We start from the raw sequence: 136,593 nt of genomic DNA on the forward strand, positions 1-136,593 counted from the left end.
AGTGTGTATGTGTATTGCAAGAAAACTAAGAGGATGATGGTTCGTGCTCTGCTTACCCTTCTTCTTACACTTTTTTTTTTTTTAACATGCAAGCCTATGAGGGCTGGAAGGTGGAAGAGCAAGCCAGCCAGCCTGCTTGGGATACAAATTCCTATCGCGGCTGTATCCAGGGGCCCTCCAGGCATGTGTTAAAGCAAGACAAATACCTGGCGCATGGTTTGTTTTCTCTTTCCCTTCTCCCCAGGCAAGAGGATCTTAACAGGCATGGTGCAATAGTTCATTTTAGGAGGATTCAGGACACCTACGTCTGCAGCTCTGTGGACTGCCAGTTGCTCCTTGCAAGAGACTTTTCTGTAGGACTGCAGTGGGGAGGAACATGTGTGTGCAGTACTGCTGGTCTCTGCTGGAAACCGAGATGCTGATGTTAGAACAGCCTTGTGTTTGCTCCTTGCTGCCTTGTCTGTCCTGAGTTCTTTAGGATGCCCTCAGCCCTCGCTGAGCTTTTCCATGGGGTTACAGAAGTGAAAAACATGTTCCTTTTAAAAGCAAGGACTAAGGTTCTCACCTAGCTGTGTGATCTTGCGAGCTGAAGCTTTAAGGAGTGGGGAGAAGAGAAAGGAGCAGACTTTTTAGGGCTTGTGGTAGAGTCAGGAGAGCTGGTGGTGGAGTGCATGGTGCAGTTTAGAGATGCAGACCCGTGGGATTGGGCTCTGGCTGCCATGCCGGGTCCAAGGCAAGTGGTCATGCAGCCTCTCCTTGCAGCTGGGGCTGCTGTGCTGGGGCTGCTGCCCTGTGACCCTGGCTGGCAGCCCATCACGTCTGCGCGTTTGCACGGTACAAGCTTTCCTGTGGACAGCACTTTTCCCAGGGGCCTCTTTAAAGTCGTCCTTCGCATCCTCTGGTTTCATGTGAGATGCCAGCTCTTCCTTTGACTTGGTCCCAGGAGACTCTCTGGGAGCTCAGCAGATGGAGATGTGGTTTTTCATCCTGCAGGGAAAGCAACTCACTCTGCTCCTCTCCTGGGGCACTGGGCCAGGTGCTTTGCCCTGCTGGGGTGACAGTGCTTTTCATGCTGTCCTCTTGTTTCAGGCCAGCAAAGATGCTGCTGTAGATGACTGACTTGCTCACGCCTCATGTGCTCTACATGGCCTCTGCAGGACCAGAACGTGCTAATCTGGGCCCCAAACAGGAGGAGAGTGTCGGGCTCGAGTCAGGCACCCTTCTGGCAGGGAGAGCTCATCCACACCGGGCCTGGCACCTTGTTCAGCAGCAGGCGAAACCCATCTGGAATTTAGAGAAGAAGTATATGAATGCTTTCCAGGATCGCAGCCTGCTGTCCTCAGGGATCCCTCTGCAGCAATCCTGCTTCTTGTGCCCACCGTCACTATGCCACGCACACCCTGGTGAAGACACCCTCCCGAGCCTGCCTTTGGCCCAACCCTGCTTGGACCTGGGCAGGAGTGCTCTGCTCTGCCAACGCTCCTGCCTCAGACCCAAGCCCTATGGGCTTCCTTTCCGAAGCCCTCCGGACACTGGCTCTGCTGCAGGAAGGGTGATGTCGTCTTTGCTGATGGAGCCCTGCCTGCTGCCTGCAGTAGCGGAGGAGCACTCTGGGACTGGGGTCAAAAGCTCTGCCCTCAGCTCAGGTTGGCAGGCTTCCAGCTCCTATAGACCAGTGCTCAATAACAACTCCTTCCTACGGCCAAGTAGTGCTAAAGTGCCTTTGCTGCAGTCACTGGAGATCAAGAAGGTGAAAAACACCCACAGCTTCCCCACCGCCTCATGGCCCCACTCCGGGGATGATGGAGACAGCTCCCCCGGCAGCCTGGTCAACAGAGCAGTGAAAAGCAGCGACCTTGTGTTGGAGCAAACCGCGGTCCCCTCCCTGATCCTTGTGCCCAGCAATGCAATCCTCAGGAAGGACCGGTGCTGGCAGGAGGATGCTAAGAGGAAAGTGTGCAGCTTAAAAGAGAAGGAGCTGGAGATCAGCCTGACGGAGGCTGTGCAGCAGCTAACTGGACAGACTGCCACACACAATGGCTTTGGATGCAAAGTCGAAAGCTCTGGCCTTATGAATGTGGGCAACCTGTCCAATGGGAACAGCAGGTGGGAGCAGCACATTAGAGCGCAGCTCACCCCAAAAGAAACCATTGCTCCTCTGAACTTGGAGCTGGGTAGCCGTCACCTTAAGGGTAACTCAAGCCTTATAGGCACCGATGGTGCTGTTGTCTGCACTAAGCGTGTCAGCGTCCATCTCTTGGCCTCGTGCGCCAGCTCTCCCGACCGCAATGCTGACTGCCAACCTATGAGCATGCTGAGCCCATGTGGCGGGGACCGGGTGGTGAGAGCAGAGCCTCCGCACCTTGCTGCAGTTTCCGAAGTGGCAACTCGGATGTCTGCCATCCAGTTGGAGAAAGAGGAGGAATGGACCCAGGCTGTGCTCCCCAGAAAGCTTGAGTAAGTAGAACCAGGATGGGGAGGGAGGTGGTTGCAGAATGGGTGTGGGCTGGGCTGGCCGTTGTGTCTGTGTGTGTTGGGAGAGGATGTGCTGTGGGCAGTACTGGGGCAGCTGTAAGGATAACCATGGGCTGTGTCCCTGAGCAAAACCCATCTGTGGCATCCTGGTGTGGGGGCATCCTTCCTGCCACCCCCAGCTTGACGCAGGCACTCAGAGTGACTCCAAGCCCTTCCACCTTCTCCTTCAGCCACAGTGTGGAATTGCTGTGTGGCATTTCTAGCTTTCTCCCCACACAGTCACTGGGCCCTGCTGCTGTGGCAGGCTCTGCACTGGGTGAAGACTGCTGTCGAGCCAAGTCCAGCAAGGCTTTCCTGGGCAGAGACATGGTTTCCTAAAGAAACATGGAACTACTGCAGGACAGGGAGGGTACAAGGAGCAGAGCTCCTGTTCCTGCTCTCCTGCTGGGAGAGGGTGTCCTTGTGCCTCTTTCTTTCCGGCTGCTCTGGAAAGTGTTCCCTCTCAGGGTTCCCTGGGCCCTCTCCATCTTGCTAGCTTGGGATGAGTGCTTGTACATCAGCACTGGGGAGGGCAGTGCTGTCACTCCCCTGCCCACATTATCTCATGCTGCCTTGTGGGCTTCTGGGTCTTTTGGCTACGGAAAGCACGTGCCACTCCTCCTGATGTGGTGTCCTTTGTCCCAGTGTCACTGCTGAGCAATCACTGCTGGAGCTGAGCCATCTCCAGGATGAAGCAGAGGAAGAACTTCCTGATGGCCTGGACGAGAGCTGCAGTCAGGAGGAGGATGAGGACAGTGAGTGCTGGTTCCCTGAGGAGGGCTGTGGTCCGTGCCTCGAGGTGGGGAGTGTGGGGGTTGTCCGGGAGCTGGGGGTGAGCACAGCTGCCCTCCTGTCTTACATTCATGCTATCATTTCAGGATAACCTAGAGATTGTGCTGAACCTGAAAGCGATGTAGCAGCAAGGAGGAACTGCATGGGCTCCTCTGTGGAGCAGGCTACGGTTCACCACTGTCCTGCTCTAAAACTTACCCATCTCCTCTCTGTGCAGGGCTGTCAGCTCCACCCCCTTCCCTGCCTTTTATGCCACCAATTAGTGGGCAAACCGCAGGATCCAAGGATTCAGGGCAGCTGGGAAGGGTCTGTCCCCTGGAGCACTTCTTTTCTGTCTTCCCTTCCTAACTCTGTGTGCATTCACTCCCCATGGAGATAAAACTTGAGTCTGTCCCCTCCTGCAGGTGACTCTGATGCTTCCTCTGTCGCTGGCGTGCCATCCAGTGGCTCTGTGGCTCTTGTATCCAGGTTAGTAGCTGTAAATAGTGCATTGAACTTTGCATCCTTGTCCAAACTTTGTCTTTGCCCTCCCTGGTGACAGAGGAGAGCTCTACCATGTGGGGGAATGGAGTGAATGTAGTAATAGACTTCCCAGCCAAAATCCTTGCTACCCTGGAGACCAAAACTACCTCTCTTGCTACAGACAGCAGCCTGCAAAGTGCTGAGGGTGCATACACCACAGCAAAACAGAGGTCTTAATTTCACTGCCACTGCCAGTTGCTGGGTTAGGTTTACTGGATTAAATTGTGCTCTTGCAGTGCCGTTGCCTTGCAGATGAAGCAGAGTGGAGGCATCCTGGGCCAGAGATTGCAAAAGCTCCTTGGGGTCTTGTGTCTCAGCATTACGTTCTAGAAACAAGTCCCAGAGCCTGGGTTTTTCTTTAGGTTTTGGAAGGAGGTTTCTCTGGGGAGGATTGGTCAGCTGAGCCCTGCCTCCGTGACTCCTGGCAGACCTTTGTGGGACCTGTTCTTGCCCATCCAGCAATGGGAGCTGGTCCTTGCAGCTGTGCTGCCCCTTGCAGCAGGGCTGCCTTGGGCTTTGCTGCCTGCCCAACAACTTAGTGCTTTGCATCATACCAGAACTCACCTGGGAGGTGAGGAAAGCTTCCTACGAGCAAGTGTTGAACCTCAGGGTGCTGCAGGGCTCTGGGTGTGCACACGTGGTTGTGAAAATCCTGCAGAAGTGACATAAATTGGACCAGCAGCTGTTTCTGGCAGGACAGGGCTGGTTGGTGTCTGGGGGCAGATGGGGGAAGCAGCACTTGGGCCAAATGCCTCCTGCAGTGGAGAGAGAGAGATGCTGGCTGCTTCTCTCTGCGGGCTGTGCACTGGGCTGGCCTCGAAGACTTTGCAGCTGTCTCCTGCCTTCAGTCTGTTGTGGGCAAAACCAGTTTTGTGCCAGGGAACGTTAATCAATATAATTTATTGCCAATTAACAAACTTAATTACTGATTCTGGTATTGGAAAAAAAAATATATAAGGACTTAGGGAAAACACTTCTTCTTCCCCTGTCCTGGTCTCCAACACCCTTGCTGCAGGCTACACTCAGTCTCTTCAGTGAGGTGAGGGGTGACCTGGGAGATTGGGGTCAATGTGTTGTGGTTCCTTTTCATTTGGTGCTCTTTGTTCCTTTAGTGGATTGCTCTGATGTGGCTTCTTCCACTGGCTGCAGTGGCATATATTGGAATATAAGTTCATTATAAACTCTACTTTTAGCATCATCACAACCTTAATAGATATGTTATAAATTCTACCCTTCCCCCCAGGTGTTAGGGATTGCTGTGGTAAGAAGATGTACATACAGTTGGTAAAACTACAGCCCTCTTCCCTGCAACACACCAAACCAAGAGGGTTACAACAGCTGAATCATATATGCATTACAACCTCCACCCCTTGTTCCTGTGGACTAGGTTATGGGGTTTGTCACATAACAAACTCCACCACTTGCCCCAGCAAAACACAAAACCCACAGGGGTTACAACGCTTGGCACGTGCATTCATTGCAAGCTCGCCCCTTCATCGCTGCAGACTGTGTTACTGACCTTAGCGCCCATTGCTTGCACCACATTGCAATGATGTAAATTCCCAGTACCAGGATCAAGGCTCCTTCTGGCTTCCCCTTCCTCCCTGTGGTACTTTTCAGCTTTAGCCAACTGCCTTCTGCTTCATCTTTGCTAGGAACTGCATGGCCCAGCCTGTGGAGGATCAGGAGAGAGTGCTCAAACCAGCTCTTGTCTGCAGCCTATTCCCTAATGTGCCTCCAACCATCTACTTCAGTACTCGGGATGAGAGAGGTGAGCCGATGCCTGTTGCAGTGCAGGGGGAGAGCAGCCAGCCCATTATTAGCAAGCAGCGGTGCCAGTGCAGAGGCAGGAGCTGGCCATCAGCAGCTTCCCTTCACCCTTGCCATGATGAGACCCAACACCACTGTGAGATCCGAAGGGCTGGAGTTAAAATGATGGCTGCTCCCACAGCCTAGAGTATGAGTCAGGCTGCCACCAAATCTTCCAGCGTCCTGGATCTCCCTAGCCGTGGGGTCTTCTGCTCCACGCTAGTTCTGCGGAGGGGGCTACACACCCTCCTCTGAAGGCCTGGTTGCCTGCGCAGCAAAATATAAGAATTTTCCTGGCTGCAGCTGTAGAAAATTGGGGTATTGTGTTTGTTTTCTTTCCGTCCTTATCTTTTTGCCTTCCTAGTGGAAAAGCTGCCTTGGGAGCAGAGGAAGCTGCTGCGATGGAAAATGTGCACAGTCACGCCGAACATAGTGAAGCAAACCATTAGCAGGTCCCACTTCAGAGTCAGCAAAAGTAAGTTCTGGGAGCCTGGCAGCATCCCTGGCAGCATTGTGTCCCTCCTTACCTCCAGCCCATGGGCACAAGGCAGACTGCCTGCGAAGAGCAGAGCAGGAGCGATACAGGCTTGGGTTCCCGTTCCTGCCTGTCCGACCCACAATATCTGAGTGCTGTGGGTCCTGACAGGGCCTGATCTCCCGCTTGGCTTGTTCCTGGCATGGACCACAAGGACTTACCCTTGGGTTGTCAGGAGCTGAGGCAACGTGTGGGGCAGCAGAGCTGTGCTCCAGCTTGTTTGAGCTGTGCCTCTAGATGGTGCTGCCACTCTAAGGAGGCTGGCACTCATCTGGTGCCAACCCCAGCACTACTGTCCCTTGTCCCCATGTGCTGAGGAAGAAGCCATCCTCTCTGACCTGAGCCAGAGAGTTCTCAGGGTTGGGATCTTGTCAGTGAAGAGATGTGTAGGAGAGGGCTGGGGAAGCACTGAGCATTTGCAGCTATGATTCATAACCTGGAGCGTGATCTCCCAGCAGTACTTACAGGGCTCCTGTGAGTTTCAGGAGACCTCTGCACAGACTGTTTTGGGGCTATAATGGGACATGCAGGGCACAGAAAGACCTAGGAAGGCTTGCAATCCTACATGTCCCTCTGCAGTGCAGCGCTGATTAGCCAACTGCTTCATTCACCTGCTGGAAAGCAGGGAAGCCAGGGTGCTGGGGGATTAAAGCCATTCCTTTGACCCTGCGTCTGCCCAGATCCCTGCAACAACCTACCTGGTTAACTAGATCCCACTCACAGCCCTTGGTTTGGCAGCTTCGCAGTAGCCAGTATGAGTGCTTTGTGTTATGCTGTGCAGCATGTCTGGCACACTTCTGCTAGCCCCAGGAGATGGGGTGCTAGTGCGTTGAGAGGGTGTTGTGGGTTGCAGTCATGGACTTTTCTGGTTTTCTTGCAGAAAGCAACGACTGGCTTGGCTGCTGGGGCCACCACATGAAATCCCCCAGCTTCAGAGCCATTAGGGAGCACCAGAAGGTAGGGCATATTTTGGGCTGACCTCCTCCCCATGCACGGAGAGTATGTTTGGAGCAGTTTGGGTGCCTCTCTCTTCAGGGCCAGGTGTTTGCTATGCAGGCAGTCCCTGCAGTGTCCCTTCCAGAGCATGGCAGCTGGCATTCCTGTGCTGGGAGGTGAGACCAAGAGACAGGCACAGCTGGGTGAGCATCCCTGCTCTGAGGGTGACTCTTGTACAGACTGAGGCTGTAGCCAAGCCACGTTCACTTGTGTGCTCATCTAAATTCAGTCGTTGTTGCTTTAAGCCGCCCTTCCTCTGGCAGAGCTGAGTGGTAGGGCCGGTGCCCTCCCTGCCAGCGCAGCCAGAGGGGTTGTACGTCAGTCAGATCACAGAAGGGTCAGGAGTGGGGAACATGCGAGGGACCAAAGGTTTGATATGTATCACACGTACATGTTTGTTCTGGAGAGCTGTGAGGCTCCAAACTGCTCAGTCTTGAGACAGCATCCAGGGTTGGAAGCAAGCAGCCTCCAGCCCTGTTCCTGTCCTGCTGCAGGGTCTTTCTGTCCCCAGACTTGCGTTGCCTGGGCAGGACTCTGTCATGCAGTTTAGAAGCAAGTGGGAAACCACTGGGGTGGAGGTTACTGCCAGAAGAAGCTCAAAGGCTGAGGGTTAGTGCCCTGCAGCTGCTCAGACATCAGAAGGGACGAGGTGGCAGCTGCTGGCTTTGTAGCCAGTGTGGGTCACTGTGCAGATGTTTGTCCCTGCAAAGCTTCAGGAGCAGGTGGGTCCTGCCTTGGTGCAATCCTGAGAGGGGAGCAAAGAGCGTTACCCTGCACTGTGTGCGGAAAGGATGTATTCTCTGGCCAGGGAGCAGCAAGGGGAATCTCGCAGCATCTGGGTTCCTTTCCAGCTAAACCACTTCCCTGGTTCATTTCAAATTGGGAGAAAGGACCGTCTGTGGCGCAACCTGTTGAAGATGCAGGCTCGCTGTGGAAAGAAGGAGTTTAATTTTTTCCCCCAGTCCTTCATCCTGCCCCAGGACATCAAATTGCTCAGGAAAGCATGGGAGGAAGGAGCTAGCCGCCAGAAATGGATTGTGAAACCAGTAAGTGCAAAGCAGAGCTCAGCCCTCTGTCCCATTGTAGCTGCAGGGAGAAGATCTCAGCCCTTCTTGTTTGTGTTCTGCAGCCAGCATCAGCAAGAGGCATTGGTATCCAGGTCATCCACAAATGGAGCCAGCTCCCCAAAAGGAGACCGCTGCTGGTACAGAGGTGAGTGAAGGAAAGCAAGGTTGACTCACAGCCTGGGACCTCCTAGAATTTAGTCTCTCTGGCCAGGTCTGGGCCGCTGCCACTATGTGGCAGAGCAGAAGCACCTCATTTGAAACTTCTCAACTGCCTGGGTGTAATGCTGCTGGAAGTCTGGCTCCGTCAGCTGCGTCTGGGCTTACTGGAGTGCTGCTGTCTCTCTAGATTTTTGAGGTCTCTGGTAGAAACTGGCCCACAGGCTTTCTGGAGCTTCTGTCTAGCAGGTGATCCAGCTTCAGCTCTGCTGTGATCCTGCTCCCACTGCTTTGTACTTTGGGGTTTGGCATCTTTGGAGGCAAACAAGAGGGAAGAGAAGACCCAGGGAAGAGGTGGTGATTGTCAAAGATTTGCTCTTACCCAATTTAGAATGAGACAGTAAGAGCCTCTGTGTGTGTGGATGTTGGTCAAAGGGTTTTCTTGAAATGACATGGTTTTCAGAATCTCCTTGCCCTTCTGCAGAAAGATGGAATAGCTTATCTTGGTCTGAGGCTGCTCTGTGGGAATGTTCTTGTGAGGGCAGGAAAACTGTCCAGTGTTTGGCAGACAGGGAACTGCTGTGTTGGCTTGTCCATTCTCCCTGTCCGCTTCCCATGCGGTGATAAGCTTTCTATGGAAAATCATGAACTTCTGAGGCAAGGTGAATAATCAAATGATTTGCATGAAAATTTCCAGCTGTTTCTGCTCACTGAACCATCTCATCCTTGTGGGTGTGGAAAAGCTACTGTGCCTTAGAGCTGGGGAAAACCTCTTCAAAATGGGACTGAGCAGAAGGGAATACTGCTCATGTGCTGCAGGATCTCCCCATGCACAGGAGAGCTTTTTTCTCTCCCATTTTGATTGTGATGCACTAAACTTGGAAATGCTGTGCAAAAGGGCTTCTGGATTGATCCTTGTTTTTTGCCAAGCTTTCTGGGGTGGGGTTAGAGATGTTTCTGCACACGGAAATCATAATCCTCCCCTGGTGCCTGCTTCCTTCTGCAGATATTTGCACAAACCCTACCTCATCGGCGGAAAGAAGTTCGACCTGAGAATTTACGTTTACGTCACTTGCTATGATCCCCTCAGGGTCTACCTGTTCAAGGATGGATTGGTTCGCTTTGCTAGCTGCAAGTAGGTTGTGGGCAGGAGAGCGGTGCCAGGATGCTGCCTCAGTGCTGAGGCATGTGTTGCTGTGGTATCCGCCTTGGCTGGGGCAGGAGGCAGTCGTCCCGCATATGGTGATGCTCAAAGCTGTAGCTTGCTTGCTTAAGAAGCAGCCTGGGAACAGACGGGGTCACTGCAGGTGACAGTGTTGGAAGGAAATGTGAGAGGAGGATCATCCACCTCTCCCAAGGCAAGATCAGCTCAGCGTAAAGCAATTCGTGAAATATGCTCTCTGTGCTTCCTATGGCATAAGAGCTGGCATACCAGAAACAGATGTTTCTTCTCTGCCCATGGGGACAGAGAACTCCAGGCAGCCTGGGAAAGGGAAGGAGCAGGGCTGGTGGGTGGCCGAGAGTGGTTTGAGATAAGAACAGAGTTTCTTTCTGCCCCGTGGTCCTGCGGGCAGCTAGTTCAAGACCAGACTGCTTGTGCTTCTGTCACCTACTTCAGGTACTCCTCCTCAATGAAGAGCCTCAGCAACAAGTTCATGCACTTGACCAACTACAGTGTGAACAAGAAGAACACAGAGTACAAGTCCAACTCGGATGAAACTGCTTGTCAGGGACACAAATGGTAGGTGCGACTTTTAGGGCACAGGACAGCTCTTTCTGTTCCCTGTTTCGGTATTCCTACCCAAAACTTGAAGGTGCTTCCTTGGGGAAGCTGGGGAAACTGGAGGAGCACAGTAATTTTGGCATGGGTTAGTGTCGATGGAATCTGGACAGGCTCCCTGGCTTGTGACTCATCCTGTCCGCCGCTGCTTGGGCTGTGGTTGCCATTCATTCTGTCTGCATCTGTGCCGTTCCCTGCTTCCAACACTGCTCTCATCTGCGCTCATTCATCCCTTTGCCCTATTGCGGGGGCGATGGGATGTGGTTAAAGCAGAATCTGACTTTTTTGCTGTTAGAACTTGAATGGGTAATTGTCATGCGTACATTGGCGAGATGGAAGCTTCTGACCATCTCACTCTTGACTTCCCTGTGGAGGCAGACAAAGGGACAGTCCTGGTGCAAAGCTGATAATTTCTGTGCTACTTGGTGTGAATAGGAGCAGCAGTGCCATTTCTAGGCATTTAAGAGGAGGGCTGCAGTTTTGCAGGAGTTCTTGTTCCCTGCTGTCCCATGGGTAGACTGATCCAAGGTCCCAGGCACTTGTCTCTGATTCCACAGCAGTGTTTGAACTCTTTTAAAAATAGTGCGGGATAGAGTTCTCAATTCATGGGCCTGGGCAGGGCTACTTCACTTCAAAGGGAGCTGCAGAAGGTGGTTTGCTGTGATAGGATTGCTTTCTCAGACCTGGACCTGCTGCACAGTGGTCTGTTCGTCCACTTTGATGTTGGGAAGGGCCTGCTGTCCCCCAGCACTTGAAATCCCATGGCAGAGGGATTGTGTGGGTTTTTGGTACCGCCATGCAAGTCAAAGTTGGCTGCTCCCACGTTAAAGATGAGAGTGGCTGTAATCCATTCCATCTCGTATGCAGGAAGCATGACCTTTGGATTCCTGGCCATTAGCCACACAGTCTCACTTAAGCAACATCTGAGCATCCTTGGCTCGGTGTCAGGGTAGCTTGCAGCGCTCGGTGTGGTATGGGAAACTCCTGTAAAAGCAGAGACACTCCCCCCTACCATCTTGTTTTCCATGTTTTTCAAAAATTTTTTTCTCCACCCCCGAAGCCTCAGTGAAATGGCTCTAGCTAAAAGATTTACGGGGGTCTTGCTGGATTCCTGCTGAGCTGCTTTGCAGTGCTGCGGGGGAAGGCCTGCAGGAAGGGGAGGTTTGCTGAGGACACGGAGGGGGAGGGAAGAGAAGATCTGGGCCTGACATACCTTGCTCATGTGCTAATTTGGGACCTATTACTCCAGTGCTGGGATGAGTCTATGACAGATTTATGTTCCTAGTAGCTTGGGCCTACAAGACCAGGGGCTAGGCTCGGGAGGACAGCAACCAGGAGCTGATGGGTTTGAGGATGGCAGAAAGGATGGACGTGACAGGGAAGAGCTTTGCCAAGGCTCCCCTCTGCTGCTTTCACTCTCCTAGCAGGGCTGGGCAGCAAGGGGCTATGGAGCTACCTCCTTTGCTTTCTCTCTCCCAGGGCACTCAAAGCTCTCTGGAGTTACCTGACCCAGAAAGGAGTTAATAGTGAGGCCATCTGGGAGAAGATTAAGGACATCGTTATCAAAACCATCATTGCGTGAGTCCTGATACCCCTTGCTCTGTGTCTGGCTGTGGGGTGCACCCTGGCCCCTCTGGCTCTCCAGTCCCCTTCCAGCCTGGTCCTTTTGCTCTTAATCTAAATTACCACTGCTCTTGGCTTCAGTATTTCTCTGTGGATCCTTCCTTTCATCCTGTTCCTTATGCTCATGCTGCAGTAGCTACAATGTGTAAACAGACCTTACATTTCCTGGCTCTGCCTGCAGTGCAGGGGGCGAGGCCAGGAGGGTGCCGTGTACCCAATACTCTGCCCAGCATGCCACCCACTCCCATTCTTGGACAGGGTGCTGGAGAAGAAAGGTCCCTTGGTGCAGGATGGATCTTGTGTTCAGAGGTGGATCCTGCCCAATGGAGGGGGGATGCTCAGGATGCAGTGCTGGATCCATACACAGAGCAGCAGCTCACAGGCCCGTGTTGGTCTCTCAGCCCACCCGCTCCTGCAAAATGTGGCTGCACACACTCTCAGAACTGGCAGCATGTGCTGTGAACAGCCAGAGCTCTGCTATCTGACTGTTGGAAACAAGCGTTTTTTTCCTTGGCTTGCAGATCTGAGCCCTACGTGAACAGCTTGGTGAAGATGTATGTGCGGCGGCCATATTGTTGCCATGAGCTGTTTGGGTTTGATATCATGCTGGATGAAAACCTTAAGCCCTGGATCTTAGAGGTCAACATTTCCCCAAGGTAAAGCAGATTCTGAGCCACAGCAGAGTGGATAATGGCCTTTCTTTTACCACAAAATGAATTTGGCTTGTGATGTCCCCTGTACCCTGTGCTGAAAGACTGTGGGCTTTGAAGCCTCCCGCTCCAGACTACAGGAATCAAAGTCCTCCCTGTCTGCAAAAGCAACATCCATCTGCAGCTCAGAAACCCCTGCTGGGCATGCTTCAGCTAGAGCCAGGGAAGAGTAGGTTAAAAAAGGAAGGCCAAGGAGGGATGTGTCACATAGGGAATGGCTGATGGCAGAGATTTCTTCTTTGTGTGGGCAGAAGTGATCAGCAGCTGCACTGCCTCGTGCACCGTTCCTTGCTTGCTGACGGCACCCGGCTGCACGGTGCCAGCTGCACAGGCAGGGCCAGGAGCTGCGGTGTGCCTGAGCATGGCCTCTCCTGCCTGCGAGAGTGGATGGGCGTGAGCTGGACACAGAGCTGTGGTCTCACACAGGGCTTTGGGATTGGATTTGCCATTTTCCAGAAAATCTGGGAAGAGGCAGAGAAATGAACCATTTCTGGTGGGGAGCTCCCATTCAAAGAGCTGTTGTCAGGATTTTTCTCCCAGTGTCTCATGGCTGTCTGTGATGAGGCAACGGACAGGCTGGGTTTTATATCCTGGTCGATATTAACCCAGGGAGTGACCTTCGGGGCAATGGGGCTCGACACCTCCATTCTAGCACTTAGACTGCTGTGATGCTTCCTCCCTGCAGCCTTCACTCCAACTCCCCTCTGGACGTGAGCATCAAGGGCCAGATGATTCGAGACCTCCTCAACCTTGCCGGCTTTGTTCTGCCCAACACGGACAGTGTGGCCTCAAGGCCACAGACGAGAAGTGGCTCTACAAGCAGGTCAGCCCCCTTCTCTGTCAGAGCAGCAGGGCAAGGCAGGCTTTTTTTTCTTGGGAGATTTCATCTGGGGGCTGCTTGCAGCCCAGCAAATGCTGGTTTCTGTGCTGTTGAGAGCCTGTGCTTGCTGAACCTTCAGCTATGGGTCTGAGGGACTTGCATGACTGCCTGGGTATCTGGTTCCTGTGGTCTCTTCAAGGCAGAAGGATTTATGCCCTCCTTGCAGGTCCATAGTTGGAAGTGAAGCCAGCGTAGTTTGTGCTTGCTCTGCAGTTAGTTGAGTCGTGCTCTCTCCTCCTTCCCTCTGCCAGAACTAATGCGATGCTGAGCTGCACTGCCTCTCTGTTTGTTTGGAGAGCTGGCTGGCTGTATTGGGGCTGGATCCGCTTACCTTCTACTCCAGGGCTGACGTGCTGCTGCCTTGAGCAAGAGGAGCACCTGTTATTTTGCAGAGGCTGGAGTGATCTGTTCCTTAGGCAGGACTGCAGGTGTCAGAGGCTGTAGACCTATGGGTAGGGGTGTGCAGTCTTACCTTGCAGCTAACACAACTGTCTCTTGCATAAGGCTAATTCCTGGGCGTGTATCAGCCAGGACTCGGCTCTTGTGGTTCACCACAGCTTGGGCTTATACTAGTTTCAAACCTGACGGTGGGGGGGAACCAGTCCTGTTACCCGCAGCAGAGAGGCTGCTGGCCATATGTCCCTGAAGGAGCAGCTTGCTGGGATGAGCACCAGCACGTGGTGACGTATGGGCACACCAAAAGATGGGACTCTTGCCCTCTGCCTGCCCTGGGCCTTCAGCGAAGGGAGAAGCTTGGAGCACGGGGCCGTTCCAACTGAGGAGCTCTCGCCAGCTCATTTGTGGCTTGTGATGGAGGTGCTGAAGGGCAGGTGTCCTCGGTGGGACCTGCAGGGGATTAAGCGGATCCTTAACATGGTTCAGATGATGCATTACCAGAGTTCCTGCATCCAGGTACAAGCTTGCTTAACTGTATCTCCTGCCCTGGGAAGGATATGAAGGGGTTTTTTGCATATGGGCATAATTCCAGTAGATCTGTATGTTCCCCAAGCACCATGCAGTACAGCCTCAAGACTCTGCACTCCCTGTTTGGATCCGCACACAACTAATTATTTTTGCAGAAGCAGAACAAATTAGCTGTGTTGATATAAGGGTTAAAAGGTGTTGGACAAGTATCTCCCAGACTCTGGCATCCCCAGTTGGGTGCTTAGAATAGTTTGGATGGTTGCTGGTCAAAAGTCCAGGATTTCCCATGGCATGTGGAACTGGAGCTGAATTCAAGTCTTGAGAGTTCTTGGATGTTTAAGGATGAAGTTTTTGATCTAAGAGTTCTCTCCTTCCTTGCACAGTATCAGTAACCAAGTAATCATACCCCCAGCCCTGTGGTTACAGTTAGGAAGCTGCGTTCCAAGTGGGATGTAAACATGAGATCCCACCAGGCTTCGAGTGCTGTGAATCAGGTCATGGTGTCTCTGGCTCTCTTGCATCCTATGTGGGTGTGATGTGATGGTTGATCTTTTGGATGAAGGAATGCTGAAATGCCCTAGTAAGGAGCTGGCAGGGCCCTCCCAGTTCCCCTGCCCACATGCTTTCTTGGGTCCTGTGTTGATGCACAAGGTTGTGGGTGCATCACTGATCTCAAAGCTAGTGAAATCCTTGGAGAAAGCGTTCCCTCCTCCACGGCATCATCCTGAGGGTGTCACTGCTCTCACAGAAGTTGCTGGGAGCAGCTCTGCCATGACAGGACTTTTTCTTCTCTGCTTAAATGCTCTACTGCCTCTTCTTGTGTCCTCAGTCTGGGCAGTGCTTTGAAGGAGAAGCCCAAACCAGCATCTGAGCATTTCCTAGCAGAGAAGATGAAGAAGGCGTATTACTTGACACAGAAGATACCTGACCAGGTATGACACAATCTCATCCGACATTCGCGCCATCCTGCGAAGCCAGTCCCACATGTCTATCCCTTGTCCCTCTCCAGATTGTGCCCTCTGTGGGGACAGCCAGATGATGGGGAGCACTTGGGCTCCAGTGGGTTACAAGACAGCAGGTCAGAAATAAATTGGGTTTGCTTAAGACCCTGCTGCACTGGCTTTTCTTTACATTAAAATAGGCATGTGCTGAGGGACACGTTACCCACCAAACAGGGTCTGAGCACTGCCTATTCCTGCTTGTGTCTCTGCACAGCTCTCACAGCCTTTGCCTGCTGACCCCGTGCAGGTTAGCAGGGATGCTTGCCTTATGTGCTGCCTGGCAGTGTCTGTAAGAGAGGTTGGACTGCTGAATTGGGGATCTCCTCAGCTCTGTGCAGCGTTGATGTCACCACTGAGCCTAGTTTTCTTCATTTTCCATGTGGCCTGTCCCAAAGATCTCAGACGCATGGAGACCTCTGCCTGAGAGACTTTGAGGAGTGGGGAAGGTGGGAAGGCGGACCGACAAAATGTAGTTTACTTCTCCCTGACCCTGGGTTGCTCTTGTCTGCAGGATTTTTATTCTTCTATCTTGGACATCCTGACCCCAGATGATGTTCGCATCCTGGTGGAGACAGAGGATGAGTATTCCCGGCGCGGGCAGTTTGAGCGGGTGTTCCCCACCCATATCTCCATGCGGTACCTGCGCTTCTTCGAGCAGCCTCGTTACTTCAACATCCTGGTGACCCAGTGGGAGCTCAAATACTACTTGAATAAACACGAAGGTAACTGCTATCCGAGAGCCTGGCACAGTCACCTGAATCAGGCAGGCTGCTTGCCAGCAGTCGTGGGAGACTTCTGAGCTATGCGTGTTGAAGCGGAGCTGCCTGCCTGCACACTAGCCATAGGAAATCTGTTACCCTCCCAGACTGCTTCAGATATCATGAAAAGCTTATTCTGAGTTGATCAGAGATGCTGACTGCTCTGGTAAATGCAGCACCAGGAGTTCTAGGTGCCCTGGGGCTAAAGTAGGCTGGTATTCTGGCTTCAACCTGTAGCTCTGCCTTCTTACTGCATTCCTCTGCCTTCTTTTGAGGGAAAAACAGCTGGAGTCACTGGGCTTTGCTCTTTACAGGTGATCTGTGAAGTGAAGGAAAAATTGTGCCTATTCCCTGGTCTCCTGCTGCTTTCTAATGAAAAACTGTCAGCGTGCACACAGAGGAATTTTTCCTAAACACTAGAAATCTAGCTATAATTTTCACCTTTCCAGGACACAACTCTGTATTTTAATAAAAAACATCCTTTAATGAGGCATGGCTGGGCTGGACGAATTCCGTTTCACCCAGGGCTATCTCTATCAGGGCAGCAGTAGAGGCTATTTAGGAGAGAGAACCAGTGAGGTCTAGTGTGAAAGGTTAGAGAACACAAAAAGAAAGAGACTGTGGCTCAGAGCTCTCCATCCAGCATCTGATTTAGCTGGAGAGGTTTCTGCAGGAGCGGCCTTCCACTGAGGTGACTTTATGTGTGCTCCTAACCTGGCTGTCATGCAGAGAAAAAAAAAAAAGCTTTTGTCACTTTTCACTGGTATTAAAGCAAATATCAAAGGGGTCAGTAACAGTCTTTCACAGAGAGACAGTAACCTCATAGCCCTCTCCAGCTGCACTGTCAGCATGTGTCATCCTTTGCCTTGCTAATACCTTTGCTGGATGCTCTCCTGTCAGCTGGAAGAAAGATCCTGTCATCATCCACGCTGAAGTGCTGCGCTGAGCTTTTGCCGCTCAGACCGGGGTCCTGGATCAGTGCTCCAGCTTCCCTGAAGCAGCCCAGTGAGCAGGCTTGCTCTACCCCCTCATTGCTCTTCACCTCTGAGCAAAACCCAGCCTCCCCCTGGCCCCTTCCCATTCACGTATGTTCCATGCAGCCCTCCTCTCTCCCTGACCAGCAAGGTGCAAAGCCTGGGCTGGTGCACAGAGCTGGGGTAGAGCTGCTGAGCTGCCCTGCTCCCCTCAGCCCCCAACATGTGGGAGTTTTTTTCCAAGATCCTGGGGCTCTCTGAAAGTTCAATCCCTGAGGAGCAGAGCTTGGACAGCAAGGATTCCTCCTATAGTCAGGGCTGGTATCATATAGCAAACCACAGTAACCCCAGCTGGACAGCGTCAAGTTCCTGGCCATTGCTCTGCTGGTTCTTAAGTCTCAAGGCACCTTAGCTTGTGCTATGGCTCTAAGGCTCTTAAAAAAAGAAAACAGGAAGGGAGCAGTCCTGGATTTCTCAGGATTTCTAGGTTAGCAGAGAGCAGGGAGCTTGGCTGTGGTGGGGACAGCTAGCAGTAGGCCTTGGAGGAAGTGGAGCCTGTTCAGTGCAGTCGGACGCATGGCCCTGCTTCAAGGTGACCTCCCTGCGCTCTGGAGCAGCACGTCTTGTGTGTGGCTGGAGGAACGGTGCCTTCCAGTCACACCATGGGTGAGCTTGGTCCCTTGCCAGCCTCACCCTCCATCAGAGATGGAGACCAGGTCTCGGCCCACGCGAGCTCCGGATAGATCTGTGCAGGGAGGAGATGATGTGCTGGATGCTGCAGCTGATCGGTGCTGTGCAAGGAGGAGGCTGCCCAAGCTGCCCTCCGCTGGGAAAGGGGCCGGTGACAGCAAAGCTGCTCTACATTTTCACTTTAGGAACTTTCACTGGTGCAGCCCAAATCAGGTGCTGCCATTGGCAGGCACCGGGCTCAGGGGGGACAGTCAGTCTGGTCTAATTTGGCAAATCCTGTGTTGCCCCAGTTTCCCTGCTTAGCTGAGCCTGCTGCACGGTGCATCTGGCTCCCTGGGAGGAAGGCAGGCACTGCGGCAGCCCACGTGCTGGCGCTCGCTGGTGTTTACTCATACAAAGGGTGAACGCCCTTGTTTTACCCCGTGTTTGCTGGGACTCAGGCACATGTTCAAGTAGTTATTGCATAGCATGAACTGCACGGTCTGTTCACTCCGTGCAGCATATTTGCGTGCCCCAAGCTGGGAAAGCTTAACTCTCTGCAAACTTGGTCGTTCATTCTTGCTTCTTGTCTTTTCTGTCACTTCCCAGGTCTGGAGCTACTGAAGAACCGGTGTGTCAAAGGGTACCACACTGAGGCAGGGACGGATTTGGCCCAGACGGTGCGTATGGCTGTGGGTAACCTAGGGAGAGGTGGTTGTTTGCCTGGGCAGAGGGCCTGCTGGTTTTGCTTCCTGTGGCTCCTGCCCTACCTGTTTGCCCTCTTCTTCCCTCTGCCATGGCCTCCAGGAAAAACCCATGCTTCTCTATCTCCCAACAACATGAAGTCCACCCAGTATATCAAATCTATGAGTACATTGCATTAAAATATTCTTGGGTGCACTGGGCCCAGCCCTACATACTTGGCACCTGGCCTGCCATTTATTCTACTCCGTGAGGGAGCCATCTCCGTCTGTCACTCCAGTGCCTTACAGCAGGCTGATCCAGGGAAAGAAACCCACTCTTCTGACCTCGAGATGCTCTGCTCCCACTTACAGCAGAGGGATTCATTAAGCAGAGAGCAAAGACTGCTCTGTTTGCTATTCTGGGAACAGCCTGGTGGCAGTGACGATGCACAGCAGCGTGAGGCAGTTCAAACTGAAGCGCACTAGGGCAGCCTACGGCAGAGCACAGCAGGCTTGAGGGATTTTTGCCATGACTTAAATAGCCATTTGGTTGTCTTTCTCTCCTCCTGCAGTGGTCGTTGCCAAAGTCTTTCTTCCTCCAGAAGAGCAGCGTTCAATCAAATGGCTTCAGCAAACTGGAACTGGGCAGACTGGGGTGAGTTTGCACTGGCTGTGATGTGCATGATGTTCACAGTGTGGCTTTAGGACTAGTGTCCTGACAGAACTGGCAACAGGGAAAGCAGCTTTGTTTAAGGGGAGAGGAACAGGTTGGCTTGCAAGCTCTGAAACCAGCCTCCGCTCTCTGGAGAGCCAACTGGTGGGTCTGGCATGATGTCTATGCGACTGAGCATATCTCCTTGGCACTGTACACCCAGCTTAGATGGGAGTGAGGCCCAGAACAGCCAGACTGGGTGATGTTTGGGGTTGTCATGGTAAGGACATGCTGAGAAGATGTTCCCCACAGGGACCCGTGCCACTTCTGTGGGCTTTGATGTGGCTGGCAGTGAGCAGGGGTGCTCGGCCACTGCATGGGGCTTGGGGGAGCAGTAAGGCCTCTGGGTCTGCTGCGCTCTGCCAGCTTCCCTGAGCAGAGCTGGGCTGCAACATGGGTGCTCCTGGCCCTGACAGGTTGCTGCATAGAGGTGGAGGACTGGGGTTCATCTGCGTGAGCCGAAGTGGAGGGCAGGCACCCTCTTGGTCTCTGGTGTTAAGGGAAGGGGCATGCCTGCTCCTGTGCCCAGGCCAGAATGGAGTTGGGTTTATGTGTAGGCAGGGAGATCCAGCTGTGACCCTAAAGTCCCACTGATGTCTTGGATGTCTGTGGGGGTGCGTGGTGCTGCCTGGGATGAGAGAGAGGGTAGATGAGCCTGGCAGCCCTGTCTCTGAGTCTGTGTGTAATGATACTGCAGATGAATGTTGCACCATGGCCCTTTTGACCTTCTCACTGTCCGTAAGCAGCATGGGGTCTCCTTTCTCCTGCAGCACACTCCTCCCTTCAGCTGGTGAGGACCTCACGAGGTGCCTGGAGCCCAGCCCTGCTCAGAGCTTACCTCTCAACAAGTGCACTGCTGGAGCCGACCAGAAACCTGCTGGCTGCCTCTCGGATACTACCCTGGTGATGTGACCAGATAGCCACTGTCCCTCCCTGGGGACACCTCAACCTACCTCAAAGGAAGAGACAGGAGCTGGCGCTGGAGGGCAAGGACTGCGGGAGCCTCCTTTTTAGAGAAGGGCGTTTTACTGGACAAAGAGGAGAGCTGTGTGACTTCCGTTTTTGAAACAAATGGTAAAAAAAAAAATGGGGAAGTGGGGTTTGTCTGACTTTTGTCCTGGGCTGCTCTTGAAGCCTGATGTGGTGGTGGTTTCTTTGCTGCGTGGGATCTGGCTGAGCTTGGAGTCAGCCCGGCCTCCCCCTGCCCGCTCAGCACGGGGGGACTGTGACACACACTCACCCCCGTGCGCTCGTCCTGAGCCACTGGGAGCCAAATCTGCTCCTGCCCCGCTGCAGCCTGGAGAAGTCCCCAGCGGCCCTGTCGGCTCTCCCGGGTGACCTGCAGCATGTGTATGGGGACCGCGGGCTGGTGCTTTTCTCCTGGGCTCCGCTCTCTATTTTCCCTTCGTTTCTCAAGGATTTGTATTAAAGTTTAACACTCGGCTGCTCTCCTGGCCTCCATCTGCCGCTGTTTCCCTGACCTGTTTGAGTCTGCGGGGCAGCTCAGCTCTCCCCATGCTTCTCCAGGCTCTGGTACAGGAAGCCGTTGTGCTGTTCCCCAGTCCTTCCTGGAGCTGGGGGTCATTCCTGCTGCCCCACGGCAGGTAAGCGTGCCCCTTGCGTGGGGGAGCAGCTCCCAGGGTAGCTGCTGGGGTCTGGGGTCGATCTTGTGTTCTGGGGCCTCTCCTGCACATCTTTAACTGAGGAGGATGGAGCAGCCCAGCATTGCAGCAGGGGCAGGGAGGGGAGGGTCTCCTGAGCTGTCCCTGGGCCGTTTTGGGTTATGTCTCCCCAGCCTGGCAGGGGGATCCTTGGGTGGGCTGCTGGTGGCCAGGGGAGGTGCTGAGCCCCATGTCGGGGCCCCGGGGCTCGCAGAAAGCCCTCCCCTCTCCCCGCTGCCGAGCCGGGCCCTGTTTCTCCGGTCTCCTTGGTGACAATCTCATCGCTCCTCGGCTTCTCTCCAGCCCCTGAAAATAGCCGCCGAAAGCGGAGCCGCCTGCTCCCTTCCTCGCTGCCAGCGCCCCGCGGGGGCCAGCCCGGCCGCAAGGGCCCGGCCCTGCCCCACCCCCCGCACCGCTGCGGCGCCGGGGCGGCCGCCGTGTCCCGGTGTCACACCGGTCCTGCCTCGTCCCTCCTCTTCCTCCCTGACTTGGGGTAGCCTCAGGGTACGGGGGCTTTTGCTCCTCGCGTCCCGCCGTGGGCCAGGGTCCAGCTGTCCGCCGGGAGGCGGCCAGAGCCTCTTTGTCCCCTTGGCCCGGTGGCCACCAGCCCACTCGCCCACGGCGGCTCCCGGGACCGCACGGCAGCCGGCCAAGGGGTTATTTGAACCCTCCTGAAATAGAAGCGGAGCCGGGAGCGAGCGGAAGGCGGGCAGGAGGGGGCAGCCGGGCCCGGCGGGCGAGGAAGGAAGTTCCCCGGCAGGCCCGGGCTGCCCCGGTGTGAGACCCGGCGTGGCCGGGGCAGCTGAACGGCGGCAGGACCGTGTGCAGGAGCAGTCAGAGACAGGCAGGGTTAGGCCAGTGGCTGGGTCCAGGCCTCCTCCAGCAGCCCCGGGGCCGAGGGGGGATGCTGTGCCCCCCGCCCGCTCCCGCTGCAAGGACGGGGTGGGGGCAGCACCTGGGCGGGCAGGGCCGCATCCTGGCAGGCGCTGAGTACCGCTCCCGGAGGACGGGGGGCCGCGGAGGCTTCGGGGGGGGGGGCGGGGGGGCCGTTTTCTGCCCCCGGCCATTTCTCCATCACCCCCCTCCCTCGCGTCCCCATGGCCAGCGCTGCCCCCGGGGCCGCGGCCATCCCCTCCAGCCCGCTGCGCGGGGTTGCGCGGCGGTGCCCCCCCCGCTGCGGTGGCGGGGGCACGGCTGGCGTTGCTGGCTGACACCCTATCTGCCAGGCCCCCGCCCGCCGCGGGCCCAGAATAGCAGCGCTGCCCCACAGTCGGCATGGAGCGACTCCCCGGCCCTGCCGCGCCCCAGGTACGGGTGGGGGGCCCGGCTTTACAGCCCCCCGCTTGGGGATGGGCCACCCCTGGGGTGGGGGGGACGCGGGAGGCCGGCAGTCCCCTTTCCACGGCCAGGCAGCCGTGGGGACAAGGACACGGAGCGCAGCCTGGCCCGCCTGCCTGCCCCGGCTGTCCCCAGCCCCTCGGGAAGGGCTGGGGGATGTTGGCGTGGGGTCGCCTCGCTCCCGGGGGTGGCCCCGGGCTCCCCAGGGCCCCAGGGAGCCGACCCTGCGCCTTTGGTACTGCAGGGGGACTGGTAAACATCGGCTCTGCCGGCGGCTTTGTGGTCCGGGGCTGCTCTTCTGCCGCTGTGTTTCGGTGGGGTCCCCGGGGGGCACGGGGCCAGCCGATGGGCCCTGCTCGCCTCCCTCCCGCCCGGGGCTGCCCCCCTTGTTATTGTAGGGTCTCCTGGGGCGAATCTGGTCCCTGGGGGACAGGTGGGGCTGGCGGGGCTCCCAGCACGGGAGGAAGCAGGACCGGGATTTACACCTTGGGGTTGGGAGAGGGAGAGGACGGGCACAGAGCCGCTGCGGGACGCGCTCGGCTCCGACAGCGGAGAGAGGAGCCGGGTGGCTCTGCCGTGCCCTGCCCTGACCCGGGGACCCCCGCTGCCCCCCCAGAGCGGGGAGTCAAGCTGGGCTTCCTGGACTGGAACCACAACGGGGGCGGCAGGCTCCGGGGATCCTGGGCGGGCGGGGGACTCCTCAGGAGGAGGGGGGCTGAGCCCAGCTCGCATCCCTTCCCTGAAAGGTTGGTCCCTTCTGCCCGGCCTGGAGGGCCGGGGCAGCCGGGTGGGTGCAGGCAGCACCAGTGGGTTGGGGAGAGGCCGGGCTGGCTCCTGCTGACACCCCCTCGCTGTGTGCCCCCTCAGGTGGCGCTACTGGATGTTGCTGCCCGCCCCGAGGAGGCAGGTGGGTAGCAAGCAGCGCCTAGGTGCGTAGAAGGGGGAGGCTGGCTCACTCATGCAATGAGCACATCAGTCCTCTGCCCACCCTGCCCATACCCCTCATCGCTGCACTCTTCAGCTCCTTCCCAGCAGCTCCTGGTGCCCCCAAGCTGGAGAGCCGCAGTGCTGTGTGCTGCCCCTGTGGAGTGGGGAATGTGGGGGGGTCTGTGGGAAGCTCCCTCTCCTGCAGCATCCCCCTGCTCTCCCCAGGCAGGAGAGTGCTGAGACCCGGCAGATCAGCTCACTGGCCAGGGCTGGGGTGGGTTTGCCTGCAGGGTTCCCGGAGGCCCTGTGTCCCAGGGAGGAGGGTGAGGAGGAGGAAGAGCACAGGCGGAGACCAAGACCCGTCACCTTCACGCTGGGCAACGAGGTGCTGGGGCTGGGCCCGGAGAGTGAGTTTCAGACCCCCGACGCTGAGGTCTACATGCACTTCATGAGGAGCCACTGCTGCTATGATGCTGTCCCTACCAGCTGCAAGCTCGTCGTCTTCGACATCTCCCTGGAGGTGACAAAGCAGGGGAGCAGCATGGATGGGCAGGGGGGTGGAGCGGGCTCGGGGGACCCCCTGACCCCCTCCCCACTCTGCCAGCAGATCAAGAAAGCCTTCGTGGCACTGGTGGCCAACGGGGTGCGTGCTGCCCCGCTCTGGGACAGCAAGACACAGAGCTTTGTGGGTAAGTGCCGGCAGTGCTGCCTGTCCCCTTCCCCTGCCTGGCAGTGAGGGGTGCGGGCAGTGCTGCCAGCCCCACATGTCCCTGCAGGGATGCTCACCATCACCGACTTCATCAACATCCTCCACCGCTACTACCGTTCACCCCTGGTGAGTGTCACAGGGAGGGCACAGGGGCTTGGGGCAGGCCTGGGGCAGGGAAGGGCTGTCCCCACCTCTCCTGGTCCCCTCTGCACCACTAGACCATGACTGGGGGATGCCCTGGGCCAGCCCAGAGTCCACTTCGTGCACTTCTGCCTGGCATCCAGGATGTAATCCCTGCGCTTAGGGCGATGCGGTGGGATGCCCGGGGAAGGGGGCAGTGCCCCAGAGTTCCCTCAGTCGCCCATGGGGCCACCATGACCAGGGCATCTCCCTGCCTTCAGGTTCAGATCTACGAGGTGGAGGAGCACAAGATTGAGACCTGGAGAGGTAAAAAGTGGGGAGCCATGGGGGTGGCTGGGCTAGGGATGTGGTGCAGGGCATGGAGGTGGGCTCCGGGGGTGCAGGGCTGCATGAGGGGACTGGGGGACCCCCTCTGTCTCACCTGTCTCCCTTGTCAGAGGTGTACCTGCAGGGCTCCTTCAAGCCACTGGTCTACATCTCCCCGAGCAATAGGTGAGTGCCTGCCCGCTGGGGGAGAGCACACCCCGCCGGGGGTGTGCCTGGGATGCAGCCCTATCCCCCCCCGCCCGGTGTCCCCATCACCCGCAGCCTCTTCGACGCTGTCTACTCCCTGATCAAGCACAAGATCCACCGCCTGCCCGTCATCGAGCCCATCTCAGGCAACGTCCTGCACATCCTGACGCACAAGCGCATCCTCAAGTTCCTCCACATCTTCGTGAGTGCCGGGGCTGCGTGTGGACGCACATGGCGGGCGCGTAGGGGCACAAGCAAGGGTGCCGGGGCACGTGTAGGTGCCAGCCCAGCCTTGCCCTGCCCAACCGCAGGGCTCCACCATCCCCAAGCCACGCTTTCTGAAGAAAACGGTGCAGGAGCTGTGCGTTGGCACCTTCCGCGACGTGGCCGTTGTGCCTGAGACAGCCCCCATCTACGCCGCCCTGGAGATCTTTGTGGACCGCCGTGTCTCTGCCCTACCCGTCATCAACGATGCTGGTACCTGGGGAGGGGACCAGCAACACCCCCATCTCCCTCTGTCAGCGACTCCAGCCCCATCCCCACACAAAAATTCCCATTCCCCCCAGCCTGGCTCTTGGGGTGCAGGGGGAGCACAGCGGCTGGTCCTCAGGGCCCCCTCCCCAACCCCTGTGCTACCTCTCCTTGCAGGGCAAGTGGTCGGCCTCTACTCCCGGTTCGATGTCATTGTGAGTACGCTGTGCGTTTGCACGTCCGGGCACGAGTGTGGCCCCTTGCACGGTGCTGGTGGGGTGCTCACGTGCCTGTGCCCATGCAAACCCGCCCCACGTGCACCGATGCGCGTGCTGGTGCAGATCTGCCCTGTGTGTCATCAGGGCTCAGGTGTCCCCTCCGTGCCAGCGTAACGGGGTGCCAGGACACGTTGGGGCACTGATGGGGCTACCTCTCCCCTAGCACCTGGCAGCCCAGAAGACCTACAACAACCTGGACATCAGCGTGCGGGAGGCGCTGCGGCAGCGTACCATCTGCCTGGAGGGAGTCCTCACCTGCTACCCCCACGAAACCATGGAGGACATCATCGACCGCATCGCCAAGGAGCAGGTGAGCGGCCAGGGCACCTCGTGCCAGCGCCAGGCCCCCCTGCCCACTGCCCGACCTGCCTGTGATGCTCTGCCTGCGCCCACAGGTCCATCGCTTGGTTCTAGTGGACGAGAACCAGCACCCGCGGGGCATCGTCTCCCTCTCTGACATCCTCCAGGCCCTTGTGCTCACTCCTGCAGGTATCGATGCTCTTAACTCTTAGCCCACGACGCTCCGTCTTTCTCCACTTGCACCCTCCATTTCTCTCCACTTCAGGTAGGCGCCGTCCCCCGCCACTGCACGCCCGTCCCCTCCCCACCGCTGGGTCACCTGTACCTCGTCACCTCCCTGCTCGGGCCACCCACCTCCACCCCAGCCAAACCAGCCCTGGGGGACGGAGGAGGCTGGGGCTGGGGACCAGCAGCGCTGGGTGCCCAGCTGGGGATGGCAAGACTCAGATGCTGCTTGTCCCTGGGGACACAGGGATCACAAGGGATCCCTTCTGGGGCCCTGATCCCTGGTGTCTGTGAGGAAGGATGGGGGCACCTGCCATGGAGACATGCCCAGACCCCCATCCAGGCAGCGTGTGGGATGGAGGTTTTGCAGGTCCCTGGGCTGTGGGCAGCATGAGGGTTTTGGGGTGTGATGAACCTCAAGACAAAAGCTCTTTTCTTACCTCACCTCAGAGTGCCCCCTGAGACCTGAGCCCCTCGGTGCCATTCCTGGGGGACACAGAGGGGACAGACCCCCACTCACACACCCCGGACATGCTGCCCACCACTAGCCATGTGCACAGAGTGGCTGGCCCACGGGCCATCGTTGGCTGAGCCCTCTACCCCCTCCACCCACAGCGGCCCTGAAGCTACTTGCCCCAGGGATGGGGCTCACTCCCGGGCCGCACTGGCTCCACTTGCCCACTGCCCAGTGAGTCCTCACTGGCAAGGGGTGGGCACAGCGCTGGCACCCACCTTGGCATCCACTTAGGTTGAACTGGGGATGGGGGAGCTGGCCCCAGTGCCCAGCTGCTTCCCAAAGGTGATGATGTTTTTTTGGGGTGGTGGTGGTGGGGAATGGGCTTGGGACAGCCCCATGCTCACCAGTTCCCCCAGCAGTGCCCAGTTGCTCCAGACAGAAGAGGACTGGGAGTGGTGTGTGTTAACCACACCAGACGTGGGACCTTCCCCATCTCCCCATCATGGTGCCTTCACTCACCCCATCCCTGGTGCCCAAGGAGTCAGGAGCTGCAGGGGGCCACCAGGATGTGGCATCCAAGCCAGGGATGGAGGCAAGACCCTGCTGTCCGCCGGGGCGGGTTGGAGGGCCGTGCTGCAGGGTGCCCAGCCCAGCACCAGTGCCTGCCGGGGGGTTATGGCCTCGCACGCTCTCTCACCCCGCAGGCATCAACTGATCCTCGCTCTGAAGACACCAAGGAAGTGCTGCCGTCTCATCTGACTTGGGGCCTCTTGCGTGGCTCTGGGGCTGTGGAAGGAGGCTTGGCCCCGGTGGCTCTCCGTGGGGAGGACCTGCCAGCCACCCTGGTCCTGGGACTCGTCTTGAGTCCAGGGCCAGATCCTGCCGGCCTTGGGGAGGCAGGCAGCGGGGAAAAGGGGGCCCGGGAGTGCCTTCTGCCAACAAGCACACGGTGATGCTCGACGGGCACTGTGCTGGAGGAGCCGAGCCATGCCCACAACTGGGCACCTGTATGGCCCTGCATGGCCCTGGGGGACTCGGCCACCCTGTCCCCATCCTGCTGCCAGATTTGAGCGCTTTGGACCGTGGCTCCCCCCTCAGCGAGCACGGTCCCGCCGGCTGCGCCCGGTGCCCGGTAGCGTAGGCTCAGCTGCACACAGAGGCTTGTTTATTGTAGGGTCACGCGGGGCTGGAGCTCCCCAGCAGAGGCTCAGCCTGTGCTTGAGCTGGTGCCAGGATGGGCACTTTGCATGGGAACCCTGTGCACATTTTGGGGTGGTCAGGGGGTATTTATTTAATTTGCTGGTCTGTTCAGCCTTGTGTAATAAAGCAGTCTGCTCCAGGAACCACCGCCTCGCCTTTCTGGGGTGCAGCTGGGCACAGCTCCTCCGGAGAGAGATGGGCTGGGAAGGGGGTGCAGCTGCTTGGCAGGGCTGGGGGACCTGGCCTGGGATGCCAGCGCGGGTGGCAGGGGCACAGGGTGGCACCTCTGCCCATGTGGGTAGAGCCAGGGGGACGGGGATGTGGGGTGTGCAGCTTTGATAGCTCCACTATGGTGGTGGTGTGCGGGGACCCTCGGGGACACCCCAGGGATGGCAGCCTTGGTGCCCGCCTGCAGCTTCCCTCAGCCCAGCTAGGAGCCCCAGGCAGCAGGAAGGTGAGGGGGTTCACTGTTAGGGTGCCCCATACCACAGCTCTCCAGGAGCCTGGGCAAGGGGCTATGCAGCCCCTGCCTGTGGCTACTGCCAGCTCTGAGTCCCTGCAATGGCCCTGGGCATCAGCCCCATGTCCCCGCTGGTGGGGGGGGATCTGAGCCGATCCGCCCCTGGCCGCTCCTCCTGGAGCGAGTCCTGCCCCCTTCCCATAACCCCGTATCAGCATCTCGGTGAAATACCGGCTGATAGTGAAAGGTCCCGGCTGCGCGGCACCCCCCGGGGCCGGCTGGCCCTGCCAGGGGACAGGACACCAGCGCCGGGTGGTGACAGGCCTCCTCCCCATCGCGGGGGCCGTGCTGCGCTATTGCTCCCCTTGCCCGGGGCCAGGGCTGGCTCCGGCCCTCGGCACCAGGCGCAAACCCCAAACCCCCAGCGGCGCTCCACCCTCCCCTGGGAGGCAGGGGGGAAACTGAGGCATGGAGAAGCGGCTGAGGCCAAGGTCAGCTGTTCAGAGAGGACCCAGACGTCCTGGCTCCAGGCACAGATTCACGCGCAACTACACAAGGACGGGACAAAGGAGACACCAAACGGCTGCAAGCCCCCTCCCCGCTTTCCCCCTACCCCGGCACAGCTCCCAGGTCCCTGATGCAGCCCAGCTGGGCACGGGATGGGGCGACACAACCCCTCGCGGCGTGTGAAAGGCACAGCAGTTCCCCAAGCCTCCTGCTGATTTGGGGTAGGGGGATACTAGTGCCCCAGGGGCAATTTGGGGGCATCCCTCATCCCCCTCAACTTCCCCACAGTGGTACTGGGAGCACCCTGGCCCAAGCTGGACAAGGGGTGGGTTCTGGGGTGGGTTTGCCTTCCTGTCCCTCCTTCTGGGGCAGCAGGGTCCCCGCTCGGCACCCTGGGAGGATGGGTGCTCAGTCAGGGGGCCTCCGGGCGAGCGATGAACTCCAGGTTGATGGGCTTGTCGGCCACCAGGACGATGCGGGACACGGACATCACCTCCACGCCACGAGGGTCCGGACGCACCTCAAACGCCTGGATGATCTGTGGGGAGAAGGGGGGTGGCAGTGCCTTGGGGAGTCCCTGGGGCTCCAATCCCAGCTCGTGGCGAGTTACCCAGGGTGGGGGAGTCCCTACTCACCCTGGCGAGGGCCAGATGCATCTCTAACTCGGCGATGCGGCGGCCGACACAGGCACGGACCCCGTACCCAAAGGGGATGGAGCTGAAGGGGTGGTGGGGGGAGCCGTGGCCCCGGAGCCAGCGCTGGGGCAGGAAACGCTCAGGCTCAGGGAAGTAGGTCTCATCGTGGGACATTGCGTAGTGTGCCAGGACAAAGAGGGTCTGGGGGGAAGGAAGCCGGGGGCAGGGGTTAGTGGCTGCTGCCGGCCCCACTGAGCGCAGCGGGGATCCCCACGGCACAGCCCTCACTCACGTTCTTGGGGAAGAGGTAGTCTCCGATGACAATGTCCTTCTCATAGAAGACCCTGGCGTTGGTGGGCACCACAGGGTAGACCCTGGGATATGGGGAGAGTTAGTGAGGAAACAGGAGCCATCTGGGGACACTAGAGGAAGAAATCCACAGGCAGGACAAGGGAGAGCATCTCCTGCTGTTCAGCAGCTCCATCCCATTCCCCAGGAAGGAGGTGGATGGACGTGGCCCTGGGGGACTGAAATCCAGCACTGCACCCTGCCTGGCTGGTTCATCCCCCGGTGGGAGGGAGAAGGGACTGTCCCTGGGGAAGGGGCTGGTGATTTGGATGCTGGGGCAGGGGCAAAGCTGGGCTGTACCTTAGCGTCTCCTTGATGACGGCCCGAAGCATCGGCATCTTGGGGATATCCTCAGCACCAGGAAACCGGTTGGCAGGCACGACGGCTTTCAGCTCCTGGTACAGGGCCTCCTGGATGGCCGGGTCCCGGGAGAGGTGGTACAGGGCCCAGGACAGAGTGTTGGAGGTCTGGGGGAGCAGAGCGCCAAGGGGAGTGAGGGAGATGGGGCTGGTACCTGAGCAGCCTTGTGCCAAGCGTGGCACCAGTATGGCACCTGACAGCCCCTGCTCCGGTGCGCAGGGAAGCTGGGATGAGGGGCAGCGAGCATGGGGCAAAGTGAGGCAAGGAGCAGGGCAGGGAGCAGAGTGGAGGACAGGGTCTGTACCGACCGATCCCTGAGGGTTTGCCCCTGTGGGGCATCAGCCCCCCCAACCACCAGCCCAGAGCTCGCAGGGGCTGGTGAGCGTGGCTGAGTGTGGTCCTGTGGCTCCCCCACCGGCACGGAGCTCAGCGGGGATCTCCCAGCGGCGGCTGCCCGGCTCTCACCGTGTCCACGCCGGCCAGCAGCAGCTCGGCCACGCTGCCATAGACCTCGTCCAGGCTGAGCCTGCCGCTGGCCAGCAGGTAGCTCAGGTAGCCGGACACCTCCTTGCCCCGCTCCACCTGCCCCTCCAACTCCTCCATCTTTCGGTCAATCAGGGTCTTGCCTGCAGGGACAGAGAGCAGGACCCAGTGCTGACAGAGCGAGAGTGGCCAAAAGGACACGTGCCTGGGGATTGCCCCACTTTTGAGGGTCCTTAGGGAGTCCGATCCCACTATGCCGGGCCCCCATTGTCACTGCTCACCGAAGGCAAAGATGGTGTCCCAACTATCCAGGTAGCGGTCCCAGAAGGGCAGCACCTTGCGGCTCCATCGAGGCAGGACGGTGGCGAAGACTGAGTTCTTGAACATGAGGTTGATGGAGTCGATGAAGCGCTGGGTCTCAGCAGGGACCTGCTGCTTCAGGCACCCAATGCGGGTCTCGAAGAGGATATAGGAGATCCCTGTGGGGAAAAGGCCTCATGCAGACCTCTGCAGGGATGGGAAGAGTAGGACAGGGCAGGGGTGATGGGGAGGACCCCCCTACCTTCCAGCGCAAAGCGGTAGAGGAGGTTGGCCACGTCCCCCACCAGCACTCCCGAGGGGCTGCGGCTCCGCTCGTCCCGCAGCCGCACCATCAGGTCCGACACCACCTCCCCGATGGCGTCCGCATACAGCAGTGCCTCCGAGGGCTTCAGCAGCCGCTTGTTGAGGACCTGGCGCAGGCGGTACCAGCGCTCCCCTTCCCTGCGCGGGGACGGGGCTCAGCGCCGGGAGCACGGCCAGGCAGCGGGACAGTGGGTGGCAGCAGTTTCCCAATCCCCAAGTGCATCCTCCCAACACCAGGCTGGAACCACCCCGGGGGGTCTTTCCACCCCCCCATGGCCATGATCTTCTGCCTGGGGGGGACACGCTGCTTGCAGGAGCAATGCGAGCTGCCACCGGGGCCCTACACCTGAGGAAGGGACAGGAGCTGCCTGCCGCCCCGCAGAGCGCAGCCAGGGCAGGACTCACTCGGTGAAGGGTCCGTAGGGCAGCTGCCGGGTGTCCCGGTGCTCCTTCCACAGGGCCATGTCGCTTCGCATGGGGTACTTGCCCTCCTGCCGCAGCAGTTGCTCCAGCACCACCGGGCTCCCGATGTTGATGTTCTCGTAATGCCCGAAGGTGGACTTCCAGATGGGGCCGTAAATGCGCCGGGACATCAGCTGTGATGCACCAGGGCACAGCAGAGTGAACGGGACAGTGGAGTGGGGAGCAGAGTTCAGCACTGGAGGTAGATCAGTCCCTCCCTGCCCCAACCCTGCCCTGCATGTGTCCAGCATGCTCTTCACCTACCCCAAGGACCCCTCAACACCAGCTGGGCCCAAGTACCCGCCTCTGACCCGCCAAAGCTGGCACCATCCTAGAAGCACTGCAGATGTCTTTGCCTGATCTCTCTAGGCACATGGCCAGCACTAAGCACACCAGGCACTGACCCCCGGCATGGGCTGGCACATCCCTCACCCACCCCAGAGATGCCTGGAGGGCCTGTTGGGTCTTTTGGGAAAGCAAGGCCAAGAGGGGACAGGAGGAACAGGGACAACTTCCAAGCACAGGGCTCTGCTGAGATGCAGGGCCATTGCACTGGCTGTCAGCAAGTCCAAGCTGCTTCCAGCATGGCCCCAGCTCTGCTCAACCCGGGGACAACAGGCCCCACAGGGGTCCTTGAACCCGCCACCAGATAAGGGTGGTTAATGATCAGCACTGGGAGGGCAGCACCAGGCTGGGGCAGGACGGGGCTCCCAAGTCAGCCAGGAGACATCCACCAGCACCAGTCTTGCTCTGGGCTCTGCCGGCCACAACTCCCCTCTCCTTGGCAGCACCCAAGGGTGCCATGCCTGCCTCCCCACCGGGGAGTACCATGACCCCCAAGCACATCCCTCGGGGGGAGACAGGCACCCCTTTGCAAGTGGATCTGCACAGGGCCACATCCAAGGGGTGCTTTCCATCCCACTCAGGCATTGCCAGAGCCCCTGCGGAGTGGGGCCAAGCCCAAGGGGCTGCAGGGGACCTAGCAGGGAAGCCCTGGTCCCCGTTCCCCGTGGCTGCGGGGATGCACGTGGTACAATCTCCCTTGGTGACTGACTGCATCGCAGCCTGCGCCCGGATTCAGCTGGATTCGTCACCACGGGGAGACGTTCCACGCGGGTGGTGGCAGGAGGAGGGGGAGGGATGGCCGCCCCGGCACAGCACAGGCGTTGCAGAGTGGGGCCGAGAGAAGCTGGAGCTGCCAGAAACTGGGGTAAGGCACCTCCAGGGCACATGGGCATCTGTCCTCAAAGCCAGGCCGTGCTCAGAGCCCCAGGGGCAGGAGGGAGCAGCAGGAAGCTCCCACGCCTGCTCCCCAAGACCCCGCTGCCCTGCAACAGCCTCTTCTCCAAACAGCCCTGCGGTGCCGGGGAGGCCTGATCCTGCTCGGCTCCTCTCCCGGCCGGTCAGCGCTCCAGGGCGCTGGAAGATGCCGCCTGGCTCACGGCCAGCCAAGCCCATCGCTTGCTTCATCCGACGTATGAGGAAGTGTTGACAGAAGAAAACAAACACCTCTGCCTATCCCTCCCCTGCCTCCCTGGGTACCATCTGCCCAAACACCTGCCTGGCTGCCTGCCACCCCCCTCACCACCCAAAACCGCGGCCCCTCCAGCTTGCCGTGAGTCGCCCCCGAGCCTTTGCCCTCGGCTGCCTGGGCCAGCTCGGGGCCGCTGGAGCAGCCCTGGGCTAGCAGGACCCTCCCGGGGCCACCCGGTCCTGCTCTGGCCCCTCTCCGTGCCGCTCGGCCCAGCATCACCCCACGGGGCAGGGGCGCTCCCCGTCGCCTGGCCCCTCCTCTCCCGCGCCCCCGCTCAACTCCCCGCCGTCACCTGCGGGATGCTCCCCCCGCCTCCAGCACCCACCCATCCACTCCCCCGCTTGCAAAGCCCCCACCGCCACGCACAGCACCCTGCCTGCAGCCCACCCGGGAGCCCCTCCACCCCACGCACCCCCCCCCACCCGTGCAGGGTGCCCAGGCCCCCGCGGCCCCCCGCGCCCCCGGGCCGGGCTGCCCCGGCGCACCTGGAGCCGGTGCGTGTGCAGCAGGTAGCCGCGCAGGAAGAGCCAGACGAAAGTCCGGAGCAGCCCCGGTCCCGGTAGCTCCTCCGGTCCCTTCAGCCGCGCCGGCCCCGCCGCCGTCGCCGCCGCCGCCGCCGCCGAACCCCCGGCCCTGCGCGGCGGCCCCGGGCTGCTGCGCGGCGGCGGCGGCGGGCGGAGACGCAGGAGCAACGGCAGCAACGGCCGCCGGGCCCCGCCGCTCGGGCCCGCCATGCTCCGTCGGCAGCGGACGGGACGGGGCGGGGCGGGGAGGCACCGGGGACGGCGGGGGGCGGCACTGGGGGTGGTGCGGGGGGCGGTGCGGGGGTGGCAACCGGGCACGGGCATCGGGCATCGTACATCGAGAACTGAATGAGCATCGCGCAGCGGGTGCTGCGCACTGGGTACCGGCCCCGGTACCGGCTGCTGCACCAGGTACCAGGCAGCGTGTACCGGCACCTTGTGCCAGCTACTGCACATCCGTGCTGGGCGATGGACACCGGCTGCAGCGTGCGGAGTCCCGGTTACGGCACACCAGGTACCACATGCCATACACCGAGTACCGTACACCGGGCACCACTCACCAGCATCACACACCATGCACCGGGTGCTAGATACCAGGAACTGGCATCAGCAGCACCCGGTGCCACATACCAGGTACTGGGTGCTGCGCGCTGTGCACTGCTCAACAGCACCATGCACCGGGCAGCTGACAGCCAGCACTGGCACAGCACGGCAGGTACAGCACCCTGGGCACGATGCGGTGTGTGGCACCAGTACTGGTGTTGGCACTGGGTGCTGCATGCCGGGCATCACACACGGGCAGGCTCACCAGGCACTGTGCATCGTGTGCCGACATCAGCATCGCACCCCAGCACTGGGTGCCACAGCCCAGACCCTGCACACCCCACAGCAGCAGCAGGCTCATGGCTGGATGGCTGGGCCTGCTCTTCATGGATGCTGCCCCCCATGGCCTGAGCCCTCTTGCCCTGCCTCCATCCCCTGGGGGTGCTTCAGCCTGGAGGTGCGGGGCAGGATGGTGCCCTGGGGATCTGGGTCCAAGCTGCCTCAGGGTCTCTCTCAGCGCTTCCTCTGGGCGCTGCCAGCGGGAGCCCAGATGGGGAGATGTCAGCACACCCAGTGCAGCTGCTGGCACCCCAGCTGGAGGTGGGTTTGGTTTGTCACCATGCCAGGGAGATCATGGCACCAGCTCCTGCCTGACCTCGTGCAGGCCAGGCTGTCCAGCCCACAAGCGGGCCCTGTCACGATGGTGTCTGGGGCCATGGGTGCAGGACATGTCCCCTCTGGCTAACCTGGCACTGCCACCAGGGCCTAGGGCTGTGGGGCAGGGCACTGCTCTGCCCAGGTGTCCCTCGCAGGTCAGCGGGCACCGTGCCTCTGGCTGGGGCGTCCCAGCGCTGATCATTAACCACCTTTATCGGGCAATGGGTTCAAGGTCCTGGACGGGGAGGTTTTGTCCCTCGGCTGGGCAGACAGAGCACCACGAGTGGCTGTTGTCCCCTCGGTCCTGCCTCACTGGGGGATGGGGGATGTCCCAGGCTGGGCTCCAGGCTGGCGCTTGCTGTGCTCCCTGCCAGCGGGGCCGGGGCTGGCGGTGCAGGGTGCGGGCACCCCTGTGCCTGCAAACACCCGTGAGGCACCCCCGGGCTGGGACAGCCAAGCGTGAGCGCCTGCCGCCATCTCATGGCTGTTCATAGCCAGCTCTGCAGCTCGCCCTGCTCCAGCCGGGCCCAGAGCCGGGAGCAGCGGGGTTGCCCAGGCCCCCAGCCCTGCCCGGGGCTTTCCAGCCCCGCCGCTCCCGCTCCCCGTGGCACGCCCGGCCTCTCCCAGCCTGCTGAGGCTGCCTTCCCATGCTGGGGAGTGGGACCTCGACACCTCTTCCAGTCTAAAACTTTTGCCCTTTGCAAAACCGGTAAAAACTACAGGCCCTGGTAAAAAGTCTCTCTCCATCTTTCTTGTAAAGCCCTTTATATATTGGAAGGCCATGATAACGTCTCCTGGAGCCTCCTCTTCTCCAGGCTGAGCAATGCCAACTCTCTCAGCCTGTCCTCACAGGAGAGGTGTTCCATCCCTCTGAGCATTTTTGTGGCCTCCTCTGGACCCGCTCCAACAGGTCCCTGTCCTTCCTGTGCTGAGGGCTCCACAGCTGGATGGAGGACTCCAGGTGGGGTCTCACCAGCGTGGAATGGAGGTGGAGAATCCCCTTCCTTCGGCCTGCTGCCCACGCTTCTGGTTATGCAGTCCAGGATACGGTTGGCCTTCTGGGCTGTGAGCACCCGTTGCCAGCTCATATCCAATTTTTCATCCAACAGTACCCCCAAATCCCGCTCAACAGGGCTGCTTTCCCTCCATCCCCCCCCCCCAGCCTGGTTCTGGGGGTTGTCCCCACCCGGCTGCAAGGACCTTGCGCTTGGCCCTGCGGAAGGGCAAGCTTTGCCCGTCCTCGCAGCGCCGGCCGTGGCGGCTCCCCGGGCCGCTCCCCGCTGCCCCCCGCAGCCCGGCCGGGGCCAGGGGGGGCACCGGCAGCGCGGTTCGTTCCCGCTCCCGCCGCTAGGCTGTGCTCCCCGCCCTCGGACGGCGGGCAGCGGCGGCGGGGGTGGCCGGGGGCTCCGCCGGGGCTGGCTGCCAGGCTGCGGGGGAGGCCGTGCGGGAAGGGGATGAGGGAGCGGGTGAGTCAGAGCCCCCCCTGAGCCGCCCGGCCGGGACTTCCGAAGGGAAGCGGCTGGGCCGTGACACACCGGCAGCCGGAGGATACCGCGGGGGGCATGGCCGGTTCCCGGGAAGCCAGGGACGCCCAGCGCGGGGCCAGCCCTGGCCCCAGCTTCGTGACAAGCCGGGCAGAGGCAGGAGAGCAAACGCTGCTTTTATCCATGGGGATGGGGAGCTGGAGGTGGCAGGTCCCATCTCATGTGTCCTTCTGTCCCAGTGATGCTGCGACTCACTCGTCCCGCAGCAGCACCGTAACCTCACTGGTGGGCCCTGTGGGTGCAGAGACAGGCACTGTGGGACACCCCCCCCCCCCGTTCTAAAAGGGGAGCCCAACCCACCCACCACACGCTGCTTACGGTGTGCTGCCCCCAGCATATAGGGTCCTGGCTGCCGGGACGGAGTGACAGCTTCTTTGCGTGACTCGTGCAGTGTCACCCAGGGGCTGGAAACTTTTCCCAGGGCTGCATCTGCTAACCCCCCTTTGCTCTCCCACAGCCGGGGGAGCAGGGTGTCCCAGGGGAGGGCATCCCCTGACTCACCTCCCGGACAGCCCAGGCTGTGAGAAGGCTGAGCCCGGTGTCCCGGGACTGTAAATAGCCCACAGCATTTAACTGGAGATGGCGACAGCTGTGTTGTCACCGCGTTGTCACTGCCTGAGTCATGAGCCGTGCTGTGGCCGGCAGGGCTGCACAGGGGGGACATAGGGAGATCCAGAGGGATAGGGACAAATCCCAGACCTGGAGACAGCTGCTCCTCTCCCACATAGAGAGTTCAAGTGGGACCCTCTTGTCAGTCTCCCAAGGGTTCCCATCTCCTTGTTTCCCTCTGTTTGACCCCTCGGACCTGGTCAGAGGCTTGGGGACAGCACAAAGCTTTTGGAAGAAGAGGTAAATCAACGAGCATGCTGGTGTCATCCCTGCACACCACTTGGGGCTCAGCACCCGGTGGTGATCTCTGCTCTGGGCTCCCCCCGCTTCGTGCCCTGCAGGGCCCCAGCTGGCCAGGACCTTTCCCTGAGGACGTGGGAGTGGGATGCTGGAGCGAGCTGGGGCTGGCGGCCCGTTATCATGGGAGACAGGAGGCAGCCCCGGGCTGCTCTCAAGTGGTCCTGGCTGATTAGTGACTTCAAGTGCCTATGGAGTTATTCTAAGTCAAGTAGGCGTGAAGGGAGCTGACCCCACTCCTGGCCAGCCTGGGACCGGTGAGACCAGCACCAGGCTTTGCCGGCTTGTCCTCCGTCGCCTCTGCTCTCCGCCAAGCCCTTTGAGATGGAGAGGTTTCTCCTCCACTCCAGCCGCTCTCCCTGTCCCTTACTCCTCCCGCAGAAGGCTGTTTGCTCCGGCCCAAAGCAAACCTGATTTTATCTCCCGACTCCAGTTCCCTTGGCTGTGGGCCACGGTCGATGCCTCCCACACAGAACTTGTGAAGCCCATTCGGGGACCCGTGCACAGAGCGGGCTGTGTACGCTGCCACATGACATCATGGTTACGGCCCGCGGGGGCCCAAGGACACCCCCTCCCAGCAGCATCGCTTCCAGCCCAAGCAATGCATGTCCTTCCTATGGCCAGACAGACGGATGTGCGGGGAGCTGGAGGGAGCGGCACCAGCCACAGCACCGTGCTTGCCCAGAGAGGGGTGGTTCAGCTCTGCTGCCCTGAGGCGGGTCCCCCTCGGCCTCAGTTTCCCCTCTGGGCAGCAGAGAGTGGATCCTGTGCTCGCAGTGAGGGTGCACTGCTGCAGCAGTAAAAGGTCAGGCCCTCGAGTTGTTGCTCAGTGAGAAAGGCAGATTTTCCCCCCTTGGGACATGGATGTTCCCTTCTCTCCCAGGACAGAGCCGGGCTTTTTTTGCTGGTGTGTGAGATTGGGGTTGCTGGGAAAGAGCAGCAGCATCCAGAGCCACCGGGGCTCACTAAGGAATGCTAGGGCCATCTTTCCTCCCATCCATCCATCCATCCATCCATCCATCCATCCATCCATCCATCCATCCATCCACCTGCCCACTCATCCATCTACCCATCCATCCATCAACACAGCTTTCTATCTCACAACTATCTCTCCATCCATCTACTGAGCTGCCTGTGCTCTCATCCATCCATCCATCCATCCATCCATCCATCCATCCATCCATCCATCCATCCATCCATCCATTGACAATCGTGTGCATCCCTCTTCCCACCCATCCCCACAGCCACCTGCCCATTCATCCAGCTAGCTACCCACCCATCCATCTGTCCATCCTCCCATTCACCCCTCCATCTATCCATCACCCTCCTGTTGGTGCCCGAGTGATGCCCAGCCACCAACCAGCCCTTGGTGGGGGTACAGCGTGTGCCCACTCGTGTGCGCACATGTGTGTGGGACCCACTGGCCACGTGGAGCTCTGTGGGCAGGGATGTCCCGGGCTGTGTCCGGCCATAGGGCAGGGTCTGGGAGTGCCAGCCAGGCGGAGGCGGGGGACCTGTCTAATTTAAGAACAGGCCCTGCGGTCGCTGTCAGCGCCGGGCGGCTCTGATCTGGGGACAGGTCCTCGTCAGCTCTGCTCGCCACCCGCCGGCCTGACATGAAAGGGCTCTGCGCCCCGATAAGGCCCCAGACACTCAGCCCCAGAGGTGGGCAGCACCACAGCCAAGCCCGGGGGACCCTGAGCAGTGAGCCCTGGTGTGGCAGTCCCCAAATTCACTGTCACCCCAGCACCATGGAGCTTGTGAGTTTTTATTGGTCGGGGAGCTCAGCTCTGGGGGCTGCCTTCTGCTTTCGGTGCTGGATCGTGCCCCATGTCACTACCAGCACCCACTGGTGACACAACCCCAGGGAGGACTCCATCCCTGGGGTCTCCCCAGCTGCCACCAGCCCCTCCACTGGCCACTACTCCGCACCGGAGCCCCCCGGCTGCGAGCGGCCGTGGACGGGGACCATGTTGTTTTAATAAGATCATTCTCCTCCTGCTGTGAGGTCGCAACCCTCGGCTTATGACATCACAGCGTGCTGCCATGGAGACGCCAGGATGTCACAAACACAGCTCGATGACCTCACTGCAGGAGCGGGAGATGGGGCCAACCTGGGTTTGATCGCCAATGTCCTCGGGAATAAAGGAGGGGAGGGACGCTGGGAAAGTATGCGGCTGCTGAGCGCCGGGGTGTTTGGGTTGGAAATCGCCGCGCTTTCCCCGCAGCGGGAAGGGCCCGTTCCTTCCTCCCCCCGTCCGCTCCCTCCCAGCGGCCAGAGCCCCCCCAGCCTTGCGGCTGCGGGGCAGGGGGGCTGGGGGAGAGGGGCACCCCCATCCCTGCTCTCGGGGCCATGCAGCGGGGAGCGAGAGCAGGAGCTCAGTGCAGCGCCGGGGAACCAGCTTAGGGGCAGAGTGGGGTCTGTGGGGGGAGGCTGGGTCCCCAGGCAGGATGGGGCACTTGGGGGGTGCTTTGTCTGAGGAGCAGGATGGGGACCACTGGGGATGCTGTCGCATGGGGTGCGTTGGTGTCTGGGAGGGTCTCCCCTTCCCCAAGGGAAGCCCAACACCATGCTGTTGCATTGGGGACAGGATTCCCCATCACAACGTCCTGCAGCTGGACCCCAAAGCACCCCTTGGCCCTGCCCAGACACCCAACAGCTGTCCCTTCCCCAGCCCATAACCCGCAGCATCTCCCGGGGACCAGCCTCGTGCCAGCCCCTGCTGCCCCATCACCCTTCCCTGCAGCAACCTGGTTCTCCGTCCTCCATGTCCTCGGGAAATCACGGCCAGTTTTGGGGACACCTGTCCCCACACATCTCTGCTGCAGGGGTGCAGGGGTGCCTGCTCCCCCCCCCTGCATCCTCCATCATTAATTTCCATCAGTGGCCAAGCGGGGCCGGGGCTGCCTGGAGGTGGCTGAGGAACACAGCGCTTTCCCCTGATAGCAAAAATAAATACATTAAAATTCTTGCAGGAGGCAGAAGAATGCAGGACGGCAGGAAAAAATTGTTTTATAATTTGTAATAACACAAAAGCCGGGGGGGGGGGGGTGAGCTGCGAGAGGCGAGGGAAGGCAGAGACAAAGGATCCGCTGCAGTGGAGAAGGCTGCTTTGGGATGGCGGTGGCATCCCTGTTGCCCATAGCCCTGGCTCAGTGTCACCACTGTGGCCTTGTCCCCTGAAGGATGTGGCCCTTTGGGTCCTGTTACAGAAATGGAGGTGAGAAAGGCCAGTCCTGGAGCTGGGGGAGCTGACAATCAGCCCCCCCAGCTGCTTAAGCAGGTCTCAGCATCTCCATGCCCCAGTTTCTTCCTTGCTAAAGGAGGATTTTTATGCAATTGAGAGAAAAGCTGGGAGGCAGGAGCAAACCTCAGGCATCCCCCTGATCCCAGCCGCCCTGGTACAGGCACAAGCCAAGGAGCCCATCTTTGCCCAACCCACCCCGCCAACCCCTCTTGAGCGGTTTCGCCACAGGACCCCGGCAATGGGGCCAGTTCCCATACACATTCTGGGGGCACCACAGCCCCCCATGCCCCCTCCGGCCTCGCGCGGAGCTGGGACGTGATAAGGCGAGTCGCTGTGCGCCAGCCGCACCTGCTCGCCGGGACCGGGCTCCCCCTCCTCCCGCTCCCCTCTTCGGGGCAAAATCAAAGGGATTTTTCTGCCCTTAGGAAATCAGATAAAGGCTTCTCACCTGCCCCGCGCTGCCTTTGCGAGGAGGCCGGGCGCTCGGGGCGGGGGGACAACAGGCACTTTCAACACGCCGGCAGATGAGCCGTGCGTTGCAGCGAGCCGCCGCCGGAGCTCTGCCCGCAGGGACTGGGGCCCCGGGCATGGTGTCAGCCTGTCCCCGGCCTCAGCAGGGATGAGGCCGTCCAAAAAGCTCCTTGTTGCTGACTTCTCCCCCCCTAGATTTGAGGTGATGGGGTTCCCGTGGGGCAGGTAGGATGGAGGCTGGTGGATGAAAGCAAAAGACACCAGGGACCAGGCACGATGCAGCAGCCCACATGCAGTGCCCAGCTCAGGGAAGGTCCCCGTGTCCCTGTGCTGGGGTCAGGACAGCTCAAGTCTGGTAACCACACCAAGGGAGCAGACTGGGAGAGCAGTCCCTGTGTGGGAGGGCAGGGAAAGGAGCAGGTGGGAAACCTCTGGAGGCAGTGGGAGTCTCTTACCTTCTGCACCCAGGAGGAAGAGGAGAACCCTGCCAAGCCACAGATAAAACCTGAGTCATTCACCACCAAACACTGATAGTGGGGAGTGAACGTGCCCAGGTGAAGAGGAGAAACCACCGGAGAAGCCCCGATGAGGGCAAGAGGACCACTGATGGGCAAGCCAGGGGCTAGAGATGGGCAGGGGATGGGGGTTGGTACCCTTCCAGGAAGGAGGACAGAGCCCAAATCGCTGCTGGAGGGAGGGGTGAGCTCAGCAGCAGCGAGGGTGCTCTGCTTTGCCCACTGCTAGTGGCAGACACCCCATTTCCCTCGGGGTAACCCAGTGGGCTGGCTGGGTGCTGAGCAGAGGTGGGTGCAGAGGTGGATCAGGGCCACCCAGGGTGGCTGTCCCAGGCCCAGGATCCATGGCCCTGGTTCTGCGGGGCTGGGAGCTGCATCCCCAAGCTCTGCCCTGAGTCATGGATGGTGCAAGAGGAAGCAGAGACCCAGGGCCCTGGGCTGAGCCCTGGGAAACCATTCCTGAGGCTGCTCAGGAGGGAGAAAATTGGGGTGGTAGCCTACGGACACCAGTTCCTCCTGTCCGCAGCCACTCAGCCCTGGTGTCATTGTCCCCCAGGCCCCTCAGCTTCCTCCTGCCCCAGGCAGCTCCTGCTGTGATCCAGTGCTGGGGGCTGTCTCCCTCCTGGGTCCCTGCTGTACCTGAGATGGGATCACCGTAAACAAGCCAGACCTCCCCGCACTCTTCTCCCAGTCTCTTTGCTGCTGGGGCTTGTTCCCGTCACCCACCTGCATCTCCCCCTGTCCCAGGGAGCTGGAGCCAAGTGTGGGGAGATGCTTGGGGTAGGGTGTCACACCTCCAGTTTCCCCAGCAGGACAGACTGGTCCGAGGGCAGGCAGGGCCATGGAGCCAGGCTTGTGCCAGGCGGAAGCAGCACAGGGCCAGGGGCCAGGCAGGGCTGTGCTGGGGGGCAATGCAGGGGTGCCAGGTTTGGGCAAGGCATTGGCCAGGGGCATCAGGGCTGGGCAGGAGAGCAATGGGCAGGTGCCAGGGGGGACCTCGAGGCCGGGTCGGGTTTGGCAGGGCCGTGCCAGGACCCCGAGCGGAGCCAGGCAGGGCTGTGCTAGGCAGGCTCCCGCCAGGGCTGCAGGGCTGAGCCGAGCTGTGCCAGGTGGGGCTGTGCCAGGCGGGGCCGTGCCAGCTCCCCGGGGCTGCGGGGGACAGGGCTGTGCCAGCCAGACCCCGCTAAAAGGGGTGCACATCCAGGCGCGGGGGCGGGACGTGGGGCCGGGCAGGCTGCGGCCACCGTCCCGCTGGCCGGAGGGTGCCCGTGGCCGTGGCTGTGCCCACGCCGTGGCCGTGGCTGCGCGCCGGGAGCCGAGCTTGGCACCCACGAGTCCCCCCGCCCGGCCCGCCCTGTCCGTCCCCCCGGGCTCCGGTTTCCCCGTCGGAGGCAGATGCTTTCGCAGCCCCGTCCCTCCTCCTCCTCCTCCTCCTCCGGAGCAGCCTCCGCGCCGCGCTCCAGCCGCCCGGAGGTGCCTGCCCAGCCCGGCCCGGCCCGGCCCGGCCCAGCCCCGCCGGCCGCGGTGCCCGCCCGCCCCGGCCCGGCGGAGGGAGGCAGAGGGCACCCACCCGCCGGGGGCCCGGCCGGACCCTCGGGGCGGCGGCGAGCCCGGCTGCCCGGCTCCCCGCGGGGGGCGCGGAGTGGGCTCGGCGCTCCCCTCAGCCCTGGCAGGATGCTGCCTTCCTCCCGGACCCAGCTGGGACTCTTCTTCATCCTCCTCTGCCCCGCCAACATCATCGGGCTCTGGTGGTGAGTAGGACATCCCGGGGTGGGCGTCAGGAGAGCCGCGCAGGGTCCCTCGTTCTCCAGCGGTGGTCCCCCCACCCCAGCTTGGGGAAGAGTCCCCTACACCCAGGGCACCCCTTGGGTGGGGACCACTGCTCGCTGGCCAGGCGGATCCAGACCAGGGGCACCCCAGCGCTGTTGGGGTTCTGGCACATGAGTGTGTTGAGGACAGCGGGCTGGGGGACCCCCAGGGGCATGGGGCACCCAGGTCCTGTGGAGAGAGCTGCAGCCTGCCTCCCTGCACCCCAAGCTCGCAGCCTGGGAGGGTTGTACGCCTGAGGGGTGGGGAAGGGGGAGTAGGGGCCTCCAGACCCCTCCAATAAGTCAACTTTAATTAAAAGCCTGAGGGTCCCTACGGTGTCCCCTCCCGAGCGGTGGCCTGGACACAGCCGGGACAAAACCCCTGTTTGTAATGGTGCCTTCATCAAAGGCAGAGACGGTGCCTTGCAGGATACCAGAGGGGGTGGGGGATTCATTACAGGCGCAGAGCTGGGACCCAGCCTTGGAAAGCCCAGGTATCTGTCGAAACATGAACTATTTAAATCTATTAAGAATTTCACCCAGCCTGTCTTTATCCGGTTTTAAGTGCTTAGATTCCAGCTCCCTGGTGTGTCGTCCGGGCTATCATTCATTATCTGAGGCTATTCGTCTCTACATTGTCACACTCTTTTGACCCCTAAAATAAAGCTCTCCGTAAGCCTTTCACCTCCCGGTCCCCTGCCTGCCCGCCAGTGATTTATTCCACGGCTCCATCCCCTTCGCTAGCCCTGGGTCCAGGGGTGCAGGGCAAAAGGAGGGACCTTGGTGGCTCTAATGATGCTGTTACGATCATAGCACGCCAGCTGAGAGTTTAGCCCCGGAGCCCAAGAGCTGTCTTTATTGCCAGGGAAGGGGTTAATGTGGGTGGGAGACCTTGGGTTTTTTGGAGAGGGGGGGAGAGCGAGGCAGGGAAAGCCCTGGCTGGGGCACTCAGGGGCAGTGTGCGTGTGGAGGGTCCCCTGCTCCCTGCCACCCCCTTCAGGGTAGCTGTGCTATCCCGGGGCACAGTCCCTCCCGCTGGCCAAGAGCTGCTGTTTGTCCTGGGCTAATTCTCAGACCGCTGCTCCGCACACACTGCTGTCCCTTCAGCTCTCCCTACTTTCTCTGCCCCATCTTCATCAATAACCCACCCGGTGAGCCCTCACCCCCAAGATCATGCCCCACACCCCAGCTCTGGGGACAAGGGTGCCACCCTGCCCATGGCTGGAGCAGGCAGGGGTGAAGCAGGAGCTCTCTTTGCCTTCAGTTTGGGGGCAGGCAGACGGCACCAATGAGGGCAGGGTGCTGGGGTATCGCTGCTCCCTGCCCTGGCTGCTCAGACCTGCGTCTCTCCGCCGAGCCTGGGTCCTGCTGGTGCCATGACCATGCCGTGCGTGCGCTGGCAGCGCCGGCTTGGGGAGATTAGCAGGATTTGGCAGAGGAGGGCAAGGGGTCAAACTTGTTTTTTCTTCTCTCAAAAAAAGAAGAAAAGGAACCTTTAATTTAAGAATAATAACCCAGCTGCACACAGCGCAGCCAAATGCGCCGGGCAGCAGAGTGGCTGCAGGGGGATCACCACCAAGCACGCACCCTGCTTCGCTCTGGAGCCAGCGAGCCCGGAGGAGGTGATGTGTGGATGAGGCCACCAGCATCACCAAAAGGATGGGCCAGGCTTCCCGGGATGGGGCACCAGAGCAGCCAGCTGATTCACAAGCCACTTCCCCCAGAGCTTGGGATCTCCGGCCCCCAGCTGAGATCATCCCTCATTTCCAGGGAGCTCTTCCCATGCGGGTGAGAGAGGTCCGGGTGCTGCCCAGCCCTTTGAGCCAGCTCAAGACAGGCATCTTCCCGCGTGCCTCATCCCAGTACCCGTCCCCTTTCACCAGCTCTGGTGTCTGTGAGTTTTGCTTTTGGTGAGGAGGGGTCTAGGGGTGCAGCCGCCTGTTGTACCAGGGCTCCTGGAAGCCCCAAGGCTTGTGGCATTGGTAGAGCTGTTCCTTGCTGTCCCTGTCACTGATGCATAGGGACTTCAGTGGCATGCCTTCATGTGTGTGCTTCTGGGCACCCGTGGGTGCTTAGCCAAGGGGGCATGTTCCCCTGGGCAGGAAAGGAAGGACTTTACCACTGCCCCATCCCACCCCTGGGTGCATTGGCTGTGCAGGGCAGGGTGTGGGCACAGGGGCTGCCTGTTTGAGGCATTTTTTTTCGCACGTAGGTGAGAAACAGATTTGTGCGAGTGTCACGGTGGGGGGCAGCGGGACTGGGTCCTGGGGGGCACAGTCTCCAGCCCCAGCACACCACCGGGCTTGGGCACTTATGGGTGGTAACTGCACCCGTTGGGATGCTGGCAGATGGCTGCGTCTACAGAGAAAGGTTTGGGTGTGATGTACGAGCAGTGACATCATACTGATGACATCGTAGCCTGAGAAAGAGCATCCTCAGCGTGGTAGAATGTCCCCCGAGGGCTCACTGAAGATACAGGCACACTTGTCCTATACCCCCTGTGCCTCTGCGTCTAAGAAGAGGCAGAGGGACAGGGGGACAAGCAGACACACAGACCTTGCCATGGCAGAGGGGAGCAGGCTATGGTCAGTGCCGCTGGGAAGATGTGTCATTCAGGTGCTGCCGGTCCCCTGGTTAGTGCCGGGCTGCAGGGAATAGGCTCCCCTTGCTCCCACCAGCCCCGCAAAATCTCTTTCTTCCTCCTCCCCTCATCTTTTCCTGTTTCTCACCCGGCTTCTTGTGCAACAGTGATTCCTCCCTGAACAGGACAGGTAAGGGACCACCTGGGGCTCCCGGGCTGGCCCGGAGGGTGCAGGGGTATGGGGCAGGCAAACCTGGTGTCTCAGGAGCCCCGGGCAGGTTCAGGGCAGGATTTCAGCTGAGCCGGTCGGTGGTTGGACTGTGCTTGCAGGGACAGAAGCACCGTGGGGATGGGGGCAAGCAAAGCCAGGCTCCCCCAATGCCCATCAGCTCTCTGTGGGTAAGGCCAAAAGCAGTTGCGGGGTGGAAGAGAGCGCAAGGGGGAAAACCATCCCAAGTGAGATGTGCTCCACTCCAGCTGTGGGTCTGAGGGGGCCCCAAGGGATGGACACCTGCCCTGTGTCCCCTTCCCATGCATGCATGTGGGCAGTGCATCTCCAGGTTTTCATCGAGCTCCTTCAGAGGAGCTCAGGGAGGACCCATCCACCAGCACCCATGGCTGCATCCTTGCTTGAAGGGGTCCTGGCCCTGCACCCTCTGAAGCCATACACCCCTGGGTGGGTTTCAGGCACCGGTGGCCTCCCCTTCTCCTCCACCACCCCAGCCAGTACCCGCACCCTGCGGAGCCTGTAAGGGCAGGCTGCTGGGTTGTAGGGCCCTGCCTGCATGTCTTGGGGTGAGCATCGTGAGTCACCCCCCCCCAGGCCTGCTGACCCACCCCTGCCACCCCACAGCCCACAGCCCCCCATGGCGCCCGGCGGACTGGGCTGCCCAGCTGTCCCGGGCATGCCCTCAGCCCCAGAGCTGCGCCGTGCAGGCAGCAAAGCACCTCTCAGCGCAGGAGCCCCTTGCCCAGCGCCATCCCCTTGTGCCCCTTCTGGGGCAGCCACTGGCCCAGTGGGTTTTTCAAAGGGAAAATGTTTCCTTTGTGCTCTTTGAGATGGCACCTGCTCCAGAATTGGGCTACTTGTGTCACCCCCCAGAGACAACTGAGCTTTCCCCCATGCCATCCCTTGTCCCTACTCCCGGTCACCTCCACTCTCCCACAGCGGCACCCAGGCTGCCCAGTCCTGCTGTGTGCACGCCCCAAGCTGGAGGACTCCGTTAGGCTTTGCGTCAGAGGCTTGACCCCTTCAAATCCCCTCCGTGCAGGAGGGTGCTAGGCAGAGCTGGGCACATCCCAATATTTGCTCAGGACATACAGGGTCTTGCTGCCACGTGTGGCACCCACATTTGGGCATACGCTAGCCCAGCCCTTGTGAAACCCCAGCTCCAGCCTCCACGAGTGCCCAGAGGAAGGACGCAGTGACCAGGGGTGGGTAGACCCCTTTCTTTTCATACCGGCCCCTCCAGGGCTTGGACACAGTTTTGGGACTGCCACCTCTGCGGGTGTGTCCTCTCTCCATCCCTCCCTGTACCCACAGCACAAGCTTGGGCAGCTCCTGCCCGCGGCTGCCCGGCCTCGGCTTGACCCCGCAGCCGGCAGGTCTGTGGGTTGATGCCACGCCACGCCAAAGCCTCTATCCTTTGGGTGGCTTCCCAGCTGTTTGCATGCCACCCTTGCCAAGAAGGAGGGCAGGGAATGGGGTCCCCCTGCTCTCTCCGACCCACGGCACTTCCCGCTCCCTCCGTGCCCCCAGTGCTGCTTGGCAGCTGAGCCCCGGCCGTGCCCCCCGGGGCAGTGACTTGCTGCTTACTCACCGCCCCCCCCGCCCCGCGCCTCCTGCTCCGCTTTCCACACCCCGCTGCCCCGGTTAGTGGCAGCACCCACGCATCGCCCCGGGTGAGGGGCCGGGTACCCACCGCGCGCCTGTGTGGGGTGAAGGGAAAGCTGGATGCGTGAAAATTCGTGTGTGTCCCCCTCTCGCCCTGTTTGTGCCGCTTGGAAGGAGACGGGCTCCCGTTGGGGCCGATTTCCTTGCAGGGCTGTCACCGAGCGTGACGCCAGTGGTGGGGATGTGGGGTGACCTGTCCCCCCGGGGATGGAGCTCGGCTCTCCAGGGCTGGCATCCCGCTGCTCCTGCCTCTCCAAGCAGGTGGAGAAGTGCCTGTGGGCTTGGGGCGATGGGCCAGGTACCCTGGCACCCCGCATCCCCCTCCTGAAGGCATCCAGGGGCTGGGATGGAGACCTGGATGCGAGGCAAGCCGTGCCCCTGCTGCCCCACAGCGGCGTCCCCTTGCCACACGGGAATGCCCGGGCAGCAGTACTCAATCAGTGCAGACCTGACTGGTCCCACGTGGAGCTGGCACAGCACAACGGTTGCTCTCCTTCAGGGTTTCAGAGCTGTCAGGACCAAGGGAGACATTTCTCCATCCAAGATGCAGGTCCTGTTTGTGAAGGCTGGCCGTCCTCCTCCTCGCCGCATGTCTCTGCCAGCTCCTTTCCATCGACTCCCTGCAAACTGGGACCCCAGTGGCTCCCCTCGAACACAGTCCTGCTCCACACCATCCCCATGTCCAAGGGGGAGATGGGCACTTGTGCCAGGATCCTTGGTCTATGAATTTGGCTGGAAACTGGACTGGGACATACCAGAGGCTCCATGACAGTGAGCTGAGCTGGAAAAGCTGTTGATTACGGCTCTTAGGAGCACCCGGCTCTACGCACATCCAGAGCACAGGGGTTGCATCAGAAGCCCCAGTGACTCCTGTTTCCCATGCGTCACCGGGACCGGGCTCAGGCTGCAGCTCTGGCAGCCAAATGGGTGACAGCAGCAGGTTGGCTGCGAGTTGCAGCTCCTCTTCCGTGCCTCGGTTCCCCCGTTCAGCAATGGGGGTTGTTCCCCTTGCACAGGGGTGTTGGAAATCACGGCAGAAAGCGGAGCTCATCGTCCCGGCTCCTTTCGGGGCGAGGCGGCAGCCACCCGGCGGCAGTTTCGGCAGCAGGCGAAGGGTGCCAATGGCAGGCGGGAGGGATGCTGCCGAGGCGCCGAGCCCAGCCAGGGGCTGCCAGGCGGGAGGTGGCGGGGGGCAGGGGTGCCCCGGGCAGTTTGGGGGGAGCCAGGCTGGCGACCCGGTTCCTTCACCAGGGCAGGGGGAGGAGTGCCCGGCAGCAGAGGTGGGGCACCTTAATTGTAGATGCGGGAGGCCTTGGAGCAGGACAAGCTCAGGCAGATCTGGGCCCCGCGCCGGAGCCCTTGCCAAAGCGGTAGCAGTTTGGCAGCATTTTTCTTGCCCTTGTCTCCCCCCCGCCCCCCCCCCCCCCAACCCCTCCAAAAGCAAAACAGCTCTCGGGCTCCCGGCAGCCTCCCCGCGCCAGAAAGCGGAGCCCAGCGGAAATTAATATCGCGCCGGACTTAGGCAGCCCACCCCACGGCTCGTCGGCACGGCCGGCGAGCTCCTGCGCGCTCCCGCCGGCCTGGCCGCCGCCCGGGCCATGGGTGGGGACCCCCACGGTGCCGGCGAGCCGCCCGCCGCCCCCCAGCCCTGCGGGGCTGAGCTCTTCTTCCCGGCCTGATCCGGCGGGCCGGGGTGAGCCGCAGTTCAGCATTTGATCTGACGGCCCCGGGGGGCTGGCGCATCGTTTTTATATGAGTACAAAGAGTCGTCTCTTAATGAAAGTCCCAGCCCGGCTCCCCGTCTTCCCCACCCTGCCGGAGCAGGCGGCCAAACCTCCGCCATCCCGTTGGGGATGTCAGGAGCCCACAGTCCCCAAGGAGGGTGAGCTCGGAGCCCGGCACTGAGGCTTGAATCCCCATGTGGTCATCGTGGCATGGGACTGGGCAGGATCGCTAGTGGCTTTCCACGTGGGCCTCAGTTTCCCCATCCACAGGGGGCCTGTGCCAGCCCAGACACAGCCCCGCGATGCTTCCCCAGCTGCCCCATCCCTTTGCAGAGGTGCCCGTGCATCATGCAGCAAAGAGAAACCAAGTTGTGGGGAGTGAAGGGAGATGGGTGCTCCCCAGCAGCGGTGGGTGCTTGCCTCCCTGCTGGAGGTCAAATTTCCAGGCTGAGCCTCTCGATTGAGCTCTTGGAATCCTTTTAAACCTCCAGCCAAAGCATAAGGGCTCCTTTTCCAGGCTGTGCGAGTGGGCACGTTCTCCCCAAACCCAGCTGGGCTTTGGTGGGCAGGAGCTGCGGGCAGCTTGGGAGCCTGATGTGGGGCAGAGGGACCCTGGCAGGATCTCGAGCTTCAGACAAGGGGCTCAGAGGGGGTTTGCACCGGGAGCAGGATGGCATGCGAAGTGCTGAAGCCTGGTGTCCCGAACACAGCCCCCCAGCTGCGCAAGAGCGAAAAGGAAACCCAGAACATAGTTAAACACCGAGATTCAGCTTGTGATTTTCAAGCCCCTGGGGCTTGGCCAGACTATAAAGGTCTGGGTTTGGAAGCTGCAGCGCAGCTGGTGCTCCCCAGCAAGCGGGGCTGCCGGCAGCACAGGCCGCCCGGGTGCCGCTCCCCAGGGGACCCCAGGGGATGTGGCCTCACAGTCCTTGGGCATCCCAAAGCGCTGGGGAATGCCGAGTCCAGCCCTGGGGTCCTGTGGGCATCCACAGCCAGGAAAATCATGTTGTCGAGCAGGACGAGCTCTGAGCCCACAGGAGCAGCACTGGAGGGGGGCAGCTCAGTGGGGCTGTGTTTGGGGCGTGCTAAATTCAGGTGGCCTGTGGCCACGCAGTCTCGGTGCCACGGGACGGGCGGCGTGGGTGGGAGGCCGTCAGCGCGGCATGCCTGCCCTCTGCCCGCTGAGGCTCCGGCATTGCCCGCGGCGGAGCTGGAGCATCGCCCGCCCCGGCACAGGGCACGGCGCCGGCGGGCTGCACAGCTGCATGAGCCGTGCCGCGGAGGGCACTCGAGGCGAAATGTGTGGGGAAAGCACAGGAGTTTCTGTAGCCAGCGGCAGGCTGGGGAGCACGGCGTCGTGCTCAGACTTTGCCTCCCAGCCCAGAGAGCCCGGCACCTCGCTCCAGCTGTGCTGACGAGGAGGAGCCGCCTCTGGCACGGGCCCAGCCAAGACTTGCCCTCCCGCGCTGGCATCGGCAGGGCTGGCGATGCCACCTGCGTCCCTCCCTCACGCGCCCGCGCCCGCCCGCGGCTCCATTCCCCCGGAGCCGGTGCCTGGGTAGGGAGAGGCGAGCATGGGAGCCTGGCCAGCAGCCAAAGGGCTTTATCGCTGGCAAGGTCATTCGGCTCGTCTCCCACGGGGTAAAGCAGCGAGCCCCCCTGGAGAGGGGAGGCACACCAAGAGCACCGGTTGGGCTCCCCGCTGTGCCTGCAGGGCTCTGGGAGCTGCAGCTGCGCCGGGCATCGGTTACACCGCAGTGCCAGGGCTGTGCTGACCCAAAAAGCACGTGCTGAGCGGCACAGCATCTCTGCCACCTCCCATCCGGGACGCCCGCCATCATTCCCAGGGATATCCCCAAGGGCTTTGGGGTGTGGAGTGGCATGTTCCAGCGTCATCCTCCAGCCAGCCCCCCATCAACTCCACCATTCCCCAACCGGCGGAGCAGGGCAAGGTATCCCCTGGGTGCTGGCATGCAGGTGCCACCCATACCTTTTGTCCTGCCCTCCCTGCATACCTCTCCCTGTCTCCTTGTCACTCAGGCTCAGCGCTGAGCTGGCACTGCCCCGCAGCCCTGCTCCGTCCCTGGGAGCAGGTCTGGCCGTGCCCCATCCCCACCCTGGTACCCCCCAGGCTCGGGTGCTGGTTTTGCTCTGCTCGCTGTCCCTCCTGCAGGGCAGTGGGGAGCCCCCTGGTCATGGACCCCAACAGCATCTGCCGCAAGACGAAGCGGCTGGCGGGGAAGCAAGCAGAGCTGTGCCAGCTGGAGCCAGAGATCGTGCAGGAAGTGGCCAAGGGCACCAAGCTGGGCGTCCGGGAGTGCCAGTACCAATTCCGCTTCCGCCGCTGGAACTGCACGAGCCACAGCAAGTACTTCGGCAAGATCCTGCAGCAGGGTAAGGCTAGCGCTTCCTCAGCCTCCCACCTCCCAAAAAGCCTCCAGCCGCCCGGTCTCGCGCCTCGCCGGGACTCCTGGAGCGGAGTCTGGAGGGGGGGGTGTGTGTGTGCACGCGCGTGCGTACGTGTGTGTGTGTGTAGGGGGTTGCTCAGTGCTCCCCGGTGCAGTCACGCTGAGGTTTTACTGCCGGGACATGTCTCCCTGTGTTGTAATGAAGCAATTACCAATGCTCCCAGACAGCGTGGGGCTTCACAAAGCCCAAGAATGCACCCTCGTCTGGCAGTGATTTACTGCTCCCCCGGGACCCCGGGGTGTGCGGGGGGGAAGGGGCCTGGGTGGGAGGCAGCGCGCAACCGCTGGGAGCTGCCCCTCGCCCCACGGGTGCCCTGCCAATCCCTCCTGCCGGCCTCGCAGGCAGCAGAGGAGGGGAGCGCTTGCCCCCCATCCCTACGTCCCTGGGTGGGTGGCAATGTCACCCCGAGGGACAGGGGCGGGGTGGCAGGGAGGGGTGGGCAGCTCGCAGCCAGGTGGGTACAGCGGCCCAAGCTCAGCCCAGCTGCATCAAAGCCAGAGCAGGGGCAGGGCGAGGGGCACCCGTGGGGGTGGAAGGGATGGGAAAGCCCTGCCACGCTCCCCAGGGAGGGAGGCTCCGGGGTGGGTAGGGAAGGGGGGGATGCTCGAAGCACCTCGGGCTGGTAGGACCACTGAGTGGGTGGTGGGTTTAGTCCTGCCCCTGTTGCCACGTTGGCCCCTGTGCCGGAGCGGATGAAGGTGATGGAGCGAGCCCCGGCCGAGGCAGAGCGGGTTTGCCCTCGGGCCTTGCGGGGGGGGGTCAGGGTGGCCTCCCTGGGGGCATTGGCAGGGGCAGAGCACCCCGAGCACCCAGTGGCTGTGGGTACCGGCTGGGGGTAGAGCTATGCTCCGTGGGAGACACCGGCCGGGGCGGGGGGGTAGGCTCGTTTAAGAAACTGATTTGCAAGTATGGGCTCCCCCCGACACGGGGGAGGTGTATTCAGCCAAGGGGCCCACGGGGGACATTCCTGCTTCTGGAGTCCCTGTTTTCACACCGACGTGGCAGCGAGGCAGGTGGGACCTGTGCCAGGCAGGGCTCCAGGCTGGAAGCGGGGTGCTGCCAGGATGCCAGGGCCTGACCAGGTGGCGAGTGGGTGATGCTGGCGGATGAGCTGCCGGGTACCCGGGGGCACCTTGGCTTGGGGGAGACGCAGGCGCATCAGGCACGGGGATGCTGAAGGAGCCGCCTCGCGCGGTCTGGCCCAGCCTCACTGCTGGGGCGGTGGAGATGAGCAATGTGCTGGGGACAGTGGTGAGTTGGGGAGCCCCTGGCACTCTGAGGACGTGGGGCATCCCAGCTAGAGATGTGGAGGTCCCCAGGGCTGCATTATGGGTGTCAGAAGCAGAGAGCTTGCCCTGCACTGAGAGGTGCCAGCAGGCACCAGCCTCCCTGCAAGCCTGCAGGGACTGCATAAATCATCCCAGCATTTTTGGGGTTCCCAGCTGCCATCGGCTGGGCACCTCCCATCCGACTGCCTCTTCTTTCCAAGGATGCTGCAGCGGGCTCCAGTTCCCGGCCGTGGCCTCCCCGGCACAGTGGCAGCCGTGCCCCCTTCCCTCCCTGCGGCCCATGCCAGGCCCGGCGTGCCAGCGCAGGCTGCCGTGGGGGCAGCCACGTGTCCGGAGGAGCTGTCAGAGCAGCGGCATCCCCCCGGTTCCAGCGGGATGGCATGGGGACCTGTGCCGGCTGCCGGCTGCCTGCCGAGGGCTCTGCCAGCCCCAGGCGGGAGCAGGCGGGTGGTTGTGTGGCTTGGTGGGGGGCAGGAGGGCCAGGGCAGGGGACACCCATCCCCGGGGTGGCACTGCTGGAAAGGCACCGGTGTGCCCAGTTCCTACCAACACCAGTGGGAATCAGGTGCTGCTTATGGAGCCGATGCCCAGGAATCCTTATTCCCACGGCGCCCACAGGTCAGAGTGCTGGAGACAGAGGGATGGGGCACCCCCCAAAACACATCTCCCCTCCGTCCCCATGCCCCAGGCACCCCCTGCATGTCACCACCCTGCGCCAGCCCTGCCCTGGCGTTCGGGTGGGCAGGGGTTCACCTGGCATGGGGCAGGGGGAGCACGGGACCCCCCCAGCAGGGCGCCGCGCCCCTGCTGCCAGAATCCCCCGCTGGCTGCGGCTGCGAGCGGCAGGTCCGGGCAGGGGAACGATGTTTGGAATTTGTGTCCCGGAGCAGAGAGAGACAGGAGCAAATACTAATAATAAATAATCCTGCAGGGTGGAGGCTGTGCCGGCGGAGGGAGGGGGGCAGGCAGCACCCCATGGCAAAGCGGGTATGGGGTCAGAGCGGGCAGCGCAGCCTCATCGCTGCCACCCTGCAGAGGGGTGGGTGGCACCTGCGGTGTCCCTTGCAGCACTTCTCTCCAGGTGACAGCTTGCAGCTGGGGATGGGATTTTCACTGCTTGGAGATACATTGCAGGGCAGTGTGAGGAAGCTGCGGGTACCACCTTGTCACCCAGGACCCACTATGCTCTCCAAGCTCCCCTCTTTTCAGTGGGGCAACACCCATCCTTGCAAGTGGAGGAAGGAGATTTGTTGCCCCTAGGACCCTACAGCTGGGGTGGAAAAATGCTGACAGGGCCTTGCCATCCCCCAAATTCTGCATATCTGCTTGCAAGAGACAGCTCCCGCCCCAGGCAGCCCGCTCCAGGGTGGGTGCCATCACCCGGGTAACAGCACCGAGCACAGAGGAAGGGGGAGAAGGGGAGGTCTGAGCCCCCATGAGGTGTCGGCAGGGGGATGCTTTGCTTGCAGAGCCTTTGGCAGAGCTGACCCCGCATCCCGGCCCTGTCTGTTCTCCTGCAGATATCCGGGAGACAGCCTTCGTGTACGCCATCACGGCGGCCGGGGTGAGCCACGCCATCACACAGGCCTGCAGCATGGGCGAGCTGCTGCAGTGCGGCTGCGAGCTGACACGGAGCCGGGCTCCCCCCTCGCCCACGGCGGGTCCGGGCATGGAGGGCACAGCTTGGGAGTGGGGGGGCTGTGGCGACGACGTGCAGTTCGGCTACGAGAAATCCCAGCAGTTCATGGATGCCAAGAGCAAGAAGGGCAAGAATGACATCCGAGCTCTCATCGACCTGCACAACAACGAAGCCGGGCGCTTGGTAAGGCCCCCGTGCCCCCTGCCCTCAGGGGGGGCAAGCCTCACTCCGCCTCGTGCCCCTACCCAGCTCAACCTCCCACCCTTATCTCACACAAGCCATGTTACCTGCACCAAGTTTGGGTGAAATATGGATCCAATATCTTTCAGGAGCCCTTTGCAGGTGCTTTGGAAACCCCCTGTGCCCCCCCCAGCACCCTCCCCTGGGCCAGGGCAGCACCAAGAGGTGGGATTTTGGCTGGGGGTGCTGGGCAGGGAGGTGGGGGACCGAGGGCTGAGCATCGCCGTCTCTTCCCCAGGCGGTGCGCAGCTACATGAGGACAGAGTGCAAATGCCACGGGCTGTCGGGCTCCTGCACCCTGCGGACCTGCTGGCGGAAGATGCCCCATTTCCGCGAGGTGGGGGACCGCCTGCTCGAGCGCTTCAACGGGGCTTTCAAGGTGATGGGAGGCAACGACGGGAAAACCCTCATCCCCGTGGGCGACAACATCAAGCCTCCTGACAAGCAGGACCTCATCTACTCAGCCGACTCGCCCGATTTCTGCTCGGCTAACCGTAAGACGGGCTCGCTGGGCACCCGGGGTCGCGTCTGCAACAGCACAGCCATGGACACGAGCGGGTGCGACCTGCTGTGCTGCGGGCGAGGGCACCGGGACGAGACAGTGGTGCTGGAGGAGAACTGCCTTTGCCGCTTCCACTGGTGCTGTGTGGTGCAGTGCCGCAAGTGCTCCGTCCGTCAGCAGCTCAGCCTCTGCGTCTGATGGCCTGGGGTCGAGCGAGGACAATTTGAGGGCCACCCCCAGGCTCATGCTGCAGCCCCCCCAGGGACAAAGACAGGCTGAGCCGGCAGCAGGGACAGCGTGGGTGAGCCCAGCTCTGGGAATCACGGCTTTCCCGGGGGACAGCATGGGGCTGCCTGGCATCCCCGGTGGGGGCTGCGGGCGCAGAGCTTCCACCAATAAAGCTATTTAAAGCCGGCGTGCCACAGCGCTTCCTGGGGAGGGCTGGGAAGCACTGACCACTGTACTGGGACCGGCCAGAGAGTCGTCCTGCCGCAGCCATGAGTCCCAATCAGACGGACTCCTTCCCGCCTCCTGTTTGTGCTGGCCATGCTGGGACCCATGGCAGAGCCCGGCTCATTTTTTATCCACTCTCTGCTTTTCTCGATGGTTATAGAGCCAGGAGATGAGTGTGGGTGAGGGCGAGCGCTCTCCTGCCCCGCTCTGCAGCCCCCAGGCTGGGTGGGTGCTCTCCTCCCATCATCCATGGCCACCATCACTTGGGGATGCCAGTTTGTGTCCCGCCACCACCTGACCTGGAATGTTTGCGGTGACCTGCAGTCCACGGTCCCTCCACTCACGCCTCATGCAGGAGCTACGGCTAGCTGCCCTGACACCATGGTGATGGGCTGTGAGTTTCCTGAAGGTATCCTCCATTCTTTTTACTCTGTCTTCAGCCACCATCGCTGCAGTCCCCACCATGGGGCCTGGCAGAGAGAAGCCCTGTGCAGCACTGACATTGTTGGCTTGGCGACACGCGAGGCATTCGCTTGGCATGCCGTGGGCCACGTGCAGCCTCACCTGGCCGGCACGGTGCCAGGCATGTCTTGGTAACCTGATCGGCCCGTGCCCCTCGTGGGCAAACACAGGGCGAGGAGCAGCCCGCCTGGCTGCGCAGCAGGGCAGGCTGCCATCCCTCTGCTCCAGAGGCTCCGGGGGTCTCTGAGGGGGTCCCTCCCATGTTGCAAGGAGCCTGCGGGAACTGGTTTCTCCAGCCTTACCCAGCGTGGAGGTTTAGGTACCTGCAGAGGGGAACGTGTGTGCACAGCGCCTGCTCGGCTGGCAATGCCACACTGGGCAGAGGAGCCCGCGAGGGATGTCAGCAGAGCCAGAGTCTGGGCAGAGAGGTCCACGCTCCTGTGCCCTCCACACTGTAGCAACGCAGGGCACGGGGCCTTTGCCCATCCACCCCTCTGCAAAAGGGCTACCGGGGCTGTCAGTCGAGGCAGGCAGTGCCCCGTGCCCTGGGAACTGCCAGGCAGGGCAGGAGCAGAGCTCGCAGTGAGGGCAGGCTGCAAGGCGAGGGGAGCTGCGGTGGGGTGCTCGTGATGCCCACCAGCGGGTCCCTCCTCGCCCGCCCCCAGGCAGCCAGCGGGGAAGGGCAGGGGAAGCAGGGTGCTAGTGAACCATTAACTTGGCCCAGCGGGTGCTGGGGAGGGAGCCTCTAAATCTGTCAGCTGCAGCGTCACAGCTGGAAATTCCCTCCTGGCTTGCTCACAGTGGCGCTGGGAGCGGGGAGGCACACGGGGCTCCTGGGAACTCCCAGCCATGTGCCCACCCATGGGAACACATAGGTGGGTGTGAGCAGGGCTGGGTGGGTGTGAGTGCATGCAAGCAGCCTGGTGCGTGTGTGTGTACGTGTGCAGGTTACTCGTCTCTGCATGTTCACAACCATTTGTGTGCACGTGAGCTTTTGTGCACACCCATCTCTGTGAGCGTGAGCCCCTGGTGGGTGTGCAAACAAGTTGGCTCGTGTGTCTTCATGCATGTCTATGAATATATGGCAAATTGTCAGTGTGTGTGTGCTGGTGACATTGTCCCTGTGTGTGCCTGTGTGCAAGCATGTTTGTTTGCATGTGTTTTACTGTTTTTGTGCAGGTGTGTCTGGGACAGGGAGGACATGCGTGGGTGCAGGAGGGCCCTGCAGGAGGGGAGCTGCAGAAATGCAGGATCTGTGTGCTGGGAGATGTGCGGACCCATTTTTTCTGCTGAGCAGGCTCCTTTGAATTCAAAACACTGCAGCACACCTCAAACCCTGGGCTGCCCATCAGGGTTGCTCAGTTCAGGCAGGTCCTGTGAAACTTTGGGTCACCCCTGCTCTCTCCTGGAGCCATCCCATCCTAAGGCCAGTTATAGTGGGTGATTCTGTATCTCTCTGTAAGCTGTCGGGGTGCATGGGTTGAGTCTGGTAGAGCTCCGTCCCAGCTCTGACCTTCAGCAAGCTCCTTTTGGGGAGTCTGCCTCAGTTTCCCCACAACAGGCTGCTTTTGTGCTCCTGGCTGCATGGACATTGGCTCTGAAGGTCTAGATCATGAATAAACCCTCAGGAAGACAGGTAGTTCTTGTGAGTAGGGGATCTGACCTCTGTCCTCTCTGCCATTGCCCCAAATCACAGCTTCTGAAGGCTGGAGACTACAGAAGCAAAAAAATGTGGAGGGGGAAGAAGCTGGAAAATGGAGCTAATGCAGGGGCAAGGAGTTCTCACTTGGAGAGAGGCACATGGCCACTGAATGTGGGGTGACTCCTCTGCACCTCTAGGATATCTCCTGGTGCCCTGCGCAGCTGTGGAGGATGGTTAGCTCTTGTGGGGGCTGCCAACTCCCTGCCAATGCTCCCCACTGGCCAGAGCCAAATCCATTCCCTTGGTAGCCCGGAGAGGCCCTGGCATAGACAGGTGATGGACCTGCCCAGTGGTCTGGAGAGGGCAGAGCCTCCTAGCGATCTCCCAGTTCCCCAACCCCCTAGCAGTCCCCCCATCTCCTCAGACCTCCAGGAGCTCCCCAAGAGCTCCCCGTCCCCTAGGACCCCACCCCCAGCGCCTAGCAGCACCCGAGCAGTCCCCAGGAGCCCCTGGCACTCCCCAGGCCCCCAGCAGTGCCCCGGGGAGACCCCCAGCTCTCCAGACCCCTAGGAACCAGCTGAAACCCCCTCAAGAGCCCGCAGGTCCCAGCCTGGGGTTGGGGCGGGGGGGGGGGGGGGGGGGGAGCGCGCAGCATCCCTGCCGTCGCCGTGGCAACCCGGGATGCAGGGCGGGGCGGCAGGCGCGGCCCCGAGCGGCCGCCAGGGGGCGCTGCGGCACGGCACGGCAGGGGTGGCCGGGGGGCCGGGGGGCGGGGGGGTGGAGGGGGGGCATGGGGAACATGGAGAGTGGGCATGGGGGTGTCCGGGGGGGCTGTGCACGGGAAGCATGGGGGAGCGCGGGGGGGGTGTAGGGAGTGTGCGGGGTGGGGCATGGTGATGTCCGGGGAGTTTGGGGCGGGGGAGGGAATGTGTAGGGATGTGCGTGGGGAGATGTGTGTGGGGCTGCAGGCACGTGGGTGCGCACGGCGGTTCGTGGAGGTGCACGGGGGGGGGGGTGTGCGGGTGGCTGTGCGTGGGGCGTTGTACATGGGGACTGGAGTGCATGGGGCTGTACGCGTATGGGGCTGTACGTGTATGGGGCTGTACGCGTATGGGGCTGTACGCGTATGGGGGTGCGTGGGACTGTACTTGGGAGGAAGGGCATGGGAGTGTGCACGGGAGTGTGCACGGGAGTGTGTACGAGCCCCCCGATTCCCCCCCAAAATCTCAGCCCCATGCTCTTGGGGACAGTGCTCAGGCAGGACCCAGCTCTGGGCGGCTGGTGTGAGCCAGGGGTGCACAAGGGTGGCCGTGGGGGTGCTACGTGTAGCTGCAGAGTCCGGGATTGTAGCCATACATGTGCGTGTGTAGCCCAGCTCCCTGGTGCTGGGCAGTTTACATTACAAAACTTGCAGGATCTTCCCAAGGGAAAAAAAGGATGTTTATAATCTTTGGGTTTAAATAAAAAAAAAAAAAATCCCAAACCTCTGTAACATTAATGGATTCATTTTATTTTTTTTTCAAATGGGAAGAGCACAATTTTCCCTCAATTGCCCAAGTTGAAAACAGCCCGACAGATTAATTCAATCAGACTTGAAAAAAAAAAAATCCCTCTGGACAGAGACCAAAAATAGAATGTTTTTGCCAAAATGAAGCTTTTTAGGAAAGTTTGGAGTAACACACATAGACCTATGAGGAAGAAGCTGAGAAACCCAGATACCAGCTCAGCCAAAGGAAGGCTCAGACAGCAGCACCCAAAACCTCTGACAAACCCCTTTCTCATGGTTGCGGCCCCTCTGCCTGCCCATTGCTGGGTGCTGAGCAGGGGACTGCCCGGCCGGCGGAGCTGGGTCCCAGCCAGGCTCCTGCCTGCCCAGCCCTGCTCTCCCGGGAGGCCCCTAACTCTCCTTCTCCAGGCTCTGCTGCTCCCTCCAGGGAGCTGCCTGCAACTGTCCTCCTCTGTCCCCACGCCAGATCCTGGTGACCGATGTCACCCATGCAGCCACGGGGGTCACAGCCACACTGACCTGCCCAGGAGGGTCCGCCTCATCCCCACCTGCCGTGGGGGCTCTGCTCACCCACCCCAGCCCCCTGCTCCTGGCTCTGCGCTGCTCCCGGGACGGCTCTGGTGCGTGTGGTGGCTGGCTCTGGCAGGGGGGAGGTGGGTGCTGGGGGGGGTGCCCAGGCCAGCCCTGCTGCAGCATCTCCAAGCACCCAGGCAAGGGGATGCACTGGGACCCAGGGCACCCAAAGCAGGGTGCAGACAGTGGGCATGAGCCTTCAACAGGCAGGAGACAGGGTGTGCAAGGACCCCCAGGCATGGTGTTTGGAGATGCTACCTGTGAGTGCGAGGGCTCTGTGCCCCCCAGCCTTCCCTTCCTTGGCCCTCTCTGGTGTCTGGCCCCTGCCCTGTCCGTGCAGCCCCCACATGCCAGCGCTGGCCACGCCAGCGTGGCACACACTATGGCATCTGTGAGAGTGGTGGTGTCTGGAGGCTGGCAGAGAGCTGGGGCTCCCCCAGGGCACCTCGCAGCCCCTCCGGCAAAGGAGCACTGCAGAGACCCCTCACTCCTCGGTCCTATTTTAACTACTGACATGTTACCTTATCCAAATCCCCTCCACTCCCACGGCCTCGTTACTCACCCTGTAATGAAGGCAGCAGCCATTCTCCATCTCCAGGGAGGTGTCTCTGACAATGCCTACCCCGGAGCGGGGAGCTGCGGGAGAAGGGGCTGCTGCGGTGACTCCGTGACCTGCTCACCCCACAGGAAGACCAGCACCCTCCACCCATGCCCGGGGCCGTGCATCCCTCCCGGCGGGGGAGAGATGCCCGTGGCACGGACGCGCTCGGCCAGTCCTGATCCAGCCACCTCCCCACCGCCCCACCTGGCGGCTCGGCCCTTTGGGGATGCGCTCTCCTTGCCAGAGGCAGTGCAAGGGCTGGGATCCCTCTCAAGGTCATACCAGCACCCCAACCAGCTCGGAGGCTGCTCTGCCACGGGGTGTCCCTCTGCACAGCCAGCCCCTGTGGTGTGGGGGAGGCAGCGTGGGTGGGGGCCTGCCCCAGCCCTGGTGTTCGAGGCTGGTACCCACAGCAGGGCTTCAACCCCTTCCCTGCGCCCTGCTGCCACTGGGGCACCCGCTGCCGGGTGCTGGGAGGAGGATGAGGAGGGGAGCTCTGCCTCACTGCAAGGGTGCTCCAGGGGATGGCTGGAGGCAGCCGGATCCTGCCTCTCCGCCCTGACATGAGGGCAGCGTGGCCGAGTGCCGGTGCTGGGGCTGGCGTGTACCCGCTGCCCTGGGCCCTGCCAGCACCCCGGCCCCGGGCAGCCAGGAGGACTGGCCGGGCCGGCCGGGTGGCCGTGCGGTTGGCTCCTGAGTCACAGCGAGCAGACTCGGGCAGGTCGTGGGGCGTGAGCCAGCGGGAGGGCAGCGATGCTGGGGGCTCCGGTGCTGCTGGGCTGGGGCGGCTTGGCACGGTGACTAACGCTGCCGCAAAAGGCAGGGTCGCGCTGACCCCACGCCCAGCCCTGACTCACGCAGCCGTCGCTCCGGTCCCGTGGGTGCTCCCAGGCAGGGGAGTGAGGAGAGCCGTGCTTGCAGGACGCTGAAGGCTGGCTGCGTGGCCAGCTGCATGGACTCCCAGCGAACCTCTCCTTCCTCCTCCTCCCCACCGACTTGCATGCGCTGCTGCAGGCTGCAAGCCACCCAGCTCCCAGCACCCTTCCCCTCTGGCCTCCAGGTCCCGGTGGCAACAGACCGAGTGTCTGTCCTGGTGCTTCTCTATCTCTGTCCACCCTCCTGCTCCACCATGCTTTGGGGTTCCCCGGTGCTTCCCCTCGCAATCCTGCTCTGGATTGTCAGAGCTGCGCCATCCTGCACAGACTGTCTGGACCTGGTGGTCCCGGGGGCCATCATCCCCTCCAAGGCTGTCACACGGCCAGGACTGCGCTTGGCTGGAGCAGGCTGGTCCCCAGTCCCATCCGTGGGCTTGCAACCAGTCTGTGAGATCGGGGGGAGCAGCATGATACAGCACAGAGACCCTGGCCCCTGCCCTTCCCTGCTGTGGATCTCTGCAGGGTCATTCTTGGACCTCCCAAAGCCCCAGAGAGATGACCCACTGCTCCAAGGAGATGCCAGAGACCCTCCATCCAGTGCCTATGAAAAGCACCGCATGACTGTCCAGGGCACAGGGATTGGAGGTCGCTTATCCCAAGGCAGAAAGGGCTAAAGGAGGGCACCTGCCAGGAGGGAAGCGGGGAACGGAGCCAGCGAGCCGTGGGCTGTGCGGAGAGGTGCTGGAAAGGGGTCCTGATGGAGATGACAACAGAAGAGCCAGCTCCATTCTCCTGGGGGTGTGGAGTCTGTGGCGTGGGGTGCTGGCAGGACCTGCTCCTGCACGAGGGAAGGGGAAAGGAGCAGGAAAAGTGCAGGCAGCCTGGGGGCTGGGCAGGAGGATGGAGGGTGTGGAGATGGCAAGAGGGTTGGAGGGACAGAGGGATAGAAGGATGGAGAGAAGAGAGGATGGAAAGGAAGAGGGATGGATGCTTCCCCAGTCCCCTGCACAAGGCACATGCTGGAGCACCACGTAACCTGCTGAAGGACGGGAACTGCCTGGGTGCTTTGGTCTGGGCACAGGAGCTCCAAGGGGTGTCCACACAGTCCCCTTTGCCAGGGACCCCCATCACCTTTCCTGCCCTGGCTCTGGGGAGCAGTACCCTTCATGCCAGCTCTGAGTGCTTCCCACACCCCTGGCTGGGCTCTGCAGAGCGTGGGGCTGCTGAGGGGTGCTGGAGATGGGAGGAGAAGCCGGGAGGTGGCGGGTCCCACAGCCCCATCGCCTCGTGTCCCCAACCGGAGGGGTGCAGCAGTGATAAGAACAGACACGGTTCTCACAGAAGGCCCAGATTTTGCCCTGAGCCTTGATGCTCCCATCAGGACCAGAGCATCCTCCGCCAGCCTCGCCTTGCCTGCCTGCACCCATCCCTGCTCAGAGGGCCAGATCCTGTCCCGTAGGCCCCTGGTTCCCCGGGCCAGAACAGATGCTTAATCTTGTGCTTAAGGGCTTTGCCGGTGTGACGCAGAGAAAGGCTGGAGCAAAGGGCTCACCTGGCTCTTCTTCAGCCCCGGGACATTGCTAGGACATGAGAAAACAGGTCCTCCCCTGCCTGCCCCCGCTGTGAGCGCTGAGACGGTGGGACGCAGCGGCCAGCCTCCTCCTCAAGTCAGCAGGAGCGTGCGAGTGAGACACACGCTCTTGGAAGCGATTATGTCATTAAGGGCTGGAGGAGGATGAAAGCGTTTCCCCTCTGATTTGCCTTGGCATTTATTTGTGCGCAAGATCCTAACGAACAGATGAACATCTGCGCTCCCGGAGCCCGAGCGCCAGAGTCCCCGGAGTCGTGGGAGTTGCCTTCCAGTGGGAAGGAGCCCTGCTCTTGCTGGGGGACCCCCTAAAGGAGCTCCCAAGATACCCTCCAGTCGGTCCAAGTCATGGGCAGTGCATGCCTGGGTGTAAGCCCTGGGGTGGCCTGAGAAAGCAGGGGGTGGCGATGACCTACTGGGGACACCCAAGCCAGGGTGCTGCCTGGCAGAGGGGGCTGCTCCCCTGCCTCCTCCCCACCTGCTAAGGGGGGTCCACCCAGCCTGTACTGGGCTGTGGAGGGGAAACTGAGCACAGGAGCTGTGTCCTGGGTGGGAGGAGGTGGGGAGGGCAGGAGCAGTGGCCCCTACATTGGGGTCCTGTGAGTGTCACCCCTCCAAGTCCCCCGGTGTGCTCTGCCCAGCCCTGACACCGCATCTCCCATCAGCCAAAGTCTGCAGCAAGGGGACAAGCATCTTACGGTGTCAGGGTGGCTGGGGTGGGTCCTGACATTGCTACCAAACTCCTGCGGGACACCCCACATCACCCGCTGGCTACTGGAGGGGATTCAGGAGGGCAGCAGCTATGGGAGCAGTGATGCTAAGGGGACGCTGTGCAAGGGACCTCTCTGTGCACCCAAGGACAAAAGGGTCTGCCACCCCCTTCCTGCCAAGCTGTGTGGGCACGGAAGTTGGAGGGTAGATGCCGGCCCCATGCCAATTCTCCCACCTGCCCACAGCTCAGGAGCGGAGCCGAGGGCAGGAGAACAGACAGCACCCCCAGGTTGCAAAGGGACCTCAGTGGGGATGCCACCCCCCTGCACGCAGAGTCCCCAGGGGGCACAGCACAGCCTTCGGGCACAACCCCAGATTGCAACTCATTTCCCAAAGGAAACGCATTTTCCTCCCCGGTGCAAACAGGAACCGACACGCAAGCGGTGCTGGCAGCCCCCGCCAGCGCTGCTGTGCCGGCGCGGAGACGCGCAGTGCCCGCCCGGGGGGAGAGCGCTTTGCCAGTTGCCGCCCGGCTGTTTACGGCTTGAATGCCAGCGTGGCGTGGGCCGTGGCGGCTGGGGACAGCGGGGAGCTGCAGGGGCATACCTGCTGCCCCCCAGCCACCAGCGCCCAAGAGGAGCCCCCTCAGCCTGAGGGTGGGGACCCAAATTCAGGGGACACCAAGTGTCCCCATGGCCAGGAATGAGCTGCACGGGCGCAGATGGTGTTTGCTGAGTTACCCCAGTCTTTCCCAGGCCACCATCCTGTCTTAAGGGAAGCAGCAGCAGGACACACGGACAGCCTGCAAGGCCACTGCACAGCTCCCAGATGGGAGACCCCTGCCCAGCGGGACCCTACGAGGCAAAGGGGTATGCCAGCGTTGGGGTGATGGTGCCAAAGAGACAGGCATAACCTGGGTGCCCAGTCCGGGAGGGTCGTGGGGAAACTGAGGCAGGGAATGCTCAATGGTCCTGTCGAGGGAAGCCAGCGCCACAGCCGCAGCTCCTCCAAAGGCATCAGCCCTGTGGTGCTGCTTTCCCGTCCCCGGCACTGTGCTGGGGAAGCCCAAAACAGGCCCAGTGCCTTCATAGGCTGCACATGGCCACACTTTGTGCCCACACACACGGAGTCACACCCCCAGCACGTGCTGTTCACACTCACACCCCTGTGCACACAGACGGGCACCCATGTGCCTCACACCAGCAGGGTCACCTTCCTGCAAACCCCCAGCTCGTGCCAGGCACCCCCAGACCCCGTGCACGTACCCCTGTACACACCCAACATCCTATGCACACCCCACACACATGGGCACACTCATCCCCACTCCACATACTCCCCACGTATCCCACACTACGCACACCCTTCTGCACTCACTCCATGCCCCATGTATGTACCCTCTGCATGCACACTCACCTCTCACACACCCCACATACCCTCTCTATACCCTGTGCCACGCACACTCACCCTACACCCTGCATATTCACCCTATGCCCCAAGGACACTCAATCCACACTGTCCACACTGACACCCACATTGCACATGCTCACCTCACACCCCACGCACACTTGCACCAGGCTGTGTAGAGTCACCCCACACTCCGAGCACGCTCACCCTCACCACTCACACTCGCTCCGTGCTCCACGCACACTTGCCCCACTATGCACGCTTGCTCCCACCACACACAATCCATGCACCACACCATGCACACCCACCCGTGCCCTGTGCATACTAACCCCACATCATACACACTCACGCCACACTCCAGGCACTCGGCCCTGCCATGCACACTCACCCATGCAGTGAATACTCACCGTGCGTTGCACCCACTCCCCCATACCCATGCACGCTGTGCACACCCACCCATGCCATGCACAATCACCCCTCACCCGGTGCAATCCCCACGCTTTGAGCACGCTCCTGCTGTGCACACGTACGCTTATCCCGTGCCATGCGCACTTACCGTGTTGTGTGTGCTCCTCCACCCTGTGCACGCTCACCCACACTCCGTGCTCCCCCAAGTCCCCACGCATATTCTCCCACTCCATTCACCCCCCATGCACAGTCCCCCACGTTGTGCACTCTTGCCCCCATGCCACGCACGCTCGGCCCTGGCCACACTCAATCCCCGTGCCGCACACCCTCACCCCACGCCACGCACACTTACCCGACTCCCTGTGCACGCTCCTCCACGCTGCGCACACCCACCACACACACTTCTCCACGTTGTCCATGCTTACCCCCGACACCGTGCCCACTCCCCCACGCCCCGCACACTCCCCCGCCGTGCCCACCCCCCCGCCCCGCTCCCCGCGCACGCTCCCCCGCTCCGTGCCCACCCCACGCCGCGTGCCCCCCCGCCGGCCGGGCCCGCTCCCCCGGCCGGCCGCCTGCGACACGCCGGCTCCCCGCCCCGCTGCCACCCTCTGCCCCGTCCTTCCCCCGGGGCGCCTGTCTGGACGTGTCGGGACTCGGGCTCCGGGCGCTGAGTAATGCTCGGCGCAGCGCGGTCCCGGGCAGAGGCCGCCGCCGCCGCCGCTCCGCGCCCAGCGCTGCCGGGGCGCTCCGGCCGCGACCCTGCCCGCTCCGCCGGCGGCCCGGCAACACCGGGGGGCGGCGGGGTGGCCGCGGCTCCCCATGAGCCTGCGGGCCCCGCGGGAGCCGCCGCGCCGCTCGCCCGGCGAGCCCTTCCCACGCCCGCCGCGGCCCCGGAGCCCCGGGGCGCCCTGGGGAGCGGCGGGGGAGCGCGCCCCGCGGGCCGAGGGCCCCCCCGGCCCCCCGGCGCGTCCCGCCATGGGGGGCTGAGCCGGGGGGTGGCGGCGGCGGGCAGGGCGGGGGCGCGCAGCCCTCGCCGGGCTCGGCGGGCGCCGGGGCGGCGGGAGGCGGGGGGGGCATCCGGGAGGATGGCAGAGCCGCCCCGGCGAGCCGAGCCCCGGCGCGCAGGGAGCCAGTGAGAGGGAGGAGAGGGGAAAACACAAACAAGCAAACAACCCACAACAAACAAAGCGGGCAGAGAGCAGCGCCGAGCCCCGCCGCCCCTGCCCCAAAGGCGCCCGCCCGCCCGCAGCCCGCACAGCCGCTGCCCCAGCGAAGATGCGCCCGGCCCTGGCCCACGGACTCTGCTCGCTGCTGCTCAGCCTCTGGGTACCCAGGTAGGAGCTGCCCTCCCTCCCGGCCCCGGCCCCGCCGCCGAGCGCCCCGGCCCCGCGGGGAGGGCGCCGGGAAGCCGCCGCGCCCAGCCCCGCGTCGGGGGCGGGCTGCCCAGGGGCTCGGGGGGGTCCCGCCGCCCGGGCCCGGCCCCGCGCGGCTGCGGCCCCCTCGCTCGGGGCGCTGTCAGGGCCGCTGCGCCCCCCCGCTCCCCTCCGCCTTCCCCCCCGTCCCGGCGGAGCGCCGGCGGGATGCGCGGCTCCCCCCTCCGGGAGGCTGTCCCCGTCCCCCGGCCGGGGCCGCCCCAGCGCCCGCCCTGCCTGCCTCAGTTTCCCCGCTCTCCCCGGGCGGAGGACGGGCCTCGCTGCCGGGGGCTCCCGCGGAGGCCGAGAGATGCCGGCGGGGGTGCCACTGTCGCGGGAGACGGTGCCCACGGGATGGGTGCTTTTGGCTCCGCACCCCAGGGGTGAGCACCCGGGGCGGGGGATCCACCTGCATGCCCTCCCCGGCTCTGCCGATCCTAAAGGCGGGGGCGGGGGGGTAAGAGAGGGCCGCCTGCCTTCCAGAAAACGCCCCCCCAACACTCGCCACCCCTGTCCGTCCCCATCTTCCCCAGGGTGGCTGGCAGCCACCCTCCGCCCGCTCCCAAACTTGTGCGCTGCAGGCAGCCAGGGGTTAACCCTGGTGCTGGTGTGAGGGGGGGGTGTCCCCCGCCCTTCCCCCTCCCTCCAGCCCCTTTAAAATATTAATTTGTTAACGTTGGGACTTGTATTAATTAAAGCAGCAGCCGCTGCAGCCTGTGACCTGGGGGCTTGTCACCGTGAAATCAAGTTTAATCCAGATTTCAAGGGGGAAGAGAGCTGGGGGGAGCGCTGTGTCCTCTTAGGGAGGGTGACAGTAACAGCTCCTTGCCGGTCCCTGGCTCCCAGGAGCCCTGGGTGGAGCAAAAGGCAGAAGGACCTGCCCTCTGCTCTAGACAAGGGCCCCTGCCTCAGTTTCCCTGCTGTGTAATGGGGAGAAGGACCATAACATCCCCCCCCACCCCGGGATGCCCCGGGAGAAGGTGGCAGGCGCTATGGCTGGCTCAGGACAGGCGGAGGACAAGGTCCTTGCAGTGCTTGGGGCAGCAGCTTGGGGATGGGGGTAGCTGCGGACCTGCTTTGCCGTCCCGTGTCAGCCAGGGCTTGCTTCGACAGCGCGGATGAGCGCATGAGCCGGGCAGAGGATTTCCCCTCCTTGTGTAGGGGCTCTGGAGCGATGCACCCCCTTCTACTCTCCTTCTCCCCGCTCTCCCCCCACCGTGATTCTCCCTGTTGGAGTCACTTGTGGATTTGCACTGGGGCAGACCCACATATCACCCGTGGAAGTGGTGGGATGTGTATAAACACCCTTGGGAAGCAGGAGAAAGCAGCAGCCTGACGCTGACAGCTCTCTTTCCCCCCTGAGCAAGCCATAATTCAGCAGGGACCCCAGGGCTGAGCCCTTCCGAGCTGGGTGAGTGCTGAGCGGGGGAGGTCAGTCCCTCCCCTCGAGAGCTGCTTCTGTCCATGTACCTGCACTAGGCTCACAGGATTTGGGGGAGCAGAGGGGGAGTAACCCTTCTCCCCAAGACCTGGCTGCTCCGTAAGGCAGCTGCAGTCCTTCCTCCAGCAGCATCGTCCCAGTCTCACGTCTGTAATCAAGGTTTGATGGGCTCCAAGCTCCTTACTCCTCCCAGGGACCCAGCTCTTGGCTGTCCCCAGGCAAGAGGGAGCCCAGCCCAGAGAGAGCTCTCAGCAGGGACCGAGCTGTCCGGTCACAAGGAGTGGGGCAGCGCTGAGCTCCTGGAGGACCCCACTGCAAGGTGCAGGATGCTGCTGGGCATCCTGCTGCCTGCTGCTCGCTTTGCAGGTCTTTTGCTTGGACACTGTGGATCCCAGAGTCCTTCAAGCCATTCCCTGGAGCTGGGCAAACACTTCCTCCCCTTCCACCTCCCTCTCCGCATCCATCTATCCTGTGTACCTCTGTCTTAGCTCCAGGCACCTCTCTCTGGACGTGCTTTGTCCATCACCCCACACTCCATCTATCCCTCTGTTTCCCCAGGTATCATCTCTACTTGTATGAGTACTTGCACCCCTGCCACGGGCCGTGTGCCTCCCCTTGCACCCACCCGTCTGCTGGTCTCTGTGCTTCTGTGGTGACAGGCATCGGGGTCCAGTGGGGCTGGGATGTGATGGTGGATTTGGGATTGTTGCTGGGAGCTTGAGGGTGTTTGTCAGAGCACTTGGCTCCAAATTTCCCAGCTGAGCTGGTGCGAAAAGGCTGGTCCCTCTGGTTACCTCCCTTGTGAGGACCAGCAGTGCCAGGGGGATTTGAGAGATGTAGGGTGGGGATCAGCCAGCAACAGGGATGGAGCCAGACCTGGGATGGGTCTCCTGCTCCGGGGTCTCTGGATTCTCCCAGGGGGAAACCGACGCTCTCTGGGGAAGGTGAGCCAGGGCAGTCTGTGCCCGAGAGTCTGCACTGGGCGGCTGGGGCAGAAGAGCCCCGGAGGAGCATGCGGGTGGGGGTGCAGCCCTGAGAGATGCTGGGCACGGGCAGCCGGGGTGCCCGGGCTGTGCCAACATGGCTGGGGAGGACCACAGCTCCAGTGCCACTGGGCCATCTCTGCCTGGCTGAGCTTGCCGATGTGCCCAGGGGTAGGGGGGAGAGGGGCAGTTCTGGCCCTGGGGCCCCCCAGCCTTTGGAGCTGACCCTTTCCAGTGCTCCTTGTCTTTTTTTCTTTCCAATCCCACCCTGCCCTGGTGTGTCACCCTTGCAAGCAGTGGGCACGGTGTGGGGAGAGGAGCATCTCCCCTCCCCATGTGTTCCCGAAGGGGAAGCGAGCGGTTGGCACACAGCTTGCTCCGAGCTCATGCGTTTCCCTTTCCCTCCCAGCTCCTGCTCCAATGAGATCCTGGGCCTGAAGCTGCCGTCGGAGCCGGTGCTGAACGCCAACACGGTGTGCCTGACCCTGCCAGGGCTGACGCGGCGGCAGCTGGAGGTGTGCGTGCGCCACCCCGACGTCACCGCCTCGGCCATCCAGGGCATCCAGATAGCCATCCACGAGTGCCAGCACCAATTCCGGGACCAGCGCTGGAACTGCTCCAGCCTCGAGACCAAGAACAAAATCCCCTACGAGAGCATCATCTTCAGCAGGGGTAAGGGCTGGATGGCCTCCTTCCTCTTCCTCTCCCTCTGCCCAGTCACTGCTCTCGGGAGCCCTCATGGGCTTCCCATGGGCCCCCGCACAGCTCTTCCCTGGCCCAGGGGACCAGGCCAGCTCTTCAGCATCCCCATGGATGAAGACAGACAGAACCTGAGAAACCTCAGGGTCTGCCAGACCAAGCAGCACTGTGCTGTGGCAAAGCTGGGCGCTTCTCCATGCACCTTTGTACCTATGCTGGCCCTTGTCCGGAGCTCCTTCTCCGTGCTCAGCCCCAGCTGCTCCAAGGCTCCTTCCAGTCCCCACTGATGTCCGGGATCTTCCCCCCATGCAGTGTAGGCTGGTGTTTGGAGTGGTGCCACGGGTGTGCAGCGCAGTTGGTGGGTCTCAGGGTGCTCTGGGATTCAGTTTGGTGGATGCAGTGAGCATCTTGGCTCATTCTTGCTCTGGGGATGGTGTTTCAGTGCATCATGGTGAGCAGAAATGCCCCTAGCTAATGGGACGTAGCTCTGTGAGCCCATCACCCTGGCGTCCTGCCTTTGTGTTGGCTCCCCTCTGCAAAGAGCTGAGAGCTCTCTGTTTTGTGGGACCCTGGAGCATCGTGGCATGGCAGGGCAGAGAGACAGGCTGTCCTGGGAGCTCGCCTGCCTGCAGACCCCCCACCTGCGCTGCTGGGAGAGCTCTCCTAGCCCTCCACAGTCTGCCGAGCCCCAGTGCTGGGGTCTCTTCGTCTCCCTCGCAGGCATGGCTGGCCCTGGTTGATACTCTTTCCCTCAGGAGTGGACTCTGGGGGTGTGGAGAGGCTGCCCTGCACAGTGCAGATCAGGGTTGTGACCTGATGGGACCTTCTGTAGGACTTGAATGTATCTTCTCACCTAAATACCCTTCTTGAAGCCGAAGGTCTCCTTGGCCCAGGCTGTGGGCAGAAGAGAACTGTGTGGTGCCGGTGGCAGGCAGGCAGGGTGCTGAGGGCAGGCAAGGTGCCCAGCAAACACATCGCTCCTCCAGCTCCTGAGGGAGGAGAAAACTCCCAAAGGCGCTGCTCACCTACCCCCTTTGGGAGCCTGGTGCCCAGCAGAGAGGTGCCTCTGTCTCCCCTTCCCCAAACATCCTTCCACACGCTGCAACATCTCTCCCTGGGACTGTGAGCAGTCTCACAGAGGAGAGGTTGGCAGCTGGAGGATTACGTGCCGTTGAGGGGACACGGTGGCAGGAGCACCCAGGCAGCTGTAGCAGGTGGGGAGATGTCTGAAGAGGGGAGCACAGAGGTGTGTCGGTGCCGGCAGGTCCCTCATATCCAGGGCGGATAGGCAAAGCCTCGCTGGGGGGGATGCTGCCTTGGAGCACACGTGGCATCAGGGCTGCAGACCTGCTGTGGAGTGGCTGCCGTGCCCACAGAAGGGCAGCGTCTCTTCCCTTTGCGAGCAGCGCCCCGGTTAGGGCCTGGCAGGGAGGGTGGGGACCGTCAGCCCTGATAAGCATCGAGGTATTTCCAGGTCCTCTGAGGAATGCGGTTCACTTCTAGTCTCCTCGGGCAGCAGGAGACACCGACTTGCTGGCTCAAGTTGCTCACACACCCAGGTGAGCTTCCCTGCTCTGGGTCCCACCAGGCTCGGTGAGGAGCTCCAGCAGCAGAGAGCATTGACCTTCTGCAGCCCTCCCTCAGCCCATCACATCTGGTGGTGGCTGGTGACTTGCATCTCACTTGTCTCAGGTGCCACCGCAGCCCTTCCCACTGTCAGGGCCATGACCGATGGCTGCGGGGACTCCCGCAGCTCCTGGACTCTTGCCCCAGTCCTGAGCTCTTGGGTATGGCTCAGCCCAGGCTCCCAGCACCGGTGGGATCCCATCCCCTGGGATGGAGACCCAGCACCGGGGAAGGACAGAGGTGGGGCTGGTGCAGCAGAGCAGACGACCACCTCACAGCACTCCTTTTTGGGCAGCAGAGAGCGCGGGATGAGCCCTAAGGACCCAGGCCATCCCATGCGGTTGCTCAGAGCCGTTCGGACATGGAGCAAGCCTTGAGGCTGGTGCCCTGGCTGGCTCCCAGCCCACTCGTGTCCCGCAATAACGGAACCGGAGCTCTGAGCTCCGCCTTGCAGCTGCTATGGACACAGCCATCGGAGCAGGGATGCTGGGTGCGTCTCCAGAGCCTGGCGCCGGAGGAGAGGCGAGTGGTGGGAGCGAGGGGTGCTGGCTCCGTGCCGCAGGCATTAATGCATCTCACTCCCAGGGACCAGGTCTCTGCTCCGCTACTGCCCCATCCTTGCCGTGCCTGGGAACGCAGCGTGCTCATAGGATCGTTGTTTGTAACCCGAAGTGACAGACCCCTTTAATCTTTCATTCCTTTTCCCACTTCTTCTGCCATCAGTTCAGCCGTGCGTGAATCTCACTTTAAATTATTTGTAGCTGGCTTTCCCTCCCGCTCTCCCTGCTCGGCTCCGCTCTCCACCTCCGCTCCATCCTCCTGCATCCCTCGCATCTTCCCCAGCGCGGGTGTGAGCCGTACGGGCCGCTTGCCGGCCCCCCATCCCACGCTCTGCCCAGCTCCAGGTGCTCGCTGGAGCTGGAGGGCTTACACCCAGGGGACGAAGCCAGGGACAGTGGCAAACGAGTGCCTGTCTCCCCATCCTGCTGATCTGATCCCAGAAGTTTGAGTGCAAGCCCTGGGGAGCCAGGGAGGAGCAGGGAGGCTTCAAATTGAGGAGGGCTGGGAATCTGGCAGGGCTTCTGGGCGGCACAGCTGGGGACAGGGATCTTGACGGCATCCTGGGCAGAGCACAGACCTGCCGGATGTGGCAGGGCGATGCAGCCGCCCCTGGGATGCAGGGCCCAGCGGCTGCGAAGCACGACAACAGGTTAGCGGAGGGCGAGCAGAGGGGGTGCCCAGGGATTTACCATCCCTGCTCTCACAGAGCCTCTTTTTATTTTGTTCAGACAACCCCGTGGGCTGTGGTTTTTTCCGGTTTCGTCTTCTGATGCTGCACCCTTGGGGTGTGGGGTGTCCCTTGTACCCCTCACTGAGTCTCCAGTACCATCTGCACCTCCCATCCTCCTTGGTCCATGTCCACTCCATGTGTGTCCAGGCTCAGCATTGACATTGCAAATCCTCCTAGGTTTGGTGGAGGTGGCTGCCTACGTCCTCACCACCCTCCTGCCCATGCCCAGGCACTGTCACAGCTGCCAGCACCCTCCAGTCCTGTCCGTGGTCCCATCCCTCTCTGAGGGCCGGTAGAGGTGTCCTCCCCTGACCCCAGGGCACATGTAGGAGGATGGAGCAGTGAGGTGGAGGCAGGTGGCTGCATCTGCACCGGTAACTGAGACAGGTCCCTTGCCCCTGCTCCGAGGGTGAGCCAGCACGACTGCGTCAACCTTGTTGGAGAGGGTGGCCTGTTGCCCCCGGTACGTGATCCCCCTGTAGCATCCGTGGGCTGCCGGGCACTGTGTGGCTTGGCTGGGCTGAACCATGCTTGGGTGCCTGCCAAAAACGGAGCTGCGGGTGTCGGTGTGTCATCGAGCCCTTGTCCTTGTCTGGTATGTATGCACCCTTGGGTGGGTGTGATGCCAGCAGGGCTGGGACTGTCTGGCTGCCGGGCAGGGGCTGTCTGAGGTGTGCTGAAGGATCCCTCTTCCATCAGCATTCCCCTTTGTGCATCCCAACCCCATCTATATGGAGCTCTGAAAGAAATGGGACTCCCATGAAGGGGCTGGGTGTCCTTGGAGGCCCCCAAGGGTGCATGGCTGGAGTGCAGCATCCCGCTGCTCCTCCTGCAGCCTTTGGAGGGACGGGTGATACTTGCATGCCCCGTGCCCTCCTTAGAAGGGCTCCCTGGTGCCAAGGGGTCTGCGTGGCCAAGGCCAAAGCTTGATTTCACACGGCAGGGAGGGGGGAACTCCCTGCAAGGGTGGAAACACCAGGTGCTGGGGCCCAGCCAGCTGCAAGCTGGAGCCTGGGGAGGCTTTGCTGCGCGGGGAGGGCGGCAGGTGCTGTTAGGGCTATCCAGGGAGATGCTGCCGAGCTCAGGACCCCGGTGCCTGGCTGTGCAGAGCCCCAGCCAAGCTGCGGTGCCCGCAGACCGCAGCGCCTGGCCCGGTGCAGCTGCAGCTGGGCTGCTGGCAGGGTTTTCGGTAACCCCAGGCAAGCCAAGGGCTTTGCCCACCTGGCCCCGGAGCGCACGTGGGTGCTTCAGATGCTCGGCTGCATCCCTTTGGGTGCCCCCATCCCCTGGACCTTCCCCCAGCTGATGGTGGCAATCGAGACCCTGGGGACAAGGGCAGCATCCCCAGAGGTGCGGGGCTGAGCCCAGCTCCCCGCAGCCTGCGGAGCGGCGAGGGCTGCCGGCTTGGAGCGCCGTGGGCGGACGGGGAGCGAGGGCTGCGGGCTGTCCCCGGCACGCTCAAGGAGGTGCAGGGAGGCAAGTTGGGATCTGCAGGGAGGCGTTTAGCGCCTGGCGCAGGGCCAGAGCCTGGCAGGTTCACCTGCAGTTTAATTAGGGAGAGGGGAGGGAGCGGGGCTGGGGGAGAGGCGGCGTGTCGGGACTGGCCGTCTCCACGGGCCTCGCGGGAGGTGGCGGGAGAAGATCTCCTCCGCCTCGCCAGTCAGCGGGGCCGGGGCGGCATGCTGCCGGCACCGTGGAGGGTGCTGCCCATGGAGCGGGCAGCTGAGCATCCCTGGGGTACCCCGGGGTGCGCCCGGACCAGGCTGTCCCGCCTGCTCCCTCAGTGCCAGCCGGGTGCTGGGAGGGTGTCACTGCCTGGGTGTGATGGTGAGCTGTGGGAGGAAGGCCACGACTCCAGCTCTTCCTACCCCAGCGGACCGTGGAGCCCACAGCCGTGCCTGAGCCAGGTCTGTTGCCTTGGTCACACATCCACAGGAGAGACGGAGGAACTTGCAGCATCCATGGCAGAGCCAGTGTCAGCTGGGGCTTGGGCTCCTGTTGAATGGGTCCCCATCTCCTGGGTGCACCTTGACAGGGAAAATTTTCCCCTGCTAAGACAGCCGCTTTGGGATCTGACCTGAGGCTGAGATTTTCAGATCCATCCTCCTTGTCCAGCACGGTCCTTTGAGTACATGGCAGGCTGGATGCCGGCAGTGGTGTCGGGGTGGTGTCCTCCATTCCCTCTCTCCTGCGGGATGCAATACTTCCCCTCACACCTCCCACGGCTACAACCTCTTCTGCGATCTCTGGAGGGATCTGGTGACTCAGACATCATCACTGAGGTGGCTGGGGCAGCTGGAGAGCCTCTCTCCGGAGGGCTCGGGGCCGGCTGCCACACACCATGCTCGGTGGCGGTTCCTGGAAGCTCCCACCCTCACCGAGCCCACGAGGCCGGTGGTTGTCGCCTGCAGCCACGTTGCTCGCCGCTTTGCTGCAATCCTCCGGGTTCTGGCGTGGCCGGGGTAGAGCGAGGAATGTAAACTGAACCTCCAAGCAGAACCGCGCTGGCATGGCTGCTGCGGTCCTGGCGCTGCCCTGGCCCCCTCCTCCCCATTGCTCAGAGCTCCCCATGCGAGCGGGCGAGGGGGAGAGGGGAGAAGGCAGGGAGGAGCGGTGGGGCCAGGCAGAGTGGTACTGGGCAGGGAAATGGCCACGGTGAGGTGGGGACAAGACTCCCGGAGCGCCGGAATGTCAAGTGCCGGGGACCAGCTCACGCCCTGCCCGTAGCCTGGGGGATGGCAGCTCCAGGGACGAGGACCCGTGCCTCATCCATCAGCTCACGCGTGGCTGGAGAGCAGTGGAGGAAGGAGGAGGGCTGGGGCTTGCCCCCAGGGGTTTCCCAGCCGTGGAGGGCACCAAGCGAACCCGGCCTCTTTACCTGTAAGGAGACAGGCTTGCTAGACGGACTGGGTGAGGTGGAGCTTCTGTCTGGGCTCCAGAAGGGATTTTAAGGAGATGCCACATGGGAAATTGTTGGTTAGGCTGGAGAAATGTGTGAGAAAGAGGCTAACGGAAAGGCAGGGCCCAGAGGAGGGTGTCGCGCCGGGTAGAGGGTTTGCTGCTGCCATCCCCGGGCACCGGCTGTGCGAGGAGCCGGGGATGCCAAGTGGGGTGGCAGCGACAAGTCCCTGCTCTTGGGCTGTGCCCAGGTTTGGCTCATGAAGGGCTGGAGCTGGCCCAGATTGTGGGGACGGAGAACTGATATGGGGGGGATTTGGGGATCCTGCAGACCTCCCCATGCTGTTTCTCCATCCTGCGTCGCTCACCTGGGGGCTGAAGTTCCCTAAATTTGGGCTGTCCTGCTCTAACAGCGATGTGGGTGTGTTGCAGGCACTGCCTGCCAGCGCTCTCCCCGGGGAGGCTGCGCGGCGTACGCACCAGCAGCCCCATTACCTGCCCGCTGAAAAATGTTGTTCAACTTGTGCATGGAAAGAGGCAGGCTGAGAGCAAGCTTGTCCCACACCGAGGGGAAGCTGGGAGAGGCTCCCGCTGGCTTTTAAGCAGCGCCTCGTTAATTTTTTAAATGCACCAGTGTCAAATTAACACACAAAAGAGCAGCGTGACTTTAAATGCAGGTTTCCGAGCTGCGTTTCATTTCCCTTTAATAAGATCATAGCGTTCGCTCAGCGCGCGGCAGCGAACCGCCGAGGAGACACGCGTGAGGGGGAGCATCGCCCAGGATGGCGGCGGCGCAGGGGAGCGGGTTGTAACCCTCACCTCTTGTGACTCTGCGGCGCGGGCAGGGAGCTGGCAGAGCCCCTGCCTGGGATCTGTGCTTTGGGGTGCTCGCCCAACACCCCCGTTTGATGGCACGGATCTGCCGGAGAAAACTCCCCAAAACCTCTCATCTGGTTGATGAGAGGTAGCTTTGCTACGGCTGATCAAGCTGCTCTTGTCCATCGGAGGGAGAGAGGCTGGTAAACTCCAGCTATTTATTTATTTATGTGTGAAGCCACAGCACAAAATCTGGCTCTCCCTCCTTCCCCTCCACGTGCCGTGGCCGGTCACTGCACACCGAAGCAAAGGGCACTGCGGACTCCCCGCTTGGCCCGGGAACCACAGTTAAAAATATTACTTTGCCTTTAAAATAAAATAGAATTTCCCAGGGAGGGGAGGCTCTTCAGCTGGCTGCAGCGAAGCCAAGCGGCCCTCGGGCAGCCTCTGCTCGCAGCCCCACGGAGCCCCTGCCGTGGGACCCGTCCCTGTCCCCGTCCGCCCCATCCCCAGCTAACGACACTTGCGGATGTCCTCGCTCCCCGGCGTTTAACGACAACCAGCTGCCGGCCCTGGCAGCGCGCGGTGCGGTCACGGCATGCTGTGACTAACTAGGGATGCTCGATTTTTCCAGCGCGGTATCGCATTTAGAGCTTCTTGCGGGAGCTGGTGGGGCTCGGGGAGGGAAGGGGCATGGGCAGACGAATGGGCTTGGACAGGCAGTGCTGCCGGCTCCTGTTATTGCCTGATCCTGCACCCTGTGGGTAAGCAGAAACGGCCCATTCCTCAGCAGAAGTATTCCTCGGCCAGCGTTCTGTTTAATGTAGTGGGAAACTCTGAGAGGAGTGGGGAGGAAATACCGCCTTTCCCGTCAGAGCCATAAGGCTGATGCCTGAGCAATGCCGTGGTGGGATCTCCCAGGGTGATGTGGGAGCAGGGTGATGGTGGGAGCCGGGGTCCCGCCAGGGCAGGGCTGGGCTTCAGAGCAGCCATGTGTCCTGGTGGGGATGGGGCTGGAGAGCACCGAGTGAGGATTCGCTCATGGTCCAGGTGGGAGCTGGTGCATCAGGAACCGCCAGCTCCCTACACCCCAGCGCTCGTCCAGCCCCCCGTGGGGGTCGCGCCACCCAGCCTGAGCCCCGCTCTCTCCTTCCTCCACAGGCTTTCGGGAGAGCGCCTTCGCCTACGCCATCGCGGCCGCCGGCGTGGTGCACGCCGTCTCCAACGCCTGCGCCCTCGGCAAGCTGCAGGCCTGCGGCTGCGACCAGAAGCGCCGGGGCGATGAGGAGGCTTTTCGGCGCAAGCTGCATCGTCTCCAGCTGGAGGCCATGAACCGTGGCAAAGGCATGGTGCACGGGGTGCACATGGAGCACATGCCGGCCGAGACCCCCGGCCTCCAGGACTCCTGGGAATGGGGAGGGTGCAGCCCCGACGTGGACTATGGGGAGAAGTTTTCCAAGGATTTCCTTGATTCCCGGGAAACCTACAGGGACATCCACTCCCGCATGAGGCTACACAACAACCGCGTGGGCCGGCAGGTGAGCGGGGTGCTGGTGGCAGGGACGGGGTCCCTGGGACACACGCGGGAGGGCTGCGAGGGGCTTGTGCTGGCTGCGGTGGGACACGTGTGCGGGGCTGGGATTTGCCCCCACGGCACCCCCTCTCCCCAGTTTTGCCTGGAGCAAAGGCAGTGGCGCAGCCCTGCTGCCAAGCACCTCTGCTGGGGAGGGCACCTCTGAGCATCGCTGCTGTTCCCCTGCGTGGGGACACTTCCCCAGGCCACTGTCACCTGCCTGTGCCGCAGCAGTACTGCGGGGGTGGCACGGCAACGAGTCCCAGCTCCTGCCTCTCAGGGACTGGGTGAACTGGTGTTGGGCAGCTGCAGCGGGAGGGAGCTACGGGCAGGGAAGAGAAAGTCACTGGCACCATGGGGAGACAGCACAGGCTCTGCAGCACCCATCCGTGGCTCTGCCTCCGGAGAGGAAGATGGTGCCCCAAGGAGGCAGATGTGAGCGGGACCGGGCCAGGTAGCGGGCACCTACACCAGCTGGGAAGTGCAGCATCCCCTCAGGAGCGGGGGTGACAGCCCCCAGCCTGGTCCCCTGGCTCTGAGAGGGTGCTGGAGCGTGCCCAGGCGAGCAGGGCAGCGTCCCCTCCATTCTCATGACGTCAGGTCTCGTTAAAGGTGCTAATTAGTAGCTTGCTCTGTCTGGAAGCTGATGTTTAAAAGCAGCCTGACGTTGGAGACGAGAAGTACGCAGGCAGGAGGGGCTGGGAGGGCGGCTGCATTTCTCCACCTGGCTTTGCTGCCAGCAGGTGCCAGGGAGACCCCACCCCACGGATCCAGCAGGACATTTGTCCCCAAGACCCCAGCCACACGCTGCCAGGGCAGCGCAGGCGGGTGTGTAGTGGCTGCAGGAGTAAGTAATTAAAGATCAGAATTCCACAGGGAGTGTTTCCCTGGGATGGCTCAGACATTTGGATGTGCCTCTTGCTTTGAGCATGTTTAAAGCCAGCTGTGAGATGGCGATGCTGCAGAGCAGGACCTTGATGCGTGCCCTTCCCTGGTGCCGGAGCTGAGCTTTACCGCCCCAAAAAGCCATCCCAGTTTGGCCAGGCTGTAAATGCCTGGTGAAAGCCAGAGCTTTTTGCTTGTTCGGCTTTGCTTGCGCGTGGTGAAGGCTCGCTCAGTGTTAGGCAGCTAAATCCTCCACAGGCTTGCTCTGCCCCAAGCCAGGCAAGACCCCCATACCCAATTGTGGCTGTGGGCTGATCCTGGCTCCCCTCCAGCTCTGCGTGCACCAAACTGCTGGGACTCTTGGCAGTGCTTGGAAATTTGGGGTCTGTATTGCCTGTTTCCCAAGGGAAGCCCCATAGCCCCCTGCAGAAGGAGGGGAAGGTGAGAGGAATATTTGCACGAGGGGTCTGTCACCATGAGGTGCCTGTGGGAATCGGCAACAGCCAAATGCCTGGGGTCTGCTTGTCCCCAAGGCAGGCAGGCATGGGACTGGCAACGTCAGCTCTTGGTGGCTTCAGAGACAAGGGCTGAACTGATGGAAGAAGCCTGGGAGGTGGATGCAGAGGCAGAGGAGGACCAAAGGGATATAGTGGGGGATGGTACCAGTGCAGGTGGGGAAGCAGTGGCTGCACAGGCTGCCCAGCTCAGGGACCCTGTTGAGATGAGGGTGTGAGCCCATGTGTGGGTTGGGTTATGATGGCTATGTGTGCCATGCATTGGAGCAAGGAGATGGTGCTGTGCCTGGTCTGTGCCTGTTGGTGCTGTGCTTATTGCTGGGGCTGAATCTGGCTGTCCACATTGCCTGGAGATGGGTTTTTCAGCTCCTTGTCTGCTCTTCTAGGAACGCCACGCGTCCCCCACCCACCCAAGCCCTCCTCACTGCTAGGACCATCTTTCTGCTGCAGTAGGGAGCAATCTGCTGGGATTTCCCAGGAAAGGAGTGGCCATGCTCGATGCAGCAGCTCTGTGGTCCTCCCCTCCAAGTCCCAAGGCTTGAACCCCTTGAGCAGAGCGGTGACGTGGACGCGCCACGTGCCGTGCCCTGCCACGCGCCATCCCTCTCCGTGCACCGAGCAGCTGCAGCACCCAAGGCTCTCCAGCATCTCACTGATGCTGAGCATCCTCTCCGCGATCCCTGTGTGTCCCAAGGGTGCTCTGCATGCGGGTAAGCCTGGCTTCCAGCTCAGACCCTGCAATGCCAGGGGGAGGTGACAGTCCCACCGATGGCCACATCCAGGGGCCATGAGATGTGGGTTTCTGTAGTGTAGTGGTTATCACGTTCGCCTGACACGCGGAAGGTCCCTGGTTCGAAACCAGGCAGAAACACGCTGATTTTTTTATCATCTCTTTTGCATCCAGCTCCTGTCAGGGAGGGTTTTGCAGCTGCAGGGGATGTGCAGCATCCTCCGATGGTGGCAGTGGTCACCTTGGTGTTGAGTTGGGTCTCCTGCATCCCTGGGAGGGAGCAAGTTCCCCAGCGAGGAGCAGCAGGAGCATGCAAGAGGCTTTGCAGATCCTCCTAACCCGCCAGATCAGAGAGCAAGAGAGGATGAAAGGCAGCCAGGAACTACCCATTACCCTCACAACAAAGACCTACGATAAAGCACTTATGAGCGTGTCTGGGAGGAGCTGGGAATGTGCGAAAGAAAGCACCAGCGAGTCCGGGCATGTGCCGAACCCGGGTGTCTGTGAGATGGGGGAAGGACCTGGCTGGGTAGGGATGTGTGGAGCAGATCCGATGGCAAAAGCATGGGGCTGAGACTCAGATGGGTCCTTCTTGGGTCTCCCAGCTCTGGCAGGGTCCTGTCCCCCCTGTGCCGCCCATGCAGGAGAGAGAACAAGCTGTCCCTGGGCAGGGATGGATGGGTGCTTCCGTGCTGGGGCTTGGGATGCTCAGCAGTGATGGCTTGGGTGATGGAGGTGGCACACACACTTGCCTTCTCCAGCCTCTGCTGCGACCAGCTGTAGCCCCAAATGAGCCTCTGTCCAGCTGTCACACCACTGTCCCCTCCATGCCAGTGGTGACCATCCCAGCCACAGCCCTCCCTATATGCAGATTTTCCCTGGTCCAGCCAAGGGAGCAGGGAGGGAATGTGGGAAAGGATGGGGTCCCAGTGCCAGCGTGTTCCCATGGATGGTGGCAAGGATGGTGGCGAGCAGCTGGTGTTCCTGGCCGGCACACCCAGGGCATGGCAGAGAGGCCGGGCAGCTCATTACCTGCGAGGTGGAGGCTGTTCCCGGCAGGAGACAGGACTCTCAGCGGGACGAAAGCCAAACTCCAGCCCAGCCCAGACCTCTCCGCCATATGCCCCGAGCTCCAGGCGTGTTTCCCTGACCTGCCTTCATTACCATAACTACTTAGCAACGGGGAGATTTACTCAAAAACAAGAAAATGAGGAGTAAAAACTAGCCACCCCTACCAAAACAAGGCACTCCTGGCACATGCATCCCCCCCAGGGAGGGGGCAGGAACGGGCAGCGTGTGTCAGGCGTGAAGCTGGGCGGCCGGGCAGGGCTGGCATCGTGGGACGGGACCTTGCGCAGGGCCACATGTCCCCTGGGCTCCCCCCGAGCCCAGGACCATGGCCCTGGGTGGGGGCATCAGCCTGCCGTAGTCTTTGCAAGCCCCAGCCCTGCTCCCGGTGGGGCTTGGGTGTCCCCATGGGAAGGGGACTGGCCAGAGCCAGAAACGGGGAAACGGAAGACACGCCCTGGAAACGGGGGCACGCAGCCCAGCAGGGAATCCCGGTCGGGACAGAGCAGGAGACGGTATAAACTGACTCTTTCCAGGCTCTGCGGGGATGTGCGGCCGCTCCGTGTCCCTGGAGATCACTGGGCATGAGCTGTTTTCCTTGGCATGGCCACAGCAGCATCCCTTGCAGGGATGGGGGAGGGAGTGGGACCCCAGCACTCAGCCTGGTGGCTCAGCAGAGTTGCCCGGGGAGCCCAAGGTCCTCCTTGCCCCCGCACTGGCCTCTGGCCCCTGCACGAGCCGCGCTTCCCGGCCAGCCCAAGCCACAGCCACAGCCCAGCCCATGCGCCTGGGCCCTGCTGGGAGGTGGACATGTGCCACTGGCCTCACTGCAGGCTCCCCAAACCACAGGCTCGGGCTACAAGCCTCTCCGATCCCTGCTTGAAATTCGGGTGATGGTGGGAGGCAGCGCCTCAGCCCCCCGGCGCTGCGCCCAGGGCTCCCGTGAGACAGCAGGCAAGAGCTGGAAGCGGAGCTGCGCCCGGGACTCCCGGAGCGGGGGCTTTATGGGAGGAAAGCCCTGGGGAGGGGAAAGCATCCCTCCCACTTGCAGTGTTCCTGGCCGGTGAGGTGGGGGGGGACCCCCGCCCTGGAGGGTCCCAGTAGGGCTGCAAAGATGCAGCCATGCTGGCTTTTAACTGGGGTCCACGGTCTGGTTGATGCTGCTGGAGCCGAGCAGCAGTGGGAGGTGAGATCTCCTTCTCCTTCCTGTGGTCAGGTAGCTCACCCTCTCCTTTAGGTGCCGATCCCTTGCTGGAGTGTAAAAGCCCGTTGGTGCTGCCAGGATGGGAAGGGACAGGGTGTGGGACGTGGGTGACACTGGGCACGGCAGCAGGGCGCAGCCTCGCCGGTGTGGCATCTCCAGGGCTCTCATGACTGCTTGGGCCAGCCCTTGGTGTTCCCATAGTGCCAACCCACAGAGAGCTCCATCATGGCTCCTCTGGTCCCCAGAAAACATCTCCGTGCTAACCCCTCTATCCTTCCCTCCCGGCCCAGGTGGTGATGGACAACATGAGGAGGAAGTGCAAATGCCACGGGACCTCGGGGAGCTGCCAGCTGAAGACGTGCTGGCAGGTGACACCCGAGTTTCGCCTGGTGGGGTCTCTGCTCAAGGACCGATTCTACGGGGCCACCCTCATCCGGCCCCACAACCGCAACGCTGGGCAGCTGGAGCCGGGCCACGCTCGGCATCGCCGCCGGGCCGGCATCAGCGAGCTGGTTTACTTTGAGAAGTCACCCGACTTCTGCGAGCGGGAACCGGCCCTGGACTCCTTGGGCACCCAAGGGCGCCTGTGCAACAAGACCAGCCCGGGCATGGACAACTGCGAGAGCCTGTGCTGCGGCCGTGGGCACAACATCCTGCGGCAGACGCGCAGCGAGCGCTGCAACTGCAAGTTCCACTGGTGCTGCTTCGTGGCCTGCGAGGAGTGCCGCATCACCGAGTGGGTCAGCGTCTGCAAGTAGCCGGGCAGGGATGGGTGCCCACCCCAGGGTGCCAGGGACAAGGACGCCTGCCCGTTGGGGGGGGAGGGAGACGGGGATCGGCGCTGGGAGGGGAAACGGAGCCGCGGTACCCACTTCCCTCCGAGGGGAGTGGGAGAGGAGATGCTCGGCACCCTCCGAAATCAGCACTTTGTTGTCACCCGGGGAGGGCAGGGCTGCCCGCTGCCTGCTGCCCGCCCGGCCCCACATGAGAGCACCAAGGCTCCCGGCCCCGGGGAGCGCACGGCCATGCTGTACAGACCGCCGACACCAGCACCGCTCGGGGGGCGGAGGGTGGGCACAGGGGTGGGGGAGCACCTGCTGGCACCCAGCGGGACGGGGCAGGGTGGGGTGGGGGACAGCAGGGCATGGGGAGCCCGGGGTGGGAGGGGAGGGGGGACACGCACTGGCACCGTGCACAGGTTCCTCCATCCACGTGCGAGGCTGTGCTCTCAGTGGGATGGGGATGGAGCATCCCATGGGATGGAGAGGGGGCACGGCTCCCCGGGCTGGGGCTCGCCTCTGTCGGGACAGAGCTTGGGCCAGCTTGGGCTGCAGCGTCGTGGCCGGAGGGGAGGTTGCCTGGGGCTGTGCTGTGCGTGCCTGTGTTATTGTATGGTAAGTTATTTTCTGATTGTGAATAAAAGTGGATCGGAGACAGCACAGGGTATTTTGGGGTGCAGCACCCTGCTCTTCCTGATGCCCGGGGCTCTCCACTCCTGCAGGGTGCCAGGAGGATGGAGGGGGACCCTCGGTACTGCCTACCCACTTGTGCGAGACTTTCTCCCCAGTGCTCTGCTGCCATCCCATAGTAGTAGCCCTAGGAGCTGCTTGCAGACTGGCAGGAGCTGGGGACCCCCCGTGGGCACCCCAAACCCTCGCAAGGTGGCTGCTGGGAGGCTCCTGCCTGGCCGGATGCACTCTGGACCCCATCCATCCCATGGGAATCCCGGCTGTTGGCCCTATGCCCGTGGCTGTGCCGGGGTTGGGGGCTGCGCCGCTGGCCCCCACACTCCTGGGGAGGGGTGTTGGGGCAGGAGAGCAGGGGGAGGGGAAGGCAGCAAGGCCGGGCCGGGCGATGGGGGTCCGCAAACGGCACCTTGTTGCGGCGGCAGGGAGGGCACCCATCTGGCTGCGGCAGCCTGCGGGGGCCAGGCGGTGAATCATGCTGCTGGTATCTCCCGGCTGATAACTTCCCCGCTCCTCCCACGGCTGCGCGCCCCTTGGGGCTACGCAAAAAAAAAAATTAAAAAAAAAAAAGGAATTAAAAAAAAAAAACCAACCCCAAAACCAAATCGAGGAGGAAAATACCAGGCTGGAAGGAAGCAAACGCCCCGGGCCCAGCGGGGAGCGGCTCGTGTCCTCGTTTCGTAACGCGCCCGCAGGCAGCGGGGAGCTGGGTCAGCTGGGACAGATGCTCTGCCCTTCGCCACCCCCGAGCCGGAGGGCTGACTTTGTCCCTCCAGGAGGGACTGGGTGGATGGGGTCCTGTCCCCTGGAGCCAGCTGTGCTTTAGAGGCTGAGGAGAAGAGGAGGGTGGTGGAGGTGATGAAGGGAAGCATGGGAGCTCCTGTGACCTTGCGGCACCTGCGTGGCTCTGCCTGCCAGCGCAGCAGGGACAGCGGGGCATGCGGCCACCGCAGTGGCTCCCGGCAACAAAGTCCTGGGGCTGGTGACCTTGCCGAGACGGGGTCTGTGCTTGGCGCTCAGGGCACTCAGGCTCACCCTGTGGGGTGGGAAGGCAGCGGTGTTCCCACGGGGTGAGTTTGCTCTGGCAGGGCATGCTCCAGCAGTTCATTTCCCTGCCTGAGGTCCTGCTTTCCCACCTCCGGTATCCATCTACAACATCAGGGCCCTTTTTCCAATTCCACAAGCCCTTTGCCTTTCGCCGTTTGCCCCAAGCACTAAGTGGGACCCCCTGATATCCCCTGGCCACCCCGTCTTCCCCCATCCCTCCCAGGCTGTCCAAACCTCCGGGGTCCCAGGGCTGTGCTGCCCAGGCCGGTGGGGCTCTGCACATCCGTCATGCTTGGGCACTTCGTAGGTGGTGTTGGCTTCCCATCTCCCAGGGGCTGCTTCGCAGGCGCCTGTGATCTCGGGGCTCCCTGGGGTGATGACTGACTCACCACCGAGCTCTCCCCGCGCCGCACCGGCCCCTTCGCTCCCCTGCTTGCTAATCCCAGGCCACCCGCGCCACAGCAGCTGGATCCCAGCACACGGCTCCAGAGCTGGAGAGGGGACCGGAGTGGGGACAAGGTGTGTTTGATGATGCAGAGAGGGGATGCAGGGCAGGGCTGTTCCTCCTAAGCACATCTCACATTCCCCAGCGAGGGACCAGGCTCTGAGCATCCTGGGGCTGCAAAGACTGCAGCTTGCTCTCCCTTCGCCCCCCCCGCCCAGTTTGGGGAACACAGCATTGTGAAATGGCACACCAGTAATGCCAGCACAGCCAGGGTGAGACTCCCAGCACAGCCTGGCCACTGAGCCTGGAAAGCCACAGTGCCCAGTGCTGTTTGGTTCTGCAGAGACCCTGTCTGAGCTTGGGACCCTGGGACTTTCAGGGGAAAACATAAAAAGGTCCCTTGACCTTGGTGGGCCCATGGGCAGCACGCTCAGGGGTGCCAGCGCTGAGCTGTAGGGGTGCTTTGGGCTGCAGGCAGCGCGCTCTGGGTGCAGGAAGCTCCAGGGCACAGGCTTCCTAGTTGCAGGAGCTCATTCCCTCCCGGGGCCAGCCGGCTGCCACGCAATACCATACTTCAAGATCTGCTCTGTGGCTTCCCTCGCTGAGTGTCTGGGAGCCACAGGCAAAACACCAGTGTGCCTGTGGTTACAAATAGTGTCCCCATGCTTCCCTAACTGGAAACCAGCCGCCGGGCAGCCATCCTAACAACCACACCGCTGGGCACAGAGAGCATGCAGGACACCTCCTCTCCCCACAGCCACTGCTGAGCCTCCAGAGCTAGTTGCCAGCGAGGACTTGTCTTCCCAGGGTTTCAGCATCCCAAACCTCTCATCTTCCACAAGCCTGAGTGCAGCCTCCCTGATCCACAGATGGGATCTGTCCCAGTCCCACCGAAGAGTCACGTTTCCTCACATGGAGGGACTACATAAGCCTGCTGAGGTGCTCCAGCCTTGCACCTTCTGGTGCATGGCACCCCTGCCCCATGGGGGACACCTCCATGCTGCAGTGCTCTGAACACAGGGCTGGGCTGAAACAGGAAGGTTCGAGGTGCTTCGTCCAAAAGAGAGGAATGGCCATCAGGGTAGAAAAGCCCAGGCAGATGAAGGAGGTGGTTTCCAGCAGAGGGTACCAGATTTTCCCAGTCTCTCTCCTGTCATCTCCCTGCAGAGACAAATAGCTAAGGAAGTTCCAAAAATAAAAAAGAAATGACCATTTCTTTCACGTGCACGTCATGAAAAGGGCAGTGAAGACTTCTAAAGACAGCAGCAAGTCAATGATGGCAAAACCAGGTAAAACTTACTCCAGAATTTTGGCCCAAGCTCTGGAGATTCCTCCTGCTGCAGAGGGGGCCACCAGTCTTGTGGCTCTGCTAGAGCCATGCGAAGTCCAGTGGTTTTCTCAAAGTTTGAACTTCCCAGTCCCAGGAGCAGGAGAGTTTCTCAGCTCCTTCCAGCAAACCGAAAGTAAATCTCAATTCTTGCCCCTGTGGTTGTGGAGAGCAATGGGAAACCCTGACCTGAGTGTGACCGCCAAAAAGGCAACAGACCTGAGCTGGCCCAATCAGTTTTCACTTCTGCCAGGTCTGAAGCCAGATGTGTGGCTGTCCAGATGTGGATACCCCAGGCTGGTGCTTTCTCAGACCCTGGCCTTTTGCTCATCACCAGACACAGTGTGAAAGAGCCAAGGGGACAGTGGATTCCCTCCAGCTCTGCAGGTCGCTCTGGACCTTTCTCCTCTCACCCAAAGCCCCAGCTCATCTCCTGCTTCTGGAAAGCTCCAGCAAGGGTGGGGAAGGTCTCTGGGGGTGGCAGGGGGGGAGTGGGGGGGCTGGGACTTTCCCCAGGAGATCACAGGAGGAACTTTGGCTGGAGGGTGGGGGGAACCGGTGAGGAGTTGCTACATCATGCCCCAATGAGCCATGAGTAACTCCTCTGGTATTTCTTCCCTGTGCGGAACAGTCATCAGAGCCAGATCCTGCCCGGGGGAATTGCTGCACGGGAACGCCCAGCCCTATCCAAATTCCATTCCTGCTCCCAGCAGAGCTGACATGAAGCAGAGCCACAAGGGGACAGTTCCTTGGTACCCCCTGTCCCACCCCACCCACTGGGGTGGCATGAGCATGGCCATGGGCAGGGCTGGCACTGCTGTCTGGCAGAGCCTGGTGGGCTGCTGACCCACAAAAGCAACCAGATGCACCTGGGCTACTGGAAGTCACTGGAGAGCTAAGCCTCCTTGCATCTTCTGGTCCAAGGGGAGCAGAGGGGCAGTCCCTTCCTCACCTTGGTCAGGGCAACTGGCCTTCAGGATTCCTCTGCTTGAGAAGCAGGTGGCCATGGCTTGAGACCGTTCCCGAGAGCCTGGCTGGCACCGTGCTGCAACCTGAGCTGCAGAGAGGTGCTCCGAGGCTTTCCTGAAGTTCAGCCCCAACATGTCATGCTTGGCACCAGCACCCGTGCAACCCCCCGAAAAAGAAAAAAAGCATTTGGCCCTAGCTGACCTGCTTGGCAAGGCGCAGTACCTACAGCGAGGCAGCAGCTGGCTTGGGAGAGAAGCCCGGGAGTCCTGTGCTCCCCCAGCCAGACCCAGCTCCTGCCCACCACCCCCCGACACAGCATCCTGGTGGCATTGCCCTCCATGGTGAGGGGTGGGTCACCTACCCGGTGAGGAGGCTGTAGCCACCACTGTGTTGAGTTTGTTGAGTGACCAGACATGCCGGCAGCAGCCCGACTCTGCAGGAGCGCCCCCGCTGCCTGGGAGGACTGCAGCCTCCTTGCTCAGCCGCAGCTGCACCAGCCCTTGGTGCTCCACGGCTGGGTGCCCCTGGGCATGGGCCTGCCACGTGCCTGCAGAAGGGCCAGCAGTGTCTGGAAACGGGTGGGATATGTAGATGGAGAGCAGAGGGAGGCCTTGGGCTGAAGGCTGTGATGGAGCCAGGGCAGCTCCAAGGGCTCTGGTAGGAAGAGCTCCGGGGGGAGGCTGGATGAGGGACGGGGAAGGTAGGGGCTGAGCAAACTGGGAGCAGAGTTTGGGGTGCACTGAGCCCCTTAGGCAGAAGATCCAAGTGAAGGCGGTGGGTGCAGAGGAGTAGGGTGGGCAGGCACTGGAGTGAGAGCAGGAGGGGGAGATGCGTGAGAAAGGAGGCTGATAGTCTGCCTGGGAAGGGGGTGATGTGGAGGTCCTCCGCAGCCCAGACCCTGATGGCTGAGATCCCCACCAAGCAGATGGGCACCAAGCCTCCCCAGGGAGCCTGTGGACTCGGAGGGAATGCTCTAACCATTAGACCACCTTGCTCGTGATGTGCCCCCTGCTGCAATGGCTGCAGGCAGGTTTGGACCCAAATATTCTTTCCTCTCTCAGTCCTGCACATGGTCCCCTGCCCCAGGAAGCACCAGGGACACTCCAGGCCTCTTGGGGAGCATGTGAGAGACACTGTTCCCTGGCACAGGACTGTGACCCATGAGAATAGGGCACCCACCACTTTCCTTTATCCCTTGACCAGAGACCTCTCACAGGGAGTCCCCAGCCCTGGCTGTTGCATGAATGGGTGCCTTTTCTCTGTCCCCCAGCTGGAGCTGAAGAAGAGGACGGTGGGTGACAGCGCCGGGGAGGGACATCAGGGGTCCACCAGCATCCCCAGCTCATTGCTTCCGTGAGGCAGATGGAGGCGGCAAGAGGATGCCTGGCTGTGACAGCGCAGGGCGCACGCGGGGAGGGGGTGACCCTGGAGGCAGCCTGGTGGGGACAGCAGGACCAGTAGGAGAAAGGAGGAAAAGCTTTTTGGACACGGATGGAGAACACCTGGGGAGACTTTGTGCCCCCCCCCGCTCCTTCCCCCCATGGTAATGGGAGGTTTTGGTCTGGGGAGGGAGATGATGGAGGGGCAGAGCTGGTGTGGGGGCAGGATGCCAGTGCGGGGGCAGTGGGAGGAGGCAGCCGGGGGTCAGGGCATGAAAGCGCAGGGTCCTGGGTGGGGGGTGACAGGAGCGGTGCAGAGGCAGCCAGCACAGCCAGGTGCAGCGGGAAGGGCTGGGGGCAAGGCAGGGAAAAGAGGCCAAGTGCAAAGAGAGCAAAGGCAGCGGAGGAAAAGAGAGCGTGGCCAGAGAGGCAGACATGAAAGGGGGAGTGAGGCAGGGGAGAGATGAAAGGGCCATGGCGCGGGTGCTCCTGCCTCCTCCCCAGGCTCCCGGGGCTCTGTAATCCCCGGGGAGCTGGCTCCTCTCATGTGGTGGCCCGCAGCTGTGTGCGGTCGGCTCAGCCCCACCGCTCCGCACTGGGACTTTCCAGGAGGGGGAGAAACCCAACACAAAACACATGACTTAAGCAGCGCCTGCCAGGCCCCGGCACACGCGGGGTCTGGGGGCACCCCGGTACGTGGCACGCCCCGGGATGCTGCAATCCACCGGGGCCGGGGCCAGCCCGCAGGCACGGTCCCTTCTGCTCTGGGGAGAGGTGGCCCAGAGCGGGGTGAAAGGGGTATGAGCCCAGCAGGTCGATGGGCAGAGCTCCAAGGTGGTTACACACGCACGCACGAGCTGGGTTGAGCCGGGGAGAGCCTGGATCAAACAGCACCCGTGGCAGCACCGGGCTGGCCCCTTAGGGGCACCCCCTGAGGGCACGAAGTTGGGGGCTGCAGGAGCCATATGGGCTCGGTCCGTCTCCCCTGCTTCCCCTGTCGCGTGCCATACCCCCACCTCCTGCCTGCTGCCGGGCTTGGCTCTGGGTACCAGGGATGCAGCAGGACTCGGCAGATGAAGTTGGCACCCATCCTGCTGGGTCACTGGGTCACTTATTTTACTGCTCAAAAGCAAACCAAGAACCCAGGCCACAGTGGATACTGAAGCAGTGCTTCCAAGGCACTTGTGACTTGGGATATCTCCATTCTCCACGCGCAGCTCAGGCCACCAGAGCGGGGCTCTTTCCCGTAGCAGATGACCTTGCTGCTGGACAGTCTCCTGTTCACCACTGCTGAGTGCAGGGATGTTGGGCTCTGCAGAGATGCTGGTCTCTCTTCTCAGCTTTGGGGCAGGTGGGGCAGCAGAGCTGGTACCCATGGGGGACCTCCACATGTCTCCCTTCCTCCTCATCTCAGTTTTGCCTGTGCCAACCTTCTCTTGTGTGCTTATATGAACCTGGTAGGCTCAGCTAGAAGTGACTCTGAGCTTGGGCAACACCACAAGATGCCTTTGCCCTCCTGTCTCAAGGTTTTTCCTCTCCCCAACCGCACTTTCAAGACAACAGAGGACCGGTGCTTGGCAGCATGGCCAGGGAGCTCCTCCAAGCCCCTGGTGAGAGCGTCACTCTGCAGGACCTTCCCCTTCCAAAGGCTCTCATGGAACAGGGCTATGTCAGCTCTGCAGGCATTGCCCCTCTGGGGAGAACCCATCTAACTCCATCTTTTTGGCTGTATCTGGAAGTGCTCTGACTTCCTCCAGAATACCCCATCCTCCCCACAGTCCCATCCACCCTCAGCAAGGAGCTGGAAGGTGACTCTCCGTGGAGCAAGGAGATCCCATCCCTAACGCACTGTCTCTGCCCCTGCCACATCTGGCTCCTGCTCTGCACTGGTTGGGGAGGGTCACACCACCCCCATCCACATGCACATGAAAGAAGGGGCGCAGCCATCCCAGGGTGCTCCCCACGCCTGCACAGCAGCCCTGAAATTGCTCCTGGGAACATCTCTCCATGCCACAGTGGCCACAGTGGACGCCTCACTGCAGGGACCGAGCTGAAGAGGTGATGAGGATGCTGCGGTGGGGCAGGGCACCTGGGGAGCAGGGGGTGGCTGTCTGCAGCCCCCCATCCCTCCCGGTATGAGCCAGCCCTCCGCGGAGGAATGCTCCGGCACGGCTGCAGCTGCAGGGAGGGGAGGCGCTTGTCGAGCGCAGTGGCATGAAGGCATGATAGGGCACGCTCCGCCGGACCGTGAATACCTGTCCCAGGCGGTTAGAGGCACCCAAGGCGTGTACGGGTGGCGCGGGAGCACACGCCTCGTCAAGCCTGGGCGGTGGTGCTCCATCGGGAGAGGAGGCTCTTTCCAGTTCGCCCTCCCACTCGCGCTGGTGAACGGCGAGCTCCCCCCCGGCAGCGACCCGCTTCCCCATCACACTCCGCACGTAGCGCACGGGTCTTGTGGGGAGGGAATACCCCTTTTCTCCCTGGCAAAGGGAGTGCGAGTGGGCCTGGCCCGAGGCTGGGGGTTGGCTGGGTGGCCTCGCTGGGTCCCTCCAGCCTTAACATCGCTGCTTGAATGAACTGCCAAGGGAGCTGCTGAGCGAGGATCAGAAATCAGATGTGCAAGGCAGTGAAAGAAGAAAGAGAAGCACAAGTAGCAGTGCCTGGTGACTTGTTCTCATTTGCTGCTTGCGTGGACATGGACATCATGCCCGTCACATGCATGGGGACACGTCCATGTGAGCCTCATCCCAGCTGCTCATGCACAGCTCACTGTGCCCCTGCTGCTGCACGACCCTATTGCTCGGGACAGGCTGCACCCCTCTGCCACTCTTTTGATCACATTCCCTGCACCAGACCAGGAGCACGTGTCATCCCAAGAGTGCCCCAGACCCTCTGCTCGCTTCTGCTCTCAGCCCAGGTACCGATGCACATATCCCCAGGGGCTCCCTAAAGGGCTGACTCCAAGTAGAGAATGAGGAAAAAAGCCAAAGCCAAAGTCTCCAGCTGTTTGCAACAGCTGCCTAATAATCCGGCTGCACTGCACCAGGACACTGCCAGGGCAAATCCTCTGTCATGACCAGCTGGGGTGAATACCTGCTATATTTTAAAAGGGGCTTTTGCTGAGTGACATCTTGGAGCAAAGCCAGGTCTGGACTGGTGTTGGTAGCCCTGTGCTGGCTAAAGGTGCGCTCCAGACCTCCTGGGAGCCAAGGGCTGGGAGTTCATGCTCTGTACAGTTGGGCTAGCAAAGAGGCACCTTTCCAGCAGCCAGAACGCTGAAGCGTTTTCGGCCGGAACTGAGGAGTCTGCGGTGCTGGAGGCATTTGAACCAGGCGGGTTGGTAACCTTTGAGGACACTTGTCCTCAGGAGGTGGGGGCTGTGACAGGAGAGGTGCAAAATCAGAAGACTTCTGCAACATTCCTCCAGCTGTAGGGCCCCGAGCAAGCCCAAGGTGGCTGTGAAGTGGGAGGGGGCAGCACTGTCGTTGCCCCCTCACGTCCCCTGCTGCACACACTGCCTGCCCAGCCTTACAAGGAGCAGCCATCTCTGTTGTCATGATGTGTCATGCTCACTGTTCATGAGTGCCGAAGCCTGTGGTGGGATGGAACGTCCTGGACTGGCTTTGATGTGGCTGCCTGCTAAAACCACTCCTGTAAGGTCCCTGGGCAGCAGCCCTGGCTGCGGGGCAGATATCCCAGATACTGCAGGGGCTCCCTTCAGGTGGTGTTGGTTGGGCTGAAAGAGGAGCCTGGCAGCAACAGGAAACCCGGGATGTGCTGGATGATAAGCAGTCTTTCCCTGGGAGCACTTCGCAGCCGGCAGCTCAGCCCTGCAACCTGCCTGCAAGATGGGTGCTGCCAGCTCCGGTGCCAGCGCACAAGAGCTCCTGTGGATAACGCAACAAGAAGCAGCCAGGCTGGGAACGGGACCCAGAAGTCCTGTTCCTGGCGCCACTTCCACGCCACATGTCACCCAGACTGAGAAGGAGCCTGGTCCTTGTGCTGTCTGTGTAGCCTGGTGCTGCTGCTGGAGGGAGCTGGAGGAGATGCCTTGAAGAGACATCCCCAGAGGCATCTCAGGATGTGAATCCCTCACGGCGGGTGAGCCCTGTGGCAAAGCATAGTGCTAAATCAAGGCTGAATACAGGCAAGGACGTGAGGCACTTTTGTCACTTGATTTGGGGACCAGAAACTGGAGAGGGGGTGAGAGAGGGGGTTTGTCCCTGCTCAGCCCACGCACGCTTCGGGGGCTGCTGGGGCTGCGAGCAGAGTTGCAGCCACAATCTCCCTGTGGTGGCCATGGTTCCCGCAGCCTCCTGACTCCTCATCCCCACTGCTGGCTTCCTGTTGCCACTGTCACAGCACTTTAGGATTTGGGGATTCAGGTCCATCCCTGCCCTTCTGGGGAGATGCTCTTTCCCACCAGGCACCTTTCTCCCCTGTGCCACCGCAAAGCCGGGGGCTGGCCTGGCCCCGCACTCACCGGGGACCCCCGCATCCCTCGGCCGGGCAGCCCGGCTCAGCGGGAGCCCGGCTCCCCAGCTGCGGGCAGAGCGGCCCTCCCTCCCCACAGCTGCCCCACGCTGGGGCTGCAAACAAACAAACAAACACCCCAGCACCAAGCCCCAGCAACTCATCCCCTCCTAACGACTGTAATTACAGCGAGGCAGCTGGTGAGCCGCGCTTGAAACCTGGTGTGTAAACATGGCTTTCTCCTCCACCGCTCAGGAAAAAGCAACCTCCTGCAGGGGAACAGTAATTTCAGGAGGGGGGTCCACGTTGTTGCGGCGAGGTCTGTGGCCGGAGACTTTCATCTCGGCCTTTTGATGCAGGGCAGGAATAATAGAAGGCAGTCGGCAACACCCCACCTCGCTGCACTGCCTGCTCCGGGCCATTTTCCGCCTCCCGGTGGGTAGCTGAGTCTCCTTGCCCTTCCCAGCCCCTGGGCCAGCTGCCGGCTCCCTCTCCCTTGCTGGGACGGGCGAGAGCACAGGGAATCTCAAAGAGCCGGGCCAGGGCCGGCACCAGCCATCCAGGAACTAAAAGAGCCACCTCGTGCCCAGAAGGGCTGGCAGCCGGAGGCACGATGGGGTGGCTGGGCCACATCATCACCCCGGGCCACATCACCACCCATCTCGCTCCCTCGCACCGCCACTTCCAGGGCTGTGGCTGCTCTAGAGCCAATGGACCAAGAGCTCAGATGCCTCGGTGATGGGCATCCACTGAGACCAGTCAGAGAGGTGCAGCTGCCCACAAGAAGAGGTGACCAGGAGATCCACGGTGATGTCACCTCTTGCAGAGTGAGCCCAGACTATCACACGTGGGATGTCCCACCCCGTGCACAAGGATACTACATTCCTGCTGTGTCCCCTGCTCCTGTCTCTCCGCCCTAACTGGAGGTCCCTTGGGTACCACTGAAGAGAAGGTGTGTGGAGAGCAGAGGGCAGGGGCTGGGGAGGCTATGGAAGAGGGTTGGGAGAGGTGATGAAGTGAAGGAGGATTGTCCCAGCAGGGACAGGTGAGTGCAGGAGACCCTCGCTCCCTGCCTCGTCTCCCAGCCCCTCCAGTGCCCCCCGATATGCAGTCCTTAGTACGGATGTCCCTGAGCTTTGGGTCCCTCTGCCCAAGTGCTGGCTCACCGTCACCGTGCGCCTCCTCGGCTCCCCTCCGCGCCCTGCTCCTCCTGCTCGCCCAGTCTGGTGTCACCAGAAGCCTTCCGCGCTGAGCCCAACGCAGCCGTGTCCCTCTGGGGAAGGAGGTGGCACGTGTCCTGCCGGCGTGGGGAGGAGTGCCGCTCTCTCCCGTGGTGCCAGCGCAGCGTCCGTGCAGGGAGAGGGAGGTACAGGAGAGCCCGCGCTGCCGCAGTCACCCCACGGCTGATGCCAGGCTGAGCGCTGGTGAGTCCAGCGCCGTGGCATGCCAGATGGGCACGGCTCCGGGCACGGCTTTCCCAGGACACGCAGTGGCAATGCTTCGAGAGACGCCTGGTTTTGTGGGAGCGATTCCTGCTGGCCGTAACGCCCAGATACCACGTGCCGAGCTGCGTGTGCCGGCAGCAAGGGGACAGCGCTGGGCACATGGGCGATGGCTTCCAGGCACCTCAGGCTGACGCGGCACAGTGTCAGGCTGTTAGCCGAGGGCAGGAAGGCCATGGCTGGGTCAGACTATCTCAGCACACCCTGACAAGGGCACTGACCTGTGTTGGGATCGTTACTGGAAGCATCGGACGCAAAACGCTGCCTTATGCCCCCATGGCTTGATGCCCTCCTACATCCAGAGCCAGGCTGGTTAAAATCCTGGACCACTTCCAACTGCACCTGCCAGAGCCCCCTTCCCCGCAATTCGAGGACAGGGCACCATCTTTCCTTTGCTGGGGGGGGGAAGGGATGCTGTTGCATCCTGGGGGTGCTCGGCCGATGCCCGGCGTCAGCCCCGGCAGGCCCAGGGGAGGTGCTGGCTGCCACACTGCCAGGTGCTGCACGGAGGATGCGCGTGGTCCAACTCCCCACTGATGTAACTCCTGGGAGGCAGCTGGGAGTTGCCAGCGGGGAATTGGCCCACATCACTCGGAGCACTTGGGGAGCCGTGCGGAGAGGAGGTAATTGTTAAATGTGGGCTGAGATAGGCTGAGCAGGGAGGGCAGGAGGCCAAGGAGGTGGCAGACACCTCACCGAGGCTGGCTTGGTTTACACAAGTTGGGCTTTGTTCAGTATCTCCCCGGGGTTTCGTGGCTGGGAGGTACCACCCCGTGCTGCTCTGATGACAGGGAGCCAGGCAGCTGCTTTGCAGAGCCTTGCAAAACCTTCCCCAGCAGCTGTGCCTCAGCAGGACACAGCGGTGCGGGGAGGGGGCCACGGCGGGGCTGCCTCAGGTCTATCCCAAATGCTGGTGCCAACGCCCCTGTGAAACTGCGGCCTTGAAAACCCTTGGGAGAGCAGCATGGGGTGCAGGGGGTGTGGAGGGGGTGAAGCCGCTCTATCTGAATTGGGGGATGGTGGTCACAGCCTGGGCATGTCCTGGGCAGCCTTTGTCTGGAAGCCAGGCTTGAAGGCAGCAGCAGGAGGCTGGAGGCTGTAACCCCTCCATCTTGATCATGGTCCTGACCAGCAAAAGCATCACCCGGGACAGAAGTTTTGGGCCACATTGGCTTCACACCCAGGGAACAGGCCTGCTGAGAGCTAACAGCATCCGCTGGGCCAGCCCGCTGTCCCCACCGTCCCCTGGAAGGACACCGGGCAGGTGAGAGATGCCCCTAGTCTGGCAGAAGACGGGCCCTGGCTGCTGGGACAAGCCCTTTAGCCTTCAAGCCTCCAAGCGCATGCCTGTGCCCACTAGAGATGATGTCCCGATGGCTGATGGTGCTGGGACATGGCCCCTCCCTGCCAGGGGAAGATTTTGCTGCCTGCAGTTCTACCAGTCAGGAAGGGAAGACCCATCGCTGCCTTGGACAAACAGATCAGGTTTCTCTTGTGAGAAATCTCCTTGGCAGTGGGGTCTAGCAGACACCTGGATTATGCACTAAAGCACAACTCTTCCCCATGGGCAGCCTCAGCTCCCCTGTGTGTGCCACAGCCAGGTCCACGGGGTGTCCACGGTGCAGAGCTGGCTCCTGGGTACCTGTAGCCCTTTCCACTAAAGCACATCGCTGAAGCGGAGCCTCCTGTCCTGCAGGTATAACCTGCCCTTGTCCTCGTCCCGGTGCTGCCTCGCACACACTGTGCTCAGCCACATAGCCGGGCTCTGTGTTGCTCACTGCCAGCATCCTCCAGCCCATGCGTCACCTGCAAACCTGGTCGATGGTGATGCCACCTCTCTGCTTGCCGGCGCTTCAATCAAACCGGCAAGTGTCTTCAGGACTCACCAGCATGTTCCTGCCCACATTGCCCTGCCTTCTGCCTTGCTGACCTACCTCCCTGAGCTGCACATCCCCAGCACCACCTTGGCCCATCCCCAACACATCACCAGACACAGTGCGTGCCTCTGCACTAAAACCCTGCAAAAAAAGGCAAGGACCTGGCCAGCTCATACGCTTACCCCCCGCCAAGCCAGGCTGGGGCTCAGGTTCACAGCAGCACGGCTCCTCTCACACCCTGGGTCTGTGCCCACCAGTCCCCATCTGCTCCTCAGCTGTGCCCGCACTGGGGAGGTCCCAGCGCAGGAGAGATGCCCCTGGGCTCTTCTGCTGAGCAGGGTCCTTGCTTGGCTGCAGGGGAGCACGTCAGCCCCTCTGAGCCCACCTGCCCCGAGGCTTTGCTGGCTTGCAGGGAGAGGAGGAGAAGCACAAGGGCCTGCTCACGCTGTGCAATGGCCTCATGGGTTGCAAGAGGCTGCACAGCATCTCATGGCATCCAGAAACCTCCCCAAGCAGTTGCTGTGGACCACAGCATCTCTGACCATACCAATTCTGCAGGCACGGCCCTTTGGCTTCTTCACTCCCTGCTGCTCATCTCTGCCTGTCCCCCAGACCTGGTCCCTGTGCGGGACGGGCTTTTCTGCAGGTCTGCTGCCTGCTGGTCCTTCCTAACGCACCCAGCCTCTGGCTTTTGGGCTGGCCACGGCGGGGTGAGCAGGTGTCCCCCAGTCCCCCAGTCCTGTGCTCCCCCCTACTGAGCACTTCCAATTCGGGACAACCTCCCCACCGACACCACTGCAAAGCCCTCCATGAAAGTCACGGGGCGGGCGGGGGGCGGAAAATACATCCAAGGCTGGAAGCGCCTTGCAGTTTCCACAGCCAAATCCAGCCTGGCAGAGCAGGAGCGAGGAGCCTGGGAGAGGCAGCTCCCTACCTGCTCGCTTCCTCGGCCACGGCTCTGCGGCCGAGCCGGCTCCCCAGCACCTGCCTCCCCCCAGCCTGCGAGCCTCGGGGCAGCGTGCAAGGAGTGACAGGTGAGTTGGCAGCAACCCGGCTCCGGCATCCCTCGGCGCTCCTTCAAAACCAAGCCCTTTGCACGCCGTGTTTCTGCCGTGACGAACCGGCAGACATCAAGGAGAAGTAATTTGCTGGGATTCTTCTGGCCAGGCGTGTCCCGACGCCCACACGCCGCTCTCGCCCGTGCGGACGGGAGACACGTGCTCTGATGTTTCCCGACACCCGGCATCGCTCCTGCCTTGTGGTCGCTGGAAACACTGGCGGGGGGGGTGGGTTTCTCTCCGAGACCTTGGAGTCCATGGGTGGGTATGAGCTCAGGGTTTGCCCTTCCCAGGACACGGGTCATGAGACACCAAACACACTGGGTTTTTGCAAAGACTACCAAGGCAGCTTCACTCTGGACAGGACAAAACCAGCTCGAAAGGGAGCAGCAATGCTCTGCCCTTCCCTCTGTCCCACCGCTCCAGAGCACCCTTTGGCTTCAGGCAAGTCCTCTCACATGCCCAAGCTGTTGTTGCTCTGAATCACAGAGTCTGCCTCCTGCTGCTGCTCCGGTGGCTGATAGCCTTCCTCGGCAGAGCCAGGAACAAACCCTCTGGTCTGCTTCCCAGGTTTCCCTTGTCTCTGCAAACCCCTCTGAGCCTTTAATCCCTGGCTCTGAAGCCAAACCGCTCTGTCCCACCTCTGGCATCCTATGCCCCATCTCATGGCAGGTCTCCCGGTGAGCTCCGAGCAGGGCTCGGGGAGGAGGATCCCGAGCGGGGCTGGTGGGGCGGCTCGGCTCCCCTGCATCGCGGTCCCTTGGCGGGGAAATCGTTCTTGGAGGCTCGGTGTCGGCTGTGCCCGTTGCAGAGCTGGACTTGTGGGCCAGGCCCTGGGGACTGGGACATGCCCGGCTCCCCCTGACTTAGCAGGAGCTCTGCTGGGCAGTGAGCAGGGACAGAGGGCATGTCCCATCCCCAGCACGCAGCGGCTCAGTGCCATGCCCCAACTTGGTGGTTCTTCCACCCAGTTGGGGTCTCAGGGCCTTGGGCCAGGGCAGGGGCCTCTCCCGGGAGGGTTTCCCGAGGAACAGATGCTGAGCCAAGCCTCTCCCGGCAAGGCAGAGAGCAGCCTCCGTCGGGATGGGTTGGGAGTATCTTCCAGCCAGTGCTGCCGCGAGGTTCCCCGTCTCCCAGGAAAGCCGCGAAGCGACGGCCAGCGAAGGCACACGTACTCTAGCATCTGGCAAGACTCTGGCATGCTCAGCCGTAGCCTGGGCTCGGTGACAGCCGCGCTCAGCCCAAAGTGCTGAGTTGGCTGAATCCAGGCCAGGATGGCTTCTGCCCTCGCAGCAAGTCGAGAGGCCGAGAGAGACCCAGAGTCAGGGATCGGATGGCAAAGGCAGAATCCCACAAGCCCCCTGCTCCCTGCCCGGCTCCCATCACCCTTCCTGGGGCCAGCCTGGCCTGCGGAAGGGGGGCGGTGGGGCTGGGGTCTGGGAACACCCTCTCTGTGGCTTCCCTCCTAATAACGAGGGGATGACGCCATGTGCGCAAGCTGTTCCTAAGGGAGGAATGTCCTTTCTTCCCGTGCCATGTCGTGGCCGGATAAGTACAGGCCTCCAGCTCAGCAGCCTCTGCATGGCTTGCCATCGCAAAGTGTACCTTCCACATCTGGCCTGAATGCTCACTCCACAGCTGCCGGGGCTGCCCCCTCCTTCTTGCCAGCACATCTGGGCCAGGCAGCAGAGAGATGGTGAGGCCAGAGATAATGGGAGAGGCTGGGATGCACTGGGAGGAGATGGTGCTTCATGTGCCACAGGGAGGGGCTGGCACCAGGGGCCCTCCCTGCACCTGGAGGGGGGATCCTGCGGCTGTCTGGCATGTGCCTTACACCGCTATAGTGGTCCCGCTTATATGGTTATAGTGCCCTCCTGATACAACCCCCACTTATACAGCTACAGGAGACACCTTTATACTCTGACACGGGCCACTGAGCTGGGAGGCTGCCCCGTGCACGTAGGCACTTCACCTCCTCCTGCCCAGCAATAGAGATGGGGTCCCAGTTTAACAGCCCACAGTGTTGTGTGGACACTTCCCTTGCACCTCCGAGCTTTGGGGCTGCTTTTGTAGCCTTGTCCCTGCTGCCCGGGGCTGAGAATTGCTGCCGTGGTAAATGCCCATGAAAATAAGCCCGGGGAGACAGCTTCCAGCATCCCAGTGGGCAAGGGAGCCTCGGAGGGCAGGTAGGGATCTCCAGTGTGTGGCTGGCTGCAGCGGTGAGCAGGGCAGTGTGGGGCTCACCCACTTGGGCTGGAGACAGCGTGTCTTCTGCTGGGAACCAGGGAGAGGACAGGGAGCCCTGTCAGGGTTGGGGACAAGGTCAGAGCACGGGGAAGGGCTGGGGTCCTGCAGGCAGAGATCCTTGCCGGCCAGCGGTCCACACTCGGGCTGCCCTGGGTATGCGTCGCAGTGACAGCACTCACCCTGCTGCCACCCCTCGCCTGCCAGCCCCTGGGGACCCCTTTCTCCCCCCAGGGGTGCCAGGCTTTTCCTTCAACACGCCGGCAGCATCGGGAGCAACGAGAACCGGTCCCTACCTCTGTGTCCCTCCGTGTCCTGGGCACACAGGGGTGGGTGGCCACGGGTGTGCAGGCGTGTGCGTGTGCATCCACTGCCCTCTGCTGAGGGAGGGCGGGCGGCTCAGCCGGGGCCGGGCTCTGGGCGCCGGGGCTGAGCCGGTGCGGGGCTGCGGCTGGGCCGGGCGCTGTCCGCAGCCATGGGCACAGGCAGCTCGCTCAGGGGCTGGTTTTGCCTCCCTCCATCCCAAGCTGCAGGGGAAATGCGACCTCTCAGCTCGCACCGGGTGCTATTTTCTGGGCCCAGTCCCGTCCCCTGATGCCTGGCTCTGAGCTCTTGTCCCCATGCCGAGAGGTCCCCGGCTGCTCCCAGGCTTCCCTCCCCATAGTTTTCCTAGTTTCTCACCAAGCTGGGTCCCTCTCTTTCTCCCTTCCCATTATTTGCTTGGGAATTCATATGTGCAATTATCCAGCTATTTTTTTTTTCCCCCAGCCAAGCAGATCCATATGAATTAATAACCAGGAGCAGGAGGTACCCAGGAGCCAGCTGTCAGCAGCCGGATGCGGTGGGATAGCAGTGTACCTGCCCAAGACAGCCACGCCGAATGGTGCCGGAGCTGCCTCCAGCAGCCGTGCTCCCCTCCACCCTGCCCCAGAGGTGTGGGGCACCTCTCCTCAGCCCCCATGCCCAACTGATATTGGCAGTTGATTGCAACAAGCCAGCGGGGTCGAGCCGAGCATGGCAAATGCTTTGCTCATGGGAGGGTCTCTGGTGGGTCTGGGGGTACGTTTTGCTGCCAGATGTGTTGGGGAGGAGCGGCTCCCCCTCCCCACATGCCGTCTATTCCCTTGCTGCCTCTCTGTAAATGGGCCACTAATTCAAAGTATCCGGAGAAAAGAAGGGGGGAATCTCTGGTTATGTCTACACCTGTAAAACAAACAGTTTTTCACAAGTGCCTGGCATTCCCAGGCACAGCACAGGACTGTCCCCATGGGAATTTTTAGCACTGCCCTGGTGTCATTTTGGCTTGGGCCAGCTCTCACTGATCTGGGCAATTTTTGCTCGTGGTTTAGGTGTTAGCCTGGGTCAGGGACAGTCCCAGCAGGATCTGGCACACAGGCTGCCCATTTGCAGGATGTGTTTCACAGCCTGGAGGTTGGGTGGTCCATGGCAGAGGTCCTCAGGGCCACACAACAGCCCTGGGTTTGTTTAACTTAGTGTAGGGCTGTAGAGCATCCTTCCCAGAGAGCCTGGTGATGGGCACTTCAGAAATACAGCCCCATTGGCCCTGGCATGGCTGCTCCAGGCATGTGGAAGGGTCTCTGGGTAGAGGAGCTCCCAAGTAAGGGACAACAGTGGGACTCTTTACTGCAGATCTTGGGCAGTCAGGGCTGGGACGAGGGTTAAGGAGAGTTTCAAGGGCTGGGCTGTGGGACAGCAGGCAGGAGAAGGGCTTGGGACAGGCCCCATGGGTGGGATGGGGTGCGAGTCCATCCATCCATGGCACAGGAGAGCTCCAGCCCAACCTGCCTCCCCCATACATCAGTAGCAAAAAGGCTTTTCTACATATTTACCGAAACACTGCAGTGACCCCAAAGGGCTTCCACGCTGGGACCCTCCCAGGCATCACTCGCCCTCTCCCACCGCGGCCGCACAGTACAAGCTGTGTTGGCACAACCGCCAGGCCTGAGGACAGGGGAAAGAGGCACACACACGTGTGTGCACGTGTGTGCGTGCGTGTGCGCATGCGCCGGTGCCGGGCGGGCGCCCTTGGCGTGCCGCACGCCTGTGTTTGCACTGCGCTTGCCATGTGCGTTTCAGGGCACGTGTGGGATCTGCCAGCCCGGCGCGGGTGCTTCGCGTGGGCAGGGTGTGTTTTGCTCAACACATGCCTTCATCTACGGTTGCGGTTTTTGATGCAGAGAAAGACCAGGCTTTTGATGTCTGTGCGCCCGCGCGTGTGCTCTGCGGGTGTTTCACACACGCTGTGTGCAGCCTGCACGGGGGTGTGTGTGTGTGTTTGCACATGCGTGTGTGCGTGCACACGTGTGAAGTGTGAGATCAGTGTCTCAGCTGGCCGCCGCTCCGGCTGCTGGAATCCCTGCCTCCCAGGCCATGTTATAGATGAATACACTTGAAAGCATTTTTTCCCCCTTAGCCACCAGATTTCACTGGGAGAAGAAAAGGAACCGGGCACTTTATCTTCATTAGCAGCTGGGAGCCTCTTGGGGAGGCTTTTGTCTGGGCGATGCTCCCTCCGCCCCTGCTCTTATCCCCTGTCCTCACTCATTAGCCCTATCCAGAGGGGAAAGAGGCTGGCTGGCAGGGTCCTGCCACTCTGCTGCACCCCATTCTTGCTGGCCACCATGTCCCCCAGCCCCACGGCGTTCTCCAGCCCCCTCCAGGTAGCAGGGCTGGGGTGGGAGGGGACAGGTCCCCTTCCTTATCTGCTCTGGGAGACCCAAGAGTCTTTTTAGGCCCCAAGAAGGCCCTTTACTTGCAAGCTGTTGCCACTGGCAACTTGGAGCTGGCTTTGGCCAGCGCTGGTTCAAGGCCTGGCGAGGTTGGGGAGGGGGATAGAGATGGCTCCGTGACCAAGCCCCCCTGGGAGGGCTGGAGCTGGATGGGCTGAGGGCAGCCCATCCTTTCTGGGCTGCTCATCACTGGGAAGCACTCATGCCCGCATCCATTAATACCCAGTAACCATGACAACTGCCATGGAGCTGTCATCCTGTCCCCAGGCCAGCCACCACAGGGGTCCTCACAGAGGAGAGTAGAAGGGTCTCGGGGCAGAAGTTTTCCTTGAATCGCTGCAACGTGCGGGGCAGCACGTGGGCTGTGCATTGGAGGGGAGACAGCACCCACTCCCCACAGGGTGCCAGGGCACCCCCAGGCAGGGCCAGGGCTGCTGCTGCTGGGAATGGGGCAGGATGCTGGGGCCACCTCAGCTGTGGGGAGGGCTTTGGGGAAGATGGGGGCAGAGATGCCCCCCTCCTGCTAGCCCAGATGCTGGGGGTTCAGCGAGACAGCAAGGCGGGGGTGTCAGGGCCGACTGCCTTAGGTAACATTCCTTCCCACTTTAAAAGGAGCCATAAATCACTCACTCTTTATTAAAAGCTCTGCCCGACCGGGAGAGAAATGTCAGGAGCATAAATCAACTCTGCTGCTCTCTTGCAAGGGTCCTGGCTTGCCAAGGACTGCTCCCTCCACCGTCCCCATGTAGGACACGGCATGGCCATGCTCTTTGCATCCATCCCCACGGATGAGGGACGGGGATGCAGGTCAGGGTCCGGTGACGGGAACTCTCAAAACCCCAGCCTCCCCGTGCAAATCCTTACTCCGAGGGGCGGTAAGGAATAAAAACAGGGCCCGTCCAGGGGTTAGCGGCTTTTTTGGCCCAAGTCCTCTTCTTCACCTTGCACCCCAGGGCCGCGGGGGGAGCGAGGCAGCGCCCGGCCAGTCGGGTGCGGGGATGCCGCGGCGATGCCGGTGCGGTCCCGGAGCAGCCGCGGGCGGAGAGCACCCTCTCCTGGGGCCGCAGGGAACGAGATCCCCGCCCCCCCCTCCGCCTGCCCGGCGGTGAGGAGGGCTGTCCTTCCCCAAACACTCACCCTTTGCTCAGGAACCGAAAGACTCCAGCTGAAGCCAAACACCCCCTGAAAAAACCCCGATATCCTGCTGCCAGCAAGGATTTTGTCCTAAAACATGGGCACCGGCACCATTTTGCAGTTCCTGCTTACCCCAGGAGCAGGGCTGGGGAGCGGGGGCTGTGGCAGGTGGGAAAACACCCCACCATAGCACCCTGTCCCGAAACCCAAGGGCTGGCTGTGCATCACAGGGCGCCGGTGCCTGCCTCCTGCCTGCGCGGAGCAGGGGAAGAAAGGTAGGAGAGAGCCTGAGCAGGAGAAGGACTCGCTTACGCAGCGTTAAAGCAGCCAGCACCGAGGTAGCTGCGTTTGCTTCGCTGTCTCCTGTTTTTCCAGTTAGATGCGTGGCTTAATATAGCAGCACTTATGTTGTAAAACATCGTTCATAAAACACAGAGGATGTGCTGTGTGGGAGCGTTCGCAAGCCAATCCCCAGCTGCTTTTTGATGTCAGCTTGGAAATCGCAGCGTCCTGGTAACGGCTGCTCGCTGGGGTTTGTCTGCAGCCAGGCCAGACCTTCCCCGGGTGTAAGCCTGCAGAGATCTCCAGGCTCCAGTTGAGCTTTAAGGATTTCCATCCGCTCCAGGATCTCTGTCTGGAGTGGAGTAGATGGGAGCTACTGGGGGGTGCTGGGCGACACGTGTGCAAACCACTCGCAGATCTCAGCCCACGCCTGGTACCACGGAGCTGGTCCCATAGGAGCCATTCCTTAGTGAGGAACAGCAGGTACGGCAAAACCCGGGGCCCAGGGGGTGGGCAGTGACCAGCAGCACCCATCGGCGCTGACAGCACCGGCTGTACGTACCGAGGATGCAACAAGTGTTTCTGCGATGGGTCTGGTCTCCTCGCACACTCAGCACTGTCAGCTGTGTCGGTGGGAGAAATCACTGCCACAGCCACTCCCAACAGCGCTGGCCTTTCTCAAACGACTTCCCCAGAGAGGGAGCAGGCTGATAAAGAAAGTTGCTCGGGCAAAATCAGGCCAGGCTTAAGCAGTTTGCACACAGCCAGGCATCCCCACATGGGAAGCCTGAGCACCCGGGGCCTCATCCTGCATGGAGGGGAGGGGCTTGGCTCTGTGGGGTACCACCAGGCTGGAAGAGGCAGCCAAGGACAGCTCATCTTCCTATCTCAGCCCAGGCCTCAGCTGGAGAGGGAATGGGCTGAGGGGGAAAGAAAGGGGGGGTGAGGGGGAAGGAGCCGGGATCTTCTTGCTTGGGAAACTGCCGGGACTCTTCCATCAAAGGGAAGGAAGCCCTAGGTGCAGGGCCGCCGGCTTTCATGAACCGCTCGCTGCAAACCCCGGCCCCTATGGGTCTGTTTATCCTGGCACAGGACAGCCCCTAAACCGCAGCCCTTCGCCAGACCGCCGAGCACGGCTTTCCTCCCCGCTGCAGCCCTGGGGCACGGCTGCCAAGTCTGGCTGGTGTGCGGCCACCAGCCAGCTGGGCTGTGGGGAAGATGTCCCCATCCCCGCATCCCTAGAGCCAGCAGTGAGCCATCAGATGGCAGAGCTCCCATCAGCTCTCCAGGGCCATGCTCAGTCCCCACACAGCATCCCTGGAGAGGCTGAGGGTCACCAGGGCACAGGGGGCTACTCCTGGACCCGAAAGCAGGTCCCAATGGCAAGGGGCCACAAGCGGTGCTGGGAGCTTGTCACCATGGCTGACTGGGACCTCCAAAGGGTCTGTCCCGTTAAGTGTCTCTCCCAGCTGGGCTGACCCAAGGTTTCCTGTAGTTTCCCACGTTCCCTCCCGCCTGCTACCCATCATATTTTGCATTTCTCCCTCTATCTTATCTCCCTGCCAGCTCATTCCTTTGCAGCTGGTCTCTTGTTTTCCCTCTGCCCTCTCCCTTGCTCCTTGGCCCCACCTGCTCCAGCTCCAGCCTGGCTCCCGTGCTGAAGGACCTCAAGGCAGGTCCCTGATAAGGGCCAGACCAAACAAGAACCTTTTGTGCCATGCTGAGCTCACCCAGAGGAACCGGGTGAAGACCTGGCCTGGGCAGAGCAAGAGCGATGCATGGAGAGACCGAGCGGTTCAGTGCCTCTATGCGGCGCCAGACACACAGCACTATCCTGCCTCAGTTTCTCCACTTCCCCGAAAATCCTTCCTCTGCCCCTGCTCGCAGCAGCATCCCTCCCTTGAGCAGGGGAGAGAGAAGGGCCCGTGCCGAGGGCTGAGCCGGGGAGGAAGGGCACATGTCCTGCTGAGAGACGCTGTCAGTGCTGAGCCCTGTGTGCACAGCGGGCCTGGCAGCCAGCAAGCCCAGGGAATAAATTTCTCCCCCCTCCCAGCCCACTGCCGGGTTAATATTCTCTCTAATGACAGACGGCTCCTTTTATCCCCCCTCGCGCTCCCGCCAGTGATTTAATCTTGGAACAAGCCGTGATTATTTCCTGTACAGCTGCCTCCCTCACTTCCACCGCAGACCGGGCGTGACAGCATCCCACCAGGCAAGGAGCAGACCCTGCAGGCCCATCACGACCGAGGGCAGAGAGACCCTCTCCAGCCCCCTGACTGCCCAGTCCCCTTGCCCCTGCCTGTCCCACACTGGGGGTGCCATGAGGAGAGGAGGGACGGTCTGTGATGGGACCCCTGCAGTGGGCTGGAAAGTGTCAGGGGAGAAAAGGGTCTAGGGAAGGCGGTTGATTGCTTGACTGGGGTGTCTTCCAGGTCCCAGCTTCATGGGGCAGGTCTAGGGCTGTGAGAGGGGCTTGGTGGGTCTCAGACTGCCTCCCTGGAGGCAGCATGGTACCGGCACAGAAACACCTACCCCTGGATCCCCCCAAGCTAAGGTACAGGGCAGCTGGACCTCAGGCAGCCAGTCCTCAGCAGCCCTGAGCCAAGGCCCACAGAGGCAGTGAGAAGGTAGGTGAAAGATTTACCCTTGTGGCCCTTCGCATCTCATAGGGCTGCAGTGCTTGAGCAGATGGGACCACACAGAGCACACAGTCTGGGATCCCATCAGTGGTTACAGCAGAGCTGATGGCATGTCCTGTAGCAGCCCCAGAGGGTCAGGGGTCCTTGGGGACCCACACGAAGCTAAAACATGCAACATCTGCTTTACATGGAGAGATTGGCAGGGGCTGGGCCTGTCTCCATCCTCATCTGTGCAGTGAATGCAGTCAGCGCCAAGCACTGGAAAAATGTGAGGCCAGAACACCACCGAGGACAATCTCCTGAGTCTCCCCTTGTGTGGCTGTTGGGAAGAACGCTCCCAAAATACTGGGTCAATACTCATTGTCTACCTGCAAGCAGGCAGCTTCCCTGTGCTGCTGGGCAGGTGGGGCTAGTGGGGGTCAGCGCTTGTCACCAGAGCATGTGTACAGGACGTGCATGCTTGTCCTTCATGCGTGCACCACCTGGGTGGCCGGGGAAGACCAGGATCCCTCCTTGCCAGGGCAGGGAAAAGCAGCAGGAGACCAGGGCTGGCCCAGGGCCACCCCAAGCAGCAGCAAAACGTGGGGTGCAGCTCCACCTGGTGGGCAGCGGGGCCCCCCCCAATGTCACCAGGTCCCTTTGGCCACCACACTGGGACAAGGTGCTCCAAGACCTGGAGCCTATGGCCCTGCCTTCCCTGTCACCGCTAGGAAAGGGAGCCAGGGGACGGCAGCCTCAGCCCAGGGTTTGGGCTGCTCCAGCACTTCGGGACGCCGGGGCAGCGTCAGCATGTGGACGCACGTGCTGCTGCACACACAGAAATGCATCTCCGCACGCACGCAGCCTGTGCAGCGAGCACCGGGACAGCTGGTGCAGAGCCAGCCATGCCCCCACGACCTGGCCTTTGCGTGCCGAGGATCCCATGTGCCTGCAGGAGGAGGTTAAAAGAAGGGAGCTGCCTCCCTGCCAGATGGAAGCAATCCTGAGGGGCTGGACTGCCCAGCTCCTGTCAGCCAGGGAGGTGTGGGAACAAGTGTGACCTGGAAACCAGGAGTCTTGGACTCAGCACCTAGCATCCTACATGATCCTGGACAAATCCTTGGTGCCTGCCATGGAGGATCGCTTGCGCAGATGCCTTCCTTGCCCTGCACTTCCCTATGCCCTCTTCCCCCTGCTCGGGGATGCTCCTCACACACAGCACCCTGTGGCACCCCTTCCATCCCAGCACGGAGACCTCAGCCCCTTCACCCACAGCCCTTTCACTGCCAGGAGGCCCCAGAGGTGCCTCCCCGCTTCTGCACGGGCTGCAGGTTGGGAGCTGCTGGGTCCTCCCAGGCAGGTGACAGGTAGCAGGGAGGAACCACCGCCACCAGGACAGCAGCCAGACGCCTCCCCTCAGACAAGTGGCAGCTTCCTCCAGCTATGCCAGTGTCCCTGACAGCCAGAGAGTCTCCCCAAAATGGTGGGGGGAGCTGGGCACAGATCCGCTGGATCCAGGTCCAAGCAACCTGGAGATGAGGAGGGGACGCTGAGCAGCGCAGGGCCCGCCCCGGGGGGCCGGGGGCGGCTGCCGCGAGAGGGCAGCACAGCCCCGGCCCGGGGCACCCCCAGCCTTCCCCGGCAGCGCAGGGGCTCGCACAACCCCACATCACCCCTGCAGGGGCTCCAGCTCAGAGACCACCCGCCACCTCCCCATGCTAGGCTGACAGGGGCTCTCCTAATGGAGTCCCAATTGTCTGCAGGGCAGGGGGATAATTAGCCCCTTCATTAATCTCTACAAGCCTGCAGCTGTGTGGGTTTTCTCCTGCCACAAGACTGTAGGGATGAGCTGGCAGGTGTTTAAGCAGCCCATGGCTATGCTTGGGACTTCCTAGTTTTACTTTCCTGTCCCCCTCAGAGCTGAGAACTCTTCCCTTAGGGGCTTTAATGGTGGTAGTCCTGGGAGGCATGTGGGCTGTGAGCACAGCCCCAATGGCAATGCCATCCGGGCCCCCATGCCAGTGAGGTGTATTTGCCTCCCCACCAGAAGCCAGGGGCTGCCCAGTGCCAGGAGCCCTCTCCCTGCCCAGGGATCAGGAAGTAGAGATGTGTTTCCATGTCGATTCAAGGCCTGGCTCTGCCTTGCATGGTTTCCACCCGGAGGAGCTGCGTTACTCTGGCTCTCCAAGCCATTCCCAGCACTGCCGTTCAGCAAATGGCAGGATAAAAATAGCTTCTCTCCAGGGGCTGCAACAGGGCTGCTTGACTCGGTTGTGCTCTGCTCTGCTCTGCTGCCTGAATGCAGGGCTGACCTCGGAGCAGGGACTGCACAAGCTCCTCCAGCCATCTTTTAGATAGGAACTGCCCTGCACCCTGAGCCACACTAAGGGGGTATCACAGGGCAAGCCCGGATCAGCTTTGGTGTCTATGGAGCCGCAGCTGTAGCCCCTCGCTCTTGAGAACTGGGAAGGGGAAAGATGGAGGGGGACCAGGGATAGAGAAGGGAGAGGTGCCTGGGCTGGGGCACTCAGAAGCACAAGCAGGTTTCTTCTCCCTGGGTGCTGCAGACAACCTGCCAGCCAGGTGGTCAGGGGCTTCCCAGCTCAGGCAGGAGATCTGCAGGAGGCTGTCTGCCTGATGCACGGCTTAGGAGGGCGCAGCACCAGAGCTGTCAGACCTGCTCACTGGGAGATGTACCAAGACTGTGAGCTCCATCTCGGCGGGTAAAGCAGGACAGTGCAGGAGCTGGCTGGCCAGCTGCTGCCAGGGAGACAGTCCCTTTCCCTGCCTGTCTTTGCCAGTGCAGACAGACCACAGCACAGCAAGTGAGCTATTAAGGAACAGCTCCAGCCAGCCAGCAAACACGTGCTCATTCATCATTCTGGAGCAGGCAGGGGGACATGCCAGCTGCTTTCCGCCAGGACCCCTCACAAAGACCAACAGCTCAGCAGCCTGGAGGGAAGCTGGGATCAGATTAGGGGGCCCAGGACCCCTCAAAATGCCTTTTCATGTCCTGGGGGTGCTGGAAGACCTGCCCTGCCCCAGGCTGGGAGCTTGTGCATTTCTGAGCCCCAGCCCCAGCATGGCAGCATCCTGCAGAGACCACTTGGAGAGGACGTGAGGGTTGGCATGGCCAGAGCTGCACAGCCTTGTGCAGGGGGAGGCTCAACTCAGGTGGAGCAGAGTGGGAGACTGGCTGCCCGGCACTCGCAGGGAGCTGTGTGGGTCCTGTGGGTGAGCACTAGGTCTTCTAGAGCTTTTGCACAGTACTGACTGGTGTTACCCCTGCTCCTCTCCCCTGGTGCTGCTGTCTCTCTGCCTGTCTCCAGCCCTGGAGCCCACTCAGCTGTGCTGGATACCAGAGTGCTCCAACTCCCCATCTGGAACACCCCTGATTCAGGACAGGGATATTCATTTACATGGCCCAAATTAGGGGCCTGGACAAGAAACCACCCCTTTGTTGGTGCTAGCATGTGGCTGAGGTACGTGTCCTCCTGGCTAGAGTGACCCTTAGTAGCAGGGGATCTGTCTATGCCAGCAGTGTCCCAGCAAAGCCACACCACCAGCAGCTGAAGATTTGGCCAATGGCAAGAGCCTGAGAGCAGCTTTGAGGCTGACCGTGCCTGGAGCCCCACTCCATTCCTCCCTTGCATCCAAGGGCATGTCATTCCAGATGCCTGGGGCGGGAACCCCGATTCCCTGGGGAAGGGAAATGCTGCCCTCCCCTCCTGCTTTGTGCCTTTCCCTGCCAACTGACCATTTACAACCAAAACCTAGAGTAAGAGCCAAGCAGAGATGGCCCCAAGGACATAGCTTGAGCTAGGTCATTGCCTGGCAGCCTCAGGGCTGGACCCTGGAAGAGTAAAACTGAAGGGGGGGGGGGGAAGGTCCTCCTCTTTCACGTGGAAGAGCGGCTGCCTCCCATGTAAGCTGCAAAGCTGCTTCTTTACCTGCATAAGAAACATCCTGCCATTCTTTTAGGGCTCAGGTAATTCCCTAGTGCTCGCAGAAAGCCCGTGCTGCTACCAGCAGCGCTGGCTTGGGGAAGGACTATGGGCTTGCTGACCTCCTCTGCCCCAGAGCTGCTCCTGCAGCGGGACACAGGCAGCTGCAGGCAAGAAGGGAATAACTGGCCCTGGAGCTCTGCTGCTGCTCATAGACGAGGCCTCAAGCTGCATCGCTGAACAGCCCTGGGCTGGATTTTTAAACAGGCTTCAGCCAAATCGCCCCTCCCGGGAGTGGTGGGAGGTGCACACACGCTGAGCTGCTCGGTGCCGGGAACCGCAAGCCCAGCTGCGGGAGGCAGGGGAGATCTCTAGCCTGGTCCTCTGTGTAAAAGGCTGCAAAGCCCTGCTCGGCACCCCCGAATACAAATAACCATTCTTAATGAGTTTGGGGAAGCCAATTTGGGAGAGCTCACATAGGGAGGGGGTGGCTTCATGTGTTTCAGATGAAGCAATCTGAGAGCAATTTTACACCAGCAGGAGCAAGCAGTATGCAGGAAGGTGCCTGCTTCATCACCTGCAAAATTCAGCTGTGGGTTTCTGATGAGACTGTGTTTGCACACCAGAAAATCAGTCCATTCTCAAAAACACAGAGACCAAAGATCACAAGCTCCTTCCCATCCTCTCCCTAGGGCTCCTCCATCTTCTCGGCTAGGTTGAAGCCAGCTCTGTGTATCTAAAGGTGCTGACTTAATCTTCATCAGGAACCTTGTCCTGATTTTCTTCCTCTCTATTTGTACCCTTTTACCAAAGCTTCCTGGTTACTTCAGCTCAGCCTAAGCTGGCCTTGGGTAAGTGATGCTGGCCCAGATCCACTTTTGATTCTGTCTACTCCCAAAGCAAACCTCTGTGTCTGTGAGTCTGTGTGCATATGTGTGTGTTCTCTGCAGATCCCACTGTGGCCTCCTGCAAGGAAACAGCAGGACGTGGCTGGCCACAGCACAGGATACGTGGGAATGGGGCTTTGCGCCTCTTCCCTGCCATGGCACAGGGTGCACAGCCTCTTCCTTGTCCCCAGATGTGGCACATCAGCCCCAGGCATCCAGAGGCCCGTCTGGAAGTCTGAAACCCGTCTCTGAGCCTGCGCTTTCATTGCAAACACCTCCAGCATCATCAGCAGCGCGGGGCGGGGGGGCTGGCTTAGCTCCTCCTGGTTGATAATTCATTACTGTCTGTTAGCCCGGATCCATCCAGCAGTAGCTACATCCTGGCACTGACGTGTTCATTTCACACATAAAATGCTGTATCAAAATGCATCATCGAGACATTCTCCCTGAAACCTTTCCCAGCTGCCTCCCCCAGTGCTTTACATGCAGGAGCAGTCCCGGCAATTGGGTCGCTTTTTTCCTAATGGATGCCTGGCACCTGCCGCAGCAATCAGAGCTGCAGTATCCATCCTCCAGCTCGTGAGAAATACAAGGGGGATCTTCCTGCAAGGAGCAGGGAGGCAGCAAGCAGAGGGTGCAGGTTTCATCCATGATGTGCTCGGATCTGGAGAGGGAGAAGCAGCCTATGTGCACATGGCTGGTTTATGGCATAGTGTTTTGCAATGATGCTGACGTGCAGCATCTCCTCCCTCCTCCCCTGAGGGCTCTGGGAGCCCTGGGCAGGAGGGCTCACTGGTCTTGCCTTGAGGACCTGGAGGAGGCCCCTTCCCCTTTCTCCAAGGTCCCTGACTTTGACGCGATGCTGGTGACCGTCAGCGTGGTGCTAAATATCGCCTCCAGGGCTGCGTGGGAAGAGGCAAGGTGGGTGGGGGACCCCACACTTGCACAGCAGCTGCTGGGGGGGGCTCCCCCCAGGCTGGGTGCCCCCTGACTCCCTACAGACCCGTACCCAGGGTGTGGCTGGTTCTCAGGAGAGCTGGGGCTCTCCCACCAAGCTTAGGCCCTGCATGGTGACTGTGGAGTCACAGCCAACCTTCCCCCAGCCTCAAGCCTTCTCCAGTTGCCCCCCAGCACACGCTTACAGTCTTCTTGACCTTCACCCCTCCTCATCCTCCGCTCTGGCTTTTCCCAAGCTCTTCTTCCCCACTATGTCTCCCCTAGCACCGTTTGGGGGGGGGGGGGGCTCTGCTGCTCTGCTGCTCTCCCTCACTTTATAGGTAAGAATACAGAGCAGGACACAGGTGAGAGTGGCCAAGTTCAAAAGAACCCCCCAGACCCTTCCTGTGCCCCACATCCTCTGTGGGCCTCCCCGCCCGCGGGGCTCCGCCGCCTCCCCACGTCCCTGCCGCCGACGAGCTGGGACAGCGGCACCGGGAGAGCCGCCCCATCGGTGAAGGTCACGCCGGGGCGGCGGCCGCCCGGCAGAATCTCGCCGCGCCGGGCTTGCCCTCCCCCCGCCGCCCACCGGCGAAGGGGCGGGCCGCACCGGGGGCCCGTGCGGCGGCGATTGGCTGGCGGCGGGGAGGCGGGGAGCGGCGGGGCCGCGGCTGGCTGCAGCGGCGGGCGCGGAGCCCAGAGCGGGCGCGGCGGAGCATCTTCGGGCACCGCGGCCCCGGTGCGGGCCGCCTCCCCCGCAGCCCCCGGCCTCCTATGGGCGGTGCCGGCGCCCCGGCCCCTGCACGCCCGTCCCGCTCGGCGTTAGCATGGGCACGGTGCTCTCCCTCTCCCCCGCCGCCTCCTCGGGCAAGGGCGGCGGCGGCGGCGGGGGGCTGCTGGCCGACAAGGCGCCGGGAAGGGTGCCGGGCAAGGGCGAGAGCCGGCTGAAGCGGCCCAGCGTGCTCATCTCGGCGCTCACCTGGAAGCGGCTGGTGGCCGCCTCGGCCAAAAAGAAGAAGAGCACCAAGAAGGTGACGCCGAAGCCCGGCGGAGGGGCCCCGGGGGGGGGCCCGGGCCAGCCCGACCCGCTGGTGGTGCAACGCAACCGCGAGAACTTGCGCAAGTCGGTGGTGGGGCCGGCCGACAGCGCCAAGCAGGGCCCGCTGGCCGTGCCGGTGCCCACTGTGCCCTCGGCGCCGCAGGAGCTGCACCCGGGCTCCGGCGGGGGCAAGCCGCCGCCGCCGGCGGCCGGCAGCCGCGCCCCGGGCTCCCCACGCCGCGTGGTAGTGCAGGCGTCCACCGGGGAGCTGCTGCGCTGCTTGGGGGACTTCGTGTGCCGCCGCTGCTACCGGCTGAAGGAGCTGAGCCCCGGCGAGCTCATCTCCTGGTTCCGCAGCGTGGACCGCTCGCTGCTGCTGCAGGGCTGGCAGGACCAGGGCTTCATCACCCCGGCCAACCTGGTGTTCGTCTACCTGCTGTGCCGGGAAGCACTGAGGGGCGAAGACATCGGGAGCCAGGCCGAGCTGCAGGCCGCCTTCCTCACCTGCCTCTATCTGGCCTACTCCTACATGGGCAACGAGATCTCCTACCCGCTCAAGCCCTTCCTGGTGGAGGGCGACAAGGGGCGCTTCTGGGAGCGCTGCCTGGGCATCATCCAGCGCCTCAGCGCCAAGATGCTGCGAATCAACGCGGACCCGCACTACTTCACGCAACTCTTCCAGGACCTCAAGAGCGAAGGCGAGGGCGGAGACGGGTCCAAGCACTGGACGATCAGCCTGGACCGTTAGGGAGGTACCGGGCCCCCGGCGCCGGGGGCGGAAGGGGCCGCGCACCGAGGGGCGGGGGACGCGAAGGACTGCCGGATTCTCCCCCCCCCCCCCCGCATCTTCCTCGCCTTCCCCCCTCCCCGGCCGTCAGCCCCACGGAGACGCTGCCTGGACCCTCCTCGCTCCGGATCCGGCCGCTGCCCCCGCTACCGACCCCAGCTGGGGGCTGCGCTCCGGCACACCGGGACGGGCGAAGACCGGGGAGTGGTGGTGGGTGGTGTCCCTCCCGCCTGCGCGGTGGGGAGAGGGGGAAGCTGCCGAGGAGTGGAGGCTCCTGGATGCGTTTTCTCTAGAAAAAAAAAAAGGGGGGGGGAACCGGAGCTGGGGAGTACCGGGGGGTACCGGGGATCTCCCGGGTGCCGCGGGGCCCCGGGCGGAGGGTGCCGGCGGGCGGAGCGGGCCCGCGGAGCTGTCCCTGGTGCTGGAGCCGCCGCGGCGGAGCAGACAAAGACGGGGGGGCGGGCAGGGCCGAGGAGGCCGCGGGCTTTCGTGTCGTGGGCGCTGCTTCTCCCCGCCCCGCGTGGGGTCACGGCCCCCCATCCCCCGGGGCATGGGCGTCGCTGCCCCTCGCCCTGCGGGAGCAGCCCGATTGCCCCTTTGTTCGAGCCGCTGGGGTAACCCCTCCCCCCTTCCCAGTGTGCCCCCCAAAACTGGGTGCCGATGGGGTGAGCACCCCCATCCTCCCCCCTTGGCGTGCTGCAAGGAAAGGGGTCTGTGCCAGAGGAGGCCTAGGGAGCCCGGGGGGAGGGGGCCTGCTGTGGGGGTGGGGGTCCCTCTCCTCTTGCTTTGCTTCACTGGAGAATAAAGAGGTGGCCTGGATGGGCCTGGTGGTGGCTCCCTGGACTTGCTGGGCTGTGGGGTGCAAGGGGGACGGGGGGGGCACCCCAAGCTCCCCAGTCGTGCCCCCTCTCCTTCCCAAGAGGGATTGGGGGGATGGTTCTCAGAGGGGGTTTTACTCCCCAGTGTGAATTGGGGATCAGAATCTCACACGCTATTTGTTGTGCCCAAGGCCAGTCCTGGTCCACCCGAGTGCTCCTTGGCTCCCTGTGAGCTTTCCTGGCCTCCTCCATTCCCGATGGAAATGTCTGATGCCTGTTTGCCGCACTAAATTTAACTAGGATCCCACAGCCCAGATCACCTCCTTTCCCCCCATCCCCTAAAGCTACCACCCCCCCCCACCCCCATCTCTGCTCTGCAGGGCCAGGCTGCCTTCCCCAGCAGCAGCAGCAGCAGGCTGTGGGGGCTGCGTTGCTAGCCTGGTTACCAGCCCTGTTCTTCCACAGAACCCCAGGGAGTGGGGTGAAGGGGAAGGCTTTGCCTTTCTCATAGCTGGTTGCTATGCTTCAGGCTACTGAATTTGCTGGGGCTTCTTTAGCAGGATCCCCAGCACACGCCCTCCTGTTGGGATCTGCATCCAGTGCTCCCCAGCCCCCCTGAGCCAGGCGCTTGGGCTCCCCTCAGCTAGGAAGAGCTGTGCTGGCTCTGCAGGTCATGGAGGGTAAGCTGGATTCTCTCTACCTTTGTGTGCATCAGCAGAGCTGCTAATTAGACCCAATCTGGCTCATTCAGGCAAAGCTGTGCTGCCAGGAAGACAGCACAGATGTCCCTGTGACAGGGGCTGACCTGGCAGGGTGCTGTGCAAGGCTTTTCTGTGGCTGCGTAAACCCACCCAGACCTGTGCTGCTCCCCTCCTCCCCGTGCCTAATGGGTGCTCTTGTCCCTGCCTTTAGACTGACATTTGTGTGACCTTATGGTGAGCTGACTGGGCCAAAACATACTCATGACCCACCCCAAATTTGGCCATATCCACGTCTTGTGCTGGGGAAGGTAGCAGCCCTGACTTACTCTGGCTTAAACTGAGGTGGAACTGGACCCTTAGAGGTCCTATAGGGAAGCTGGGGGAGCCCTATCAGTGTTTGGCAGAGAGGGAAACTGAGGCAGGGGTAGATGAAGCAGCATGCCACAATCCAGCAGGAAGGGTCTGCAGCATCGCAGGGTAACACCCAAGCTGTAGGTGCTGGCTGTTTCCATCCTGAGCTGGGGGTGTTTGTCCAGTGATCCCCCCTACCCCAGCCATGGGGTTTTTACAGAGGCTCATCTCCAGAGCTGAACAACCTGCCAGCACTGGTGGAGGTTTCCCACCCTGCAGATCCCCTTGGAGACACTCTCAGGGTCCTTCCAGCCTCCAGCCCCAGCCTTTTAAAATGCTTCCAGCTGCAGCCAGGCCATGTCCTTCCCCTCCTCCCTTGTGTTTCATTGATTAAGAGTGCTAGGCCTCATTGGGGGATTTAGGAAGAGCTAATTGCAGACTGGTAATTGAAGACAGCCTGGAGTCTCTGGAAATGTCAAGGAATGAGAGATGAGCTTAGATGCTCCCATGCATTTAAATATGCACCGTTGGCTCAGCTAGAGCTTCACTGAGGGGCGAGATGTCTGGTTTTTCCTCCCCCAGAGGCCCTTGTAAAGCTGCTGTGGAGGAGAGCGGGGCAGGGGGAACACTAGCCTTTCCTTGCCTGGGAGCCTCTTGCTCTCCCCAAGGCAAAAGGGAGGTTTGGGGGGGACACAAGCTGGGGGTGGGAATCCTCAGACAGACTTGGGAGCTTGGCATTTTCCCTCTCAAAAGCTGCGTGCTTTAACCTGCCAGGGAAGCCTGGGCTCAGGAGCCAACTGTGGGGCAGCAGTAGGGAGATGGATAGATCTTGTCCCCAAACTCATGATTCCTGCAGCCACCCGGTGCTCCCCGAGGAGCAGTGAGGGGCTGAGACCCTCTCAGGAGGGGCTGGGAAGACCTCCTCACTGCCAGCCGCAGGGCCCAGCAGTGTCTGGGCTTGCAGGGATGGGGATTCACATCAGGTTTGGGACTCAGCGGTAGAGCAGCAGCGCCAAGTCAGGGATCCACCACCACAGGGCCTTGGCAGCCATGTCCTGGTTTGAAACGCCACCAGCAGCAGCACATCTCCTCTCCGTGCCTCACAATGGATGCCCCATCTGCTCCACCCCATGTGCAGCAGGGCAGGTGGCCACAAGCTGCACGGTGCAACTTGTGGTGGGTTCAGCCCCTCCTGCCCCAGGGAGGTCTCTTCTCAGGCAACAGCACCCTTCTCTTGCTCCCCATGGGTGCATGGGGCTGCTGGAGGCACCCTGGGTGGCAGCGGGTCCCCAGGATGCATAGTCACCTGTGAAAGGCGGGGAGGGGGCTCTGCCCAGAGCTTGTAGAGCAAAAGCTCTGTGGGACTCTCCTTGCCCTGCTGCTGTGTCTGCAGAGCAAACTCCATGCACGGGATGCGCTGGCCATGGCACTGGAGCGTAAAGGAGCTGCCAGCCTGGCAAGCTGTGCCTCCTCCTGCCGGACAAACAGTGGGGAAGCAGTGCTCTTGCTATTAAGAGTTGGCAGCATCTCCCAGAGTGACTCGGAGCTGCTCTGTGGGGAGGAAACTGCTCCGGATGATGCAGACCCGGTGCCCACGTGGCTGGTGAAGGACCTGCCTCAGCCCAGCTTTCTGTGCAAGCTCTTCTGAGGATGGATAACATGTTCCTCAAGGCAGATGGAAGTGGGAGGTCTCTTTTCTGCCTCTGTGGGAGCTACTTGGACACTGGCTCCATCGCAGCTTTGCGCTGTTGCTGCTCTGCTGAATTGGGGATGACTTGTGGTTGCAGGTTTCTGGTCCCCTTCCTGCCCCATGGCATTTTGGTCACAGCTGCTGGTGGGATGTCTAGGGAGGAATACATGGACAAAGTGAGCCAGGGAGATGGCAGCAAATGGTAGAGAGAGTATGAGGTGTCCTAGACTAAATTGACTGATGAAATATTTGTACCCAGGGAGGGGCAAGACAGCTGCCACATGGTCTCAGTCGATGGGGGATGCATCCAGGCTGGGGTGGGAACCTGCAAGAGGCTTTGAGCCCTGCCTGTGCCCAGGGTAGCCGGTGGCAGGCATGAGACTGAGGGAGATGGGACAGCAGGCACTTTGGTCCTTACTGTAGCCAAAACATGGCCTGTGGCATGGCCTGGCTGGTGGGTGTGGGACTGAGGAACACAGACTGGGGACAGCTCTGCACCGAGAAGCTGGGGCAGGTGGAGAAGGGGAACCAGGTGCCTCGGAGCCCTGCTGTGATGGTTAATCCTTCTGCCATGCAGCCTGGCAGAGCACAGGGCTAGGGCTGCCTAGGCTGGGGCATTACCTCCAGCCCACAGAGCTGAGCATGGAGGTTACCCTGTGTTGTGTCCCCTGCCTGTCTCACGGTCCTGTGTCACCCCTGAGGACCGAGTTGCTTGGGGGATGGCCAGGCAGCACCAAACTGTGGCCTGGGGCAGTTGTGGGGTGCCTGCCCCAGGGAGTGAGTGTCCCCCGGGCTGGACCGGGTGCTGCTCCCTCATCAGAAGTCCTGCATTAGAGCGTAATCTGGCATTAGCGCATTAATCCAGCCCTCCCCGCCGCCCAGCCCCTGCTCTCAGCAGAGTCTGGCCCAAGGTCTCAGCGTACAGTTGGGCAGGAGCAGCACCAGGACACTGTCTCCCCTCGCCTGAGCACCAGAGAGCAGGCAGCGGCAGGGGCAAGGTTTGGGGCTCCATCCAGAGCATCCCTGTGTCTGGGGAGGGCAGCAGGCAGGGAAAAAAAACAAAAGTGCACGAAGGTCCCCCCTGAGTGCACCCAGGACGTGGGGGAAGAGAAGTCCAGGCCAGGAGGGGTTTGTGGTGGCGGTACGGCCCCAGCCCCGAGGACGCTGGCAAGGGAGAAAGCAGCGTCTTTTGGAAGCATCACAGCTGGTTCCTTGGAGGGGCTTCATGAGGGGTTTTGGAGCCTGACTGCCTGCACCTGCGGGCTCCGGCGGAGCCACACTAAGTCACGAAGCGCTTTGCAGGGAGCCAGGCCAAGGGAACGTCTGGAGAGAGGGTGTGAGTCAGCAGCTTGGGGGTGGGGGGCCGAGCCAGGAGCCAGCGCAGCGGGGATGCGGGGAGGAGGACATAGGTGGGAATTGGGAGAGCTGGAGGGAGAGCAGGGGTGGGCAGGGAGGCAGCCCGTGGCCCCCCAGACAGATGTGAACTGGCTGTGCTGCGAAGGATCTTGCCAGCATGAGAAATGAAGCAAGCGGCGACGTGGCTCTGCTGAAAGAAAAGAGGGGATACTCCTTCCCCCTTCTGATCTCTTACTGTGGGGCTGGGAGGCTTTGGGGGAGTTGGAGGGGTCTCCCCACCATCCTGGCAAGAGGCTGAGGCCAGGGCAGGGCTCAGTCCTGCCCTCTTGCTGGCTAAGCAAAGCCAGAGACAAAGATACTGTTTTGGTTTTTTTTTAAGTAGGAATAAACCTTCTGCCTTTAATCACAAGGCAGCCGAAGAAACTGCCAGGCCACGTGTTCTGCTCCCTTGCTTTTCCCAGCACAGGCTGAGGTCCTTTGGGACCATGTTTCCCCATCTCACCCTGGACAGAGCACCCAAGGACTCCCCACAGGTAGGTCTGGAACCCACGGGTGCACCGGGCCCACGTGCCCTGTTGCCAGTCACCGAGGACAGGCTGCCCACCCAGCTGGTGCACCCCACTGCCAGGGACAGTGCTCCCCCATCAGCCCCCCGGGCTGGGCACCCCCGGTTGGGGGACGATGCTCTGCCGGGAGCCGTGCCGGGCTCGGCCCCGCTCGCCCATTGGCAGGATTTTGCTGCAGTCTGCTCCGAGCCAGCGGTTTCGGTGACTGAGGAAAGCGGCGCTGCTGGCGGGCTGGGTCATTCGGGGCTCTGGGGAGGGGGAGGCTGGGTTGGGTGGGAGGTGAAGCTCTGTGCCCCGCTCCGGTAAAGAGAACCTCGCGGGGGGGGGGGGGGCTTGCTCCCAGTGGGGCCTGGGGATGGGAGCATCCCAAGTTGCCATGGTGACACTGGCTGCATCCTCAGGCAGGTGAGAGCATCACTGGTGGAGTCCTGCATGGGTCTCCCCCAGCTTCCCTCCTGGCTGCCATCCCTGGGGAGTGCAGGGCTGATTCCTGGCTTTTGGGGTGGCACTCTGGGGACAGAGCAAGGGGACCATGCCAGGTGAGCTCAGAGCAGAGCGAAGCAAGCCCTCAGCTGCAGCCTGTTGCATTGAGGGTGTGCGGTGGTCCTCCCTCTCCCAAAAAGGTAGCTCCCCCTTTCCCCAGCATGCCTGGCCTCTGATCCAGCAAGAACCCGGACTGCAGGGCTGGGAACGAGAAGGGATCCGGGCTCACCTGGGCTTTCCTGGTGCAGGCACTGGCAGAGGGAGAGGAGGGACAGGAGCAGAGGGGGGGAGCTACTAGTGACCACATCCCTTAATCCATGTGTCCTGCCCTGCGTCACGCAGTTACCTAAGCCCAAAGCAGACTCCCCCAGCGGGGGCACAACCCCCTGCCCCGGCTCTGAGGGAGCCCACTATGGCCAGCACCACCCCCCTGCCCTTTTGCCCTTGCAAAGCCAAGCTGGGGAGGGGGATGTCTCCAGCCCAAGTGCTGGTTGCATGGAAGTAACTAGTCCTTTCCCCGCGACTTCACCTCCTGATGTTCTTGGGGACCGGCTCAGAGACACTGGAGGGGAGGTCCCCCCCAGTCCCTGCAGCTTCTTTCCCATATGTGGGCTCCCTGCTGGCAGTATCAGCCCCCCGCCCCCACAGCCGGAGCCCTCCCCTCCCCAGAGGAGACACTGACATCAGATCCCCCTCTCTTAAGCTGATTAGAGCAGTCAGGGCACATCCGAGCAGATGCCACCAAGGCTATGAAAGCGACCAGACCCTGGGGTGATGCAGAGGGGGCAGCATGGAGCCCCCAGATCTAGGGGCTGCTCTGATCTTGGGGGCACAGGAGGAGGAGCTGGGGGTGACCATGCCCTCCGTGGTCTGGGTGATTGCACAGCACCCTCCTACACATCCAGTCTGATCCCTGCCGTAAACCTGGCACCCAGCCCTGGCACCCTGGACCTCTGATGGTGGTGGGATGGGGAGCACAGCCTCAAATGGGGGGGCAGGCAGAGGGCAGCCCCTGACCCCACACCAGCCACCACGGGCACCAGTGGATCCGTGGGCGTATTCCTGAAGCCAGGCAAGGAGTGCTTCTCGGCTCACCCTTGCATCAATGTCACACGTGAGCCTGTCCCCACAGCTCGGGACCTCCCCGCTCCTGGCACAGCACAGCCCAGCAGGGACACCCACTGCAGGATCAGGCCATGCTGGGCCCAGTGCATTGCCCCGTGCTGGCTGCACATGGCTCTACAGGTCACGAGATATCTGGCTCCTGGCATCCCAAATTCCCCTGGATGATGGCAGGGTGGCAGGTGTCCCGCCAGGCCAACTGCATCTTCTCTTTACCTTCAGCTGCCACATCCCCTTGCCAGCCTGGGAATAAGGTATGTGGCTTCCCTGGAGGGGTATCTCAAGAAGCCCAGAGGTTTCCAGCTCTGCTCTGCCTCTTGGGGGCTGTAAGAGCTGGAGGTGATGCCTGGAGAAAAGGTGATGCAGCAGGGTGGCCGCATCCTCCCACCCCAACCCTGCAGGTGCTCTGGCTCGGATGGCAGGGGATTTGCTGGGTGGTTTCCCCTCTCGCCAGCCCCTGGCAGACACGAGAGGACACAGGTCACAGCACCTCTCTTTTATTGAAGACCAATCCCTCCCCCCTGCCAGCGCAGAGCCCAGCACGCCCGGCTCTTCTGCATCCACTGGGCCAAAGTCCTGCTCCGGAGGATGGGGACACTTCCTTGGACCTGGTGGGGACCCAGGGCTGCCCCTCAGTTCTTGGGGCTCACAGCCCTGCTGTCATCCCTTTACCTGCTCCGCCTCCCACCCAGCCTTGTCCCTGGGGATGTGCTCACCCATGGAGGGTGTCCCACCAAGCCCTGCCTGTGAGTGGCTAAGGCCACAGTAAAACTGGAGCGTTAGACTTGGAAGTGGCCGGCAGGACATGGGCTCATGTGCAGGGTGTCGGGGACTGTCCCGCTCTGTGGCGTGGTCCTCGGGCACTGGGGAGAGGGCAGAGTTGCAGGGGACAGGCTCTGCTGCTTCTGGGGTCTGGCAGTGCCCCCCACAACTGCCCCTGGCACCTCCAACCCCAGAACCCTGACCTGGGCAGGAGTTAACCCATGAAGGGCGTCTGCTTTCCAGACCAAGGCTTCTCCTGTGGTCTGGAGGAAGCCACCATCAGCAGGAGTTGTAGGAGGGATGGAGGAAAGGAAGGCTTTGGAGACAAAAGTGGGGCACCAAGCAGTGGCAAGGAGGGTCCCCTTTCCCTGTCCCTGCCCAGTGGGACCCTCACCCATGGACACAGCTGCCCTGGGACCCCAGCTCCTGACTCCTCTCTGCAGGGAGAGGGGAGGGCAGGCACAGGCTGAGGGCAGAGCTAGGGATTTTCATGGGGTGGATGGCATGTTGCAAAGGAAAGGGAGGGCATGGTCCCTGCCAGGAGGAGAGAGAGCCCATGGTTTTTCCTTCCATTCACACCCTGCTTTAGGTATCCACGTCAGTTCCCAGGATCATGGATCCCTCCTCACTCTAAATTTAGACGGCTTCTCTCCTCCAGCCACCCACATCAGGGAACCAACCCAGCTACCCTGCAAGCACCCCTCGCCCCCCACACCACTCTCCAAATCTAAAAGGGGGCAACTGAGAGCAGGGCACGATCCCACCCCCCCATCCCTCCCTGCCGAGCTCCCCAGCTCCACAGCCCCATGCTGCCAGGGATGGGGAGGTCCGCCTGGCATGGCCGAGCCTCTAATGGTAATGGTTGTTCATGTTGTTGAGGTGGGAGGCTGCCATGGCGCTGAACGGGGCAGAGGGCTGGAGACCGTGCCCAGGGTAGAGGGACGGGCTGGAGCCAGGCCAGTAGGAGAAGCCAGCTGGCGTCACCCCCGAGGTCATGAGGTTGAGTTTGGAGATGCCCGAGAAGGGCAGCGGGGCCAGGTTGCCCTGAAATTTGTAGAGGGTGTGATCGGGGGCAGCCGGCTGGCACACCTGCGCCAGCCCGTGGAAGTCGAACTTGTAGGCGTAGCGCTTGCCGTGGACCTTGGTCATGATGTTCTTGTCGTAGTAGTAGCGCAGCGCCCGGCTCAGCTTGTCGTAATTCATGTTGGGTTTGCTCTTCCGCTCGCCCCAGCGCCGCGCCACCTCGTCGGGGTCGATCAGCTTGAACTCCCCGTTTGTGCCTTCCCAGGCGATGCAGTTCAGGTTGGCTCGGTCCGAGAGCAGCTCCAGCAGGAACTGCCACAGCTGGATCTGCCCGCTGCCTGCAAGGCCGGGCCCCAGAGAGGTTAAATCTCCCTCTCAGGGCATGAGGAGAGGGGCAGGATATGCCCCAGTCTCCTTGACCCCCTGCTGTGTTGCCCCCCTCCCTGACCCAGGTTTCAGATGCACCTCATTGCACCTTCCCTGCTCTAGAGGCACAGAAGATGGTAAGGAGGTTGTGTCTCCTTTGCAGCATCCCTACCCCACCCTGGCCTCCAAGCAAGAGGAGGAGAGAGTGCCTCTGCACCTCAGGACACGGTAGGAGTGCTCAGAGGTCAACACAGGCTGCAATGGGTCTGGACCCAGGGTCTCCACATCCCTCCCACCCTCATTCGCACCCCACTGAAGTCGAATACCTGCTCATTTGTGTGAGTATCTGGCCTGGTTCTTTCATCTGCAGCCCCAAGCAGGAGGTAACTTGGCAGTACCCAGATCTATCCCAGCACCAATATTCCGCACTGCCACCTCTGCTTGAAACCGGGCTGGTGTCACAGCACAGCCCCTGCCCAGCTCTGGGGGCACTGTGCCTGGCAGGGATGTCTCCATGGCAGGCTGAAGTTGGGGTGCAACACTGCTCTGACCTGCACCCCTGGCAGGCACAGGCAGGTGTAGGGGAAGGAGAGATCAGGACAGGGCAGGACCTGCTGTGGCTTTGAATCAGGCACCACTGTTCCTATTTCCAGAAGAAAACTGTCCTCTCAGAGCCATGGCCACTACACCTGCAGCTTGCACTGAGGAGCACCCTTGGTGGGTGCCCGAGATGCCCATGTGCCGGGCTCTGCACACACAGGAGCCTGGCACACCTGGACATGCCCATGGTGGGGCTCAAGGACAGGATCCGCTGAGTCTGGCCAGACGGCACGAGAGAAGAGGGTCCCTGGACATTAGGGTGACGAGCAGTCCCACCTCTGGGACCCGGCCGCCCTGCAGAGCAGCCCTGCACTTAGCTAGACCCCCCCAACCCCCCCACTCCCTCCCAACCAGCACCCCTTGCACATCGCTGCTCCTGACCCCTGCAGCACAGGCTCTTCCCACAGCAGAAAATGTCTTTGCATTCCACCCTCCCTGCGCTTTTCTGCCACTATTTTGTCTAAAGGCACGTGGATCCCATGGCGAGGTTTAGCACCCACGACCCCTGCAGCAGGCAGTCCCGCAGCTCAGCTGCCTTTCCCACAAAGAGCCATCGTGTCCTGCTTGCTTCGCACCCACCTATTTTATCTGGTGCCCCCCAGTTCTTGCTCTGGAAGAAACAAAAAACAGCCGTTCCCCATTCATCCCCATCCCACCAAACCTCGCTCAGACATCCCGATCCAGGCAGACGAGCCCAGGTCTTTCCAAGGTATTGCACTTCCAAATCCCCCATCCTGGGACAGAGGTGGGGGGTCTCTCCTCTCTAGGGTACATCTGCACCCCTCGCCTCTTGTCGATCCCTGCAGCTCCCACCCCGCACTCCTGCTACCCCCCACCCATGGGGTTCTGCACCCCATGCAAGGAGGGCAGGGAGGTATTGGGGGTGCGGCTGGGTGGAGGGGCGAGGTTCAATCCTGCCTGCCTCAGGGTGCTATGCTGCGGCGCCCAGCAGCTCCCTGAGGAAACCTCCAGGAATCCAAAACGGTCCTTCTCAACACAGCGCAGCACACAGAGGATGGCTAGGGCAGAGTCCGCAGCACAGAGGCAAAAGAGCACCCGCCTCCCAACCGCAGCTTTGCACCCCCTCCCATCCCTAACCCAGGGCTCCCCTTATCCTGCTCAGAGCACCCCCTGACCCATCTCCTTGCCAGGCAAGCAAGCTACATAGCCCAAACGCCACAGTGCTGGCCCCGTGGCTGCCCGATGACCGCCCCTGCTGCGTTGCCCAGCAGGCTGCTCCCTGGCCAGCCCTTGGCCGGTCCCCGAGACCCCTGGGCGGCTTTACCGGGACGGATGGCCCCGGCTCTCGGGGATCCATCACCCCCCAGCCGAGCCGTGCCCTGCCCGAGCCCCAGCCCTGCGCCGGCAGCCTCGCTCCCGGTGGGCTCTCACTTCACGTTCCTGCTCCCAGGGACAGGTTCCCCAAGCCCGGATTAGCTCCCGCAGTTCCTGGGCTGGCTGGCAGACCCCCCTGCTCCCCGTAGGGTTTCGGGGGGCCCGGAGGCGCTGGGCACCCCGCTTCCTTCTTCTGCAACGGGACGGCGGCTCCCGGCCGTCGGGGCTCGGCCGCTCTCCCGGTGGGTTCCGGCGGCGGGATGCTCCCAGCCCGAGCCGCCCGCAGCAGCGGGGAGTAGCGCTCCGTGGTGGCCGTATTGCGCGTGGGCAGTGCCCCGCACACGGACGGGAAAGGTTCCCCGATGGCTGCGGGGCGGGGTGGGATGCCTGTGCCCCGGGGGTGCCCGCTCCGGGCGGGCCGGGGGGAGCGGGGCCGGTCCCGGGAAGGGGCAGCGGGGCGCTTACCTTTCTGCACGCCCGGGCTGAGGGACCCCCACGCCTGGCTCTTCCCGTCTTTGAACAAAGTTTCCCCAACTGGATCTGGGGGGCAAAAAAGGGGGCGCGGGTGGGGGTGGATGTGGAGGGGTGGGGGCCGGGGCCAGGCGGGACCGCGACCCCCCGGCGCCCACCCGCGGAGCAGCCTGCCCGCAGCCCCCGGGCCGCTCCCCCTCGCCTGCCCCGCCGCCGCGGCGAAGCCAGGAAACGCGTCCAGGAAAAAGGAAATCCGATTTCCGACCGAGCCGGGGAAGCTTTTAAATAGGAATAGAAAATCTCACAGGCTGGGGTAGGGAGGAGGGATGGAGAGAGGAAGAGAGCTGCGGGACAGGGGGAGAGGAGGCGGGTGGGGTGGAAGGATGGGTGGCAGGAGCGGCGGATGGAAGGGAAGGATGAGTGTCGGTGTTTGGGGAGCGGACAGCTGGGGAAAGGAGAATTAGATCGAGAGATGGATGGAAGGAAAGAAGGAGAGATGGGTGGGTGGATGGAAGGACAAAAGGGAGGATGGGTGGGTAGATGGAGAGAAGGATAAGAAGAAGGGGAGAAGGAAGGGCGAGAGGTGGAAGGATGGAAGAAAGGGCAGGTAATGGGTAAGATGGTGGAAGAACGGGCTGGTGGAAGGGACGGAGGATAGATGGAGGAGATGGCCACTAGCAGGGGCAGAAAGAAGGATGGAGGGACAAGTGGGTGGGGTGGAAGGATGGATGGAAGCACAGAGGAAGGATGGGTGGGTGGAAGGCTGCGTTGGAAGGACAGAAAGATGGATGGAGGGATGGAAGGACAGGGGGACAGTGGATGGGTGAAGGATGGAAGGGGGGATAGTGTGCAGGCATGGAAGGCTGCAAGGGCAGCTGGAAGGAAGGAGGAAGGGATGGTTTGGGTCTGGAAGGCAGGAAGGGGGGATGGACAGAGGGAGAGGGGAAGGCAGGGTGGGCGCTGGGGGGAGACGGGGCAGAGAAGGGCCCCGGGGCAGCGGCAGGGCAGGGTGGCCGGGGGCCGGGGTGCTGTGCTGTGCACGGGGGTCCGCCCGTACCTGGCAGGTACATGTTGAGCAGCAGTGGCACTGCTCCGGCGCCGTGTCTCATGGCAGCTGTGGGGGTGGCCCGCGGGCTGCATGTTTTAATATTCCTGCCCCTATTATTATTATTATTATTCCACTTTATCAGGGAGCAGCTGATGGCGAATAAATGGCAGCGGGATGGGCAGGGGACGGGCAGGGGCCGGGGGAGGCGGGGGAGGGGGGAGTTTCCAGGCAACTCGCAGGGGCTCGGGGCCCCGGCTCCAGCAATTTCCTCCACTGTAATTAAAGCGGGCGCTGCCCCCCCCCACTATCGAGCCCGCATCAGACTTTAATCACGGCCGCGGGTTTCTATGGAGAGCGGCTCGGGCCGCTTCCTGCCTCTTCCGCCTCCTTAACTCTTCGCAAACACATCCCAGCTGGGAGCGGGGCTCGGATGCTGCCTGGAGACCTCCCGGGCTCGGCCTCCCACCACCGCCACCAGCATCCCGCTCCCCGACCCGCACAGCCGGCCAGCGGGCATGGTGGTCCTCACGCTGCCGACATCGCCTGATCCCTCTGCACCTCGCCACGTGGCATCGTCCCGCCTGCCTGTCCCGCCGAGCCACCCATGCTGCTGGCTGTGGGGCTCCCTGCCGGCCCCTTCCCCAGCTCCAGGGTCCTCAGCAGAGTCCTGGGGTCCCCTTGCAGCTCCCAGAGCCCTGGGGTAGCTCAGCTGTGTCCCCACCAGCTCCGGGACCCTGATGCTGAGGTCCCTTTACCATGCCCAGAGCTCTGGGGTGGGTAAGTGCATCTCCAGCAGTCGGTGGCACCAGGATGTACCACAGCTCTGCCACATCCCTGGCTTCTCTGTTCCCTTCTGGACAGTCCCTGTTTTGTGGACGGTTAAGCCTGTGACCATCCTGGAGTTCCCAGCCCTCTCCTGATCTCTTGCCCATCTTTATTAGGACCTATAGAAGGTGGGTGACCCCCCAACACCCACCCAAACCTGCATGGACCCATCTCCATCAGCTTGTCCTGGGCAGCCCTGGGTGTTGTGAAGATAGGAGGGCTATTAGGGGAGAAACTTGTAACTGGGAAAGGATCTGGGGTGATCTTGGCTCCCAAAAGACAAATCTGTCCAAGTTTTTCCTCATCACTCATGGCTTCAGCTGCTCCATGCAGCTGCAGTGTGCTGGCGGACCCTCCACCAGCACCCACAGCTTGAGGCAGCCAGGCAGCGTGCCAGCAGCGGGCACCAGTTCTGCTCCACGAATCCAACACCGTACAGCCAAGGCGCATGTCAGCCCATGACCTCTCCTGCGGCATTTCATTGATGTCTAGTAAAAGGATGAGCACTCACACCGGACATAGCTGAATTTCTTGAAAGTGGTCATCACGAGACATGAATCTGATGGAAACCAGGGTATGGTCATGCCAGACTCATCGATATTATACTGCAGCCAAAATGTGCCCTGCATAAAAAGAAGCTGCAGTGCTCAGCTGGGGTGCCTCAGGGCACCACAGCCCAATGGGGCTGGTGGCTCCTCCTGAGTAGGGGTGTCCAAAGGGCTTAGGAAATGGGGTCTCATGGATGCTGAGCCAGGCTCCGAGTCCTCCACTCCTGCTGCCCACCTCCATCAGAGACAGAGAGCAGATGCTGGTGGGAGGAGACATGAGCAGAGCCCACGGTACTCACCACTTCCCCACCAATCCTGTTTGGATGTAACAGCCCTTAAAAAAGTTTCTCTTCCCCCAGCTTGTCCCCTGAGCTCCCCTGAACCCCCTCACGGGGTGTCCCATCTCCATGCAGCCCAACAGCCCTGGCTGCTCCCCCCATCCCTCTCCTCCCCAGTCCCCCGAGCCCCACCGCCCATCATGCAGCTCTCCCAGCAGCGGCTCCGCAGCCTCCCAGACTTGCTTTCGCTGCCTGAGTGACTGGAACAAACCGCAGGCAACGGAAAACAAGCCCCGGAGACAGCGGGGTGAGGTGGGGAGCGGGCTAGACCCACCAAGGCCCTCTCCCCGCCGGCAGCCCCGGTGACCAGGATCCTCCTGCAGCAGACCTGCATGGCAGAGGGCATGGAGGGGGGGGTCTGCGCTGAGGGACACCGCCATCAGCCCGGAGTCGGGGGAGCAGTTTGGGATCAGGATTAGGGCTGTGGGAGCTGGAGATGGGGGGCTTCAGAGGGCACTGCGGGATGGGGACTCCTGAGTCCCTGGGAAAGCCAGTGGGTGGGGGGCTTACAGTGGGGTGTGAGGGGACCGAGGCCTTTGGCTGACCTGGGTGTTGAGGGGTGCAGAGGGGCAGGGAGTGTGGGGACCCCGGAGCTGAGGAGCCCAGTGCCCGTGTGGAGCTTTGGGGACCTGAGCGATGTGACCCCAGGTTCATGGGGAAGCTGGAGCAGACCCACAGGCTGTGGGAGGACAGGGTACAGAAGGAATACAAGGAACAGGGGCCCAGATCCATGGGGGAGCCAGGGGATGGGGCTTGGGGTCCGTGGGGGATCTGGGAGATGAGGGTTCAGGTCTGTGGGGCTCCAGAGGACGGAGCTCGGACACGTGGAGCGCCCAGCTGGCAGCAGCAGCAGGTCCCTCTGGCTGCACGCCCGCAGTTTGCCCCCCAGCCCAGCGCTCTTCCCCCAGCCCAGGATGGAGCAATAAGGACCCCACACTTTGCCGTGACCCCCACCCCACCCGCGTCGCAGCCCTACGCGCAGGTGCCCGGGACAACTTCACCTGTGCGCCGGCGGTGTGGAGCAGAGCCGAGCTGACGTGGCCTTGGGCTGGCTGCAGCCTGGCCGGGTGTGCAGGAATGTGTTTGTGCAGGGGGAGAGGCTGGCTGCCGTGGGGCCGTGGCGGGGTGGGGCCAGCGGGCACACGGAGGGGACAGGGGAGGGCTGGGGGGCACCCCACAGCAAGGACACCCTGCGGGATGGGGATGCATGAGGTGCCGGGGCTTTTTCATGGCACGGGTTGGGGTGCAAGGGGAGAGGGGACGTGCAGGGCACGCATGGGCACGCTGGTGTGCACGCTCGTGCGTGCGGTGCGCACACTCACACACATGCACACGCTCACACACGCTCCAGGGCTGGGGTCTCTGGGCACACCAACCCCCAGCCCAGTCCTTCCTGGTCTCCCAGCACCCTCCTGGGGCACCCACAGCCCCAAGGCCAGGTGTGCTTGTAGCAGGGGGACCCAGGCGTCCAAGCCCCCGGCACTCTTCCACCATCCTGTGGCTTTAGAGGGGATGCCCTGGGCGTGGGGAGCACCTCAGGACTGGGGGCCTGTGCCCCAGGAGGGCTCGGGGTGCCAGAGCAGGATGGAAGAGGAGGAGGAGGCTGGGAAAGGGTGCTGGAGGAGGAGGAGGAGGCTGGGTGGGGCTCCCAGTGTGCCCCGCTGGAGCCGAAGCCGGATCCTGGCACGGATGTGCTGGCGTGGCCAGGCTGGGGGTGGGGGGGACCGGGATCCTAAGGGTGCTGGGAGCTGAGCCCCCTGCCAGCTGTGAGACACTGCCTCAAGGACCACCTGCCCCTGTCCCCCACACCCCCCACAACCGCTGTAAGCCCCCTCTATAAGCGGATGCCCCCAACCCCGCCCCAACTGTGGCCATCCCATTCACAGCCCGGCCCCCCCGAGATGACCCCAATGCTCCTCCTCCTCCCCAGGCCCACAGTGGGCAGGGATCCCCCTCTCTCTCCCAAATCAGGGTGCAGAGAGAGGGGACCCCATGTTCACAGGCTTTATAGCAATCACCTTCCCTGGCACCAAGCCTGGAAGGAGGAGGCAGGAAACACCCCCCCTGGATGCCCCCTCCTAGCTCCAGCCCCTTCTTTGCCCAGTAAGGCCAGTAAGTGCCCAGTAAGTTCCCAGAAAGTTCCCATTTCCCCAGCCAGAGCACCACGGGGGTGGGAACCGTTCCGCACCCCTTCTACTCGCTGTGCAAGGACCAGAGGTGGAGTGCAGAGAGCTCAGCCCAGGGCGGAGGTGGCCATGGGTCCAAAACCACCTGGGGAAGAGGAAACCCCTTCCAGCTGCTGAGAGCTGGGGGAAGCAGGGCTGGGGCAGGGATGCTGCCCCCCACCCCACAGGAGTCCCCTGGGCCTGGCAGCCCCCCGAGGAGCAGAGCAGAGACAGGAGCACTCTTTTTTTGACAAATGCCTTTATTTGCTACCGGATAGAGGTCTATTGCACAGCAGCCCGGAGGCTGCGGGGCGTACGGCCCTGCCCCTGCTCAGTGCTGGACACGGCGGATGGATTGGATCTGGTTGGTGTGGGCCTGGCTGCTGTATTCGTTGTACTTCTTGAACTCGCCGTTCTGTCTGTCCCGCTCCAGCACGTACTGGTAGCCCCTGTATCCTGGGTACTGGTATGCCACCCAGCTGCAGGCAGATGCCCGGCTCAGAGCCCCTGGCCAAAGTCCCTCCTCCCATCCCATCCCATCCCATCCCATCCCATCCCATCCCATCCCATCCCATCCCATCCCATCCCATCCCATCCCATCCCATCCCATTCCTTTGCTTGCCCTGGGAGGGAAGGGAGAGAAAACACCCCACAGCTTGGATTTTCAAGGGAAGGGGAGCAGGCATGCACCTCTCCTTTTTGCTGTCCCCCTTCCCCACCCGGAGGCTGTGCAGGAGGGAGGTGCTTGCCGCACCCCACCCCTGATCCCGGCCCCACTGCCCCGCTCCCCGCCGGCAGGACTCACGCTCCAGCGTTCACTTTGATGGATGCCACCTCCTTGTTGCCCCAGCCCATGGCCTGCAGCGAGGGGTAGTCATCACTCAGCTCAAACTTGTGCCCCTGGAAGTTCTCCGCCTCGTAGAGGATGACTTTGCTGTCGTTGTGGTTCTGTGGAGGGAGACAGCTGGGGGTCAGGGGGGATGGGGTGGTTTGCGCAGGGATGGGGATGTGGCATTAGGGGGAGGTGCACCAAGGCACTGTGGGAGGCCTGGGACCATGCCCAGCTTTGGTGCATCGGGATGTCCTTCAGCCTGGCACCCCCTCAGCAGGACACCCCAGGGCTGCCCAGAGGATGCTGCTCTCATGTCCCTGTGGTCCCAACACACAGCTGGCAGTGAGGGTGACAATGGCCACATCCTCCGCGCCCACACGGGCTCCTGCCCTCAGCATCCTCACGCTCCCTGAGGCTGAAGGAAGGTTGCAGGGCAAGACAGGCTGCCCAGAGCGGTCCCCCTGGCTCTGTAGATGCTGGGCACCGAGGGGTTAATGGCTGGGACACTGAGCGAGGCGGCACTGTCCCCCCCCCCGTGCCCAGCCCCCACAGCATCTATCTGCAGGAGGAGCAGTCCTGCCAGTAAGGAGTGATCTTATCGCATCCCCTTTATTAAAGCCCAAGCATATCTGCCTGGTGATTATTAAAAGTTGGGGGGGGGTCCCCCCGCTCGGAGGCGCAGACGTGCCGCTATTGCGAGCACCAGTGTCTCTGCAGATGGAGCGATAGAGGCTGCATCTGCCTGGGCACGGCTCGGGTACCCCAGGCGGGAGGGGGACAGACCCCGCACCCCAAGCATCCCTGCAGTCCTGCTGGCTCCTTTCTGCTCACCCCATCCCCAGGCACCCGCGGCGAGGGGACAAGGCCTGGGGAACCCCAGCCTTGGGGCGGGGGGGGCTCTCAATGCACAAAGCAGAAGGAGCTGGGATGGTGTTTCAGGCTAAATTTTAGCCCTAAAGAGCATCCCAGGATCCTTGCAGGGAGGCGGGAGACAGTGGGTGCAGCCACCCCTCCACTCCATGGCAACTCTGTGTGTGCCTCACCCCTCCATCCCATGTCCCACGTAACCTGTCCTCCTGTCTGTCCCTCATCTCCCTCCACACTGCCGGGGGAATGCTCTGCTTGCCCCGAGCGCACCGCAATGGTCCCCGTAACTTACCGCGCACTTGACGGGCCGGAAGGAGAGGAGGTGCTCGGTCCGGTAGCCGCTGTTCCCGCTCCAGGCCTCCCACCGGGGATAGTCACCCTTCTCCAGGATAAACTGCTGCCCCTGGTACTCAGGGTACTCGAAGCCCACCCAGCTGGACGGGAGAGGAGGAAAGCCCTCAGGGATGCACAGAGCAGCCCCCAGCCTCAGCCCAGGGCCACCTTCTCCCTCCCGCACAGGGGACAGAGACGTCCTGACAGGGTGTGGATCTGTCACAGAGGTCGGGGTCTTCACTAGCAGCAAATGACCCTTTTGAGAGCTGGACCCCTCTCCCCAGGGTCACACCATTGCCTCCGACCCGCACCTCAGCTTGGCAGGGTCTCCCTGCTTTGCAGGTGGGGAAACTGAGGAACCATGCAAGGAGCACGGGGAGGGAGGTTGCATGAAGAGTCTGTGTCAGAGCTGAAGAAGGACCCAGGTGTCCTGGTTCCCCGGCAGCTCCTGACAGTCCCCTGGGGGCAGCGGGTTTGCCGGAGCGGGGTGTGCCAAGGGGCCGCAGGGCTGGCGGGGCACTTACGGGCCAGACTCCACCTTGATGGAGCGGATCTTGCGGAAGCCACGCTCCATGATGCTGGGGCACTCCATGAGGAACTCGCAGCGCTTGCCCTGGAAGCTCTCCTCCTCCCACACCGTGATCTTGTACTGCCCCAGGGTGTCCATGGCTTCGCTGCTGGTCATGCGGGTCGCTCGGCTGCTGGCAGAGCCCCACGCATCACCCCGAGCAGGTGCCCACCATCAGACCCCAGCCACCCCGCTGCCCGCCACCAAGCCTGGGGTGCTCCTGGTACTGCTCTCACACATTCCGTGCCACCAGCCCCTCACCCTCCCAGGCTGGCACGGGGGATGCTTCCCATTCCCCTTCCCTTGGTGCTGGAGGATCTCTGCCTGGTGACCCCCAAGTTGCACGGGGCACCTGCGAAGCCCCATCTCTCCATGTCAAGTACCCGGGGCTGCCTCATTTTCTCTGCTCCTGAGCTCCCTGCGATGACTCCCGGGGTCGGCCGGGTGCGGTGGCACTGTACCCGGTGCAGGGGGGTGGCAGTGACCCCGACTCAGACACAGGTGCGGGGTGCAGCCCTGGGGCAGAGCAGCCCGACTCTTGCAAAGATGGGTGCCAGCATCCCTCCTGCCCACACAGGGTACCCCCGCTGTGCCACGCAGCACCCCGCGGCTTGCCCTTCCCCAGAGTGTGCGTTGGGTGGGGGGGCTTGGTGTGGGGGGGGCGAAGGGAGCGTGGCAGCGCCTGTGCAGTGGGGGGGCTTGGAGGCTCACAGCCTGGTACTTACTTGGTCGGCAGGGCACAGAGGCGAAGGTGGCGGTGCCAGCGCCGGCTTTTCCCCTCGCCCTTTATAGGCAGGCGCCGAAGTGCCGATGGTGCAGGCGGGCAGGGCGCTGTGTCAGCAGGCAGGGGATGGGGGGGACGACGGGGTGAGCACCCACCCCAGACTCCGGCTGTCCATTCCAGTTAGGCAGTGTGGCGAGAGCGGCCCCCCCGCGCCCCGCGGGACTGACAATGAAAGTGCTGGGCTGTGTTTGCGCAGGGGCTCAGGGCACAATGGGCAAAGGGCCTGACGCGCCGCTTTCCTTTCTGCCCCCGGACAATGTCCCCGCTTGGCGCGGGGATTAGGGAACCAGCCTTTCCCAGGGCACCCGCAGCCTTTGCCAGGGTTGAGGCTGGTGGGAAGGAGGTGCCAGGGTGAAATGGGGATTTGCCAGCTGGGAGCTGAGGGGCTCTGCTGTCCTCGCACTGGGACGCGGGGCTCGCCTGGGGCTGCATCGGCCCCTCTGCCCGGGGCTCTGCTTCCGCGGGTCCCTCCTCCGGCCAGGCTCTGCCTTGCATATCCCGAGCTGCAGGGCAGGGCAGGGACTCAGTCTGCCCGGGCAGGGCTCCGTGTGGGGTGGGGGAAGGTTGAGGCGAGTGAGAGGGGTGGAGAAGGTGTTGACGCAGCCAGAGCTTGGTCCGTCCGTGTCCTGGGGGATGTGCAACACCCTGCAGAGGTTCCTGTGTTGGCTCCGGACTGGGCACTGATGGACGCCAGCTATGTGCTCATTGCTTGCAATGCCCTGGGCATGTCCCCGGGCCTGGCCAAGGGCTCCCTGTGCTCCCCGCACACCCCCCGCCCAGACAGGGGACACCGTGCATAGCGGGAGGGGACCAGCTGTGGGGCAGAGCTGCGTCCTCCACCTGGACAGCAGGACCAGCCCTGCCTGGGACTGCGCCGTGCCATGCAGGCATCCCCAGTGCCTCCTACCAGGACCTGGTCTGGATAAGGCCAGCACAGGCTGGGAAGGAAGAAGAGTGCCTTGCTGAGCCGTGAAATCACGGGTCTCTTGGCAGCATCCCCGCGTAGTCGGCAGTGAGGCCGGGCACTCACCACCTTCAGCTGGGCAGGAACCATGCCAGCCTCTGGGCAAGGGCTGGCCCAGACCACCCCAAACCTTCCCAGGAAAAACCCAGCCCTCCTGGTGGTCCTGAGCACAGGGTCAGCACCCCAAGAGAGTCCAGCAGTACCATTAATGGAGGGTGCAGCGTGGGCAGCTGGGGGTGGTGTTAGGACGCCTGGCGTCTCTGCCCCGTTCTCAGCAAGGATTGGGGACTAAGGGGTGACAGCAGGGACAGGCTGGCGGTAGGACTCGTGGGTCCTCTTCGTGTCCCCCCGCCCCGGGCCGCGTTTCCCTCCGCGCTCTGCGGCTCGGTGCGGGGCTGCGCCGATGCGTGCAGGTCCCGGCAGAGGGAGCAGCCTGGCAGCGGTTGGGGCTCGCTCCAGCAAAGGGACGCTGGTGGCCCTTGGCCGGGGACAGGGGCTGGGCAGGCGACCCTCAGCTTGCCACGCCCTGGGTGCTCGCAGCAGGGGCGGGGGAGACCCCCTGGGGGCTGCCTGGGGGAGCAGAGGATGGAGGGAAGGATGGGGCTGCTCCCCGGGGAGCGAAGGGGATGCATGGGAGTAAGCAGACCCCTGGGATGCAGCCTGGTGGCCTGGGGACATCCCTCAAGGTGCTGAGGGAGAGGTTGGGGCAGCCCTTAGAGAAGCCAACACCTTGGTGAAGGTGGGGCAAGACACAGAGCCAGTGCACTGCAGGGTCCCCCCCATGCCACTGCTGCCCCTCGCCTGGGCTGTGTGAGCAGAGGCATGGGGCACTGGTTAGTTTGGGGTGCTATGG

General features: G+C 61.9%; 8 protein-coding genes across 8 annotated transcripts; 5 read left to right on the forward strand and 3 right to left on the reverse strand.

Annotated features, from left to right (window-relative positions):
- Positions 1-1,040: 1,040 nt before the first annotated feature.
- TTLL4 (tubulin tyrosine ligase like 4) lies at positions 1,041-20,017 on the forward strand (the record flags this gene model as incomplete). The annotated part of the gene is made up of 18 exons (XM_082001183.1): positions 1,041-2,457; positions 3,160-3,269; positions 3,711-3,774; positions 5,484-5,599; positions 6,002-6,112; positions 7,053-7,129; positions 8,020-8,214; positions 8,298-8,380; positions 9,398-9,526; positions 10,010-10,132; positions 11,651-11,749; positions 12,316-12,450; positions 13,190-13,327; positions 15,138-15,240; positions 15,821-16,031; positions 18,320-18,390; positions 18,966-19,048; positions 19,852-20,017. The coding sequence occupies exons 1-18, from the start codon at positions 1,112-1,114 to the stop codon at positions 20,015-20,017; spliced, it is 3,360 nt and encodes a 1,119-aa protein (XP_081857309.1). The 5' UTR covers positions 1,041-1,111.
- A 1,672-nt stretch (positions 20,018-21,689) lies between these two features.
- On the forward strand, positions 21,690-25,737 carry PRKAG3 (protein kinase AMP-activated non-catalytic subunit gamma 3). Its single transcript, XM_082001505.1, has 12 exons — positions 21,690-22,074; positions 22,972-23,015; positions 23,299-23,551; positions 23,639-23,720; positions 23,808-23,866; positions 24,142-24,187; positions 24,319-24,373; positions 24,470-24,596; positions 24,706-24,871; positions 25,043-25,080; positions 25,307-25,453; positions 25,539-25,737. Exons 1-12 carry the CDS (start codon positions 22,042-22,044, stop codon positions 25,653-25,655), a joined length of 1,167 nt encoding a protein of 388 aa, XP_081857631.1. The 5' UTR covers positions 21,690-22,041; the 3' UTR covers positions 25,656-25,737.
- Positions 25,738-28,704: 2,967 nt separating this feature from the next.
- CYP27A1 (cytochrome P450 family 27 subfamily A member 1) lies at positions 28,705-33,557 on the reverse strand (the record flags this gene model as incomplete). The annotated part of the gene is made up of 9 exons (XM_082001769.1): positions 33,224-33,557; positions 31,148-31,338; positions 30,681-30,880; positions 30,400-30,597; positions 30,101-30,261; positions 29,576-29,742; positions 29,220-29,301; positions 28,928-29,128; positions 28,705-28,830 (listed from the first exon to the last, which is right to left on the reverse strand). Exons 1-9 carry the CDS (start codon positions 33,470-33,472, stop codon positions 28,705-28,707), a joined length of 1,575 nt encoding a protein of 524 aa, XP_081857895.1. The 5' UTR covers positions 33,473-33,557.
- A 9,263-nt stretch (positions 33,558-42,820) lies between these two features.
- On the forward strand, positions 42,821-55,490 carry WNT6 (Wnt family member 6; the record flags this gene model as incomplete). The annotated part of the gene is made up of 4 exons (XM_082001184.1): positions 42,821-42,897; positions 51,327-51,547; positions 54,432-54,733; positions 55,029-55,490. The coding sequence occupies 4 exons, from the start codon at positions 42,821-42,823 to the stop codon at positions 55,488-55,490; spliced, it is 1,062 nt and encodes a 353-aa protein (XP_081857310.1).
- An 11,304-nt stretch (positions 55,491-66,794) lies between these two features.
- Positions 66,795-83,845, forward strand: WNT10A (Wnt family member 10A; the record flags this gene model as incomplete). Its single annotated transcript, XM_082001288.1, has 4 exons — positions 66,795-66,853; positions 69,765-70,027; positions 77,847-78,223; positions 82,951-83,845. The coding sequence occupies 4 exons, from the start codon at positions 66,795-66,797 to the stop codon at positions 83,416-83,418; spliced, it is 1,167 nt and encodes a 388-aa protein (XP_081857414.1). The 3' UTR covers positions 83,419-83,845.
- Positions 83,846-113,825: 29,980 nt separating this feature from the next.
- On the forward strand, positions 113,826-115,584 carry CDK5R2 (cyclin dependent kinase 5 regulatory subunit 2; the record flags this gene model as incomplete). The annotated part of the gene is made up of 1 exon (XM_082001838.1): positions 113,826-115,584. The coding sequence occupies one exon, from the start codon at positions 113,826-113,828 to the stop codon at positions 114,783-114,785; it is 960 nt and encodes a 319-aa protein (XP_081857964.1). The 3' UTR covers positions 114,786-115,584.
- A 7,938-nt stretch (positions 115,585-123,522) lies between these two features.
- FEV (FEV transcription factor, ETS family member) lies at positions 123,523-127,577 on the reverse strand (the record flags this gene model as incomplete). The annotated part of the gene is made up of 3 exons (XM_082001507.1): positions 123,523-124,034; positions 126,463-126,537; positions 127,526-127,577. The coding sequence occupies 3 exons, from the start codon at positions 127,575-127,577 to the stop codon at positions 123,523-123,525; spliced, it is 639 nt and encodes a 212-aa protein (XP_081857633.1).
- A 4,146-nt stretch (positions 127,578-131,723) lies between these two features.
- CRYBA2 (crystallin beta A2) lies at positions 131,724-134,109 on the reverse strand (the record flags this gene model as incomplete). The annotated part of the gene is made up of 4 exons (XM_082001770.1): positions 131,724-131,871; positions 132,198-132,340; positions 133,384-133,525; positions 133,949-134,109. 4 exons carry the CDS (start codon positions 134,107-134,109, stop codon positions 131,724-131,726), a joined length of 594 nt encoding a protein of 197 aa, XP_081857896.1.
- Positions 134,110-136,593: the final 2,484 nt, after the last annotated feature.

The sequence above is a fragment of the Phaethon aethereus genome (assembly GCF_964289735.1).
Source record: "Phaethon aethereus genome assembly, chromosome: 6".
Lineage (NCBI taxonomy): Eukaryota > Metazoa > Chordata > Aves > Phaethontiformes > Phaethontidae > Phaethon > Phaethon aethereus.

Bases quoted from the DNA above. Each gene is read 5' to 3' on its own strand.
- PRKAG3 (XM_082001505.1), top strand. From the start codon at position 22,042: ATGGAGCGACTCCCCGGCCCTGCCGCGCCCCAG. The intron at 23,721-23,807 runs GTAAGTGCCGGC...ATGTCCCTGCAG, and splicing joins CAAGACACAGAGCTTTGTGG to GGATGCTCACCATCACCGAC. The intron at 25,081-25,306 runs GTGAGTACGCTG...CCTCTCCCCTAG, and splicing joins ACTCCCGGTTCGATGTCATT to CACCTGGCAGCCCAGAAGAC.